We start from the raw sequence: 121,896 nt of genomic DNA, 5'->3' as shown, positions 1-121,896 counted from the left end.
CTGATGCTTTATTTTTTAAAGTTTTAAAAATTGTTATCATTTTTTAAACATACATACAGTTTGGTGGGGTAGATAATTAATTTTACTTAATTATTTAATGGAGGTACTGGGGATTGAACCCAGGATTTCAGGCATGCTGAGCACATGTTCTACCACTGAGCTATACCCTACCCTCTCACTCTGATGCTTTAAATACTCGGGTTAATCCTTTGCAGGCTTGGGGCAAGGTATACAGAGATTTGCACTCAGATCTGACTGAGACATCTGAGGCAATGGCCAAAATGTTTTCAGAGAAGACAGAATATCAAGCTTCAGAGTCTATTTATCTGATGTTCATGGATAGAGTCTTCAACCAAGGCTTAGTTGTGTCCTGGTACATGAGCTCGCCTGGCCCATCTGACCCTGTATACCAGTGACATGTCGTCAATTGAGCCTCAGCAACATGCAGCATCTAGGCCTGTCCCTGCCCTGACCCAGTTCGCTGTCTGACCTTAGGCAATCTCACTAAGCCTCAGTTTCTTCCTCTGTAAAGTGGGTTCACGGTCCTCAATGGATAAGATGGGTAAGGGTCCAGGCACAGAAGGAAGGATGAAAATCTTATTTCTCCTTCCTTCTCCCCTCTTGTTGCCAAGATCAGAGGCCATGTGATGTCTGTCCCTCCAAATGGATGAACACAGGGAGGGGATGAAGCAAGGAGAGCTGGTGTCCAACTCTTGATGAGTCTCTGGTTTGCTCTGTGACCTTGGCCAAGTCAATGCCCTTCTCCAGGCCTCAGTTTCCCCACCTGTGAAGTGGGTACAGGGGGTTGGGCCCGAGGACCTCAAAAATCATTGCCAACGTTCAGAGCTGGGGTCTTTCTCAGACCCCAATGTTGGGCCTGGGGGTTTCTTGTGTTGTTCAAAGAAGACTCCAACATCTTTTTTTTATAGGTAGAGAAAAATTTGGCCTCATTTTGGGGGAGCAGGCAGGAGTGCAGCATCTAAGACTAGGGGCTGCCTGGAAGCAGGAGGCAAGATAAAATGATCTGCAAGCAGGGCTTCACCACTTCCCATAGGGCAAGGGCATGTAGTCCCAAGCTTATTTGCATATGATGTGGTCCAGCCAATCGGAGCCTACGGCCATTGGCCCATGGCCTGGGATTGCCTCCCTGAGGTTCCATCCCAGACGTTTAGTCCCTGATTGGCTTAGAGGTCTGTCTCCCGCAGGTCACAACCTTTGTCATGTTCACTGTCAGGGGTCCTGGAGCTGGCTCCATTCACCTCTTTCTGCCCCAGGAAGGGCAGATGGTCCTCATCATTGGGCAGGAAGTTAGGAGGGCTCTTGCCTCTGGGGGGCAGTGCCTCAGCACCCTGGAGGGAAGAGAGGAGAATGACCCTATCAGGGAACCCATTTCTGCTCTGTGTCAGCTCAGATGTCATCCAGATAGGGATAGAGGGTCTGGGAGGACAGAACCTGAGCAGAGTTGCACAATATCCCCTTGTCCAGTGCATAGGCCAGTTCTGTCCCCTCTGACTCCAAAACCTCCATCCCACTTTTTGTCTCCTATGCCCATGTCTCCTATAGTCCAGCATCAATACTTCCATGGATGCCAGCCTGCCTCCTCTCTCTGACTCTGCCTGTTCTGCTTTAAGAAAATAAATATTTCCCCACAGCAACTGGAGGAAGCTTTAAAATACTTCCCTCCCTAGCCCTCCCCCTGTTAAGCTTGTTCTGGACTCAGGGCCTTTGCACCTGCTGTGCCCTCCACCAAGAATGGCTGGCTCTTTCTCATTCCAGGCTCTATTAATGTCACTTCTTCCAAGGGGCCACCTCCATCACAGTATAGTATCCTATTTTATTTTCTTCCTAATACTCACCACCTGCTGAGATGCTACTCCTTTCTCAGTTTACCTTTCTTCTGCTCCTGCTAGACAGTGGGCTTGGACCCCAGACCAGACCAGGGCTAGGTACACAGCAAGTGCTTAATAAATAAAGGAATGAAACAAGGAATCCAAAGCAGGGGCAGGCCTCCATCCAGCTTCCCAGGGACAGTGTTTCCCAATCTCAGGGCATTCACATTGCAACCACATGGCTTTGGCCAACGTTGGTCTACCCCCTGTCGTGTTTCTTTTGTAAGATTGTCTCTACATTGACTCACTTTTGCATGAAGTAATTTTATTTTCAGGAGAGACTTTTTAAAATCAATAACCGAAAGGCAGACCAGTTTCACTTGCCATAGATTGGAAGTAATTGTAAAAGCAGATACAATGAAAATGAATAGTACGAAAGTCTGCTCAGTCTTTGTTAAAGGGGATAAAAGAAAGTGTTGAAGATGTGCTAGCTCCCAACAGACACTTTCCACTGCAGGTAATGAGAGGTTGAGAAAGACAAAGATGGTGACTCACCATGTCAGTTCCCTGAGTTATGGCCACACCAGAGCACCTGAAGCCACTTCACTGCCCCTCCCCCTGCTCTGGGAGCCCAGCCCTGAGACTGACCTTCATCAAACTATCATCCAGGGTAGCCACTTCTTCCTTGGGGGCCACCGATGCTGTCTGCTGCATGAGGTCCCACCAAAGCAGACCGGGACCCAGAGCACTGCGCTTGGTGGGGCCTGAGAGGCAGAGAGAAAATGGGGTCATTTAGTAAGGGGTGGTGGGAACTGGAGACCAGACCCTCTGGAGGGGAAGGGAGAGCTCTGGTGGGTTCCAATCTCAGATCCAATAGTGACCCAGTGGGGACACTGGCAAGTCTCTGCCCCTCTCTGGGCTTCAGTTTCCTCATCTATACAGTGAAGGATTGGAATACAACAACAGTGGATAAACAGGAGGGTTCAGCATGTGGTTCTGTTCACTGCTCCGACCCCAGCATCTAGGACAGTGCCCAACACAGAGAAGGACTCAATAAAAGCCTGGTGAATGTAAAGTCTGAGTCTCAGGAAGTGAGAACAGGTACTGTTATCACTATTTCTCTTGTTCTCTTTTCACTTCTCCACGGGATTCAGAATTCCTGGAGGGGTGCCGAGTTGCCACGGGCCTGATGAGAAGATATTTCAGCACCAGGGACAGCGTCTCCTGGCCCAACCTCACATCCTCTAGCAAGGACTTAATCTTTGGGGACAGGGAGAGGGACTAGAGAGGTGAATAAGGGATGCCTCAGTTTCTGCCTTTGCAAAATAGGACAAGTCCTGTGAGGTGCAGGGCTGTCTTGAAGGCGACACAGCAAAAAGGGTGCAAATGCATCCAGCACACAGCGGCCACTTGGCTGACAGAAGGGTCCTTCCTCCTCTCCCTGCCTAGTGGGTCCTAGAGGCAGAGGGATGGACAGGGTGACCTCTAGGAGGCCACACCCCCTCCTTACCTGTCAGGCAGCTGATGAGGGCTCCACCTAACACGGTGCTCAGTGTGCCCAGGGCACCATAATAGAGGTAGGAAATGGCGTAGAAGCTGTCAGCTAAGGTGGATTGATCAGGATCCATTTCAAGGCTAGGGGTGGGAGAGATGAGCATAAGTCCAAAATCTACTCCCAATACATTTGTTTCTTTCTGTCTCCTCCCATGGCCCAGCTCAGTTGTCCATTATCGCTCACCTGGACATGCACAGTAGCCAATTCTTCCCTCTTGCTATTCTACCAACACCCTCAGGCATCCCCTACACACAAGCAGAGGGAGAATTACTAAAACATAACTCAGATCACCTCCTACTCCTGCTCATCAACCTCCATGAATCCCTATTGCCCTCAGAAACAAGCCAAATTAACCTCTAAGAAGAAACCATAGCTGTGAATCTTTATGACCTTGAATTTGGTAACCATTTCTTAGATATGACAGCAAAAGCACAAGCAATCAAAGGAAACATAGATAAACTGGACTTCATCAAAATCGAAAACTTGTGTATCAAAGGACACTATCAACAGAATGAAAAGACAACCCACAGAATGGGAGAAAATATTTGCAAATCATACATCTGATAAGGATCTCATATGATGAATATATGAAGAAGTAAAGAATATGTAAATTACAACTAAACAATAAAAAGACAAGTGGCCCAATTTAAAAATGAGCAAGGGATTTGGGTAGACATTTCTCCAAAGAAGATATAAATATGACCAACAAGCACATGAAAACATGATCAACATCATTAGTCATTAGGCAAATGCAAATCAAAACCACAATGTCCAAGAAAAAAAAGAAAGAAAGAAAGAAAAACCACAATGGGATATCACTTCATACCCAATAGGATGGCTAGATTTTAAAAAAGGGGAAAGCACAAGTATTGGTGAGGATGTGGAGAAATTGGAACCTTCATAGATGGCTGGTGGAAATGTAAAATTATGCAGCCACTGTGGAAAACAGTCGGGTGGTTCCCCAAAAAGTTAAACATAGAATTACCATATGATTCAGCAATTTCACTCCTGGGTATATACCAAGAGAAATAAAAACAAATGTCCACACCAACACTCATACACAAATGTTCATAGCAGCACTATTCGCAGTTGCCAAAAAGTGGAAACAACCCAAATGTTCATCAGCTGATGAAGGGTAAGCAAGACTTGGTCCAACATACAGTGGAATCTCACTCAGCCATAACAAGGAATGAAGCACTGACACACACTACAATGTGGATGAACCTTACAAACACCATGCTGAGTGAAGGGACCCTGACATGACAGGCCATATATTGTACAATTTCATTTATATGAAATGTCCAGAATAGGCAAATTCATAGTAACAGGAAGTGGGTTAGTGGTTGCCAGGGGCTAGAGGGAGGTGGAAATGGGAAGTGACTGATAAAGGGTACAGGGTTTTTTGTTTTTGTTTTTGTTTTTGTTTTGAGGTAATGAAAATTTCTTTGAGTTAGTGGTGATGGTTGCATAACCTGGTGAATATACGAAAAGCCACTTTTAAAAGGCTAATTTTATGTTCTGCACACTACATTGCAATTTCTTTTTTTTCTTTTTTTGGGGGTGGTAGGAATTAGGTTTATTTATATTTAACAGAGGTGCTGGGGGATTGAACCCAGGACCTCCTGCATGCTAGGCACTAGGCATCATTCTACTACTGAGCTATACTCCCTCCACCCCCACCCCATCTCAATTTTAAAAGAAAAGAATCTGATTCCTCTGGCTGGACCTCATCTCTTATCTTTTCTCCTCCCATTAAATCCACCCCAACCTCACCATAGTTGAGAAGCGCTAAACGAGAGACACTGGTCTCAGAGCCTTTGCACTTTACCTTCCCTACGCTGGGAATGCCCTTCCCTCACCTTTTCCCAAGCTTCGCTCCTACTTCTCAACTGGGACTCTGTTCAAGGGTCCGTCCCAGTCCACACCTGCTCTGGCCACGCCTCCCCCTCAGACCTGCCAGCTTACCTGGAAGCCCTGCTGGAGGCGTTGGCGGCGAGAAGTGGGTCCAGGAAGCCAGAGGCATTGGCTGACGGCACAGCACAGCCGGCGGCCGATGACGGCAGGACTCCCATGGACTGCGCGCTCGGCGGGTACAGAGTGGCGCCCACGGCCACCCACAGCGACAGTGCCAAGCCCACCGCCAGCCCGGACAGGACGCCCTGCGGGCGGACCCAGAGTCAGCGGAGCGCGAGGCTAAGCCGCGCGCACTCCCAGCCCCCCGCCCCGCCCACCCCGACTCACTGGCGTATTGCAGGAGGGGAAGAACATTCCCAGCATGAAGGCTCCGAGGAGGGGACCGCTGATGACTCCCATGACGGTGAAGGAGCCCTGGGAGAATGGGTGAGGGTGGGTCTGAGGACAGAGCCGTCCTACTTTTCTGGCCTGTTTACCCGCTGGGAAAGCAAGACCTGAGGAATTCCACCCGTCGGTACCTCTATTTCCCTAAAGGGGAGGGGATTCCTTGTCCTTGTCATTCTCCCAAAGATGATCCTCTTTCCTGACAAATCTGGTCTCACCTCTAGGCCAGGAGGAGGACCTTCTTGCCCCCAGGCCACCACCCACACCTCCCAGCTCTCCAGTTTCCAGCCAGGTGGTGGCGTCAGTCAGAACTCAGTTCTGCCACCGACCTGTAAAACCCTCTCTAAGCCTCAGTTCGACACGGACGATGCCCCACCTCTCGGGGAGACTGGGGTGGGGTGCGGGAAGGGGTCTCACCTGGAGGACGCCGCCCCCCAGCAGGGAGGACAGAGCCGCCACGGTGAGACAGGCGGAGCCATAGATGAGTGCTGTAGCGGATGGGGATGGCACGGTCAGCATGGAGAGGCAGCCCTGGTCCCCCACCCTGGTCCTACCTACTCACAGAGCCCCTTGGAGATGATTACGAGTCTCCGGGGGGACAGATTTGGCAGCCGAGGTTTGATGAGGTCTTCCACAGTGACAGCAGCCATGGCATTGATGCTGGTGGATGCGGTGCTGGAGGCACAAATGGGGGAGAGGTGTTCTCAGGCCACATCAAGGGATGGGTGACACCCCCTTGGGGCCCACCCGCTGGGTGAGGCCCTCAGCTGCCCACACCATCTGATTTGCCAGGACCCCACCCAGCCCAAGAGCAGAGGCACAGGTGACAGAATCCCTCAAGAGTGGAGATGTCCACCCTCCCATTCCGCCCACAGACCTGAGACACCACCATGGGAACAAGGACACCCATGACCAAGGACATGAATGACACAAGTTCTCATTACAGAGCAATAATGGGGAGAACAGCTGCATGGGACTCTGGTCACAGCAGCAGCAGGGATGTGGCCAGAAGTCACGGAAGATTCGAAACCAGCTGAATGGGAGGCCCCTGAGAGCAGGAGTTGGGGACCACTTGCTCATGGTTGTGCTCCAGGATTTAAAACAGCAGTACCTGTCACACAGATGCTCAAGAAACATTTGTTTGGGGGAGGAAGGACAGAAAGAAGGATGGGAAAGGAGTCAGGTGTGGCCCTGTCGGGCGATAAGAAGGTGAAGATCCCCAGCACTGGGGTCCTTATGCCCAGGGTGTGCCCGCTGCCAAAGCCCACCCACTGAGGACTGAGCAGGAAATGGTGGACACCCCCAGGACATTCCATCCCACAGTGGGGTGGCTGTTAGGGACAAGGAGGCCCCACGGTCTCAGATGTGGCCAGGTGAGCAAACAGGGCCACTCACCTGAGGGTGCCGCTGTAGGCACAGGCCAGAAAGAGCCCAGGGACTCCAGGCAGGTCCTTGAAGATATCCAGCACCAGCAGGGGCATGTACTGGGGGGAATCGGAGGTCAAACTCCAGGACAGCAGGACCCCAAGGGCAGGGGCTTCTGTCTAGACTCACACTGCATGTCCCTGGTACCCAGTCCAGACCAGGCTCACAGTGGGCACTGAGTGTTTGCTGATTGACTTTGTGGACCCATGCCAAGAGCCCTGAGATCTGAGTGAGGCAGGGTCCTGTGACATCTTCACTTTCCTGATGAAGACAGCGAGGCCAAAGAGCTGCAGTCCTTGCTTGAAGTCAGGCAGGCAGGGATCTGACCCCAGAATAGGATCAGATGGGATGGTCTTGCAGCCTTGGCCAACTCTGAACCCCATTATTAGAGTTCCAGCCAGTGTGTGACCCAGGCATGGGTCCTGGCCCTGGTGCTGCCCCTGACTTGGCTGCAGACCCCAGGCAATTGCTTTACCCCAACCTCCAGCCTCAGTGTCTTCATCTGTAAATTGAAGGCCATGTCAGTCTTGGCCTCTTCCCATGTTGAAGAATTTGGTGGGAAACTAACTGCTCATGAAGGGAACAGCATGAGGCACAGAGTAGGCACTTGGGACATGAAAGCTGGTCATTATTGTTCATGTCATTGTTTTATGCTGGATCATGGTCCCATCTCCTCCTAGATATCCCTCAGGGAGTCTCTGACTCCAGATCTGAAATGAACTTCCCCTGCTCCCATGGCTTCCCATCACCTTCCAGACTCATCTTCCCCATTCCTCCCAGATCCTTCTCTGAGCCAAGCTCTTTCCTGCCTCTGGACCTTTGCACAGGCTGTCTCTCTGCTAGGAATGCTCTTCCAGCCTTACCCCCCAGAGACTCATCCACACAGAGATTCAGCGTAGGGGTGGGTAGATAGGAGAGGCCTAGGGGCCTGGACCAGACTCACCTGATCTGGGGCGGAGATACGCCCCGCGAGGAGAGGGTCACAGTCAATATAGAGTGTGAACATGACGATACCACAGGCAGCAGCGCTGAACACAATCAGGAACAGGCCCAGCTGGTTGACGAGCAGGGCCCTGCAGGGGAGAGTTGGCCTCAGGGTGGGGAGGAGGGTAGCACATCCCAGAGGTGCCCACCCTGTTCCTCCTAAATACTCACAGCTTGGCCTGCTTCTCTGTGCGACAGGCTACATAGCGCTGCACCTGTGCTTGGTTCACGCCATACATTGAGAGCCACACCAATGTGCCACCCACAACAAAAGTCCAGAATGTGTAGCGGCTCCTTGGGTCCAGGTCAAAGCTGGATGAGGACAGGGCACGTTAGCCATGTGGGTATGCCATACTGACTTGACCTTCCCAAAGTGCCCCCAGTGGCCATTCTGGATGTTATGGACCTTAAAGGGACCATTTGGGGTGGGTTCTGAAGTGTAAATAGGGGTTTGCCAGATTAAAGAGTCATTTATTCGTTTATTGAGCAATCCATATATGCATTCAAAAATATTTTTTTTTGTGCCCACCTGGGACCTCAGAGAGCTTTCTGGGCTAGGGGGTGGGGTGCTGCAGTAGTCTGGGCCAGCTGGAGGGATGGGGGCTAGGGGAGTACAGAGAGAGAAAGGGCTCTGTCTGTGGGGAGTCTGGGAGGGCTTCCTGGAGCAGAAGGCATTGGCTGGCTTCTCTCAGGTCAGAGAGATGTCGGCTCCCTCGTTTCACAGTATCCCCCTCTACATGTTCACTCACTCCATCGGGTTGATCCGGGAATTGTTCTTGGCAAGCTCGAGCACTTGCTCAGGCCCACCCATGAGCATAGTCCCGCGGACCAGGATGACCCAGAAACCAGTCAGCATCACTAAGACCTGAAACACGTCAGTCCAGATCACAGCCTTCATGCCACCCTGCAAGATGTGACAGAGAACAGGAGATAGGGTGTCAGATAGGGGGCTTGGCTGGTGTTGACCTGGTCTGGCCTCGAGTAGTGGCCAGGACCAATGCCCGTCTGCCTGTTTCCTCATCTGTAAAATGGGATTAATAACAGTACCTTCCTCAGGGTATCATTGTGAGAACTAAACCAATTAACACAAGAAATATATCTGGAACAGCATCTGGCACATACAAGTATTCAGTGAGTTATGGCTGACACTATTATAATTATTACTGCTATTGTTATTATTTGCTGCTGTTTTTACCCATCCAGCCTTCATGTCTTTGCTTTCCCTTGGCAGCTCTTGGATTTTCCTGTGGAGAAGCCCCTTCCCCCCTCCCAGGTCATTCATGTGAGGTTAACCCTACTCCCAGCTCCAGGAATAGCCGATCAGAACATCCTAGCCCCTCAAACTTCTGTGGAGGGCTCATCCTGCACAGAATACCAGAGTCAGTCAAAGCCCTTCTGGGACTTTAGCCTGCCCATCCTGAAGTAGGAACTCACTTTCTGCTGGAAGAAAGCCAGAGGGGATGGAAACCTGGAGCTGTGGGACCCCTAGAGATGGGAGAGGGACCCAGAGGATGCTGTTGTAGCTCCTGGATCCAGCCATGACTGAAGCTAGCTTATACTTAGACTCTCAGCAATAAGCCTTTCAAATCACCTTTCATAATAAAGATGAGGAAACAGGCCCAGCTGGGAAACAGGATTCCTTGGAAGGAAGGGAAGGTAGGGAGTGGATGGGCCAGCCAAGGGTCTCTCCCACTCAGTGGGCAGGGAGCCCCCCATTGGGTGGGGGTAAAGGGACATTCACCACAGTAGTGTAGAAGGTGCAGATGGCTCCGGTGGACAGGAGCGACGCCCAGATGTCCAGCCCGGTCACTGTGTAAGGAGACCCCAATTAAGCCGCTGGGCAGGGTGTAAACGTGGCCTCTGCCGTCTTGGGCCCTCCTTTTTCAGGGAGGATCCTTCCCTCCCAAGTCTCTCCTAGGGCCACTACTCTCCCCTCCCCTAGTTCAGTCTCTAAGGCTTTGCCTCTTTCGGTCACCCTCCCCTCAGTCAAACCTTGGTTCAGGATGAGAGCGGGAGCGTAGATCACGATGCCGGTGTACAGGGTCTGCAGGTAAAGGGCAGGGGCAGGTGAGTCGGGGCTGGGGTGGGGGGAAGGGCACCTGGGCGAAGAGGGAATTAGGAGATGGAGGGAGGAGATTGGTGGGGGCGGGGGCTTGTAGGGTCGGGGCGGGATTAAGACGGGCGTATGGGAGAGGCCTGCGGGCCAAATTTGTAGATGGGGTCTCCAAGAGGCGGGCGAGAATAATTGTGGGCGGGGCCTAGGCAGGGCCTTGCAGGGTTGGGAGGGACGCACGGGGCAGGGTCGCGAGCGAAGAGGGAGGGCTGTGGGCGGGATCGACCAAGAAGGGACCTGAGCTGGACCCTGCAGGCGAGGACAGGGCCGAGACCACTCACTGTAGCCACCAGATACTGCAGGGTCCCGCAGAGCCGCACAGCGCGGCTGAAGCGCAGCTCCAGGTACTGCGAGAAGGAGCCGAGGGCTGGTGGTTACCTAGACAGGCCCTACCCAGGGGCCCGAGGCCTCTGGGGTCCTTCACCCGCCCTCTTGGCTTCTGCCCTCCCTCGAGAGGCCAACTGTGCTCTCTGCACTCTTGCCCGCGGGGGATCCTGCCAAACGCACACACTTCCACCTATTTGCACACACTTGTGCATATGCGCCATCTCCGCACCTGTGCATATGGCGTGTGCCCTGGAGGACTGAGCCACCAAGTTTGCACACATTCTCTCCCCGCCCCCCGCACTAGTGTCTGATCATCCCCCGGGGCTGCCACCGCTCTGAATCTACTTGCGCATGATACAGACAAGTGCCTGTGGCCAACTGTAATTGGCCGCCTACTGTACACTGGCCACGATTTTAATCACTTTGCCCACTGCCCTGCGGGGTAAGTCCTGTAATTAGCACGGTTTGGCATTTGGGAAGCCTGAGCCAAGAGTCAGCCCTTCGCTGCAGGTAGGAGGAAGCTGGGATGTCGGATTTAGAATTCGGGGCCCGCCGCCCGGCGAACACTCTGGCGTACGCAAGCCCAGGCTTGTTGGGGGCAGGTGTCCACATGTGAGCGCGCCCGTGGCTCCGCCCTGAGCGAGCTTCCACAGAAGAGAACCTGGACGCAGGCTCCGCTTCCTCCTTCCTTCCCCTGGCCCCACTGCCTGGGGCTTCTTCCCAGAACCCTCCCCACCTCTCTGCCTGGGGGCTCTCCATTAAAGCACCAAGGAGCCGACCTGCGGCCGTTGCACAGCAGTTCAAAGCCCCAGGGCCTCCCGCGCCGCCTCCCTGCATTCCCAACCAGCCAGATCCTGCCTCCTGGCCTCTGCCCGGTACCTGGTAGGTGCTGGTGAGGCCCAGGCGGTAGAAGACCGGCAGGAAGAACAGAGCAGTGAGCAGAGAGTTAAGCAGCTGTCCCAGGCACATCCAGAGGAACTTGAGGCCGTAGCGATAGGCCTCGGCTGGCACTCCCAGCACCTGTACTGCCGACATGAAGCTGGCGGCCAGCGAGAGGCCGACGGGCAGGGCCGTCAGGCGCCGGCCCCCGGTGAAGAACTCCTCGGCGCTGCGCTGCCCGCCTCGCGCTAGCCCGACCCACAGCCCGATGCCGGTGGACACCAGCAGCATGAGGGCGAAGACTCCGTAGTCCCAGGCTCCGAACGTGGCCCGCACCCCTGCCTTGACGCCGGCCATGAGGTGCAGGTGCAGGGACCAGGCAAGTCCTCGACCCTTCCAGCCACCCGAGAGCCCCGGTGAGGGAAGTTGGCAGCGGCCGAGAAGGCAGGACTGCACGGAGGTGGGAGGATGCTCAGCCTCCGCAGCGAGACCGCACTCGGGTCCCTTTTGGTCCCCGGTGGGCTGGGCAAGGACTCTGTTGATCCTCTCTGGGGTCGTCTGCCTCCCTGCCGTCCTCTTCGTTTTCACGTCTGTTTCCGCCGTCTTTCTGTCCGTCCACCTGGCCTCCCACTCGGTCCGGCTGCCCAGGGCGGCCGAGTATCCACCACCCAGCCGTCTGTCCCTCTTCCTGGGCGATATTGTCAGCGCTGACTGCTGGAGGTCTTGGTGGGGCTAAAAGGGACAGCTGACGGCGGCGGGCTGAGGATTTATCGGGCTCCGGGGTCAGCGAAACTCCGCCCCTAGACTTGGGGGCGGGCAGGACCCGCACCCTTTCCGCCCTGGACTGGGTCAGAGATACTGGGACAGGACACGTTGGTGACTGTTGGGGATTGGGGGGAGGATCCCAAATGCTCCCCTTGCTTCAGCATTCAAATCCCCACTGTTTGTATCTTGAGTTACTGGGAGCTCACTGACACACAGGACTGGGGTTTACTTTCAAGGTTGCAGTGTCTCATAAGAAAAGTTTGCTCCACTTGAGGCCCTCCTCCAATAGGCACCTTGACCCACTACCTTTCTCTAGAGCTCAAGGGGAGGGCATCACCAAACCCCACCCTCAGGCTAAGCTGAATGGGAGGCAATGGGGTTCTGAGGGCATACAAATTTGAGGAAGACTGCTTCTCTCTGGGCCTCAGTTTCCTCATCTGTAAATGGGGATAAAATAGCCCTTGCTTCAGAGAAATAAACTGAATCTGCATAACAGGAGCCTGGCACAGAGTTCACTCATTTCTTCATCCATTCATTTGTTGGTTCCATTACCAAACATGCATTTAGCGTCTACCCAAAGCCAGGTATTAAGTGTATCATGGAAATCACGGGGGAGGGGCTGTCAGTGGCCATAAACCCGAATAAGTGGAGAGACTGCAATGTCCCTATCCCACAAATGAGAGACTGAGGCACATGGGAAGGGGAAGTCTCTTGTTTGGGGTCATGTCATCAAGAAACCCAGCCACTGTCATCTTGGGGCCCTTTGCTGCTGGACCCACAGGGACTTTGGACTCTGGAGGCTCTGACCTCTGGGTTTGAGTCCTGACTCAACCTTCAAAAGCTCGGTTCCCTCAGCGGGGAGGGTATAGCTCAAATGGTAGGATGCATGCTCAGCATGCATGAGGTCCTGGGTTCAATCCCCAGTACCTCCTCAATAAACCTGATTGCCTCCCCCCACAAGTAAATAAATCTGGGTTCCCTCCTCCACAAGCGGGAAGAATCTAAGAATCCACTGGGTTGAATGCTAGGGTACCTAAACCCTCCCCAGCTTCTGCCGCCCCCTGGTGGCCGCCTTTTGCCTACACGTGCCATCCAAGCTGGGTCCAACATCTGCCAGGCTCCAGGCTTCCTCCTGTGTCGCCCGGGACTGTCTTTTCTCTCTCCCTCTCTGTGCACGGGTCCAGGGCCGGTCTGCTCTTCCTTGGGGCTGCGATACCACAGCTCCACATGGGCACCTATTGCCTGCTGGCATGCACCCAACGCCAGCGTCAGGAGGGTGGGGAGGACACCGAGTTCTTCCTCCTTCCACCTCCTTGCTGCATCCTTCTGGAAAATCTTTGTGAAAAAGGGGAAATCCGGGAGTTTTCCCAGCAAACCGTAGCAAATATGCAAATACATGCAAATTGATGTGAGTGCAGGCGTAGCCGGCTGTCTCCTCTGGCAGGGGTGGTAGGGGGATCCGTCCCCTGACAGCTGCTCTCTTCTACACTGGTGGAAGGAGGGTCCAGGCTGCAGACTGACACTTGGGCTGAGTCCCGTTCATTAAGCACCTACTGTGTGCAGGGGCCTGCACCCGGCACTAGGAACACAGCAGGATCCAGATGGACCCACCCTGCACAAGGGCTCAAGGCTCTGACAAAGCCAGCAGATGAATATCCATTTCAGAAGCTGATGGATGACAGGAGATGGTCCGGAGGGGGTCACCTTATGTGGGGACTCAGGGAAGGGATCAGCAGGCAGAGAATGAGAAAGGCTTGGCGAGAGGTGGGAGGGCCATGCGGTGGGAAGGAACAGGACAGAGAGGGTCACAAAGGACTTTAAGCCTCGATGAGGGGTCTGGATTTTATTCTGAGGGCGTTGTGGGGGTGAGAAGGGGGGATTGGAGAGTTCGGAGCAAATGAGGAACCCAATGAGAAATGCATGGATTTAGAACATGTTCTGGACTTCCCGGACGTGAGAGGAGGTCGAGTTGGGAGACTTGAGAGGTGGAGGTGGAAGGTGGTGGGGAGCAGGGAGGAAGAAGCAGTCCCACCTTCCTTGACTGTATGATTATGGAATGGGAGGAAGGCAGGCAGGACCCCAGGACCCTCCACTGATGGGGGAAGAGGAGCAGGGTGATCCCTGAAGGCCCAGCAGGGGCAGAAATGTCTAAGAAGTCTAAGAAGGGGCAGAAATGTCAGAGTACTGGGTGGGTATCTGCTGCCTGGGCATCCCCAGCATCCCCACATCGCCCTGGAGGGGTCAGAGATAAGAGGTTGTGAGCTACTCTAGCTCCAGCATGATCTGCTGGGTAACTGTCCTTGAACATCTAATCCTGCATTCAGTAAAAGCAAACCACTTTTACTATGGGTGGCTGTCACTGAGATTCCCTGGTTCCAAATCTGGAGATTCTGATCCCATGATTCTGAGTTTCTCTGGGTTTCAGGATCTAGTATGGGTCTCTGGGGCCCCCACTCAACTTGCCTTGCCTTAGTACTTGCCCTTGCTCCCATGGTCCTGATTCAAGAGTAAGGTGCAGGGTGGGTCAGGGAGGGGCGGCTCTCCCCCAGGGCTCCCAGCCATGCCCGGGCCCTGACATGTGGCACAAGGACAAGCCCAGGGACAGGACCTGGGAGCGCCTCTGTACCTGAGGAGGTGGGCAGGGTCTACCGGGCTTCGCAGGTTCCAGATTCCTGCCCTCATCATCCTTGGGCTGGCTGTGAGCCCAGGAAAGGGCCTGTTGCTCTCTGGGCCCCAGCTGACCAGTGGGGACTCTGTGATCCAACTGGCTGATCCCGCCACACAGGCCCCACAGGGAAGGGCCCATTTCCTCCTAGCTCCAGGCCCTTGCTCTGGTTGGTCCTGGCACCTCCAATCCTGCCAGAGATTGAGGGCTCAGTTAAATGATTCTCACCTCCAGCCAGCGTCCCAGTGGCTGCTCTAAGCAAGGTTTGTAAGGAATTACCAGGTGGGTGTCTGTGGATAGTTATGAGTAGATGGAAGGGTGGCCGGCTGAATAGGCTTATGTTAGTGAGCCGGGGACTCACTCATTATTTGGTTTAGTCTCCTCAGTAACAAGATTGACCCTGTCCCCCAGCTGGTTGGGACAAAGCCATTCCAGCTGGTTCTCAGGCTGTAACAAGGATGAAGTCTTGGTGGCTTCAAGGTGGGGATGGGGGTGCATGGGGAGCCTTTGTGGAGCCCTGGCCTTCCACCTTCCAGGCAGTGCATTCTCTCGCAAGACTCCTGGCCTCTCGACCTATAGCTCATCTGAAGCCTTCCCCACCCCTGCCCCCAGACCTAGGGGATCACCAATCCCACCCTACACAGGAAGAAAGTAAGGCTGAGAGGGCAGAGACTTGCCTCAGCACAGGCATCAAGGCCCACCTCCAGGCGATGAGTGACAGTTTTAGATCGTAGCCTAGAAATGACTGGTGTTTACTTCTCAAGTTCTACTCATGCAGACACAGGGTCAGGCATTCAAGCTCCTCCCACCTTTTTGCTCTTGGGTATAAGTTCATGGCCAAAGACAGCTGCTGAAGTGCCAGCTATCATGCCTATATTCTAGCCCCAATGGTAGTTCCTGGAAATAGCACATGTCACTACTGCTAATATCACATGGTCATACCTAACTGAAAGGGGGGCTGAGAAACTTTTCTGGGTGGCATCTAGAAATGGAGATCCCTATTACTGAGGAAGGAGATGATTATTTGGGGGCAACTAGGAGTTTCTGCCAGAAATCACAAGATTAAACTGACTAGGCAAACATCAAGAAAAATTTGGCCTGGCTCCTGAAAATATACTTAAACATCAAAAAGTATCCTGAGAAAAAGTATTTGCAACATATATGGGGAAATATTTTTTCAGGCTTTTTGCCCCACATACATGAGCTGTAACAAAAAACAAACCCAGCAGCCCAGTAGACACGGTTCACGTTCATTTTACTTTTCATGTGAAAAACTTTATATCACGGCCAAATGCCTCCTCCACAGAAGGCAAAGCAAAATCAAGTCCCAAGGTTTTTTTCAATCACGAGCTTGCTAACTCATGGTGTTAAGGCTGGAGAAAAATATGCCCCCTTCTTAAACGGTGTTGAGTGATTCAATACATCCATGGAAGGCATCTTGGCAGAGTTAACATCAAAAACTTGACCCGGCAATGCCAGGCCCAGGACTCTACTGTCATTACCCAACGTGGTGCAGATATAGGAAGAGGGCTACCCATTACCCTTTTCTGGGTCACACACACACTGAACTCTTCCTGGAGACAGTGTCACATGTGGTCCTGACAGGCTGGTGACAGAAATCCAATCAATAAACATGAGCAGACATGTGGCTTACAAACCTCAGTGAGGCCAGTACAGCGATCTGTGGAGACCAATCTAGGCAGAGCCCTCATCAAGTGCAAAGGCCAGGAGGTGGGAAGAGCCAAGGGTACTGGAACAGCGGACAAAGCAGCCAGAAAGAACCCACGGTCTTTCCTGTGAGAACAGCTAGCTGCATGTGAGCCCTGCCCCAGGTATCTGGGCATCTCTCCAACAGATGGGGTCTGGAGTGAACTGGTTTTCTGGAAATCACCCGGGCTCATCATGCCAACTAGCCCCACAGGCTGGGGAGGGGAGGCTGTGCCCTTGCTCAGGACCCTCCAGGTCAGGCTGCTCCCCCACACTACCCTTTTGTGTTTCAGCTTCTTCCCAACCCATGGCTCTTTGGAAAACAAGGCAGGTCCTCACTGACCTTGTCTCCACTGCCTGCACAGTGGTGACTCCCCAAGACTTGTTAACAGTAAATGATTGATACCTCGACCTTCTGAGTAAGACACCAAGGTCCAAAGGGCTGGGGCTGCCCAAAGTGAAACACCAAGGACACACTCAAGCCATCTGAGCTCTCAGCTGGGCCTCAGCCTCCTGGGTGGTTACTACCCGCAGGGTGGGATTAACTTCAAGCCTGGAATTCCCCAGGCCTCAAGCAGTTTGCTGGAGACAGATGCCCACTGTGAGACCTTTGCCTCCTTGGGCAGGATTAGGACAGTGTCATTCATTCAAGGGGCCCCCAGCTGGTGAAGGGGAAACAAGTGCAGCAGAGCAGGCCCATGGCCCTCTTGGGTGCCCCCGCGCGTCTGCTCTGAGGATCCTGACCAGGGTTGTAGGCTGGGGGTAGGCGCAGACCCCAGGAGGAATGAATCAACCCAATTCCCTTCAGAATCCAGCTGTCATCTCACCACTGCAGAAATGCAGGGAGATGAGGACAGTGTCTAACAAGGTAGGTGAGACAGATCTGGGGGCCAAACCTGTGCCTACAGCACACCCTGGAGCTCATAGTAGAGGGGTGCCTGATGGCAGTGAATGAGCCAGAGAGCTGGGGGAGGAGGCCGGGGAGGGCATTTGCTATTCCTAGGGCTCCCCTTCTGGAGAATCCAGTGTTCGGGCTCCACTTAAGGAGGACCCCTCCCAGAGCAGAGAACTCACAGCTTGGCTGCGTCCTTTAGAGTTCTGCAGGGCGTGCAAAGAAAACAAGTGTGTCTGAGCACCTGGTTTCCCCAAAGAGTTTATTTGGGCAGAAGGGGGACAGGAAGGCCCTGCACCTAAAAGAAGGTGTTGGGCCTCTTGGTGGTGAAGCGTGGCTTGTGCTGGCGACGCAGGACCCGGTGGGGCAGCGGGAACTTGATCTTGGAGTCCTGTGATGAGGAGAGGCAGGTGAGGGGGGCTGAAAGCTCTCAACATGGTCTTCCAGGGACCACTGAGGTGTGGCCACCCCCCACTGGGCTCCTGCGTCAAACCAGGTACCTTCCAGCAACTTCTAAGGCTGGGGGAGTAGCCAGGCCAGCTCGGTGTTCCAGGGAAGCCCCCTCAGCCCAGCCCACTCAGCAGGGCCCCCAAGGCACTCACGTGGAACTGCTTGACCGCTGGTCGGCGGCACTTGCTGGCTGCAATCTCCTCCACCTTCATGATTTGGATGGAGTGGGCCCGGGCGCGGTGCCGGGCGCCCATGTCTCGGTCTGCAGGGAATGGGAGGGGGCAGGTGAATGGGTACTCCTGAGATGCGGCACTTCCCAAACCTTCTCTGATCAAGTGCTTGAGGGGGGTGCCGGGAGAGGGGATAAGGTGGCAGCAGTGACTTGGGGACTGGGTGGCCACAGCATATGGTCCCAGCAGGCACTGGCTACCAGCGATGTAGAACCTCCAAATTCACTTTGAGGGGCACAGCTGCAGCCCCCCAAAGGCGACGAGATCCACTTGCTGTTAGCACCTCTGTTTAAACCGCTGCCACGAGAAACAGCAGTTCTTGGGTTTAGGTGCTTGGGTTCTGGTCCCAGCAGGTGACCCTCCCTGGGAGCACCTGGGGCCACTAACACCAGGTCCCAACACTGGATACGGGCTGGACTAGGTTCTGGGTGGGAGCTGCATTCTATACAAGGGGTGGACCTCAAGAGGAGGGTTCCAGATACAGAGGTGGTGGGTGAACCCGTTTGAGGATGACTCAAGGTCCCACCCTCCAATCCCCCAAGTCTACTTGCTGCCCAGTTCCAGAAAAAGGTGTGCTTAGAGCACCCTTTCCACTCTGCCCGCCCACTAAGCAAACACCTCCCCTGTATCCCAGGTCACCGTCCCTGGGACTCCCACCTATGCCCCAGAAGCCTCTTGCATCTGTCCTGCCTCAGTCTGGCAGGAAAGCAGTCAGACTGAGCCACAGGGCCCTGCCATGTGAGTCTAAAGGAGGGACCGGGCTGTGGAGCCCTGGTGGCTTACAGCATTGAGTGACGGCGCCTGCTGTGGTCAGGTCCCGGTACTCCCGGTACATGTTGTGGGTGCCGCTGCGGGAGTCATAGCGCAGCCAGATGCCGAAGTTCTTCACCCGCAGGGGAGATTTCTCGAACACCTGCCAAGGAACGACTGGCTGAGGTGAGAGCAGCAAGGGGCTTCAATTTGGCCCCTGTCATCCCCGAACCTCTGCCTCAAAGAACAGCCCAGAACTGCCAACCCCTCCTCCCCGGCCTCTCTTATGCCTGATTCTCAGTCCCTGCCCCTTCAGGCAACTGAAGGGAATCTGCTGTCCAAGGGAAATTCCCATGGCAACAGCAGGGGGTACAGAGCAGTCCAGGCCTGGACCAACACAGCTCCAAATTCCTCCCTAACCCACCTCTCCTGGGATCACCTGGGCTGAAAACCAGCTGCCACCCACTGGAGCCCGACGGTGCAGAGTCCAGCACCCATCACAGCAAATGTGCCCAGGTGACAGCACCTCTCCTCACTTTATAGATGAGGCCCAGGGAAGGTGATAGTCTCAGCCAAGGTGTCCCAGCGCACCTTCCCTGGGCCTTGGGCTTTCTCCGCAGTGAAAGGGCACTGAGGCACCCATTCCATCCTGACCTAGGGCCTGACCACCAGATGGGAACAGGACCAGGGGTTGTAAAGTCTGGTAACTCTGAGGGGTGACTGATGCCCCATGGGAAGGTGTAAATCCACTCCAAGCCCCACTCAGCCTGACACCCCATACCTGTCCACAGTAGACAATCTCCCCGGAAGACTTCTTCATTTTTTTCAGCTGAGACACAAAGTACCAGAAACGGGACTTGGCAACAACGTGATTAGGCGCAAAGATTCGCATGCGATAGAGAGGCGGTGTGCGGCATTTGGGGGTGGGCAGGCAGCGCCCCACCACCTTGTACTCTCGCAGCTGCAACAGAAATAGGGGTGAGGTGGGACCAGCACCCAGAGCCAACCATGGAGACGCACCCCACTCCCTTTCTCAAGCTTGTTGACAACTGGATCGGGGATGAAGAGGGAACATCCCCGGACTCCAGGGCCTCCATGTGAAATCTCGGTGACTGTGGGTCACACCACTGTCCAAACCTTCCCCATTAAAAAGAATAAGGGAAGGATGATTAACCAAGGTGCCTGTGTGCCCTTTGCCCTGGCTGAGGAAAACTGGGTGCAGTTGTGAAATTCCCTTCCCTTCCTCTCCCTTTATACTGGCCAGAACTGAACAGCCAAGCTGCCTCCTTCCCCCACAATATCTCTGCAGCTCACATCTTGCTAAAATCCTCTTTCATCCAGGATCTCAGAGATAGTGAGCAGCCTGAGATCTCATAGCCAACTCCTGGCAGAACCAGGACAAAAGTCCAGTTCCCTCCCCAGCCTTGGGCTCCCTGCACTGCTGTCGTGACTCGCAGCTGCCTCAGTTTCCCCAGCTGCAGTTCAAGGGTTTGGACTCCCAAGTAGAAGCTCCCTGTTAACACAGATGCAAAGCGGCAGATGTTTGCCAAATCTAAATCCTGTGATATTACAGAAAGGAGCCACTTCCACAAATGACTCGTCATCATTCTAATACCGAAAGAAAACGGTCCCAAATATCACAATCTAGCTTCCTACTTCCACCTCATTTGACTTATCGGCCTCATGGACTACCCACTCGGGAAGGGACCGATGCGATCGGACTCTTTTCAAGCGTGGAAACGCACTGGAAAACTGAAAATGATCCAACCGTACTGCTTCTCCCCAGGGCCTGCTCTTTCATAGTGCCCTCTAATTTTGCCTAGCACTTGCCACAGCGAAAAGGCTTGCACTCCCCATGTCAGCTCGGACTTAAACTTTTCTTCTACTTCTCACAGTCACGCGAGAACCAAGTACTACTGCTTGCCCGCCCCATCCCCCCAACCACGTCCACTTTGTCAATGGAGAAACTGAGGCTCGGAAGCTCAATGAGGTCCCTGAGCGCGTGTTTCAACGCCGAGCACCTTGTCCCTTCCCTTGGAAAGGAGACTCAGCCTGCCCGATCCCCGCCGTCCCCGAGCCCACCCGGGCCATGCACCGGCCTCCCCACGCGGCTCCCGCGGTGGCCGCCATATTGGCGGCCACTGGGGGCGGCGGCGCGCGGGGCCTAGCCAGGAGCGCGCACTCCCAACGTGTCCCATGCCTCCTCCCGCGGCCCCCGATTCGGTCTGCGTCCCGTTCCCCGACTCCCTGGTCCACCGCGCTCGCCTTACTGTGCCCGAAGCCTTCATAGCGCTCTATCCGCACTCGCCGCCACCCACGAAAAGGAAGTAGCGGCCCTCGCGCAGCCGCTCACCTTGATTTCGTTGACGGAAGTCCCTCCCCTTCGAGGGCGCCAGTCTATTGGCTCCTCGGCCTAGCGCTCAATAAGAACTGCTTTTTCATTGGCTTCGGATCCGCCAACCTCTCACAGCCCCGCCTCTCTTCGCGGCGAGACTACAACTCCCAAGAAGCAGCGCGGCTAGACCCGTCTATTACACCGCGAACGTAAGGGAGCGTCAGCGCGCGCGGCAAGCCGGGAGCTGCCCAAGAAGTCTCGGTGGCAAGTTCCACGAGTGTTCCTCATCCCCGTGATGCTTCTGTATATAGAACCAGACCTTGGGTAATCGCGATGTTTATGGGGACATCGCGGCACTTCCTCCCACTCCGGGTCTCTTTTCACCCCGGAGCTCTCGAGCCACGGACCTGAGAATTCTCATCTGTAAAATGGAAATACTAGTGTTTTTCTCCTAGAAATGTTGCAATAATCAGATAAAATAACCCGTGTGAAACGTCAGGCACAGAACAATCAACAATTAACAAGCATTAACATTCATTAAACAATGGAATGCTAGTTATTATTGTGATTATTGGGAGGAGGTCTGGTTTGTGTTTCAAAGTAGCAGATTCAAACCCCTGCTTGCTTCCAGGACAGATCCTGGCGCAGCGTCTGACCGGGGCAGGGAGGGTGGTGCTAGAACTGATCGAGGTGCAGCCCCACCTTTGAGGGCCTTCGGGCTCAGCAATTTGCTTGGGCAAAAAGAGGCTCTCCTGGAGGGGAGACCGAGGGTGGAAAAGGAAAGAACTCACTATGTCAGGCTGTGAAGAGAAACGAAGAGGAAAGGGGATAAATTGGAGGGTTTATTTTAGGAAGGAGGGCTCTTGGAGGAGGTGACAACTAAGCCCAATTAGAATCTTTCTTTTTTAAATTAAATTAATAACAGCTTAATTGAGATAGACTTCACATACCATACAATTCATCCATTTAAATTCAGTGGTTTTTACTACAATATTTTTTACATTCACAGACACATTCATATATATATACACACATATATACATACACACACACACACATATATATTATATTATATGCACAGTTGTGCAACATTACCATAAACTTTAGAACATTTCCGTTATCTCCCACAGAAACCCCTTACCCTTTACAGTCACTTGCCATTCAAAACTCTGCCATCCCAGCCCTAGGCAACTAAGAATCTACTTCCTGCCTCTATGGATTTCCCAATTCTAGACATTTTACATAATTGGAATCATACAAAATGAGATCTTTTGTGATTGGCTTCTTTCACTTAGCATAACGTTTTTAAGGTTCATTCATATCTTCCCCTAGTTTGTTTTTCTTTTCAACTTTTTAATTGAAATATATAGTCAGTTTACAATGTGTCAATTTCTGGTGTACAGCATAACTTTTCAGTCATACATATACATACATATATTCGTTTTCATATTATTTTTCATTATAGATTATTACAAGATATTGAATATAGTTCCCTGTGCTATACAGAAGAAATTTGTTTTTTCATCTACTTTCTATGTAGTTAATATTTGCAAATCTTGAACTCTCAGTTTACCCCTTCCCACCCCCTTCCCCTAACCATAAGATTGTTTACTATGTCTGTGAGTCGTTTCTGTTTTGTAGATGAGTTCATTAGTGTCTTTTCCCTTTTTTTAGATTCCAAATAGGAGCGATATCATATGGTATTTTTCTTTCTCTTTCTGGCTTACTTGAAGTGACTATTTCCTAATGTAACGTTTTAATTCCTTTAATGATTTTTTTCACTATATTTTTGAGTTATTTCTGTAGTGGTTGCTCTAGAGCTTACTGCTTACATCTCAGCTTAGAATCTTCTGGGATTTATGCTGCCTTAGTTTTAATGAGATATAGAAATAGTGCTATATAGCTCATTTCCTCTTCCCCTTTTGTCCTATTATTATTATTATTGTTATACATAGTACATATACATATGTTACAAAACAAATGATGCATTGTTATAATTATTACTCCATACAATTCTATGCCTGTTAAGGAATCTGAGAAAATAAAAGAGGGCAAGTATATATTTATAGACTTGTTATAGTCATTTTCTCCTTTCGAATTTCTGGTTCTCTTCCTTTGTTTTTGTTGATTAGAGTCACTACCTGCTGTCATTTCCTGATTCCAATACAGCTTTGTTCCTCTCGTTTCCTTTATGCTATTATTGTCAAATATATTACATTTCTACATGTGACAGGCCCCCAAATAAAATTAATATATATTTTTAGTGTTTTTTTAATCCTGAATTTGAAAAAAATTTGGGGGGGGGGTGGAATTAGGTTTGATTGATTTATTTACGTGGAGATCCTGGAGATTGAACCCAAGACCATGTGCAAGTTTAGCACCCGCTCTACCACTGAGCTATTCCCTCCCCTAATATATATCTTTATACAACTGCTTCTTAAAATCAGCTAAGAGACAAAAGGAGAAGAAATATGCATGTACGCTGTTTTTGATAATTACAGAATTACCTTTACCTGCAGTCTTTAATTTTTCACGTGTGTTGGAATCTGGGGTCCTTCTGTGCTGAAGTCATGAACCCCACACGGGAGGAGATTGGTTAGTGTCCACCGCCATCCTGGCGGAAAATCCGGAGACTTGGTGGGAGAGGAACATGATGGAAGAAGGGCGGTCAGGGCATCACGCCTGCAAGCCCTGGCTCTGGCCTCCTCCCTGCGCTGACTACCGGGCAAGAGGCAACCCCATCCGAATGGCGCTGCCGTGAGTGTCCACTAGGTGGCGGCAGAGCCCCTGTTAGCCTTTGCCGGGCGGAAGCCAATAGCCGGGACAAAAGAGTGGGGCAGAAACAGGTTTAAATCCCATCGATGAGATGGTTTCCTGGCGCATCACGGCTCTGGGCCTCAGTTTCCTCATCTGTAAAACGAGGCTAATAGTAGTCCCCAGCTTGTAGGATTGTTGGGAGGTTTAAATGGTGTATAATTGTTTGGACTGCGGTGGCAGAGGTTCTGCCATTGCTGGCTGCGCCTCTCCGTCTGTGCCTCTCCGTCTGTTCATGAACTCACTGCTCAGGGATCTAGTGTCCCCAGGATACGAGGAGGAAACAAGCAGTGGAAAGCGGTCCTGGAGCCTGGGGCACAAATTGAGTCCTCCAAGGGCAAGAGGGGGTCCAGAGAAGGGGAATTTCTCCTCTCTCGCAGACAGAGCCCTGGCCTTGAGGCCTGGCGCTTCTATCTCCAAAGCCTGGGTCAGGGTGACCCCAGCAGCTAGAGAGGAGGGACAAACACACGTGTGTGTGTGTTCGTGTCCTGCCTAATGTTTGTTTAAAGGTTTTATTTCTCTCTCTCTCTCTTTTTTTTTTTTTTTTTTTGACGTTTTGGCCCTGCCTGGCAAGTGCTGCTGTGGACCCCGGGGCACCCCTGACCCACCCTCTCACTCCCCTGTGCACCCCTCTGGGCTGCCCCGACCTCTGGCCACAAAGGAATCTGAGCCAATAAGCTGGTCCTGGACCCGGGTTTTAAGCTGGGCGTCCCTCTGTCTCTGTTTTATTACCAATCAGGTGCAGACAACTTCCTGGTTATATAGGCTCTGGGATCCAGTTTGTTAATCCTGTGTCTCTGCCGCACCTCAATCACTAGCACCAGGCTGCCCTTCCTGGGCTATCTTGGCTGTCACCATTGGAGCTCCCCTATCCTGCTCACTTCCTTCCGCATCTCTGCTACTGGCACCTCCATCCTTCTAGGGCTCAGCTGGTCGAAGTCCTGCTCCTGTCCTTTTGGTCCCCCAAATGTCCCCAAGACACCCATTCCCCTGTACCCTAGGTACCACCTCATCCAGGACCTGGCCTCCTGCCCCCATCCTCCCCTCTCCCTAATTGTTCCTGCTTTCAACCCTCCTAAGTTTCCTCCTCCAGATTCATTCATTCATTCATTCTCTACCGTGCGTGCACCAGACACTGGGAATTCTCCCGGCACCAGGATAACCAAAAACTCCAACCCTGAGGGAGCCGACATACCTACCAATCGGAGAAATGGACAAAAGTGAGATAAAGAAGAAAAACAGTTGCCATGGCAGAGCGAGACATGCGCTCGGGAGAAAAATAAAGTGAAGCAGGCTGTCTCCTTCGGCTCCAGGAAGCTATCTCCTCCCACTCATGCCTAGGGCCCAGACCGTCATATTTTTTTTCAGCCTAGGTTTGGCGGGAGGAGCCCTAGGGAACTGTGAGGAAGGGCAGCAAAGCAAGAGGGAGGCTCTTTCTTCCTGTCACTCACCCTCCCCTAGCTTCAATTCTTCCGCTCTGTGAATGGGGATCACAGTCCACACGCTAAGATTGTTTTGAGGATTAACTGAGTTGCTGCGTGTAAAAAGCCTTGGTGGGCACCTGGTGTACCTGTGAGCACCCGATATGTGTTTTCTGTTCTCATTATCAATGATTGTTCTGGTTCATGGTCAAGCTCTGAACAGCAGCTCTGATAAATACCATTTCCCCTCCCATCCTGCGTAGCTAAACATGTTTCTTTTTTTAAGCAAGCACTTAACTTTTATCTTTTTTTTTTCTTTTTTACTGAAGTAGAGCCAGTTTACAATGTTGTGTTGATTTCTGGTGAACAACATAATGCTCCAGTCATACATATATAATACATATACTCATTTTCATATTCTTTTTTCATTATAGGTTACTTCAAGATAATGAATATAGTTCCCTGTGCTATGCAGAAGATATTTGTTGTTTATTTTATATATAGTAGTTAGTATCTGCAAATCTCAAACTTAACTTTTTAAAAATTGATTTTATTTTTTAAATTAGGTTTATTATATATATGTATTTTTAAGGGAGGCAGTGGGGATTGAATCCAGGACCTCGTGCATGCTAAGTATGCACTCTACCACTGAGCTATACCCTACTCCACCTCGAACTTAACTTTTAAACACTATTAACAGATACAAAATTCAACAGGCACAAAAAGTAAACAACATAAACTACCTTCCTCTTTCACCCATCATGGCCCCCTAGTTGCCTTCCCCACGGGAGCAAGTTGTTTCTGTTTCCCTGCCAAGAGCATCTTTGCACATATGAGGAAATCCTCATTATCTCTTCTTTTTCTCTGCAGACTGAAGCTTCCTGCCCAGACAGATTTGCACCTTGCTTTTTCCTTCACAAAGTATCTGGAAGGTCTTCCCACACTGTCACCATTGGGCTGCCCTATTCTTTTGCATAGCTGTGTAATATTCCATGCTGACAATGGCCATTGTTTATTCAATGAATCCCCTGTGGCTGGACATTGAGCTTGCTTCTAACTGAATGCTGTTACAAACAGTGCTTTAAAAAATCAGTAACATGATATAGGTATCATTCCTGGAAGGCTCTTTTGCTAGAAGGAATCTTGCTGGGTTTCAGGGTAATTTCTTCAGCTTCATCTGATCCCCTCCATAGGGCTGGGTCATTTCCACTCTTTTTTTTGGTTGTCAAATAACCCTCTATTAAATCACTTTTCTCTGTAGTTCTTTACTAGCTGGGCATTCCAGCGCACCACTGTTGATGTTATCTATGATGTCGTGAGGGTGGTGGCCATCAACATTGCTGCCCACAGACTGGGCAGGATCTCTTTAATGGTTCCAGAGAGTTCTCTTGCTAAAGATCGGTGCCCCATCTGTCAGGCAATATTGACAATCTCATTAAAAGTGATGTGTCCACGGTGCTTAGTGTTTTTCTGCTTCTTTCTGTCTCTTGGTGGTTCCCTGAGGGCTTTGATGATCAGGGCAGAGGCGGAAGGTACCACCTCAATCTATGTCTGTCTGTTCTAAATGGTCAGTTTCACTGTAATCCTCAGAAACTTCTAATCTCCAGTTGCCTTGGTAGTGTCATCACCAGCCTTTTTTGGAGACAAACCCAGAGGACCGATCTTGGGGGCCAAGGCAGATGTGGCACCAACTTGTTGGCCATTCATATATCTTCTTTGGTGAAGTGTCTATTCAAATCTGTTGCCCAATTTCTTATTGAGTCATTTGTCTTATATTATTGAGTTATAAGAATTATTTATATATTCTAGATACAAGTATTTTGTTTATTTAATATATGTATTGCAAATATTTTCTCCTGATCTGTGTCTTTAAAAATTTTTTTTTTTTTGCAGGAGAGGTGATTAAGTTTATTTAATTTATTTATGTACCATTCTTTTTAATGGAGGCATGGGGATTGAACCCAGGACCTTGTGCATGCTAAGCACACACTCTACCACTGAGCTATATACTCCCCACCTCCAATCTGTATCTCACCTTTCTGTTTTCTCAGTGGTGTTATTTGAAGAGCACAATGATAAAGTCTAATTCATCAATGTTTTCCAGCTAAGATAACTTTGCCTACCGTAAGTTTGCAAAATTTTTCTACTATGGTTTTTTAAAATGTCTTATAGTTTTAGGTTTTGCATTCAGGTCTGTGATCGATTTTGAGTTAATTTTGTGTATGACGTGAAGTAAAGGTTGATGTTAATTGCTTTCCATATGATGTCTAGTTGTTCCAACACTATTTGTTGAAAAGACTTTCCTTTCCTCCATTTAATTGTCTCAGTATCTGTGTCAAAAATCAACTGGCTTTATTTATATGGGTCTATTACTCTAGTCTATTCTGTTTTGTTGATCCATCCTTTCATCAGTACCAAATTGTCTTGATTACTGTAACTCTGTAGTAAGCCTAGAAGTCAGGTAGAATAATTTCATCTTTTTAAAATTCACTCTGGCCCTTTTCAGTTCTATAGGAATTTTAAAGTCAGTGACAGTTTCTACCCCCCAAAATTCTGCTGAATTTATATTGGAATTTCACTGAATCTATAGGTCAGAAGAAGAGAACTGATATAATACCATTGAGTCTTCCAATCCATGAACATGGTATATCTTCCTGTTTATTTAAATCTTGATAAATTTCTCTTAGCAATATTTGTAGCTTTTAGTGTAAAGATCTTAGACTTTTTTTTTGGTTGGGTTTATTCCTAGGTATTTTATCTTTTTTGGTGCTGCTATAAATGGAATTTAATTTTTTTTTCATTTTTCAATTGTTTTCTGCTATATATAAAAATTCAATTGATTTTTTAAAAAAATTGGTTGATTGATTTAAAGAGAGGTACTGAGAATTGAACCATGCTATACATGCACTCTACCACTGAGATATACCCTCCCCCCAAATGAATTTTATATATTAACTTTAAAAATTGAACTTGCTAAATTCATTTATTGGTTCTAGTAATTGTCACTGGATTCCCTTGGATTTTTTTTACATAAACAAAACATACTTTGTTTATCATCTGCAAACAGGGACAGATTTACTTCCTCCTTTCCAATCTTTAAGCCTTTTTTTTCTTGCCTCATTGCAATGGCCATGACCTCCAGAACAATGTTGAATGGAAGAGGTGAGAATGGACATCGTTGTCTTTTCCCCAATCTCAGGAGGACACAATTCAGTCTTTTACATCAAGTATACTATTACCGGTAGTTTTTTTTTTTTTTTTTTTTTTTTTGGTAGGTTTCCCTTAGCAGATTTGGGAAGTTCCCATTTACACATGATTTGTAAGAATTTTTATCATGAATGAGTGTTGAATTTTGTCGTTTCCTGCATCCATTAAAATAATCATATATTTTCACTGTACAGTTGATCTTTGAAGAACTCAGAGGTTAGGGGTGCTGACCCCTGTGCAGTCAAATATCTATGGATAACTTTACAGTAAGTCCTCCATATCTGAGGTTCTGCTGATTCAACCAACTTCAGATTGTGTAGTACATGTTTATCAAAAAATAATTGTGTACAAGTGGAACTTCATGATTCATATCTATGTTATTCAAGGGTCAACCCTACTTTTAATTTGCATTTCACCTGTTATGAGAAATGAGCATCTTTTTCTGGGTTTAATAGCTATTTGTCCTTCATTTTTTTTTTGTAATTTCTGGGTTCATATCCTGCTAAATCATTGGCATTTTCTTATTGTCTTCTAGGAACTGCTTATACAATGAAGATATTTTATTCATGGCACTAGTTTACCTTTGTTTCCAGTTTCATTTGTTTATTCTTTAACTGTGCTTATGGGCTTTTTGCCAGCAGGAAATTTTGGATGTTTGTATTATGAAGTTTCTAATTTATTCTTGGGCAAGCTCTGGGTTCTGCCTCCTGGAATCTCCTCATGGAGCCTTCATATGCCGCTCTCTGGGGCTGATGGTGCCACCTTTGCCCTGACCCTGTTCTCCTCCTGCTCATTGTCAGCAAACCACAGTTACCATGTCACTAGAGTTGTCAGGAGCCTAGAAACTCACTGTGGTTCCTGGAAGGCAGGACCCTCTCTCTCAGGGCCAGGGATGAGAGTACACAGTTACATTCCTCTCTGCTGAAGCCACCCAGGAAGTGAAAGAAAAATACTATGGCTAAGCCCCCATGCAGCACTTCCTGCCACAAGCCTGCTGTGACTCCCACTGCGCTGAGGACACAACCCATACCCCTTCCCTCCACCCACAAGTCCCTACTGCTGCCTCCAACCAAGTCTTAGCACACTGTGTCCCTGCCACCCTGCCCTTCTCAGGAATGCTGTGACTTCATCGAGCGTCTCAGTCTTTGCCTGGGCTCTTCCTTTGCCAGAACTCCCCACATCTGCAGATCACTCTCTGGCTAATGCTACTTGTCCTTGGATTTCAACAGCAAAATCACTTCCTCCAGGAAGCCCTCCCAGACTGAGCATCTCTGCTAGCAGCCTCCCCCAAGGGCCACTGAAACACTTATTGGATGATTATTTGTTGCCATCACCCTCACTAGATTGTCAGCTCCACCAGGCAGAGACTAGATCTGCTCTGTCCCCTGCTGTGTCCCCAATGCCCTGCACACAGGAGGTGCCCAATAAGTGTCTGTGGGTGATTGAATTAAAGTCAACAAAATACCTACCAAAGCCATTTTTGTGCCAGGACTTGTGATGGGATTACAGAGATGAAAGCATCCTCTAAAATCTGTCCCCAAAGCTCTACTTTCTGGGGTTTGTATCCTACTAAGGACCTTGGCCCAGGTCTCACCTGGACACTGTCCACAGCTTCCTCCTCCACCTATGATAGCCTCAGGGGTGTAAAAATGCACCAATTGGAACCCCCTGTAATCCGGGCCCTGCTGACTGCTCTGCCGTCCCCCTCAGTTCTCACCTTATCCAACTACGACTTCTGGTCCTTCAACAGCTCAACTCACTCCCCAGTCAGGGCTTTTGCACTTGCGGTGGGTGCCCTCCGCCAGGAGTCTTCTTTCTTTGTCCTGTTTTAAATCCCTGCTCGAAGGATTATGACTTCTGCACAAAGTCCCCCATCCTCACCACCCCTGGGCCCCAATCTTTGCCTGTCCTGACACCTTGGTTTTCTTTATTATCTATAATGATTAATTGCCACCCTGCCAGACCAGATAGTGAGGTGAGCCTGAGGGTTGGTCTGCTTGATTTTTGCTGTTTCTAGGGCTGGCCTTAGGGCAAGGAGCACAGAAGGGGCCGTTATCATGCCATGGGTGGGTAAACTGAGGCCCTGGGAACTAGGCCCTTGCCAGAGTCCCACAAGAGTGAGCCTGGAGCTTTTTGAGACCCCAGGTGAGATCTGGGCCCTTCTCTGTGCTGTCACCCCTTCCCTTAGGTCTGGGATCTCCAGCAGCCTGTCTGAGCAGGGCAGCTGCTGCAGAGTCTTCCGGAACTTTCTGCCCCTCCCTGCCTTCATCCCCCACACAGCCCTGACTTTCGGTAAGTGACAGCAGCTCAGGAAGCCAAGGGGCCCACACAGGAAGCAGCGAGTGGGACTTTCCTCCTCTGCTGCCCAGCTCTGCCCTCCCTCCGTTGGCCCAGGGTCCCCATCCCCAAGGTAAGAGCTGGTGGTGCCACATGGCTCTGGCCAGGGGTTGGGGGGAGACTGTGTGGATGGTTGCAGCTGGGGACAAAGGCAAGTTTGCCTTTCAGGCCTCCGAGGAAACCCCCCAGATGTGAGCTGGGGTGGCTGGCTGTGTGGCCTCTGGCAAACTGCTCCCCTCTCTGGGTCTCAGCTTTGTCCTGCATAAAACGAGGCCTTGAATTCCCAGCTCCCTGGACTTGCGAGAATCATCGCACATGTGCCCAGGGTTCGAGGTCCCTGGGGAGACAGTTTCCAGCCCCCACCCTTCCAGCCCTCAGTTCAGAGAATAGGGTGACCATCCAGGCATGTGGGACTTTTGGTGTTAAAACAGGGGCATTTTTCTAGGCTCCAAACACCACCTCTGACTTTTTTTGTTTTACTTTTGATATTTTAAAAATCATATTTTTTAAGTTTTGTATTAAACAAAAGACGTGCTATGTGATTCCATTTACATAAAGGCACAAAGACAAGATCAGGGCAACTGTTAGAAATAGGATCGTAGTTCCCTCTGTGGGGAGTGACGGGGTCCGCAGAACTCCTGGGACTGGGAGTGTTTCGATTCCTGGTCTGGGAGTTGGTGACACCAGAGGGGGAAAGTTCTCTTTTCCCCACACCCTCCCTCCCTGACGGTAACCCCCAAACCACTGTGCCAAGGGACCTTCCTGTCTGGTTTAGCTGGTATTTATCAAGTGCTTGCTGGGACTATCACCAAGGATTTGTGCCACTCAGTGGGAATTAAATGAGTTGACAGCTCGGGCTGGGCTCAGCAAACAACCTTAGGGAAACAGGTAGGAATCAGCCCACTTTACAGCTGGAAAAGTTGTGTCCCAGCAGTGGGAGTCCTGCCCAGGTCACAAAGCCAGGATATAGTGGGGCTGGGGTTTGAACCCAGAGCCTGGGGTTTTCACCTATCCCCAGTCCCAGGCTTATATTCTGGGCATGTTATAAATCTCATTAATGCTGTCCACCACCCCTACCCCCACTGTTATTTTGGAACATAGTCTTTTTTACCCAACATTCTCTTTATATCCTCTTCATTCAGATCAATTTAAGTGGATCTTGTCCATTTGTCCCCGCTCCCACCCCGTTCCTCACAGGGTTCAAAGCCCAACTTCTTCCTCTACCCAGTCAGGGGTCCTAAGCTCTGGGGTCCCCCAGGGTGACTGAGATCTGGTAGTTGACTGGTGTGGAATGCCTGGGAATAAGGCGGGCGGTTTTCTCCCAGGGAGGACTTCCTATTATAGGGGCCTAATGGTGGGAGTGATGAAGGGAACAGAGGTGGGGGAGCAGGGGAAACAGACACAGAAATCCCTGTCGACTGAGTCATCAGTTTGGGTCTGCCTCCCTCAACGTGCATCACACCAGGTGCAAAAGCTTCCAGCTCCAGCCCCAGAAGTGCTTGAATCCCCCAGACCCAGAGGGAGGGTTGGCCACCCCTAGCTTCTTAAACACCTATATGCACAAGCCATCTGCTTTCTGGTCAGCAAATCCCTATATCTGTGATCGATTGCTCCAGCTTGTCTGGAGAAGGGGCTGGAGCAACTGGTGTATGGGAAGGCTGGAGATTGACTGGAGATGTCTGCCCTGAGTACCATAATAGTCTGGGGTGTGAGTTCCCACAAACTGGTGTGAATATATTCCACTCCCCAAGCACAGCCCTCATCTGGGGGGTTATGGCTCTTCACCCACCTTGCACACTCATCTCCCTCTCTCTGTCTCTCTGCATCTCTGTCTTGCTTTTTCTCTCTGTGTGTTTCTGTCCCTCTCTCCTCCCTCCCTCTCTCTCTGGCTTCACCCCTACCTCACCCACAAGCATCTCTGCCCCCTACTCCACTCCCAGAAGTGTTGTAGTCTTGTCCCCTCTGCCCACAACTGAGGGGCTACCTCTTTCTGTGTCCAGGCAGGCTGCAATCATGGCACCTCCAAGTGAGGAGATGCCCTTGATCCCTCAGCGTTCCTGCAGCCTCTCCTCTTCAGAGGCTGGCGCCCTGCACGTGCTGCTGCCCCCTCGGGGCCCTGGACCCCCACAGCGCCTATCCTTCTCTTTTGGGGACCACTCAGCTGAAGAGCTGTGTGTTCGAGCTGCTAAGGCCAGTGGTGAGTGGGTCCCTAGAAGGCTTGGCTGGAGGGAGGGGTAGGGCTGTGGGGAACCCAGATTGGGAGCTGAAATAGCTGCCAAGTGGAGTCAGCATTGGAGCTGGGGCTTTGAAAGATGAGTAAGAGTTTGGTAAGGGAGGAGGGTGCACAGGCAACGATATATGCAAAGACTCAGAAGTGTGATGATGTATTAGGGGAAACAGCTGGTCATCCCTCAAGGTAAACTGTACAGTGGAAAGAGATGCTCTAGGGAGAGGGGCCAGGAGCCCTGAGAAGCAGGCTGAGTACATGACTGGCTTCTCTCCTAAGGGCAATGAGGAGCCTTGGAATGGGTGTGAGAAGGGGTGGGACATGGTGTCAGAGCTGAAGGTGAGATAAAGCCTGTTGGGGCCGCATAGGGATGACATGGCAGCCCTGCAGGGGACAGAAGGGGAGACTTGGGTGGGAGCTGATGGAGGTGTCCCCTCAGGTATCCTGCCCGTGTACCACTCCCTCTTTGCTCTGGCCACGGAGGACCTATCCTGTTGGTTCCCCCCGAGCCACATCTTCTCCGTGGAAGACGTGGGCACCCAGGTCCTTGTCTACAGGCTCCGGTAGGAAGTGTCTCCCTACAACCTTCCTGATCCCTCAGGAGATGTGGATTAAATGATACCAGGAGGGCATGCCTTTTGTTGAGGGCTTAGGGAATGGGAGTTTAAAACAACAGTGACCCTACAATCACCATCTCCCTGAACCTCCTGGTGGGTACCCCAGGGAGGGTGTGGTCATTGCTTATTTGACAGTTGAGGAAACTGAAGCCAGAGTGGGTGGGTCACTTGTCCAAGGTCACACAGTAAGTCAATGACCTAATCTGAGCTCTGTGAAGTCTTCGCAGTTTAGGCTCCCCCCAACCGCCACACCACCATATCCCCACTCTAAGGTTCTCCCCTCCCCGCTTCCACAGCTTTTACTTCCCCAACTGGTTTGGGCTAGAAAAGTGCCACCGCTTTGGGCTACGAAAGGACTTAGCCTGCGCCATCCTTGACCTGCCAGTCCTGGAGCACCTATTTGCTCAGGTAGGGATCTGTGTGAGGTTCAGCCCAGGGGTGGAGGTCCACAGGGCTATATCAGGGCTCAGGACTGGGCAGCCTTGGCTGACCCTGCCTGTGGCAGCCCTGGGGTGGAGGTCAGCCCGGGGGTGGGGGTCTACAGAGCAACATCGGGGCTCATGGTTGGACTGTGACTGGCCCCTAGCACCGAAATGACCTGGTGAGCGGCTGCCTCCCAGTGGGCCTCAGCCTCAAGGAGCAGGGTGAGTGTCTCAGCTTGGCTGTGCTGGACCTGGCCCGCATGGCTCTCGAGCAGGCTCAGCGGCCCGAGGAGCTGCTGAAGACCATCAGGTGAGGGCTTCCAGGCTGTGGCGTCGTCAGAGTCCACCTTGAGGCTCCCCACCTAGAAGCCTGCTGTGCACTCATGTGGCCCAGACCCCTGCCAACCCAGCCCTACCCCCTTACCCACACTGAGGTTCCATCACCAGGCCTCCTGCAGCTAAAAGGCCTATATGTGTCCCTGTCTGTCCTATGGACCTCAATGGCCCTTCCCACACTGAGGCCCCGCTCCCATGTGTGTCCCTGGGTGTGTCTCCGTGTGCACTTTGTTGCCCCCCTATTGAGGCCATACACCAGCCCGTGAACTAAAGCCTGGGTTGGTGTGCGTCCCTGTCCTCCCTTCGGAGACCCCTTCCCACACTGAGGGCCCCCTACCCCCACTCGCAGCTACAAGGTCTGCCTGCCCCCCGGCCTGCGCGACCTGATCCAGGGCCTGAGTTTCGTGACACGAAAGCGTATCCGAAGGACAGTGCGCAGGGCTTTGCGCCGCGTGGCCGCCTGCCAGGCTGACAGGCATTCACTCATGGCCAAGTACATCATGGATCTCGAACGGCTGGACCCAGGCAGGGCCGCCGAGACCTTCCGCGTGGGCCTCCCCGGGACGGCTGGTGGTCAGGATGCGCCAGGGCTGCTCCGCGTGGCTGGTGGCAGCGGCATAGCCTGGAGCCCAGGAGAACAAGAGGTGCAAAGGCGGCGGGGGGCGGGGCCAAGGGGAGGAGCATGGTAGTGGGAGGGGCTTGAGGGGCGGGGTCAAAGGGAGGGCGACTGTGAGAGAGTTTGGGCCCGCCCCGCCACCCCCGGAGGAGTGAGAGGTGGGGCTGAGCCAGGTAGCGGAATGAAATAGGCTACTAGTTGGGTGGGCGGGGCTCAGGCCAGGGTCAACAGCAGGTGGAAGGGAGAGACAGGACTGAGGAAGGGCGGGGATCCTGACTGGACTAAGGGAAACCGCGAGATAAGGTGTAGCTAAGTGAGGGAGGGGCTCAGGGTTGGTGAGGGGGACCAGCCGAGAGAAGGAGGTGGGGTTTGGCAGGGGTGGGGCGGCAGATATTTGGGGCTGAGCAGGGGAGGGGTTGAAAAGGGCGGGACTGACAGAAAGGGTGAGTCTTGGCTGGCAGGTAGTAGGAGAGGGATGTGGCTGGGTGAGGCTGAGAGGGTAGGGTCTCAAGTGTATGGGTTGGTGGGGTCCAAGTTTCCAAGAGGGACTTTGGACTCGGGGTTGGGGGCGGGATCCCCAACCTCAGCCCTCCTCCTTCCCAGGTCCTTCAGCCCTTCTGCGACTTTCCAGAAATTGTGGATATCAGCATCAAGCAGGCCCCGCGCTTTGGCCCGGCTGGGGAGCACCGCCTGGTCACCGTCACCAGGACGGACAACCAGATCCTGGTGGGTGCTGGACGCCCCCCTACCTTACCCGAGGGCGGCGACGTGGGACTGTCACCCTTGGGCCACAGCGTGTGCTGACGCGGATCCCCTCAGGAGGCCGAGTTCCCGGGGCTGCCCGCCGCCTTGTCCTTCGTGGCACTCGTGGATGGCTACTTCAGGCTGACCACCGACTCCCAGCACTTCTTCTGCAAGGAGGTGGCGCCGCCGCGGCTGCTGGAGGAGGTGGCTGAGCAGTGCTATGGCCCCATCACGTAAGGACCCGACCCCACTGTGGCCAGACCCACCTGGGACTGAATCTCGGTCAGTCCCCTTCTCTGCTCCTCTGTGTCCTCACCTCTTAGGAGCTCTGAACAAGGAGTCAAGTGCTTGAACAGCGCCAGGTGCATAGGTGATGCTCAGTGAGGCTGGAGTCTCCTTTCTGCTGCTGGGGCAGCTGCTTCCCTCACTTTGACTCCTCCAGGCTCCAGGGCCATTTCCTGGGGATGCAAATGGTGCCTAGCTTCACCTACAGCCTCCTCTTTAATCCCCTAAGCAGAAGCCCTGACTTGTGGCTCATTTTATACATGGGAGGGAGTAAGGGAATGTTACCTGGTGAGGGTCCCAAAGGTTCAGAGAGATCAGGATTAGCCCAGGTCTAGTTTGGTTTCTCTGCTTCCATCTTTCTTTCTCTGTCTTTGACTCTCAGTTCCCTCCCTCCTTTCCTCACAGCCTGGATTTTGCCATCAACAAACTCAAGACTGGGGGCTCGCTTCCCGGCTCCTACGTTCTCCGTCGCAGCCCCCAGGATTTTGACAGCTTCCTCCTAACTATCTGTGTCCAGGTCAGTCTACCACTAGGGGCCAGGAGGACAAAGGAGGGCTTCCTGGAGGAGGTGACATTTAAGCTGAAAACTGAAAGATGAATCAGCATGGCTTCCTGAAGAAGGGGAGGGAAAAGGCATTCCCAGTGGATGGAACAGCATATGCAAAGGCTTGGAGATTTTGAGGGGATGGTGCTACCCACTCCCACTCAAGGGCCACTCCTCTTTGCAGACCCCCCTGGGCCCTGATTACAAAGGCTGCCTCATTCGGTGTGACCCTTCGGGAACTGTCTCCCTGGCTGGCCTTGGCCGTCCCCACAGCAGTCTTCGAGAGCTCCTGGCAGCCTGTTGGGATAGTGGGTTGCATGTGGATGGGATTGAGCTGAACCTCACCTTCTGCTGCACCCCCAGACCCAAAGGTGAGCCGGCCCTCTTCCTTGAGCTGAGTGATTGATCTGGGACCCTGCCTTCTGTGTCTGCCACAGCTCTTGTGTGGCAAGTGGGAGAGACTGCAGGTCAAGGTAGTTCAGTGGGGAAAAAGGGTGATTTGGGGCTGCTAGGATAGATGTTGCTTTCAGGCATGGCTAGGTCCAGGCACAGTTGGACTAGCACTTAGTCTTTCTCCATCTCTTGCCTCTTCCTCTGGGTGAATTTTGCTCTCAGACAAATCCCCCTTGGATGGGACAACTTTGAGGTGTGAGTTCTCCAGAGTCTCCCAGAATCCCTAGCAGGACTGACACCAGGCTGCCCACAGCACCACCTGGTCGTTTGCACCCCCTGCAGGGTTCCTTCCCTCTCTGTCTCCCTCCCCCACCCCCTACTGCAACTTCCTGGAGTCTCCTTTCAAATAATGCACATGCTCCTGGGTCCTCATCTCAGTGAGGGAGAGGGGTCACAAGAGACACTCCACTGAGACAGGGAGTAAGGAAAGCTTTGAGGACCTTTTTCCTCTGACGTCTGGTTTTCTTCCTCCACTCACTCCCCATAGAAAAATCCAACCTGATCGTGGTCCGGAGAGGTTGCAGCCTGCCCACGTCATGCCCTGTTCAGCCCCAATCTCAATGCCAGCTGAGTCAGATGACGTTTCACAAGATCCCTGCTGACAGCCTGGAGTGGGTAAGGAGCCCCAAGGAATGGAGGTTGGGGATACTTCAGTTGTGAGCCAGAGACCATGTCTACATCCATCTCTGCTGCATGGCCCTAGGCATGTGACATACCCTCCTTATGCCTGTTTCATCATCTATAAAATGCGGCCAGTGCCTGTGCCTGGCTCGGGCCAGGGCCAGAAAACTGGATCCCACGGGAGCCCCCTTACTGGCCTCTCCTGTTTCCCCCTCACTCTCCAGCATGAGAATCTGGGTCACGGGTCTTTCACCAAGATTTACCGCGGCTGTCGACATGAGACCGTGGATGGGGAGGCCCGGGAGACAGAGGTGCTGCTCAAAGTGATGGATGTCAAGCACAAGAACTGCATGGAGGTGAGCAGGGTGGGGACCAGGCCTTCTGGGTTCAGAGAAATTTAAAAACACACGGGTCCTAAAACAACAGACATGTAGCCAAAGCATCTCCAAACCATGAACTACAGGAGGGTCAGGGAATTTAGATACAAATAGAAAGAGTACACCAAACAGAGAGAACAGCCGGTGCAAAGGTCCTGAGGCCGGGCCAAGCCTGGCATGTTGAAGGAACATCAGGGAGGCCAGTGGGTTGGAGAGGAGCGGGCAAAGGAGAAGAGAAGAATGATGTGGATGGAGACATCAGCAGATGCTGGGCAACACAGGGGAAGGTTTGAGCCCTTCTCAAATCCCAAGTCTCCCACTTGTGTGAGAGACTCATGGTAGGCTACAGTGAGGACTTCCATCCTTCATCAGAAAACCATGATACAGTGGGGAAGGTATAGCTCAGTGGTAAAGTGCATGCTCAGCATGCATGAGATCCTGGGTTCAATCCCCAGTACCTCCATTAAAACAAACAAACAAACAAAAAGAAAACCATGATACAAAAAAAAAAAAATTTTGTACACAGTGTAAACAAGCCTGCATCTAAAAAGAAAAAAGAAAAACATCGTGATACAGAGTGCTGTGTGCATTAATGGTTAACTTTGGAGCCGAAGGAGGCGTGTGGCTAGGTCTCCTAAGGCAGGTTTGTGAGCAGCAAGTTTGGGGTCCTTGGCCTGACCCTGGGGTGGGAGGAACCCATGCATCTTCTCTCCCTCTCCCTTCCCCAGTCATTCCTGGAAGCAGCGAGCTTGATGAGCCAAGTGTCATACCAGCATCTTGTGTTGCTCCATGGCGTGTGCATGGCTGGAGACAGTGAGAAACACTCCCTATCCCCACCCCTGCCCTACCTCATTTAGCCTAAAATTGAGCCTATCTACGGCAGCAATGGCGCCCCCTGCTGGGGCTCCGTTCCAACCAAGGGCCACAGTATCTCGCTAAGCTTCCATTTCATCAGTATAACTCAACAGCTCTTGGGAGCCCAGAATGTGGCAGGAGCTGGGTGCATTGAGTAGAACATGCCAGGCTGGGCAGAGTGATAAATGAGCGTGTGTGGCGGGGGCAGCACAGGGCACAGTGGGTGGTCAGGGGCTGCTAACTCAGCTTGGAGGTCAAGCAACAGGATTCTGAGTAGGTGAGGACCAGTTCTAGGCTGGGAAGGCAAGGATAAGTTGGCGATAGGGAAGAGGGAGAAGAGGGATGTTCTAGGCAGAAACATAGAATGTGCGAAGGGCTGGAAGTGAGTTATAGAGAGAGATTGGTACCTTCTAGGAATATCAGACAAGTAGTTTGGAGGTGGGAAGTGGGGTAAGGCTGGAGGGGCAAGGGAGGGAAAAGTCAGAGCTGAGAGTTCAAGTGACCCTTGAAGGTGGGATGCGGGCAGAGCCTGTTGAACACGAGTACAGTCCTGCCTCCTAACCCTCCCCCTCCCTACTGCCACCAGGCATCATGGTGCAGGAGTTTGTACACCTGGGAGCACTGGACACGTATCTGCGCAAGAGTGGCCACCTGGTGCCTGCCAGCTGGAAGCTACAGGTGATCAAACAGCTGGCCTATGCCCTCAACTATCTGGTGAGTCCTCCTCCTCTGCCTGCTCCACTCTCCATCCACAGAGCGGAGGGGAATTGAGAGTGGGTGCTGTAGTAAGGATAGAAGTTTGGCAAGGCTGCAAGGCAGATGACGTTGGGCATTTTAGACTGAGAGAACAGCATATGTACAGGGTCAGAGATATAAGAGCAGAAGAAGGGAACAGCTGGTCATCCATGGACATCAAGGGGAGTAGTGAGAAATGAGCCTGGGCAGGGAGGAAGTCTTCTGAGAAGAAGGAACACTGGACCTGGGACCTTGAAGACTGAGTAGGAGTTCATCAAGGGAAGAAAGGAAGGAGGGCATGTCAGGCCAAGGCAACAGCCTGGGCAAAGGCTGCAGCTTAGATGGTGGGTTGCATGTCCTGGGGTGCATCAGGTAGTTTACTTGGCAGGGAACCAGGGTAGAGGTGTGGGAGAGAGAAGCTCACATAAAGAGCAAACAAGGGCTGGATCTCAAAGGGCCTTGAATGCCAGGCTGAGGACCTTTGACTTTACCCTGAAACGACTGAGGAGCCATGGAGTGGGAGAGCACTGTTTTGAGAGGGGGAGGGCCACAGGGGGTGGACTGCCAACAGTCTAGGGAAGATTCTAAAGTATGGTCTGAGCAGTCCCAGGTGGGCTTTGAAGAATGTGTAGGAGTTCACCAGCCAGACTACTCATTCATCAACCCCTCCTTGGCATTTCCCTATGCCTGGCTCGCTTAGGAAGACAAAGGTCTCCCTCATGGCAATGTCTCAGCCCGGAAAGTGCTCCTGGCCCGGGAGGGGGCTGATGGGAACCCACCCTTCATCAAACTGAGTGACCCTGGTGTCAGCCCCACTGTGCTAAGTCTGGAGAGTAAGTGCGGAGCGGTGGAGGAGGGAGGGGCCTAGTGGGTCACGGAAGCGGATCCCTGACCCCATCCCTGCCCCCGCAGTGCTCACTGACAGGATTCCCTGGGTGGCCCCTGAGTGTCTCCAGGAGGCCCGAACACTTGGCTTGGAAGCTGACAAGTGGGGCTTTGGTGCCACAGTCTGGGAGGTGTTCAGCGGTGTCATGATGCCCATCAGCACCCTGGATCCAGCCAAGGTCAGAGCACCGGCATTGGCCTCAAGAGCCCTCATTTGATAGAAGGGTAGACTGAAGTCCAGCTTGGGGAGGATGGGTGGGTCTGAGGGGGCTTTCTGAGGGTGCACCAGCTCTTCCTCCTGCCCTCAGAAGCTCCAGTTTTACGAGGAACGTCAGCAGCTGCCCGCCCCCAAGTGGATGGAGCTGGCCCTGCTGATCCAACAGTGCATGGCGTACGAGCCGGGCCAGAGGCCCTCCTTCCGTGCTGTCATCCGTGACCTGAACAGCCTCATCACTTCAGGTGCCTACTGGCACTGGGTCAGGTGTGGGGCAGGGCAGCGCTAGCCTGTCATATTGGGCCCAGTAGGAGAAGAGTGAGGGTCGCATTCAGAACCTGCCCTGAGTTGGAGTGGTTTGTGACTGTAACAGTCAGCACAAGCTTCAACAACTGCTGTAATAAACAGGCCCCTCAGCTCAAGGTTGAACATAGTGGATATTTAGTTCTCATTTGATGAGGGTGTCCAGGTCAACAGGAACCTTTCCCTTTGTAGCTTCACCCATCCCATGGCCTTAGGCCCCTGTTGGATCCTCTGTAGGCAGGAGACAGATGGGAGACGGTCCCATTCTAGGTTTCCATGGGCCAGGTCTGAAGTGGCACCCAGGATATCTCTCCCCTCCATCAGCTTGAGCTCAGTCATGTGACCACCCCTCATGGGGGAAACTCCCTTCTGTCTGTGTGCAGTGTACGCACTATGTAAGAGGCCTGCCTTTGCCCAGGGGCACCTTTTCCAGCCCCCACAAATTACCTTTTGGCTTGCAGTGGCCCTGCCATAATGTACAGGAAGGGTAAGCATGCAGATTGAAGTCACACAGCAAGTCAGTTTAGGAGTGGGAGCCCAGTATGCTGTTCATTTACTGCTCATGTCCTCCAGATTATGAGCTCCTCTCAGACCCCACACCTGGTGCCTTGGCACCCCGTGACGGGCTTTGGAATGGTGCCCAGCTCTATGCCTGCCAGGACCCTACCATCTTTGAGGAGAGACACCTCAAGTATATCTCACAGCTGGGCAAGGTGAGGTGGGCTGGCTTGGGGTGGGTGGGGTAGCACCCATGCACGTGGACACCAGCCCTGCTGTCCCCCAGGGCAACTTTGGCAGCGTGGAACTATGTCGCTATGACCCACTGGGCGACAACACAGGCGCCCTAGTGGCTGTGAAGCAGCTGCAGCACAGTGGGCCAGAACAGCAGAAGGACTTCCAGCGGGAGATCCAGATCCTCAAAGCCCTGCACAGCGACTTCATTGTCAAGTACCGAGGTGTCAGCTATGGTCCAGGTGAGCCACCTCCCAAGTAGGTGCTCTTCAAATCACATCCTCATCCTCCTCCAGTACCATTTTAGGGTGATTTGAGAACGCCAACAGTGGCGCTACTGACGTCTCTTTTTCACCCAGATTCAGATCGCCTTGGGATTGTCAATATCCCCACCTGAAAAATGGGTCATTTATAAGGTTCTTAAAGAATCAATGCCTGTAGGGGGAGGAGGATATAGCTCAGTGGTAGAGAATGTGCTTAGCATGCACAGGGTCCTGGGATCAGTCCCCAGTAAAAACATCAATGTATATAATAGAAGGTACTCAAAAGACATTAGCGATAGGTGTCATTGTTACCGTTCCCATTTTATAGAAAGTAATATTGAGGCCAGGCAGGACTCAAGGTCCCATTCTTAATGGGGAAGAATTGGGAGGGGGAGAAGACAGAGTTAGGCCCTGTGGTGACTCCTCCTTTCCTCCCCCACCTCCCCTAGGCCGCCAGAGCCTGCGGCTGGTCATGGAGTACCTGCCCAGCGGCTGTCTGCGCGACTTCCTGCAGCGGCACCGTGCCCGCCTCGACGCTGGCCGCCTGCTCCTCTTTGCCTCGCAGATCTGCAAGGTGCCAGGCGGGTGTGAGAGGGCGGGGCGCCGGGGGACCTGCGGGTGCTGAGCTGGCTCAGCCTGGGCAGGGTCTTCATAGATTTGCTGGGAAGGCTGTGGTCTGGTTGGAAGTGGGGTTGAGTTAGGGCTAAGGTCAGGACTGGAGTGCAGGATGGATCAGGGATAGGGTGAGACTTGGGGGTCTGGGTTGGGGCTGGTGTAGGATACCAGGTCAGGCTTGGGGCCCGGGCCCAGTCATCCTGGGGTCCATGCCCCATGCCTGCCCGCAGGGCATGGAGTACCTAGGCTCCCGCCGCTGCGTGCACCGCGACCTGGCAGCCCGTAACATCCTGGTGGAGAACGAGACGCACGTCAAGATCGCAGACTTCGGCCTCGCCAAGCTTCTGCCGCTCGACAAAGACTACTACGTGGTCCGCGAGCCCGGCCAAAGTCCCATCTTCTGGTGGGCACTCCGCCCCGCCCCCACCCTGACCATTCCCTTCCTCCCAGTTACCCAGGCCCCCTCCCCTGCACCCACTTTCCTGGCCGCGCCCCTCCTCCCCCTGCCCTGGGCCCACCCTGGCCACGCCCCGACAACCCCGGCCCCTCCCCGCTGTACAGCTTCGACCCCCCCCCCCATCCTGCCCTGCTCCGCCCCTTGGCACTGGTCCCTCCCTTCCTTCAAAGGCATGGCTCTTCCCTGATCCCACCCAGGCCTCACTCTGGCCCAACCTGGGGTTGGAGAATCCTCTCAACCCACGGTCTGGGGAACTAGAGACCTCGGATCTGGGACTGACCATCTCACAGCCTCCACCTTGACCAGCTCCCCAGCCCAAGGCTGCCCCCTTCCCCGTCCTCTGCCCTACGGTCGAATCCCAAGACTTCCTCATCCCCCTCAGGTATGCCCCAGAGTCCCTCTCAGATAACATCTTCTCGCGCCAGTCGGATGTCTGGAGCTTCGGGGTCGTCCTGTATGAGCTCTTCACCTACAGTGACAAGAGCTGTAGCCCCTCAGCTGTGAGTTGGCAGCCCCGGATCTCCAACACCCTCCTCCCCACAACCCCTTCATGGCCAATCCCTGTCCTGTTTGTACCTGCGTCCATCTTTTGCTTAGGATCACCTGATCCCAACCTTAGAGGGCCCAGTAGGACGTCTTTTCACTCTGGCTGACCCCTCCTCCCACCACAGGCAGCACCCCCCCATCCATCACAGAAGACTCCTCCTCTTTTAAGGAGGACACTGTCCCTCTCTGTGGGTGATTCCCCTCCTCCCTTCACTCTGGCTGACTCCCTCAGTCACGGATGGCCCCTACTCCCTCCATCATGAATGGCTCGTCCCCCACCATGCATGCTCCCCCTTGGTCCCAGGAGTTCCTGCGGATGATGGGATGTGAGCGAGATGTCCCAGCCCTCTGCCGCCTCCTGGAGCTGCTGGCTGAGGGCCAGAGGCTGCCCGCACCTCCTGCCTGCCCTGGTGAGGTGAGCACTGGAGGGCCTGCCTCAGTTTCCCACTCTGTAGCTGCACTGGGGGTCTTGGGCCAGCCTGCTGGCCCCTCTGGGTCTCTTCACCACTGATGTCTCTTGGTTGAGAGCAGAGGCCAGGGCATGAGGCTGAAGGAGATTCTGTCCTCTACTTTGCTGCTCTCTATTTGGCAAGTCACAAACACTTTCAGAGCCTAAGTTATCCTATCTCCAAAATGGGAGTAACTGCCTTATTGGATGGGAGAGGATCAGACTAGTTAATGCCTCTCCAGTGCTCACTTCTGAGCCTGGCACACAGTCGGTGCTCAATAAATGTTTGTGGCCTGAGCAAGTTAATTTATAAATGATCAACCACATGTCTGACACTTGCACAAAAGTTGTGATGATAAACTGTGAGAGTCACTATCAGTTACTGAGCACTGATGGTGTGGGGACCCAGCAGGGGACAGAACAGATACTACCCCTCCCCCACTATAGCTTGTAGAAGCTAACAAGAACATTCTGATGCTGCTCAATGTCTGGAAAGAGATGGGGGATGTGGTCAGGGAGGGCCTCCTAGAGGGGGTGATGCCTGAAAGAGGAAGAGGATCCTGCTCGTGGGGAAAGCTGAGAGAGGACACTCTCAGTGGAGAACACAGCAGGTGCAAAGGCTCTGAGGTGGGAATGAGCTTGGTGTATTTAAAAACTGAGATGGGGGCAAATATGGCTGCATGGAATGAGAGAGGAGGTGATGGAGGGAGATGGTGGAGGGAGGGAGGTAGGGGAGGGGATGAGATTTTGTTCTAAGATCCATAGGGAACCATGGGAGGCTTTGGAGTAAGCAAGGAAGAGATGGAGTCTAATTTATATTTTAAAACTATTAACAGGAGTTATGATCTTCCTACCACTCACATGTGACCCTGTTGTCTCTTCCCACCCCCTCAGGTTCATGAGCTCATGAAGCTATGCTGGGCCCCTAGCCCACAAGACCGGCCACCATTCAGTGCTCTGGGTCCCCAGCTGGATGCACTGTGGAGTGGAAGCCAGGGATAGTGTCCAGAGGCATGAGATTTTCGCCTTCCCTGCTTGTCTGGAGGGAGAACCCCATTCACCATCATTTTTATATCTCCTGCACACAGACCTCTGGGTTCTGGTCTCCATGGACTGGCTGTGTGACCTCGGGCAGGGACTGAACCTCTCTGGGTTTCCTGTTTCAGAGACTCCCTCATGAGGCAAATGACATTGCACTTAGGGGCTTGTAGAGCAAGAGTAGTCTTGTGGCCTTTGAAACTTGTAAAGATTCAAGACAGATGCAATGGTGGGGTCTTCTGAACTCCCCCCCACCCCCGAATCAAGGAATAAATTTAAGCCTCTTCCATCTTCCCATCTTCTCATGGCTTGGCCCTGAGCTTCTTGTCTCATTTCCAGAAGGAACATTATGTAGCTTTAAATATATGATCTCAGGCTTCTTTTCCCTCTTCCCTCTTTAGCTGGAGGAAGCCAAGGACAAGAGCAGCTGCCCTGGCTGAAATTCATTTTTGGGGGGAACCTGTGTGACTGGGATTGTGTAAGAGGCCAGAGAAGGCTGAGGTCCTGGTCGACCCTAACCGAACCTGAGTGTCCCAGGGCTTCAGTTTTTCTGTCTTACACACTAGAGCCCTTTCTGTCCTGACCAGAGGATCGCACAACTGATGACTATGGAGGCTGACAGAAACTCTTCAGCAGTTGAAGGAAGGAAAGGCATTCTTGGTAGAGGGAACAGCATGGCAAGAGTAAGGAGGCTCTGAGTATACAGGTTAAGAGCTCAGGTGTTGGAGCCCATGGTTCTGCCACTTATTTGCTGTGTGATGGTGGGTGAGTTGTTTCTCCTCTCTGAGCCTCCGTTCCGTCCTCTTACAATGGGCAATAGTGTTGGCCCTTTGGTGGTACAAAGTCAACTTCTGGAGGCTTGTGAAAAGGCATTTTGTGCAGGTTAAGCCCGCATCGCTTCTTCACACCTGCCAGCAATGCTTTTCTGCCACTTTTGCCTCTTTGGAAAACTTTTATTCACCTCTCAAAACCCCAGCTATCACCTCCCTGCAGCCCTCCCTGGGGTTCTCCCACAACTGCCAGCCAGCCCTGTACTTCCTTCTGACCCTTGGACTGGGGTGGGGTCTGCATTCAGCTCTGTCTCCTCTGACCTGGAGGCTCCTTGGGGGCTGGGCTGGGGTGGGCAGAGAGAGGACTCTGGGAGTGTTTGTTGAATGAATAAAGAAGTTCAGGGGTTGGAGGAGAGTATAGCTCAGTGGTAAAATGTGTGCTTAGCATGCATGAGGTCTTGGGTTCAATTCTCCAGTACCTCCATTAAAAAGTAATAATAATAAATAAATAAACGAACCTAATTACCACCTCCCAAATAATAAAAATATAAAAAGAATAACAAATTTTAATGTTCAGTGGAAAGGATGGGTTGTTGCTGGACTTGGGCAGTGGGGATCCTTAGAGATGTGCGAGCCGGGAAGGAACGTGCTTATGGCTGGGGGATAGAGATCCCTGGGGGCCACAGACCCCTCAGGGCAGGCTGGCAGCAGAGGGGCAGGAGGATGGGGTTTGGAGGACAGAAGCCCTCCCCCCAGCCCCAGCTGCTGGCCTTGGCTCAGTCCTGGGGAGCTGATTACAGGCTCTTCTTGGTGGGTGGAGAGAACAGGCTGCTCTTGGGGGGTCAGAGGGCGAGGCTGGATTAGGAAGGCAAGGCCATGCAGCTGGGTCCAACATCAGTAGGGGCCAGGCTAGTCCCCTCCACATCTGCTGGAAAGATTAGGAGAGTGACAGAGACAGAGAGAGATAGAGAAGGAGAGAGAAAGGCCAAGACTCAGGGGGAGACAGACAAGCAAGGGAGAGACAGAGACAGAGATCTCTACGCCTACTCTCCTAGCCTAGGTAAAGCTGCCTGCTTTGGTGAAAGGGGGACGGGATGGCTCTGGGCTCAAGCAGGAAAGGATTTTTCAGCTCAGGGTCTCCCCTGAGTTGGGTTGAGTAACCGTCCTCTCTGCCTTAGTTTCCCTCCTTGGTAAAACAGGGTCATAAGGCTTCCTGAGCTCATACCCGGCAGATGCTGCACGATTGCAGCCGGCTTCATTCTGGGTCCCCCAGACCCTGCCCAGCCCAAGGAGGCCAATGCGGGAGAGGCAGAGCCGACCAACACTCCAGCCCCAGGGCATACCCAGCCTCCTGTGGTCTTGGGCAAGTGTGGCGTCCCCTCTCTGAGCTTCAATTTTCCTTCTTTGTACAATAATAAGGACAAGAAGATTCTGGGCTTGGTGGTTTTTTTAGCAGAGGTACTGGGGATTGAACCCAGGACCTTGTGCATGCTAAGCATGCTCTCTACCACACTCTACCATTGAGCTAGACTCTTCCCCTGAAGACAACAAGATTCTGTAGTGTTTTTTTGTTTTTGTTTTGGGGGAGGGAGGAGGTAATTAGGCTTATTTATTTTTATATTTAATGAAGGTACTGGGGATTGAACCCAGGACCTCTCGCATGCTAGGCACACATTTTACCACTGAGCTATACCTCAACTCCTACAAGATTCTGAATGTCCCTGGTCTCAGCTGGCTGCCTGCCTGCCTGCCTTCCACCAGCATCCTGTGGAATGATTATTTCTCAGTTCATTTCTTTCACTTCTTTACAATGGTTAAAAAAAAAAAAAAGACTCCTCAACCAGTGGTCCCCTGGGAGAGATGTGCCCAAGGAAGGAGGAGAAACCATGGTGGTTTTGCGCTCATTTCAGCCTCTCTATAACCAGTGTTGTGGCTGGATCAGCTCTTGGAGTTCTTATTATGACTGCAAGATGCCCTTCAGCAACAACCAACAGGAAACTTGGAGAAAATCAAAATGTATTACGTACAGGACGTGGAAATTAGACAGCACACCTGGGGCCACAGAACCAGGTCACAGGTAGAGAGAGCATTATGGGCTTGGGGTCCTGCTTTTATTAGGGTCAAAAGTGAGGGCCTCGTGCTCCCCAGACTCAATCTTTATTGGTGAACTTATTTAAGAAAAGTTTTTGGAGGGGAGGTAATTAGGTTTATACATTTATTTTTTAAATGGAGGTACTAGGGATTGAACCCAGGACCTCATGCATGCTAAGAATGCGCTCTACCACTGAGCTATAACCTCCCCTGCCACTGGGGAATTTAAATGTGAGAATGGGGATTTAAAACACAAGGAGAGGAAAAATCAAGTGGTGAGTTATGGAAATCAACCAAGATGTCTGAAACAAAGGCAGCTGAGTTGAAGAAGGTGGCCTGGCTCTGTGTAGTGACATTGGAGGGCCATCTTTGAAGCTAATGCCCCAGCAATCAAAGCTTAAGTCAGGCACTCCTTTTACAAGAAAGAGAAAACCCAACTATCAGGGGTTCCCTGACCCTGCCCTTGGCCTTGTCCCTGGGCCATCTTCGAGAATGCTTTGTCCCTTCCCCAAGGCCCCCAGCTGGGGCGGGCTGGGCTCCTATAACAGGGGGATCCTCACTGGGGCCGGGCACCTCCCGCCGCCATGGACCCCTGCCGGCTCTCCTGGGCGCTGGTGCTGCTGGGCCCGGCCCTGGCGCTTGCCCTGGGCCCTGCGCCCGCCCAGGAGGCCCCCGAGAAGCTGTGCGGCCACCACTTCGTGCGCGCGCTGGTGCGGCTCTGCGGGGGCCCGCGCTGGTCCCCCGAGGACGGGCAACCTGTGGCTGGTGGCGACCGTGAGTGAGGGCGGGCGAGGACTGTGCTCTGGGGCCTCTGGGTGTGTTGGGGGTGGGTGCATGCGGGCGTAGATGGGGATTGGGGCAAGCGGGAGGGTCTGCATGTATGTTTGGGGGTCCACTTGCCAATTGCAGGGTGTGCGGTCCCCTGCCCTGGGGGAATCAGTGTGAGGCGAGCCAGGCAGAATCTTAACAAGTGCACAGTTAGATCTTGTCTTTATTTACAATTTCAATATTTTGAGCATCACGAATTTTTGTGTTAATTTTGATTTTTAAATATTGCATTAAAACATGATTGATCTTGGTTGTTGAGGTTTTTTGGCGCCCCCTCAAATTGTGCACTGGAGGCCAGAGACTGGCTCTCCTCGCCCTAGTCCAGGCCCTGGGGCAGAGGGTATAAAACAGGTTTGTGCGCACGTCTGTCACACGCGTGTGTGTCCGGTGTGTGTGAGTCTGTGTGACACAGGTACAGATGGGTGTGCAGGGGCACACGTGGAGGGGATGTGAGGGTGTGTGCCTGCGACTATGTGTGCCCACTGCCTGCACATGCTGCACATGTATGTCATGTGTCCCCTGTCCCACTGTCCCCTTGCTGTCTTCTGCTCTGTGAAGTGCCTGTGCAGTCTTATGCTGGGTGGCACATGGGAATGGCCATAGCTGGGGACTTGAGTGTGGGTGTGGGTGGAGAGTGCACACATCTGGACAGGGGAATCAATCTGTGCCTGCTATACAGTAGGTGCTTCATAAATGGTCAGTCGACTTGTGTGCATGATGAGTGTTTGGTGGGTCACACAGCAGGATGTGAGCTGCAGTTGTGTGTGCAGTGTATGTGTGGGGTCCTCTGGGGTACCCCCTCCATGCTGAATTCCTCCCTGTCCCCAGGTGAGCTGCTACGGTGGCTGGAAGGAAAACATCTCCTCCATGGGCTGGTGGCCAATGGGGACCCCATGCTGATACTCGCCTCACCGCCCCTGCCCCAGGCCTCTCACCATCACCACCACCGCCGCCAGGCAGCTGCCACCAACCCTGCCCGCCACTGCTGCCTCAGTGGCTGCACCCGGCAAGACCTGCTGGCCCTCTGTCCCCACTGAACCCTCCTGGGGCGTGGCTTTGGAGGCACCTGAGACCTAAAGGAGTCTGGTCTGGCAAGCTCCTGATGCCGCATAACACCATGAAGCACCATGTCTGGGAGGAGGTTGTTGGTTACCTCTCAAACAAGGTGCTCACCACCTCCCCAGGCTGCCTGTCCTCTCTGGGGCCAACTTGGAGGATCCTTGGGTTTTTGGAGACGCCAGATACCAAAGTTCAAACATTCTCACCTCAGAGGAGCCCCAAGTGCCCCGCTCCCTTGCATTTGTTGACACCCCATTTGCTGTCTCCTCCATAGTAAATAAATAAGATGCCTGCAGAATCCAAAGCAACTTTTTGCATTTTCTCAAGACAACGGGACCAGCCACAGGCCACAGTCAGCCTTCACATGGGACTGTTCTCCCGGCAGCCACAGACCCACCAACACTTACAGAAACTTAACAATTGGAGGGTCATCACAATACAAAGTAGGGAAGCTGAGGTCTAGGGAGGCAGCTGCTTGCCAAGGTCAGACAAGGAGGGAATGGCCAAGTGCAGGATTTGAAGGCAAGTCTCTGTAATGATTCATGGGGGACCTTAACCTCACTTGATGCGCACTTATCAGTAGACACACCACACAGCTGTCTGAATGAGTCACAGTAAATATTTATTCATCCAACTCTCACCATTCTTTTCACTTGCATCCTCCCTTCATCCTGAGATGGGAACTGGACATACGACCCTCTTGAAAAAAATGACAAGGTATTTGAAGACGTCATCTGTTCACATGTATATTACTTTCCTAAGGCTTCCGTAAGCTCTGCCTCCACCTTCTCGTGGTCTTCTTTCCTGTGCCTCTCTCTGTGTTCATTTCCTTCTTTTTAAATTTTATTTATTTTATTTTGGGGGGGAGTACTTAGGTTTTTATTTATTTTAACAGAAGGACTGGGGATTGAACCCAGGACCTCCTGCATGCTGAGAACACACTCTACCACTGAGCTATACTCTCCCCTCTCATTTCTGCCTCTTATAAAGACACTCTCATTGGATTCAGAGCCCACCTCAATCCAAGATGATCACATCTCCATCTCCACCTCAGTCACATCTGCAAAGACCCTATTTCCAAATAAAGCCATATTCTGAGGTTCTGGGTGAACGTGAAATTTTGTGAGCCACTATTCAATCCAGTACAGCTGGGGAGCAGCACGCTCGCCTGAGGGCAATGGGGAGCCACAGACGGTGTGCAATCAGGGGCAGGATGCGTTCAGATCTACCAGGTAGAAACCCCTGCAGCCCCTGCCTCATCCAGATTTGCCTCCTCTTGCTTGGATGCTGCCTCAGCCTCCACCATCCTTCCCAACAGTCCCCACAGGAGCCACAGGGCTTCTTTAAACTTAAAAATCAATCATGTCATTTCCTTGCTCCAAAGGTGCCATCACCTTCAAAATAATCCTGTGTCTCTTCACCCCAGCCCACAAAGCCCCACGTGGCTAGTTGCTGTGACCTCCTGTCTCCTCTTCCTGCATCTCCTCCTCGCTCACCAAGCTCCAGCCACAGCCTCCTGGCTGCAATTTGAATGCTTCCAGATCATCCCTCCTCAGGGCCTTGCCATGCCCTCTGTCTAGAACATCCTTCTTTCACTTCTCCCCGAGGCCATAGCCTCCTCCTTCAGTCCCAGCCCCTTGACCTCCTGGCTAGCTTGACCCGATCACTGTGTGTCTTCATTTTAATTCTCCTCAAAGCTCTTACCATTTATGGTAACTTCCTATTTGATTGTTCACAGGTTTGTCTCATCACAATAAGCTGAGTCAGTGCCCAGTGACCTTTCCCATGGGGCTCGGAGGAGGCGTACAGGGCAAGGCGCATAGCACACAGTAGATATACAATCCATACTGAAAGAAGGGAGATAAGGAAGTGGACAGAGGACAATAGAACTGCTGTCTCAGCAGGAGAGGAGGTGAGCCCAGTGAAGAGAGGGGAGGTGCGTGGTGGCTGGCATGGGATTCGGAAGATGTCTTGCCAGAAGCAGGTGGGATCAGGCAGCCAGGAGCTGTTTCACCCCTGTGCCAATCTCTCTTGAGCCTGCCATCAGTCTTGGGAGAGGATGAGCTGGGGGCAATAGGGAGCCATGGAGGGTGTGTGAGCAGGGGAGGGATGATGTCAGACCTGCCTGATAGAAACTTTGATATCCTCTACTTTATCCATATCCTGTTTTCACTCCTGTGTATTTTCTTCTGGAAATGAGACTTTTATGGATAAATGTAGACTGATCTGTATTAAAACTTGTAAATCACTAAAAAAAAAAAAGACCTCTAAGTCTTCACAAAACATTTTATTCCCTGAGGACCTACTCGCCATGCTCACTCTGCCATCTGAGGTCCCCCTGCCACTGCCCCAACGCCTGCGAAGCCTAAGTCTCAGGCACCTGTCTGATGCCAGGAGGGCTGGGGGTCAGGGGTTACCAGCTCACCTGGATCTCCTCAATCTGAAAGATACACTGGGGTGGGGGCCAGTCCTAGGTCCAGAGAGCTAAGGTCCCCCAAGTACTTGAATCTCCCTCTTCTCTGGGCACTGAGGTGAGTCTGTGCACATGCTCTGGCCCCAGTACTGTTCCCTGAATTCTTGGGGCACACATGTGTGGAGACTGGGTCCTGCCACGGACTACAGAAATTCTAAGCTCTGTAGCCTGAGACAGATAACTGCCCAGTGCTTCTACCATTTGAGCACTTGCTGCCACAAGCAGGGAGGGGACGGTCCTGTTCACAGCCCCTCTGGTGGCTCCTACCATCTGAGGGGTCCTAGACCTGGGAGGGATGGAAAACAGAACCCCTCTTTCCCCAGCTGAAAAGTGCTTATCATTTCAGCTACACATGGACCCAGGAGTTCTCAATTGGCCTTGAACGTGGCTGGCACTCACTCACCATGGCAGGTTCACCACCAAGGAGAGGCTGGTCACTGCTTAGGGTCCAGCCCATGATCAAGGTCAGGGCTGGGAAGTGGGACATCGCCTGAAATGGAATGGACACAGCAGCAGCAGCAGCTGGGACCCTGGCAGAAGTGCTTCTGCCATTAGCTACCAGGGAAAAAGACGACCCCTCCAGCTGAGAGTCTAGGGAGGATGATGGAACACAGCGTGGGTAGTACTAGGGGGCGGGGTTTGAATGATGTGTAGGAATTTACCAGCCAGACAATTCACTCATCTAACCCTCCCTGGTGATCTCCTAGGCCCCGCCCACTTAGGAGGACAAAGGTCTTAGCTTCCTGGGAGGAGGATGTTGCCCTTCTCATGGGGATGGAGACAAGAGCCTTGAGGCCTGGGGCCCTGACACCACCTCAGTAGATCTGTGTCCGCTTGCCACAGGAGAGGTTGGGCTGGCTCAGCGCATCCCACATGAGCAGCATCTCATATGGCAAGAAGCGATGTACCAGCAGCAGCTCTCGGTAGAAGCAGGGGTCAAAGGAGGACAGGCGGCTGGAGGGGGCCTGAACGCCAGATGTGCGGATACCACTATGTGAAGCAGGCTGCAGGCCCTCCTGCTTCAGGCACATGCCCAGGAAGACATCATCAATGGGGAAGAGTTCGAGGGTGGGGGCAGCCCGGCGCAGGGCGGTGGCCGTGAAGCGGGACAACAGGAAGCCACCCCCCCCACAGTAGGGTGGGTAGTGTTCCTCCTTTGTCACCACCTTTGGCACATAGTACTTGCTCCAGGGAGACCGGATAGGGCCCACATTGTAGATCAGTTGTCCCACGAAGAGGTGGTGGTCAGGGTCATGGTCCTGCAGGTAGGAGACCATGTTGTCTGTGTGTGCAAAGACGTCATCATCTCCATTGAGCACGAAGCTGGCATTGGTGCACCGAGTCTCCTGCCACTGTAGGAAGAGCACCTGCAGGTGGGGTGGACAGGGTATGCAGGCATGATGCCTGGGACCATCAGTTTTGGGTCTCTGTTGGCCATCCCAGCCCAGTTAGACCAGTCAAGGCTAGCCCCACTCTGGGGTGGCCTTTGCAGCTGGTTGCCCCTCTATGCCTCAGATTCCAATTTACTAGACAGGGCTCATTGTAGGAACCGCTTCCAGGTGTTGGGGATCTACAGAGATGATGCTCCACAAAGCACCAAGAAGTGCTCAAAAATTGTCACATTTACATTTATTGCTATTCCTTCTGACTCTGCCTGGCCAAGAACTGCTGTTAAATAATTACTTATATGATTGTTTTTTAACATCTACTTCCCCCACCAAATTCTGGGCTCCTCCTGCGTGTGGGCTGTGTCTCTCCTCTGTGTCATCTCCCCAGGACCCAGGGTGGGGTCAATATTTCATAGGCACTGGATTCATATTTATCAAGTTGACGTTATATCACATGCTTTTTTGTTTTGAGTTAAGAACAAGCCATGTTGGGAGGTGCTGAGCTCTCTGCTCACCTTGGCTTCATGACCTCTATAACTTTTGCTGCATGCAGAGCACTGTCCTCAGTGCCCACCTTATCTTGAATCCCTAATACAATTTTAGGAGGCAGGTGTGGTCCTCAACCCCTTTTACAGATGAGAAAGCAGAGGCTCCCCAGGGAAGGTGCCTTGAGCAAGGTTATACAACAGACAAGTTGTAACTCAAGGTCTTGAACCCAGACCTGTCTGTACTTACTATGAGCAGGAACCTGCACTGGCCCCTCAACTCTCGGCTCTACTCAGCTTGGCCCACTCCCACCTGGGTGGGTCCTTGGAGCCTTCACTTCCTCCTCTGTGAATGCACAGGATTCTCTACCTCTCATGGTTTCCTGTCCATCAAAAAGGTCTTTACTGTTCACCTACTGCACAGATCTGGGCCTCATGGGGAGACAGACCAGAACAAAGAAATAAAATGTCTGTTCAGTGCTCCCCCGCCCCCACCCCATTGCCAGTGTTATTTGAGCACTTGGCACTGGTTCAGGTGCCTTAGAAATAATCATCTCATGTAATCCACACAGCATCCTTCAGAGGTGGGTGGGTCAAACTAATATCCCCTTTCCCTGATGAGGAGACTGAGGCACAGAGAGGTGAATAGTAATGCAGGACAAACAGCTAGTAAGAAGCAGAGCCTGGATTTGAATTCAGGTCATCAAGGCTTCGAGAGCCAGGCTTGTAAGCTCCCGCCACTCAGTCCCTTCTCCCTGCTCCTCCTAGAGGAAGAAGACTTCAGGTCACCATGAGGACAGTAGAGGGGATGGGGTGAGGTTGATGGGGGCTTCTGGTCCCCAGGGTCCCTAAGAGGAAGTGGTGGCAATTTGGGCAGGAAGCCTGGGTGGCCCCCATCAGGTTACCGCCCCCCACCCCGAGCCCACCTGCTTGAGCGTGAGGTTGAAGAATGAGTCATAGAAATCCCACTGCAGGATGTCACCATGGGTCTGCGCCTCTATGGCCAACAGCCGGTTGACCTTGCGGGCCTCCAGTGGGTTGGGGTCTGTGCCCACAAGGAAAATGCGGCGCAGCTGGACGCCGTGCACCTGGCGTTCGTGGCCCCACGTGCGCCGCACCAGCTCCCGGCGCTCGTAATTCCTGGGCGAGGACTTGATCACTAGCAGCAGGAAGACTGGCTGTGCACACTTGTCCAGTGGCACGTCCAGCAGCAGCTGGAAGTGGCGGCAGTGTTTGTACAGCAGGAAGTTGCGTATGTGCTGCGGCTGCCCCGCGAAGTCCTGCAGGGCCGCCATGGAGGTATTGGCCAGGCAGGGGGCAGGTGGTGGGTGGGAGGGTGGCGAGGGCCAGACCAGAGCCATGGGGGTGACCGGTGGTGCAGGTGGCGGCAGAGACAGTGGCTCCTTCAGGCCCAGGCAGGTGGGTGGTGACGTGTGCAGACTGAAGACGAGGAGGAGGATGATGGCGCTCAGAGCCACAACCAGGCCCACCTCTACCCGCAGGGGCCGGAGATACCTCATCCTGGTCAGCGCAGGTTTGGGGTTGGTCTGCGGAGACCGCTGGGCAGCTCCTGCAGACAGTAACACTCACTGAAGATGCCGGAAGCTGCCAGATGGGCCAAGAACTTTTCCTGAGGTACCTGGGGACCCCAATACCTGGCGGCAGCTGTACAGTTGCTCTGGTTGGTAAAATATTGAAATTCATCATAGATTACCCACCTGCACCTCCTCCAGGACCCCATATTGGCTTTGATGGTTGCCCAGGCCCTGCTGGGGTTCAATATTTACACAGAGAGCTGAGGCATGGTGATGCCTAGGTAAGCTCCCCAGATGCCATGTGCCTAGAATCCCTCCATCCAACCTGGTCTTCTTCCTGTCTGCCACCTCAGAGATGGCCCAGGAGCCTTCCTGAGAGAGACAGAGCATGCCCTTTTTAGCCATTGAGAGCTGCTGGCATCCTCCCTGCGTCCCTTTTCTCCCGCTTCACCCCCCCCCCCCACCGGGGGTTGGCGCTCTGAGCTTCTGGGATTCCGCTATAACTATCATTTATTCTTCTTGACTATTGTTAAGGCTCCTGTGAGCTGAGCATGAGCCCTGGCTCTTCACAGACCCCTCAGGCCCAGCATGTCTCAAAGCTATCTTCCTTGGCAAACTCCTATTCATCCTTTAAAACCCATCTCAAATTATTGTCTCTGAGAAGCCCTCTTTGATCCCTCAGGAAGAGTCCTGTTTTCCTACTTGGCACCTCTAGCCCCATATCCCTCTCTGGCTCAGTCATGATTCCATGGGGGTATCTGAGTCTGACTTTTTCTTCCCAAGACTGAGGGCTTCTTGAGGGTCCTGGCACTTTCCAGCATGAGACAGACACATGAGGGAAGCAGGGAGTGCGCGAATGAATTTATGAATAAAAGTAAATTCATTAAGTTTCTCTCTGGCAAGCTCTTATTTATCCTTCAAAACCCTTCCTCTTAGAAGACTTCCTTTCCCATATCTAGGCAGAGCCCTTGGACTCCTGCCCAGATCCCTTTCGCAGGTTTCCTTGGACTCCCTTAGTGTCCTTTTGTCTGGAAAAAGTGGTATCTGTGCTGTTTCCTAGCCTTAAATTTTAGGATCAATTTTCCACTGCAGCATGAAAGTACCAGATTAGACCCAAGGCAGGACTTACCCATTCAGCAAACATTTATTGGCTTACCCCAGCGGGGTGCAGACTCTGGAGCCCAATTCCTGGATTTAAATCCTGACTTCATCACTCCCTGGTTGTGTGCCCTCCATACTCTGGGCCTCGGTTTCTTCAGCTTTAAAGGGGGCATCTGAACAATCCCCAACTCACTAGGTTGTGCAGATGTGAAGGGCGCTCCCAGCACCTAGTACCTAGTGGGCATTCAACGACTGTTGAATGAATATGTGAACTTCAGCACTTACCTTAGATTGCCTCAGGGTGTCCTTCCTGGTCTGAGGTCTCCTTGTTCTCCCCGCTGGTATCTGAAACATGGTGGGGCAGTCAGTGGATTCTGGTAGGCCCCTCCAGCTTGAAGCAACCCCACCCAGCTATTGCCAGGGAAGAAGAAAAGAGTAGCTTCCCATTTCAGCAAACTAGTGCTGCTGTTGGGGACGGGGCCTCCTTTGCTGATCCATGAGGCCATTTCCCCATCACTGTTTCTGCACACTGCTTGGCCAAGGCCTCCCCAGTTAGGCATCTCCCTGAAGCAGGGCTCAGATCCCACTCCACAAGTTCTGCTGTGTGACCTTGGGAAAGAAGCTTGACCTCTCTGAGCTTCAAAATAAACTGAGAAGTAAGTCTATGTAAGAGTACTATTGGGATTTTAACCTCAAACATACTAGGCATGGTCCTGCCTCAGGATCTTTGCATAGGTTGTCTCCTCTGCCTGCTTCCCCATATTTCCACACAACTCCCTCCTTCATCTGCATCCTGTCTTTGTTCAAATATCCCCTTCTCAGGGAGACCTCCTCAGGATACACCATCTCACTGGCAGTCCTGATCTCCAATCTTAGCCCACTTTTTCTTTCTTCCACAGCACTTTTCACCTCCTAAAATACATGACAGAACTTAAAAAATGGACTGTTTCTCATCCAACTTCCCCACCAGAACACGAGCTCCATGCAGTTATCTCCAGCACCCAGAACTGTGCTTGGGGCAAAGTAGGTGCTCAATATATGTGTTGAATAAATGAATGAATGAATGCTGGAATATCACAGCATCTGAAAAAATACTGACTCTCAGAATGAATTTATACACTCATTCATTCAAGCCAATATTTATTGTGCTTCTGAGTGCCAGACACCTCCTGGGAGCTGGGGACACAGTGACACACTGGTACGGGATACCTAAATGTCACTGCCACGTTGGAACCCACACTCTTGAGGGGGAACAGACACTAAATGAAAATCTCAATGAAATGATGCGAGGGAACAAATGCCATGGGAGGAAACGACGTCTGGTGGCAGGTGTGGATTTTGATGTCTGGTTGACATATTAAGCTGGGATACGAGTGGCACTGAGAAGCCACCATGGCTGAGGTCCAGGGAAAAGATCCCAAGTTGGGGAAAGAGCAGATGCAAAGGCCCTGAAGTGGGACTGGCCTGGTGGGGCCTGAGCAGCTGGGGACCCTGCCTGCAGGCAGCCTGTCTTGTTGCTGTGGCGTCCCTGGCTGCCAGTCTGGTGGGGGCGGGCACTTTCTGGAGGACTAAGAGACGCAAAAAGGCAAATCACAATCTTGAGAGGAGATCGAACTGACAAATGTGATGTAGGGATGAACAGACTCCTAGAAGGGCATTTTCCTGAAGAGGGGCCGGAGTCCAGGGTGGACCACAAGAAGGCACATTCCCAGGCAAACCTGGCAGATCCTTGAGCTCTAAGGATGGGAAAGAACTCATGAGCTGCCACAGAAAGACCAAGTCACCAAAAAGGAAATCAGATTAGAGGTGTCACAGGTGACACTCGTGGCCAGAGACCCACAGATGCTGGAAGGCAAGAGTGTTCCTGGCACCCCAACTCCTGGCCAAGGGACACTCTCATTAAGATCTTGTGAAAATTTAGGGGGAGGATATAGCTCAGTGGTGGCGTGCACAGTTAGCATGCATGAGGTCCTGGGTTCAATCCCCAGTACCTCCATTAAAATGAATAAATAAACCTAATTACCCACCTCCCAGAAGTAAACAAATAAGTAAAAATTTTAAAACAAAAAATAAGTTTAAAAAGTGAAACCTTTAAAAAAAAAAGTACTATGCAAAAAAGAAAAGAATTTGTGAAAATTTAGAGGGTGATTCACCCCCAGCCCCCTCTGAAGTTTAGGGTCTGAATCAGTTTTCAGTCAGGAGTTATTCTGCTCCCAAGGGGATAGCAGTGTCTGCAGACATTTTTGGTTGTACATGATTTGGGCAGGGTGGAGATATGGGACTGCTAATGGCGGCATCGAGTGTGTGGAGGCCAGGGATGCAGCTTAAATTAACATCCTAAATGTCACAGGATAACCCCACCACAGAGGATGACCCAGCCCCAAATGTTACATTGTCAAGGTTGAGAAATCCTGGCTTAAACAAATACGGAAACTGGAATAGAGAACTCAGAAGGAGGAAGGATCAGAAGAGGAAGATCAGGGACTGAACAAACAAGCTTGATACAGGTTTAGATAAATTCATCCTATGGAGCATTTATGAGATTTATTATTGTTTATTTCTATATTACTTCTCTATTTAGGAAACATTTATTAAATAATAGGACATCAAAGCTAAATGGCCAAGGATCAGTTCGCTGGGAATGTGTTTGTTAGTTCCAAACAAGAGCTCCAAAACAAAGCTATCTCGGCAAACAGGAAATTTACAACTCAGCCCAACCTGGTCATTGGGGAGGAAGACGGTGTGAGAAGAGGTAAAATGACTAACCAGCTCATATTACTAAAATCAGGGTGTCTGGGGTGGCCATTTGGTCTTAAATAATTCCATTAATTCCTGTTCTTTTCCTTGCATTTTCCTTCTTGTTCATTTGTAAGAACTCTTTGCATATGGAATGCCTGCTCTTTGTTGGCTACCTGCATTCCTGACTTCTTGCCAGGGCTCTGGTTTCTCTAAATGGAAGGATCTCACAGCAACTCCACCCTCCCAGCCCCCATGAGGTTCCTGACTGGGGTCTGAGAGCTTAAATATTGGGAGGCAGGGTGGTGATGGAAGCTCACTTCTCCCCCCTCTACCAGACTTCCATGAAAGCATCCAAGATCCCTTTCCCTTTTCTATCCACCAAGGCCCCCGCTAACTCAGGGCCCCTTAAAACTTCAAGCAGGAAATGTCCCCAAACTCACAAGATGCCACAACCACACTACTATAAGAAAGAATCTTTGGGTCCCCCTTTCAGCCAGGCTGAGAGAGCTGGGGATTCATTGGTCGGGGAAACCTTGCTGGGTGCCTCAGAGAGCTGCACCCCAGGTAGTCACCAGCCTCTCCTTACAGGCCTTACCGTCTGAAGGGACTGGGACCCCATGCCTACTGTGGGAGAGGCTGGGGCTTAGGCGCTTGGCTTCGCCAGGGAGGGGATGCCTCTTGGCATTACTTCCTCCAAGCAACTGTGCAGCAACTCTGAGGCCTTTGCTGGTGGAGCTGGGTGGTTGATGAGAAGTTCTTCTTAGGCCTGCTTCTGATTTCCTGACCCCCACCCAAGATTCTGCCCTCTCCCTTCCCCAGTTCTCATTGTAAAGTGGAACTACTGGGCTTGTGGAAGTCCATATAGCTGCTCACTCTGAAGTTTGCAGAGTCTGAATAACTCTAGGGGAATCTCCACCTCCATTTTACAGATGAGGAGGTACAGTTCAGAGAGTGGTCCCCAAAGTGACCGAGAAGCTGTCTCTCATTACCACAGAAACCCACATTGTCTCCAAATCCTTCAACCTGGAGAAGCGTCTCAGCGGCTCTTATTCCAAGACACACATACGAAAACTTTTCACTCATTCACTCAATCATTCAATCATTCATTCAACAAACAGGTTCTGGAGAAACTGAGAAGCCTCAATCCTGAGCCTGGCCCCCTAGGAGCCCTCAGTATGGGGGAGACAAATCCAGACACCTGTGTGATCCGGGCTAGGCCAGAAGAAGACACAAGGATATTGAAGCTGAGGCTTTGAAGAATGCATGAGTTCACCAAGGGGAGTTCAGGTAGAGAAGAGAGCAAATACAAAAGCAAGGAAGGGGAGTGGAAAGCAAGAGAGAGAAAGAAAACAAAGCCTATTCAAGGAACTGTGTGTAGTTTATTTTGCTGAAAAGCAGAATTTGGAGAGGGAGTGAGTTCTGAGGCTAGGGGGGTGGGGCCAGGCACTGTAAAGACCTTGAACGCCAGACTGAGAAGTGAGGCTGTTTTCTGGGGGAAAGAGGGAGCCATGAAGGGTGTAGGAGCAGGGAGTAGAGAAGTCAGATTCCTTGTTGAATGTTCTGTCTTTGCTCTGAGTTAACCTTGGTGAGTTACTTCTCCTTGAGAGTCTGTTTCCTCTCAAGACGTGGAAGTGCTGAGAACACTCCCCTCCCTGCACACACACTCAATGGGTCACTTTTGACTGAGCAACAAAGGGTTTGTCATGCACTGACTATGCAGTGACAACCTTGGTGACCTTAACTCATCATCCTTTGGTGCCATCAGAGCCCCCACTTACAGAAAAGAATATTGAGGTTCAGTATAAAGCAGGATTGGAACCCCAAACTCCAATGGGTGGGGTCTGTCCACCCCCTAGTTTTCCACGATACAGAGTTGTGGGAGATTCCCCACCTGGACATCAGAGCCTTCCAGAATCTGCCACAAAGAACCATACACTAAACATCTGATGAAGGACAGAGAACCCCAGGGCCCAGTCTGGCCATCACTGCCCTGCTGGGCCATCCTGGGGTGAGGTGGGGTGGGGGAGACTGGTGAGTAAATCTGCAAACATGCATGAATCCAACTGTTTTACCGGTTGCGCTGACTCATGGGTCATAGAGTATTTACTGAGCACCTACAATATGCAGGCTGCTGGGGATGCAGCCATGGCCAAGCCAGCCCCTCCCTTATGATATTAATACGTGATGTAATGATTAGTTTAGTAGCAACTGTGATAAATGCTGTTGAAGAAGGAGAGATCTGTGGCAGAGGAGGGACCTGACTGGACTGGGGACATCCTGAAGGATGACAGGAAGTCACCTGAGCAGAGTCTTGGGGGAAGGGCGTCCTAGGCAGAGGGCACACTAAGTGTAAAGGCCCTGAGGTGGGCACAAATTGAGGGTATTGAAGGGAGAGGAGGTGGTGTGGCTGGAGCAGAGGAAGAGGAGAGAGATGATGGCAGGGAGAGGATTGGGAAATGGGGCAGACGGTGAAGAAGCTCTTACGTTGCAGGTTAGGAGCAATAAGGCGCTATGGAGAGTGTGTGAGCAGGGACAAGACTGATTTATGCTTTTTTTATTTTCAATTTTTTGGTTTGTTTTCAGGGGAGGGGATAATTAAGTTTATTTATTCATTAATTTTAACAGAGGTACTGGGGATTGAACCCAGGACCTCATGCAGGCTAGGCACGCACTCTGCCACTGAGCTATACCTTCCCTGACCCCTGATTTATGCTTTTAAGAAGTCCTCTGTGGTCGTGGAAGGGGAAAGGATAATCAAGGCAGGAGTAGGGGCCAGAGCAGCGATAGGCAGAAGAATTTCGGGGCCTGGATAGGGGCTGGCTAGCGAAGTGCAGGAACATGGGTGAGTTCAGCAAATAGGTTGAGTCATCCATGTTTACAGCCTGGATGTGGGGGATGGAGTAGGATGGACCAGGGAGAACAAATGTGAGATGTCCCTGAGCCTTTCACATGGGGACGTTATGGGGTAGCAAGTGACCTACTGTGGTGTCTGGGTCTGGCAGGTAAACCAGGAAGGCCCATCAGGCATTTGATGGATGAGCACATCCATATATCGCTTGCACCTGGCAGGGCTTCCTCTGCATTCCTCCTTACCGACCATAGTGCCACTATGTCATAGCAGTGACATCTGGGCTGACTCTCAGGGCCCCTCACCCTGCACCCTGCAATACCAGCCAGTCCTGTTCCGGGCTGTTTGCCCTCCATGCACTGTTGCCATTTCATTACTCAGTGCCTGTTTCCTCCAGTACACACAATAAAGCCACTTGTTTTCATTGGCTAAGACTGAAGAGCCTCCCCCTGGGGTTCACTCAACTTCCTTCTCCCCCAGCCTCAATGACCTCTGCCCCCTCTTCTCCACTCCAGCCACACCAGCCTCTTCACAGGTACTTTAAACCCCCAGGCTCAGCCCTGCCACAGGGCCTTTGCACCTGCCATTCCATCCACCTGGGATGCCTTTCCCTCCTGCTCCTCCCTCTGGTTTTCCTTGGTCATCAGGCCTCACCTCCTTAGAGGCCCTAATCTCACAGCTAAAACACCCCACCCAGGCTCTGCTATCCTCTGCTACTCTTACCACCATTGGACAAATCTCACTTCTCTCCTGTCCATTTTCCCCACCAGCCTAGAGCCCCAGAGGTGGGGCCCAGCGTCTTGTTCCCTACAGCTGTGTGGCCAGGTGACACTAACTGCTGTTTATTGCACAAGGGGAAAATGCTAATGATGACTCACATATTGGCTATTTCCTTATGCCTCACATCAGCGGCCACTGTTCCCTACCTGGAACCTTGTGGGCCTTGGAGGATGACGGTGATTCAGTCCTGATAAGGCAGCAAGCACATCCGTGGAGCCAAGGGGGCAGGACCAAGAGGCATAGAATACTCTTGGTTCCACATACCCCTAATGTGCTAAAGAGCCAGATATTCACAGCACTGAAATATTCATGATGCATTTAATGAGCAAGAAGCGCTAAATGTTAGTGAAGTGCTAAATATTAATGATCTGCTAAACATGCAGGAGGCATTCAGTATTTATAATGTATGAAATAGTTGTAAGGCAACAATTAATAGTTGTGAGGCACATCTGTGATGCATGAATGAATGTTAACATTATCATGATGAATGTGATATGAACAAGCCACTAAACAGCCCTGAAGCATCAATAGACATGGTCACTGAATATTCATGATTTATTGCATATACACACATTACTAAATATTAATACATCATTGAATATTAATGAGACACTAGATGTACAGAAGGGGCTGACCACTCAGCAGAATTAATAAGGGACCCCACCTGCTGGTGACAGTGCTCTGGTCCCACATCCTCTACCTACACCCCCAAGGGACAGCCAAGGCCTGGTAAGGCCCCAGGCACGTATGGCTCCAGGCACCTCTGTCCTCCTCATCTTGTTCTTGTCACTGTCCCTTGGGAGGCCAGGAAGGCAGAGAGGCTGAGACACATGGGGAAGTGAGACTGTCACACAGTCCAGATGGCAAGGCTCCACTTGCTAGCACCCTTGGGGCCTGGACCAGAACCCCGCTACTGCCCTGCACTAGTCCACACACAGTGGGAGCCCACCTGACACTGACTTGGAAGCCTCTGTCACATGATTCCCCATGTGACACCCTCAATTTCCAGATGAGGAAACTGAGGCTTGGAGAGGGTGAATCCTGGGTCCCTCTCCAGGCCTGTCACACACCCACCTCCCCATCTCCCAACCACAGCCCTGGGGACCCACACGCCTGGGTGCCCCACAACCAGCCCAGCCGCTGGAACTCAGTTTCCGAATTCAGAAAATGAGAGCTCATTCCCCACTTCACCCTGCAGCCTTCAGGACAGAGAGAGATGATGGCCTGGGGGAAGGAAATCCTGGTACTGACCATCCGCCAACTCAGGGCAGGTAGCTGGGCTCCTATCCCCTTGCCTCAGCATTCTTGTCTGCAAAGCCGGCTGGTGTCAGCTGCTCACGGTTCACCGCCCCCCCACCTCCGGTGCTAGATATCAGATCCACTGCGGTCTCCAGTGCTCCTCCATGCCCCACCTACCCTCAGCTGGGCTGTGGATGGGGATGGGGGCACGGAACATTCTGGGGCTGCCAAAAAGCAAGGCGAGGGGTAGGGGGTGACAGGAGAACCTCATTTGTGTGCATAATGGCCCAAGCCCTTGGAAAGGCTAGAGGACCATGTGGTGGCCTCCTCTCCAAGTCACAGATGTATGAAGCACCTCCAATGACGACTAGCAGTTACTGTTAACCACTCGCACATCTATAACTGCTATGCGCTGAGCGTCTGGTTTGTGCCACGCCTTGATCTAGGTTCTGGGCACCCAGCCATGATAGAGGGAAACCACAGTGGAGCTGATGGGCTCGTGCAGGACAGAGGCAGCAAATAAGCCAGTTTTCACCAGAGAAGGGCAAGTTCTGGGGTTGGAGATTCAACGACAAGGGAGAGTCGAGAGAGTGTGAACCACTGGCCTGCGGATGAGCCCCTGTGACTCTTACTGAGCCTCTCAAGGAGGCCCCTGGGTCCAGTTCCCAGGTGGGAAAGGTAGGCACAGGGAGGGAGCCCACCTACCAGGGGCCAGGTCGCTGGGATTTGAGCCCTGAGCAGCTGGACTGGAGAGTGATCCCTCACCAGTTCACACCAGCTTGGCCTTCCAGTAATGACCGGCTTGTCCCTTTTTATGAGAAGCATGAGTTACGTATGTAAACAGGGAAAGAAAAGAAGGAAAAGTCCAATAAAGATAATTTCTTAGAAGGGCTTATTATCAGCTGACCCTCCTTTAGTAAAATGATGTGTGCAAAAAGATTTTATGCAAACATACACCCAACATTTGCTTCAGTGAACCCCTGGGCGTGGAAGAAATGTTGGGGGTGGGGGAAGGCTAACACACTCCTTTTAGACCCTCAGGTCCTCAGTTTCCAGGTCCCAGGGCTCGTACTGGATGACTCACTGGATGAGCCGAGCTTCCCCCACTGCGGAAGCTTCCGGGGTCTGGGATGGGTCCAGGAAGGGGTCTGGGGCTGGACATAGACCCCTGATTAAATGCCAGCCTGGCCACAGCTGAGCCTCAAAGTACATCTCTTTCCTAGATGGGGAAATGAAGGCCGGGGGAGGCAGGCTGTGCATCACAGTTCAGCCTTGGACTCTTCCCGTGATCCTGGGCTGACCCAGGAAATTGGACCTCTGGGAAGCTCCTGGAGGACGCCCATAACTTCAGCCTGGTCAGGCCTTGTACCACATTATTTTCTCTCATGCAAAGAGAAACCTCACTAATGACACCCAATGAGTCATGTAATCAAGATTAGAGTTAACACACCAGGTCAAGTACAGCCTTTCTACTAAGAGCTTACTTACACTCCACACTTGCAGAAACTGAGAGGTAGGGCTGTTTGCCTCATTGTTATGGCTAGGTAAACTGAGGCACACAGAGGCCAAGGAACTCATTCAAGAAAGGTCAAGTGGGAGCCCAATTCCTGCCTTTAACTACCCCCTTGGTGGGACCCCCTTTAGTTCGCCATGTTGGTAGTGAATTCCCCATCATGGGGGTGGGCAGTCAAGTGGAGCCGGACTCCCATCAGGCAGAGGGACCACAACGGGCATCCTCCCTGGCTCATAAGGAGCAGCGGGCAAGTTGTTGCCCACTCTGGGCCTCAGAGGCCAGTAGCAGGAAAAGATGATACTCGGTGATGGGTCCCTGGGCCAAGCCAGCTTGTCTAGAAATTCCTCAGGCTCTGGTCTGGAGCAGAGAAGGTCCAAGGCCCCTCCTTGGTTCCCCCACACCCAGAGTACCTTGCAGGAATCAATCTCCTCACCCTGGGTGTGAGGGAGACGGAAAGGGAGGGTGTCCAGTCTGGGCTGGGCAAACATGAGCTGTCACCTAGGCAGCTAAGAGGGGGGGCCCAGTGACTTGACGCAGGGGCCACACCTCTTCCTCTGAATTCTTCAGCCTAGTGTGGCAGTCACCTTGGGAACTGACAAGGCAGCCAGAAGTGGTGGCTCCCTATTTAAAAAAACAGGTTTTTTTTAAGGAAAAATGAGGTGAGGGATATAGCTCAGTTGGTAGAGTGCATGGTAGCATGCACAAGGTACTTGGTTCGATCCCCAGCACCTCCATTAAAAAGAAAAGAAGTGGTGGTCCCAGGGTCAGCCTCAAAACCAGAGAACTCCCTCTCGGCCCTCAATCCCAGATCTGAGTGACAGGAGGCCCTGGCCTGGGGCAAGGGCAGGGAAGGGGAGAGGAAGTGGGTCCTCAATTTTCCCATCTGCAAAGTGGCCATGAAAAAACAAATCTGACTCAGAGGGAAAGTTGGTCCAGAACCTGGGAAGGTGGCTAATGATGTAACTGTAATAATAATTATTATTAATATAATTAAGGTGATGGCAGACATTCTGTGGGCCCAAGTGAGTGAACGTAGCGCTGACATTTAACTTTCATCACAATTCCATACCATGAAGTCCATTTGACACATAACAAAACTGAAGCTCAGAGACCTAAAGCCACTTGCTTGAGGTTCCCCAGGGGCCAGAAGTGTCCCATCATAAAAGCTTTCACTGGCTAACACCTCAGACATTCTCACAAAAGCCGGGTCATTGTCCTCCCTCACAGAGGGGAAACTGAGGTGCATTCAGAGACCAGGAGCAACCAGAAGCAAGCCACACAGCCAAGGCAATGGCTGAGCAGGAATCAAAATCCCAGGGGAACCCATGAGCTGGGGTCCCCAGGCCAGAACCTGGCCCAGCCCCTGGCAGGGCTGGGGGTCAGCGGTGGTTCCCTCAAGAAACAATAATAAATCCAACCTGAGAACCCGGGTGCTGTTCCCAGACTCTGCCAATCGGCGCGCTAACAATCTCAAAGAGAACAGTAACAGTAATGGCCAGTGCAGACCGAGTGCCCTCCGCTCCTCAGTTCAGATCCCACCCTATCCTGGGAGAAGGGAGGGAGGCGGGGGTCCAGCGTCCTTCACTGTGTCCACGGTTGCAACGGGACAGTGCCCGGGATCAGAGATGCCACAGCCCCAGGTGGCCTCGGTCTCCTCCCATTACCCAGGCGTGGGTGACTGAGCGCACCTTGGGATGCTGGCGACTACTATTACCGACAGGTGAGGGCGACGGAGTTACTGAGACCAGGGGTTCCAGGATCTCCCGGCCTCTTCAGGGTAAACGCGGCAGAGACCCGACCCAAGGGACCTACCAAGGCTTCCCTAGAGCCCCGACTCCCCCACCCCACAACAGGGTTCCGCCAGATCCTCAGGGGCTCCCAGTACTCACCCTCAGGCAATTTTCCAGCCTTTGACCCCTTATACCTAACTCCTCTTGGCTCGCGAGCAGGAGGAAGAGTTTCACCTGAGCTCGAGCCCCCGCCCTTCCCGGCTCTGCTTCTTCCGCCCGCCCGCGTTCCCTCCCTCCCGCCAGGCCCCCGACTCGCAGCTGTGCCGAGTTTCTCGGGCTCTCCCGCCGGCCCCTCCCTTCTTCCTCCCCCGGCCCCGCCCCTTCCCCCTCGGGCCAGGTCGGGCCACAGCGGACCGCTTCCACCCCTCCCCCGCCTTTGTCCCGGCTCAGGACCACCCGGGTCCCGCCCACTCTGGAAAGTGGGCTCCCCGCGGCTAGAGGTGTGCAAGTATCTCCTTCCTAACCCTGGCCCAGGGCCCGGTGCAGGGTTGGTCCAACGTGTGTTCCATGAAGACTGACAAGTTGGGCAGGGAGGCAGGTTGAACCCAGGGGCTCTTCAGGTCTTCAGGGAGTTCGAATATTCCAGAACCTGAAAATCTGTGCTGAGCCCCCAGAAATCCGGATGCCGTGGGCTGGCATTCGGAAAGTTGCAAGTCAGATTTGAAGATTGTTGGGGTTGGGGTTGGTGAAGATTCGAACCCGGTCAGGTCCGGGCTGCGTCTGAGTCTCTAGAAGTTTCTAGTTTTAACATGTTAGGGTCCGGAGCTCTGGGGTGGGCCGGGAGAGCCAGGTCCACAGGTGTGAGCCAAGTAATTGTTCAAGCCATCCCGTGCTTCCTCCCCCATCCCAATTTCTTCCCAAGGAGGAAAAGGGGCAGAACCTGGCTGTGCTTGTTTCCTCTTCTGCAAAGTGAAAGAATGAAGCCCCTGGCTTCTCTGTCTGGCAGAGATCTGGGGAGCAAGTTCAGCACTGAGTGTGTTTAAAGGGCAAAGACATTAAATGTCTGCATCAAATGGGGGCCTTCAGGCCTGAGAGGAGTTGTGCAGACTTTCGTGAACTTTGGAGACCACTGAGGTCTTCTGGGTTTTAAGTTCCTCTTTTCTCCTCTGGGGCCCCTCGGGTTTCCTGAGTTATGGGTCTCCCAAAGGAGCGGCAATCAAACGCTGTATCTGGTTGCTATGGCCCCACCCATTGGGTCAGCTTCAGGAAAGGGCCACTTCCTGTGTCACTACCCCTCTTCCCCCAAAAGTGAGCAGGCCCTAATCCCGAGCTCAGGGTGGAGGAAGCATCTGGGGGACACTGGATGGCCCTGCTTGCATTGTGGAAACTGAGGCCCAATGGGTCAGAAGTTCCAGTCTCCAGAGTGACTCAAAGAGCTTCCAGGGCAGATTTTGGAGATCGAGGGCCTGGGATCAATCCAGACTATGACCCAGGAATTCCACTCCTAGGTATCTGCTCAAAAGAATTGAAGATAGGTGTTCAAACAAATCCTTGTACACCATGTTCCCCAGCAGTGCTAGTCGCAATCACCAAAAGGTGGAAACAACCCAGAGGTCCATCAGCAGATGAGTGGATGAACAAAATGTGGTCCATCCCAAGGGGAGGGTCTAGCTCTGTGGTAGAGTGTGTGCTTAGCATGCATGAGGTCCTGGGTTCAATCCCCTGTACCTCCATTAAAAAATAAATAAACCTAATTGCCTCCCCCACCAACAACAAAGAAAGAATAAAATGTGGTCCATCCCTACAGTGGAATCTGATTCAGCCATAACAAGGAATGAAGCTCTGACACACCCTACAATGGTGGAGGAACCCCCAAAATAAAATGTCATGATGAATGAAAGAAGCAAGACATGAGGGGCCATGTGACATGGGATCCCATTTAGGTGAATTGTCCAGAACAAGGAAATCCATAGAGTCAGAAAGCAGATTAGTGATTACCAGGAGCTGGTGGGAGTTGAAGAATGAGAGTGGGCTTCCTTTTGGGGTGATGGGAATGTTCTGGAACTAGACAGAGGTGATGGCTACACATTGTGAATGTGCTATATGCCACTGAATTGTTCACCTGAAACTTAATTTTCTGTTATGTGAATTTCACCTCAATTGAAGAAAATCCCTAACCCCCTTCACCTGCTGAGGGGTGGTCTCTGGATGGTCATGTAATTGCTTTGTGTCCCAAACTGAGGTTTTGGGGTCTGCCAGGTGTAGGAGGCCAGCCCATTGTAAACCACCAAGTGACAGACTGCTTGCTCAGGGTTGGCCAGTTAAAGGGGCATCTCACCCTCCCTCCTAGGAGTCACCCTCCCCAGGAGGCCTGTGTCCCACCAGCTCTGGATGGTGGGATACTTAAGAGGCCACACCCCAAAATGCCATCGTTGTTTTAAAGTTGCCAAGCCTCACTTGTGACGCAAAGAAAGCAAATTAAAGCCACAGGAGGTGCCATTTCCCTGCCTCTTATCAGTTGGGCAAGAACTCAAACTCAGATTAAGGCTCCAAGCTGAGGAGGTGGTGGCCAGCAGACAGTGTCTCCTCTTACAGCGGCCCATGGCACAGAGAGGGCATCCTTAGCCACTTAGCCACGTAGGTCCAGCAAAGGGAGCGTCTTGGAGGGATCAAAGCTGTTGAGAATGCACATGCGCAAAGACTAGGGATGGAGGGGATGATCCCATAGGCTCAGATGTTGGATTCCAGCTTCTTCATGGAGCCCACAGGGTCCCACAGGGTGAGTGTGGGCTCTGACCTTGCAGCTGAGGAGCTGAGGGCCTGCCAGGGGAAGGACCCACTTTCACTGGCTCCAAAGTCCTGGCTGTTTGGGGCAGCAAAGTGCGGGTGCTGGTGCCGTCACTGCCTGAAATGCCCCCAACTGGTGCAGCGACTAACGCAGGCATTGTTGATCGTGCCCTTGCTCTGCACTGGACACTCCCAAGATTGCTCCCAACTAGTGAATCCCCTGCCCCCATTTTACAGATGAGGAAACTGAGGCATAGCCAGACCCCCCCCTCCCCCTTTTTGGAGGCTGGGGTGCGAGGATCAGCGCACACAGACCAAATCCTGCTTTCTACTTCCTGAGCTCCATCTGGCCCTGGCTTGGTCCCTGGGATGTGCACGGCCTCAGGGTTAGGCCCCAAGGTCCCCACATGTCCACTGGGAATCAGGACTTTCCACCAAGCTCAGACCTGTTCTCCACTACAGTATTCTGGTTACACCTGTCCTGGGCCCCCCTCAGGCCACCCTATGCCCGCTTGCACCTGAGGTCCACCCTCCACCCCAGGCCCACAATAAATAAAAGAAAGCCAGCACTTCTGGAGTGCTTACTCTGTACCAGGTACTTTTAAAAGTGTGTGACCTCCTCACACCCACCCAATGAAGTGGATTACAGATGAAGCCTCAGGAGTTCAAGTTATTGGCTCAAAGTCACACAGCCACTGTTGGCCAAGCAGGCTCTAAACCCAGGCCTTCTGCCTTTCAAGAGCCATGTCCTGCTCACAGCCATGTCTCTTCTTCTTGGCATACAGTAGGTGCTCAGTCAATGTTTGTGGACTAATTGCTTTCTCATGGAACTCACAACTCACCATCCTTCTGCCTGGCATGCCCATACCCAGCCTGCAAACTCCTACTCAAACCTCAAAGCCCCATTTATAATGCTGTCTCCTTAGGAAGTCTTTCTGGCCCTCCTCTGGATTCCTCTAGTCCTTGTTCCCTTCTGCCAGCCGAGCTCTGAGGCCACAGGACTAGTCTCCGTGGGGCTGGGGTTATCCATGTCTGACTTTTTCTCCCCCAGTATTGCCCTGCACAGCCTAGGTGAGGGTACAGGTGGAGATGGAGTGGTAGGGATAAGGGACGCTAAGGATATTAGATCTCCCCTACCCACCCATCTTCTCTCCTTTTCCTTTCTGGCGATGTGAAGGAAACTTCCCAGAGCAGGAAAAGTCTTGTTATTTATTTTATTAGAAAATAGAGTGTTTATTCAAAGAACATTAAAAGGTCAAGGACCTTAGAGTTGGCGTGAGCAGGAGTGAATCTCAGGCTCAGCCAGACCGAGCATGGAGATCCTCTCCATGGAGTCGGGGCCTCAGGGGAGGCCAGGGTTGGGGACCCCTGGGTCCAGCAGGAGGGCAGGGAGCAGTCAGCGAGCACCAGGATGCAGTGCAGAGCTGGGGCCAGCGATGCTGGTCGGCCTCTGCAGGCTCAACAGCTCACCAGGTACATCCCTGTGGGGGCAGGGCTGTGAGGACAGGAAGTGGGGACCCTTGCCCCTACCCTGGGATCCCCCAATCCTCCTCAGAACAACCCAGTAATTCACTGTTCCTGCTGCCCTGTGGACCTCAGCAGCCCCTGTGGGGGCAGGAGAAAAGGGTTGGGGTGAAGGTGGGGTGGGGCTTCTGGCTCTGTGCCTTGGATTCTTGCAAGGATGCCCTCCAGGGGACATTTCTTGACCCCTCCCATTGGGGCCCTGACCACCCCTCCCCACCTGTGCCCCCCCATCTTGGGTCTCCAGGTCCCAACACCCACCTGTCCTCCCCACTCCCAAGTGCCTCCCCCAACACCTGAACCCTGGTAGAAGCAGGGAGTGGGGCTCGGAGCCCAGAATGGTCCTGGCTCCAGGGGTGCACAGCGGTAGAGCGGGGGCGTACCTGTGGCGAACCTCCTCTTTACCAGTGACATGCGGTAGCCGCTGCCCACCAGCTCCAGGTCCACGCCGGACAGAGTGGCCCCCTCACTGGTGAACTGAGCGGCCACAGGGCTGGGTGTACTAGGCCCCGAGCATGGCTCCCAGCTGGCAGATAGGCGGCCAGAGCCTGGGGAGGCCTGAGGTCAGCTGTGCCCTGTTCCTGGCCCCAGTCCTGCTGTGACCTGGGCTCCTCCTTGGCCCTACACCTGAGCTCTTTGATCTGTGGCTCTGTGTGTTCCCTTTTCCTTTGACCCCTTGGGGCTATGTGTGGTTTGCCAATGAATCCTGCCTCAGAGCCTTTGCACCTCCTGTGCTCCGCCCCCCTCTCCTCCAGCTTTGCCAAAGTCCTTTCAAGCTTTCCTCCATGCCTACACTTCCCTACCCCCAGAACACCCCCAAGAACCCCCTAGTTTAAATAAACCTCTCCCACTTGAGACCCCCATCTCTCATACATAACCGTAACTCACCCCCTGCCTCAGACACATCCGGAAGCTTCCATAAGAACCGCTTCTCCTCCAGGTTCCTGGCATCAAGAGAAGCTTGGTCAGGTCTTCCCCAGAAAGGACATTGGGAGCCCAGGGCCCCAGCTCAGTCAGTTCTCAGCTACATGACCCCAGCAAACCAGGTCCCCTCCCTCGCCTCAGTTTCCCTGCTTGTGAAACGGGAGTGGGGAATGAAGCAGTTGGTTCCTGAAGGCTCCACAGCCTTGCAGCACTGTTAGATGATGCATTGGGTCCTATAAGTCTGGCTTCTTTGTGGCAGGTTCTGCATTTTGTACAAAACAAAGGCAACGTTGTGCAGTGACTAAAAACCTGGGGCCACGAGTGGGCAGTTGGGTCCAAATCCTGGTGGGACCTCTGTGGGCCTCCAATCCCCTTCCATAAATGAGAATGATGATGGATGGACCCCCACCCCTTGAGGGATTGCTAAAAGCCCTGAGCCTTGTCAGTGTGTGCAGAGCACACAGAACAAGCCTGACATAGAAAGCTCTTGGTGTCATAATAACACCCTGAGCTCTAAGTAAGGTGATCCCACGGTGAATGGCCAGGCCTAGGATGGACCCTACAGTTGTGGCACCAAAGGGAGGTCTGTTAGATTCTAGGGGCACTGCTGAGCCTCCCCTGGCCTCCCGCCTACCCTTACCAGGTGGCAGCCGGCTGCAAGCGGACGTTGGTCACAGGCTCCCCCACAGGCAGCAGGATCTGGACGTTGGTGAGTGGCGTCGGCACGGCCGTGGCACCGGGCCGGTAGCTGTACTCCACCGAGACCTGAGTGAGGGTTGTCCCGCACTGCCAGTGGGCGCTCAGCTGCAGAGGCACTGACTGGAGACCTGGGCGGGAGAACTAGGGGGAGCAAGAACAGGAGAGAGGACATAGCTTGGGTCGTTCTGTCCTGCCACACTGTGCACTATTCAACCACCCTGCCCCTGCCATGCCACCCTCCAGTCAACCAACCTGATTCTGCACTGCCAATGAAACGTTAAGAAGCTCTCTGTAGATGAGAGGCTGTATTACACCATGTTTCCAGCAGAGGGCAGGAGAGTGCCCCATTCTAACAAAGTCTTGTGGACAGGTGCGAGGGCAGGGTCCTGGGATAGGGCCTCTTCTAATTTGTATAATGGGGCCTTCGGCACCAGTAGGGGCTTGGCCTTGCTGCATTGTCCACCCTGCCTACCTCCTGCAGCTCACCCAGCTCCTCCCGCCTCCATTTCTGCTGCCTGCTTGCCCTTCCCCCGTCCCATCCCTCTCCCTGCCCCCTCAGCCCACCCCATACACCTGGCTCACCTGGTATCGCAGCAGCATTACGTTGTAGTAGGAGGCGGCTGGATTTTGCTCTGCCTGGCGCTGCAGGGCCTCAGTCAGAGCTGCCATGTTGAGCCAGAAGTCTTTGGTCTCTGGGTCACTCTGGGAGGGGTCACTGCAGAGACCGGGAATAATCACCCCAACCCTCGGGAGATGCCTTCCCAAGGCCCCCAGCATCCCACCTACACCCAGGGCTTCCTAAAGATGCAGAGTCCCTGGCTTAACTTTGGGACTATTGAAAAATGGACCACCAGGGGAGTGGGCAGTGGGGTGGGAAGCAAAGGAGGGAAGGAAAGTGAGGTTCAGAGAGGGAGAGTGACTTGCCCAGGGTCACACAGCAAATCCTGGGGAGGCAGAAGAGGAATTCAGAGGTGGGGAGGTTCTGGCCCACACCAGCCTCTGGAACCCCTAACTCTGCCTGCCTACTTTCTCCAACAGTACCTGAAGAGCAGGTCAGCATTGGGCTGGAAGTGCTCGATGAGGGCTGTGTGCACGAGGCGGAAACTGAGGACGGGTGGGGGTGGGGTCCCGCTGAACACACGCACGATGCCGGCGGGGAAGGTCATGGTCAGCTCCCCAGTTACTCGAGCCAGGCAGCTGGGGTGGGGTTGAGGGAACTGGGCATTGGCTCAAGGCTGTGCCTGGCACTTCATCCTCCCTTCTCCTGGCTCTACTCCAGCCTGTGGCTCCACAGGTCCCTCAGAATCAGCAAAGCTCTGACCATGCCCAGCATGCTTAGCCTCGACCTCCTCCCCTTATGTCCCTGCCTGGACAGCAATCCAGGCACCTGGAAGAATCCACTTTGGGCTGAGGAGGGCAAGAACACACCCTTCCCTGGTTCTCTTTTCCCCTCGACCACCAGGAAGCTCAATGTAAAACATTCAATTCTGTAACTTTCCTTAGCTTGGGGTTTGGGGTCTAAGACTCTCCTTCTCTTGGTGGTTTGATCTTAAGGTCGCTTCTGTTGGGCATTGCCCCTGGATTGTCCTTGACCCCTCAACTCACTCTTAACGCACCCCCTCCATGGCTCTGGCCTCTGATCTTGCTCCCTTCAGTTTGACGCCCACAGCAGCTTCAGAGAATTTCCTCTAAACCATGGCAACAATGCCAGCTCTGCTCAAATGCCCTCCATGGTTCCTACAGCCATCAGGCAGGCCCGGATGCTCAGCTCAGTGTCTGAGACTGTTCCATGGTAAAGAGGGTCATGAAACCCACCTGAAACCTGTCCTGCTGGAACCCAGATGCATAGCCCCCAGGGAGCCCTGTTTGCCTGTCACCATCTGCCCTGCATCTCCCCACTGTGTACCTGGGGCTGTGGCCACGGAAGTAGGCATGGACATACTCGGTGAAGGCGGTGGCTACAGGCAGGGCATCCTGGGAGCCCAGGACCACGGGGCTTGGGCCCCGGGAGACTCCTGGGGGTGACAAGGAAGGAATAGGGGACAGACAGAGTGAGCACAGGTCCCAGGCTCCAGAACCCACCCTTTGCCAACGTGGCCTCTGTTGTATCACTCAGCCACCCATCACTGGAGGTGAAACTGAGGCCCAGAGAGGGCCCACATACCATGTCCTGTCTGGGATGAGAAGCTGGGCCGTTCTGGGATGCAGCTGGGGGCTGAAGAGCCCAAAGGGGAGGGGCTCAGGGAGCGAGACTAAAAAGGAAGGAGATAGGCCAGTCTGTGAACACCCCAACAGCAGTGCCCACTGCTGATCCTGAGGGGACCCCCAGCCTGGCTCCTGCCCCTGCCCCTCGCCCTACCAGGTCCCCGTTGCTGCGCATGAGGGGACAGGATGTCTTCCTGGAGCGGGGTCTCCGGGGTGGGGCTGCCAGGCCCTCCCTGGCTGCAATGTCAGCAGGTACAGGCATCAAGTCTGGGGAGCGAGCACGAGAACAGAGAGGGCTGAGATGCTGCCCTAGGCCTCTCAGACCTCCCCAGGGGAGGACCTCAGCCCCAAACTGGGAGTCAGGCTTATGTGGGGAGACCCCCTGATGATCAAAAGTCCTGGGGCTGCAGAGAAGGTGCTGGATAGGATTGCAGACACCATCTGCAACCCTGACTCTCCCAGACACCAGACTGATGCCTCAATAAGGGGTGCGCTCCCTGTCACTGGCGGCAAGCAAGGGCTGGATGCTCAGGGGACAGACACGCTAGAGGGGGATTTGGCAGAGGGCTTTTATCCAATATTCAGCAATTCCATGACCTGCATCCTCTGGCCTGTGTCTGAGTTGCACCCTTTTAAATTAACAAAAAGTGGTGTAACACCTAAGTCCTCCTCCCTCTCCTGATTCTCTAGTGTCCCCGCTTTACTCCGTCTACAAATGTTTACTCACCCACCTCCCCTCCCACCTACACCTCAGGCTGTACTCTCTACCCCAGGGTTCTCAACAGGTTGGATCCTTCTCTGTGGTGAGGCCATCCTGTACACTGAAGGGTGTTGAACATCATCCCTGGCCTCCACCCCCCAGATGTCATGTGTACCTCCACCCCTCAAGTGGTGACAATCCAATATCTGTGATGACATTGCCAAGTGTCCCCTGGTGGGCAGAACTGACCCAGTTGAGAACCTCAGTTCTATATGTAAAGCTCAGACAAGTGGTTTACACTCGTGGTCTACACTCACTCCCCTGGGCCCTCCCTTGAGCCAGCTCCAACCAGGCTTTCTTTAACCAAGGATGGTCCCAAACATACGTGGTCACAGCGAGAGTCTACAATCCAAGCAGGCCCCACCCATCCTCTGCTCATACTCCTCCCTCCCGTGGCTCTGATCTTGCTGGGGGTAAAACTCACATTTCTCCCTGGGAACACCAGGCCCTGCCTGGTCCTATCTCCCTGCCGAGATATTCCCCCTCCTCTCCCTCCTCCATCATCACTCTGTTCTAGCCACACCAGCTTTCTCGTTGTTCTTCAAAGGGCCTACCCTGCTTCCACCCCAGGGCCATTGCACTGGCTGTGCCTTCTGCTGGGCACGCCCTCCCCTCCATGGCCATATGGCTGCATTCTCACCTCCATCAAATCTCAGCTCAGATGTCCCCTCCTCGAGGAGGTCCTACACTTCTGAGTCCTAACCAGGCCTGCTACCTCCTGCCTTGTTAAATATCTCATTGTCCCTGCGAGGGTGACGGTTTCTGCCTGCCTGGGTCCCGGCTGTATCCCCAGCACCCTGTTCAGGCTCTGGCCACGTAAGATGCTCTTTCCTCCCCCATGACTCAGATAACGCCCAGTATAGGGGCAGAGGCACTCACCTCCTCCAGCCACAGCCTCCAGCCTCCAGGGGCCCGGAGATGGTGTAAGGGGCCGTGGCGAGTCTGATGGTGGCAAGGGATGTGTCCCTCTGGATTCTGGGGGCGGCGCCCTACAGGGAGGTGGGCTCTGTGGGGTGCCGGGGCGGGGAACCCAGGAATCCGGGGAGGGCCCAGGCACCGCGTGGGACGGTGAGTCCAGGCCGGAGTCCTCCACATTCTCGGGCGACGAGGAGGAAAAAGGCGAGGGGCTGGAGGTGAAGCCGAGGCTGCTGGAGCCTGGGGAAGGGAAGGAAAGCAGGGGCGCCGCTCCAGACCGCACTCACACGGAGTCCTGTCCACTCTCCCTCAGGCCACGCCCATGTCAAGGGAGGCCCGCCCCCATTCAAGGTCTTGCCCGCCCACCCCGCAGGCCGTGGCCTCCGGTTACTTCCATCTCCACTTATGTCTTGCCCATTCACTCACTGTTACCCCCGATTCCCACAAAAGCCGCATCTTCTCACCGGCTCCACCTATTCACACTGTGGCCCCGTTCACCATCATATTGGCCTATAAAGGACCCCCACATCCTCCCTCTAGCCTGGACCACCATCCAGCCAGCCTGGGCTCCCTACCCCAGCCTCCTACCCTTGCGATGGCCCCACCCATCCTCCTACTGGCCACACCCATGCCCCTGAAGCCCCACCCCATCACCTGTAAAATCTTCGTGGTCAAAGGCGGACTCTAGCGGCGGCCCAAAGAGGTTCTTGGAAAACTGCTCATCCGATTGCAGCTTCTCTGCACAGCTGGCGACAGAGTGAACAGAGTGAACAGGTGGGTCGTATTGTTTCCATGCCTCCTCTCATCTCAGGGTCTTTGCACTTGTCGTTCTTGGGTCTTGAGCTCGGTCCCCTCAGAGGCTCCCTACAGCCTCTTCAGGGCTCAGCTCAAAGTCCATCCGGCCTCCCCTGTTACCTTTCCACCACGGCCCCAGCCAGAATCGCCCACTCCTACCTTCCATCACATTGCCTGCTTTAGTAATTCCTCACAGAACTTGGAAACATCGAATATTCTCTAATTTATTTACTCTTCTTAAAGTCTGAGTCACTAGAATGTGACTCTGAGGAGGATCTGTCATCGACCTCCAGAACTCAGAAGAGCACAAGTACCCTTCAGGCATTCAATAAATGTTCATCAAATTAATGACTAAATGGCCCCTCAAAAATGGCACACCCTTAACTTCCTGCCAGGGTAAAAGAAGGGGAGGCAGAGACATGGGGGAGGCAGTAAGGGAGGAGGAGACAGGCGGTGGCAGGGACAGCCCCCACCTGCCCACTCATGGTGCAATGTCTCATCCCCGCTGAACCCACCTGCCAGCCCTTGGGGCAGATCGAGGCCTCTGTGGTTTCCCAGCAGTGTCCCCTACAAGAGATGTAGCACCTTGAGCTTTCCCGTCGCCCTGCCTGCACCGGTCCCCACTCCACAGACCAGGAGACCAAGGCTTATAGCTGTCCAGCCAGCTGCCCAAGGTGACCAGCAAAGCAGGTAGAGAGGGATTCCAACCTGAGCCAAACTGTCTGCAGGTTTTGGCTTCTTTCCTGGCCCTAGCTCTCTCTTTAGGCTCTTATTTAATTCTCATAATGACCCCATTTTATGAAAGGAGACTGAGAGTCAGAGTGGGTAAGCAGCCAGCCCTACGTTACACAGCAGAGCTGGGATTCGAACCCACACCCACACTCCAGGGCCAGCCTCCCTTCCACGGGTTCCTCGCCAAACTAAAGACCTCTTAAGAGGCTACTCACGTGAAGAATGGCGTTTCATGGTGCCCTATGGACAAAGGGATAGCATCAGGTCAGAGGGCATCTAGCCAGCCTCACCAGTCCCAGGGGCACCTCCCCTTACACCTCACCCCTGGGCCAGGAGGAAGGATGAGGCTGCCGGCCGTGGCCCTGAGCTGCGCCACAGCTGCCTCAGGGCTGCAGGCTGCGGCCCGGGGCGGGGCAGGCTTGATGTGCACGTAGAATTTGCGGGGCTCCTCGTCATCGAAATCAGAGTCGCTGGATGAGAAGCGGGAGGGCTCTGCTGTGCGTGCACCGTGGTCAAGGGGCCAAGTGGATCCCAACATGGGGTCTCCCTCTAGTCAGCCCTCAAATCCATCCCTTCCTGCCCTCTTCAAGGCGCTGCAAAATTCCATCTCTCACCCCTTGCCACCCTTGCCTTGGCATCATGTTTTTGCCTTTCCCCTCCCCCCAAAAGCCTTCGCATATACATGCTCTGCCCTAACTAGTAAACTTCTATTTAGCTGCTAAAACCCAACAATGGTGACCTCTCCTTCAGGAGGCTCTCTTGGCTCCCCTTCTCTGGGGTAACCCAACCCCCTCTCTCCCTCTTGCTCAGCCCTGACCCTACAGGGCACGTGTCTGCATCTGAATCTGTCTGGTCCACCCTGGAGGCTCCCCCCAGGATGTACACAGAGATGGTTGCTAACGGTGGGCGGATCACTGTGAACAGCTTTCTCCTTGCTGTGCCAACAACTGCCGCTAGAGGGCGCTAGAAGGATATTGTTCTGGGTCACATCAGGCCGGACTGTGAAACCTTCTTCATCCACCTCTGGACATGTCTGGCAGGAACAAGTGGTAAGTTAGGCTCTCATGCACTGAACGTCCCATCTCACCCCACCAGGCTCCCCTCCTTCCTCTGGGCCTCTGACTCAGACTGAAAAACAACCCTGACGGCAATAACGATCTTCCCCCCAGGGTGTGGGCAGGTTCTTGGAGGAACAGAACATGCCACTGCCCATCCTGAGGGGCAAATTGAGGCTAAGTGGGGACGTTGACCCTTCCTATAAGGTCCATGGGAGTTTGTAGCCGAGGTGGGATTTGAACCTGGTCCCTAAGCTGTGCTATGTGTAGCCCCTTCAGCTCTAGGCTTGACTTCCAGACTTGGGGGGGCCCCCTCCCACCTGCAGCTCAGTCTGGCCCCTCCCATGGTACTCACCCCGGAATCAGCCTCCAGGGAATCTCTGGGGATGGAGAAAGAGATGTCAGTGTCATCTCCCCATCTCCTCTGGCCTTCCCCTCGGCCCCTAACACCGGACTCAGAACCTGGGGGCAACCCTGGGCTGCTACGTTGTCCTGAACCAGCCCTGCAGGTGGTTGGGCCTTGGGGCTTGCTTGGGGCTGGGGAGGCAGTGAATCTGGAGTTAGCCGAGCGTAGAGGGGGGTGATTCTCAAACAGCTGGCAAGGGGAGGAACCCTAGAGCTAGTTTGAATATAGAGGCTAAACTTGGCAGGGAAATAATGGGGCTAGCCTGGGCCAGGGGAATCCTGCGCTAGCCAGGGAAAACATGGACGTGGGGAAGAATTTGGTACTGGTTTGGGCAGGGAGATTCTTGGGCTTGTCTTGGCAAAGTAAGAATTGCTTGGCTACATTAGGTGGGGAAACAGCCAGGCTAGCCTTGACAAAGGGAGAAATCCTGGGCCAGCCCAGGCAGGGGTAATCCTGGGTAGGTCTGAAACAGGCAGCCCCCAGTTTAGCCTTGGCAAAAGGAAGAATTCTGGACTAGCTTGGGCAGTGGTAATATTGAGCTAGCCTGGGACAGGCGTGCTCCTGGGCAAGCCTGAGAGGAGGGAATCCGGGGTGAGCCTGAAATAGGAATTCTCCTGGGCTACTCCAAGCAGGGGACTTCCAGGGATCCTGGGCTAGCCTGGGCCAGGGCTGGGTTGGGGTGCTTCCTCACACAGCTGCAGGTGGCTCCCTCTCCCGCCGGCTCAGTCCTGGGAGGCGAAAGGCCTTGGCTCCCCGTAAACGTTTCACGGCTGAGGACAGAGGAAGGGGGTGCAGCTGAGCCCTGGGGTTTGCCCTCTTCCCATTCAGATCTGCTTCCCTCATCCCTCTGGTCCAGCCTGGGCATCCAGGCCCAGACGTACTTGCCTTCCTGCAGGGCAGCCGCACTGTACGCCTCGAAGTCCAAAGGCCCTGAGACAGAAGATATTGAGAAACTCAGCTGGGCAGGAGGACTGGGCCTGGGAAGGGTAGCAATATACCCTTGGCCTCACAATAGCACCTAGATCTGAGCTCAAGGCCAGTCAGAGTCCGGGGCATGAGCCAAGATGTCGCACCAGCCCCAGAGGCGGTCATGAGTGGGATGGGCCAAGGGTTCTGGTCCCACCTTGGACAGTTGCCACCTTGGGATGGACCAGAGGGGGTGATGCCTGAGTTACTTCTACTTCCAGCATTTCTGGGTGGAACTTTGGGTGGATCAGGGGACAGACCATAAGTCTGTGCAGTGGACTGTGCCTCAAGTGCAAGGATGAGGACCTGGGACTTTCTCCCAAGGGTGATGGGAAGCCATAGAGGTTATATGAGCAGGAGCAGGGCATGACAGATCTGGAGCCAGTGAAGGGCAAGAGTAGCGGCCCACACCAGGAGAAGTGTTCTGAGCCAGCAATGAGCTATAGACACCCAAAGGATAAAAGACAGACCCTTGTGGTTAACTCAACCTAGGGATGTCAAATGTGTACCAGCATTTACTGAGTGCCTACTGTGTGCCAGGCACACACTCTGCCCTTTATCTGCATCAGATTACTGAGCATTTACAACACCATGAGGTGGGGGTTATTAGCATCCCCAATTTACAGATGAGGAAATTGAGACTCAGAGAAGGCATGACAGACATCCAAGGTCAAACTGTGAGCAACAAAGAAAAGACACAAACCCAGATGTGACCCCAAAAATCTTGCTCTCAACTCTTCTTTGACCCTGTATCTTGGACATTTTCAAATTAGTCTTTTGCTCAACAACCCTCAATGGCTCCCTTGGGCCCTTGGGGTAAAGTCTGAAAGGCTGAGCCTGGCATTCAAGACCCTTCTGGTATCTGGTGGTAAGAGATTTACGCATAAGATCACGCATCAAATCCTCTTCCTCTGTGGGCTGTTGAGTTAGATCTGTCATCAGCTCATTTTTCTGATGAGGAAAATGAGGCCCATGAAGGTTCAGTCTCTTGCCTCTTGAGTTCTGTTTTTCCTCTGGCATTGTGGCTCCACAGCCCAACCCCTACAGATGCCCCGACTCACCAGGCTTCTCCCGGCCTGTGCCCTTGCTCTCTGCAAACTTCCTCAGCAGCATCTCCACACTGACATTTTCTATGTTCTGCTTAAATTCCTCATGCACCTGGGCCAGGCAGATGGAGTGTGTAACCAGGCAGGGCCAGGGCCCTCTTGCCCAGCACCCACAGCCTTGTTCCCCACCCCTGTCCCCACTCACCTGCCCAATCTGCACATGCGTGTCCTCCACTGAGTGGGCATAAGAGCCCAGCAGGGCCTTCATTTGCCGCAGATGTGCCTCCTCCATGGCTTGGAAGCGCTGAGGCGGGAGGGGAGGGGCAAATGGGAAGGTGAAGCCACAAAGAATGGCTATGTGACCCAGCCTGACCAATCAGAACCTTCCAACCCTCACTGGCCTCAGTGATTGACTTGGGGAAGAACCCTGGGACTTTCGCTGGAACTATAGGAAAAAAACACATCCATACCCTGAGTTAATGAGCTGGTGGATGCATGTGGGGGCTGCTGGTGGCTACTTTGCTATACACACACACACACACACACGCACACGCACACGCACACGCACACGCACGCACACACACACACACACACACACACAGAAAGGCATGTCTCCCTAGGATTAAAGCCCTCAGGGAGAAAAACAGACTTGAGAAGCAGAGAGGCATAACTTCCTGCTAACACCATTTGAGTACCTGGATCCAGCCATGCCTGAAGCCCCTGCCCCCAAACTTTTCAGTTCCCTAAACTTATAAATCTCCTTGTCAGTTTGAATGAAGATTTCTATCACTTGCAACTTTCTATCACTGCAAAATCAGAAAAAAGTTCTGATTCTTAATCCTGAGATTCCAATCTACCTTTTGAACATTTGATGGACAGAGACCCAGAGAGCTGTTGTCAAAGGTTGCATAGCTGTGAGAGATGGAGGCTGGACCAGGAATCCAGGCTTTTCAGCCACCATGACATGTCAGGAGACCCTTAGCTTCTAAACCCTGCTCTGTCTTGTTCTAAAACCTCATCAATAATAATAGAAATAATAATAATATTTCATAGAGTGGATTCTATGCACCTGGTAATAGTCTGAAAACTTCACATATAGTGACTCATTTAATCTTCACAACAATTCTATCAGGCAGGTATTATTACTGTCCCCATTTTACAGATGGGGAAACTAAGGCACAGAAATGGTTTGATTTTTGAAATAATAACAACATCAACAGCAATAACAATAGCTAACTGGCTCTAGAATTCTATAGCTTTAAGCCTGTGATTCTAAGGCTTCTGGGAGTCGGGGGTTTGGAAAGTTCTGGCTTGAGGCCAATAGCATCCTAGGCCCAAGAATGTGTAGGTCTCCAAGGTACAGATGCCCAGTTCTTACCAGAGCCGAGTCCAGCATCTTCTGCTCAAAGTCGGCACGGGCTGAGTTGTACTTCTCCACTGAACGCCGCAGACTCTCTGCTGCCTTCTTGGTCTTGGTCTCTGCCTAGGAGGGACAGGGAGGCGATGGGGTTGGGAGGGGGACACTCAAGGCACTTTCCCTGGCCCCATCCCTAGCACATAAACTCCTTGGGGTGTCCAAGGTCATGGTTCCATAACATGTTTTCACTCTCCCATCAGGCAGCCCCGCCCACCATCGGCAAATTCCCCGGATGTGTGTGTGCCAGTGGCGGCTGGGGACCTGCAGCCCTGCACCCACCTTGTCCATCTCCTTCTGGCTGGTGCTCTCCCTCCGCAGCCGCTCCTGGTCCATGCAACGGTTCAGGTAGTTCTCGCGGGACTTGGGCAGGAGCTGGCTGACACCGGCAAGGACCTGCACCGCGTCCAGGGTGCCCACTGCTTCCTCTTTGCACTGTGAGGATGGGGAAGGGGGCGCATGGGGGCCACCTGAAGCCCTTGATGGGGCGCAGGACCTAAGCAGATCCCAGGTGTACAGCGTGAAATTCCCAGCTTCCCAAACTTCTGAGGGATTCCACTTCCTACAGAGTACTTTTTCTGAATATTCTATTAATTTTCAAAATTTTAAACTTTTAAAATAGGTAATATCTACACATAAGCCATATTTCAGAAAGTTTTAAGGGGTGAGCTCCGGTAACAACCTCCCACACTCCGATCTCCAGCCTTCCAGGACTCTACCTAGGAGTTTCCCATTATTACCAGGATACACCTGCAGAATAACTAGACAAGCAAATGTGCTTGTTTTTGTCCATTTTTAAATGACAAATGGCAACAGTGCTCGCTTCGGCAGCACATATACTAAAATGACAAATGGCAACAGTCTGTTCAACTCGCTGCTTTTACCACTTAATAATCCATTCCCAAGACTTCCGTATCAGCCCATAAAAAACTTTCTGTCCTCTAATTAAAAAATAATTGCAGGGGTAGGGAGAGTAATAGTTCAGTCACAGAGCACATGCTCAGCATGCACGAGGTCCTGGGTTCAATCCCCAGTACCTCCATTAAAAAAAGTGCAAATAATAATAATAATAATTGTGGTGAAATACACATAACATAAAATTTGCCACCTTAGCCATTTTTAAGTCTACAGTATTAAGTACTGCCAACTCCCCTTTCTAACAGGGATTAAAAACTGCAGATTCTAGGGCCTTGTGAATGCAAAGCTTTGAATATTCTGGGATCCCGAGAGTCTCCAGTCTGAATCTTCCAGGATTTTAGGTTTGTTAAGAGTCTAGAAATGTCAAATAACGAGATCTGTAGCTCCTAGTGTGCTAGATCATGGTTTGGCAAACTTTTCCTGTAAAAGTTTCCGAGAGTAAATGTGTTCCACTCGTCCTGAACACTCAGCTCAGCCCTTGCAGCTGGAAAACCGCCACAGACAATACCTATGTGAATAGACGTGGCTGGGTGTCAACAGACCTTTATTTCTCAGCACTGAAATCTGAGTGTCATGTAATGTTCACGTGTCATAAAATCTTCTTTTGATTTTTTTTCCTCAAACATTTAAAAATGTAGAAAGTAGGGGGAGAGTATAGCTCAGTGGTGGAGAGTGTGCTTAGCATGCACGAGGTCCTGGGTTCGATCCCTGTTTTTTAATGGAGGTTTTTTCACCTCTGTTAAAAAAACAAACAAACAAAAACACCTAATTGCCTCCCCCCTAAAAATTTTTAAAAATTAAAAAAAAATTTTTTTAATGTAGAAACCATCTTTAGCTCGAGGGCTGCACAAAAACAGGTAGGATGGATGTGGCCCACGGGCTGTAGTTTGCAGACCGATGCTCTAGAATTTTCAGAGTCTGAAATTCAACAGTGTTCAGGCCTGTGAGAATCTGGGTTTGCTGTCGTGGGATTAACAGAATTCTCAGAGGCACACACCAGGGGCTGGAGGTTCCAAGGCCCCAGAAGTGTTGGGACCCGGGGAGCTGCTGGGGTCCCCATCCAGCGGCCAGCCGCACGCACAGCACGCACCTTCTTGTGCGTCTTGAGCTGTTCGTCGCCGTAGCGGAGCACGTCCTTGATGAGGTCTTGCAGCTTCCGTGTCAGCTCCAGGTGACAGAGTGCTAGCTTGTCTGAGGAGACTCGGAAGACCTCCCAGAGTGGGGCGAAGGTTCTGGAAACGGGTAGGGTCACACCCTGGGCCCAGGAGGTCCAACCCCCCCAGGGTCCCCTCAGACAGTATGACTGGCATTGGCTCAGGCACCTCATGTGTCCCAGGCCCCGCTAAGCATGAACATATATCAACTCATTGACTTCCCACTGCAATCGAAGGAGGCGGGTCTGTGGCAGATGGGGAAACTGAGGCACACGAGGCTCCATAACTCACCCCAGGCCCCTCAGCAAATGAATATAAGAGCTGGAATTTAAACCCAGGCCGAGGCCTCATAGTCCTCACTCTGAACTCCAGGTCGCACCTGATACTCATAGCAGCTAAGTCTCAACCCGCCCAAACCAAGTTTGTGGGGCCTTCCCCCCTCAACAGAAGTCCCCTCTGGCCTCCCTGCTGCCTTCCCTCCTTGCTGCCTCTATTTCAGCCACCGACAGAAACTCCACCCCATGCAGGGAACTTTGTGATGCCAACGGGATCACATCTCATCCTTGTTTAAAAGTCACTTGTATGTCAGGTCCCTGTGGCCCCATCCCCTCCATTTTCCCCCACCTGAACTCCATCTTGCCCAGGCCCTACAGCCATGCCAGCCTCTTTGCTCTTCCTTAAACATGCTTGGTGCATTGCTGCCTCAGGGCCTTTGCACTAGCCGAGCCTGGTTCTCTGTCCCCTAGACACACCCCCACCACCCACCTCAGCTGATTCCTTCTCTTTATTGAGGTTTTGGCTCCAGAGATAGTGCCCAATCTCTAATGTTTCTATTTCATTCTCTTCCTAGCACTTTTCACCCTGGGAAATAATTTAGTTCATGTTTGTGTTTAATATCTGTGTGTCACACATCCCAGATATACACCATTTGAACATGGCATGAAGGTGACTGGAGGTTTTATCTGTCTTGATTGCCCCTGGGTCCCCTGATGCCTGGAACACAGTATGTGCTCAGTAAATATTTACTGAATGAATGAATGAACTAGTGAATGAATGAATGATCTATATATATTCCTCTGTCTGATTAGCCCTGTGAGCAAGGGGATGACTCCCTGTTCCACATATCATGAGGGTGAAGAGATGTCCACTCAAGGGCAGGCTCTTGATGCCCCGAGGGCCACACCCCCTTGGCGACTCATGCCCCACCTACAGCCCACTCACCCCATGGGGGTCCCATTGCTGGCCAGCTTGGAAAGTTTTGCCATCGCCTTCGAGTAGGTCTCCTCGATGGTGGCCCTGGGTAGAAGGATGCAGAAAGGATGGAGAAGGTTCTGGGCACACTTAGGAAAGGCCCCACACCCCTGGGCCTCAGTTTCCCCATCTCAAACATCTGAGCAGTGGCTCTCCGGGAGATGATACAATCCCCTGGCAGGGGGATGTGCTTTGGAAATTCATGGGACAGGTTTTTATCTTTAAGTAATACATTTTACTAACAACAGTAGTAGTAGCAGCAGTAGCAGGTAAAAAAAAAGTTGTTTTTTGAGCCAGGGCTGGGGGGTAGAGCTTAGCAAGCATGAGGTTCCAGATTCAATCCCTAGTACCTCCACTAAAAAGAATTTTTAAGCACATACTATATATGCTTTATATGCTTTTTCTCATTTAATTGTAGATGACAAACTCATAATTCCTTTTTTCCTCTAGACAAACACCACTAAAAGCCTACCTAATATCACCTCACATCTTTATCGCAATAGAACCTCAAATTTGTTTGGGGTAGCAATGTACCCAGTTAAAACCAGTTACCTACTGGGGCAATTTTTGGATAGAGGCACCCATGGGGTACCATAGACAATCACTATCCAGGGTCTGAAGGCCCATAAAATAAAGAGTTGTCCCTGTCCTGTGTGGCTGAGACAGGTCCCATGTGACCACCACAAAGAGAAAAACCTGGTTAATAATCCTTGGACTCTGCCCAGATTTAACGGGTGTTCAGCTGCTGAGTGCCTGGGAAGCAGAGGCTGCCTTGCAATTTGAGTTTATTATGTTTTCTGGGATGTGGGAGCATTTACATGCTGAAATGTAGATGATTTCATCATACATGTATTTTTTTAAAAATCATACTCAGGACTCGAGATTTGAGTTTTCAAAATTTTTCTTGTAAGTAGGTCAGATTATCGTCTTTTCAGGAGAGACGTTAGCAGCCTGGTGATTATTGTTTAAAATGGGGCATGAGGCTGACATTGTTGAGAACTGTTGGTTTGGAGGGTCTTCAAGCCCGTCTGGTTCCTGGAGACCCAAGGGATCTGGACCCTGCCGGGCAGGGTGTGGTGTGGTGGTAAGGTGGGATGGGCAAAGGGAAAAGTGGAGCCACCAGGTGGCTGTGTGGACTGTGGGGCGTGGCCAAGGGGTGGGTGGGGCTCGGGGACCTCACCTCTCCCGGATGAAGTCCGCCAGCTCCTTGGTGGAGATGGGCCCCTGCTTCACACTGTGGTACAGTACCTCAAAGCCTTGGTTTTTCTCTCCCTGCAGGGAATAGGGGTAGAGACTGAGAAAGAGGATGGAGAGGACATCAAGGTTGCCTACCAACAGAGGAGGGCCCCAGGAGCTAACCTGCAGAAGTCCATCCTCTTGGCTATAGGGATTGGTTCAGGCCTGAGCCAATCAGCCTATTGCATTTCCCCCGATCACCAGAATTAGTTCATGGGCCTTAATTTAACCCAATCAGAAAGAAGCCTAGGATTTTTGTTGAGAGTTGAGAGAGAGACAGTCTCATGCACTGGTTGTCTCTCTCTGTCACTATCTTTCTGTCTTTGTGTGTGTGTGTCTCTATGTGTATCTCTCTGCCTCTGTTTCTTTCTCTATCAGTCTCTTCCCCTCTGTTTTTCTCTGTTTGTGTCTTCCCATAAATGAAGAATTATGTGATCACAGGAGATATTAGAAACTAATATTGGAAACCATGAACTTTGGAAAGAAGATGAACCTGAGAGAGTCCGAATAAAAAGCATGTTGAGTAGAGTTGCTGGATCAAACCAACCCTGAAGGCCACACCACCATACAACTTTTCAATTTTATTAAGCAATGTGACCTTTGTTGCTTAAATCACTGTAATTGTTGTTTTCTGTTTTCTTCAACATAGACACTCCCTCTCTGAGAACCCCACAAAGCAGGATGTGGGTCTCACGCCTCTCTCAGGACCCAGCAATGTCCAGTACAGGGCAGCAGCACAGAACGGGCATTTGAGTTTGTTGACTAGATGAACAAAAGTTATTTTGCTGTTACCTGGTGCTGGTAGGAACAGAGCCTCCACCCTGGTGCCTGCTGATACCTCACACAAAACCTCTTTCCTCCTAGTTCTGGGGTCACCCTGGTAGGGGAGGCCAGGGCTGTGCTGTGTGACCCAGACCAGTCACTGTCCCTTTCTGAACCTGTAGTGGCTCCTTGTTAAGGTAGGGGCAGGGAGTCATTTATCCCTCATATGGCGGTGAAGTAAATACCATGATGATCCATGTCAGGGTCCCCTAAAGCCCCAGCCAGATCCTGTCACATGTGAAGGGCAACATGTCTGAACACCGGGCTGTTAGTTAAAAAGGACATCAGCTGGGTTTGGAGGGAAGTAGAGATATTTAGCACCAAATGGGGCCTTGTAATTAGGACTGAAAGAGGAAGCTCATGGAGGGATCCAATGTTACTTATTTCCCAGCACAAATCACTGAAGCAATCTTTTGGGTAGCACTTCACAAGCCCTCCAGAAAGGATGGTTTCCTCCATCCTCTTTCAAACTGTAGGGTTCACCTTCCTAGTTACCTGGAAGTTCGAAAGCCAAAGCCAGAAGTCACTGCCAGGTCAGCCCTCTTGCTGCACAAATGGAGAAACAGAGGCCAAGACTGAGGCAGACCAAGGACAGCCTCAAGCCCAAATGTCCCAACAGATACTCCTCACTCTAGAATCATCGATGGCTCCCTATTGTCCACCAGCTGCTGAAGCCCAAAGTCTTTAGCCTGGAATTGCCTTTCCAACTTCACCTCCCAGCTTCCTCTTGGCCTCACCAGCAAAAAAGCTAACAGTGCAGAGACACGCTGTGCCTTCCCACCACCGTATCTGTGCTGGGGCGTTGCTGTCACCTGGCCCACTAGCCTGCATCCCTTTCAACCCACCAAATTCTTCCACCTCTCAAGGATCACTGCCAGGCCCACCTCCTTCAGGAATCTTCTCAGACCCCCACTTCCTTAAATATTCACTGTTGATCCCTCCAGCTTCCCAGGAATATATTCTCTCTCTTCTCATGTCTAGAGTTGGATTTTCAAGGCTCAAGTGTCAAATCCTCCTTTTATGCACTAGGTCACTCTGGGACACTGACTTTACCTCTCTGGGCCTCAGTTTCCTCATCTGACAAATGGTGACAATGACAGTGCTCACCTCCTCCCAAAGATTTTGGTGAGATGAGGCTGGTACAGGACACGGGGCCTTCTGCACATAGGGGTGAGGGCTCAGCAAACAGCCCCAGCAGCCCCCCACACACCCTGTACAGGGGATCCTCGGGTGAGGCTGCACCAGGCACCGCCGCCCAGGCCAGCATCTGGAGCTGACTCAGAGCCAACTGCTGGCCTGTTTCCCAGACCTGGCAAAGCCCCCAGCAGTGTCTGACTCCCTCGGGCTGGGCTGGCAGCTGAGGGTCCTGGGAGGGGCTGTCTCGGGCCTGTGTCTCCTATCAGAATCTCTGGACTCCAATCTTGCTTCCATACCAGCCCCAGAGAGATCTTTCTAAGACAGCTCATCATATTCCTCTCCTGCTCACACCTCCCCCATGGCTCCCCAGTGCCCTCTGTGCCTCCAGCCCTGCCTTGGTCCAACAAGACTGGGGTATCCCTGTCTGGCTTATCTCCCCTGACTGGAGCCTCCTTCAGACCAGTCAGGGCCCCAGTGTCACCCAACAAAGAGCCACCAATACTGACAATAGATTAAAAGAAACTGATGAAAAGAAATGGATATTCCAGGGGTACTCCCTGAGTCCTGGGGAAGCAGAAATTTCATCCCCCTTTCCCAGATGGGAAATTGAGGCTTTGAGATGAAAGTCACTTGCCCAAGGGCCACCAGCAGAGAGAGCCCAATGCAAATTCCAAACTCAAAGCTCTTATCCACTGTGCACCAGGTTATCTTTGGAGGGGTGGGGGTGGGAGGGGGTGGCTTCTATTTTCTCTTTCCTGGTCTGAATTTTCTGCAGTGAGCTCGCATGCCTCATGCTATTAAAAAGAATTTAAAATAAATGTAAGTACCTCATGCTATTAAGAGAAATTTAAAATAAATGAAAGTACCACTTTCAGGGTTCCAAAATGTGGGCGACAACTGATCCGCAAATGATCAACCCCCTTACATGGAAGTGCCAACAGGGCCTCAGAAAGGGGCAGCCCCTCAGTAGGGTCACACAGCCATTCAGAGGTAAATCCAGGGACTCTGACCCTTGGAAAGGAGGTGGAGGTCAGGCCCTCCCTACCCCTTGCAGGTGGCAAGGGGGTGAGGCCCCTTTAAAAAAGCAAGTGCTAGTAAGAGGAGCCCCAGCTGGGGAGGGAGAAAGGCCTGTTGCCAGGGGCAACCAGTTGCCTAGCAACGGGCTTCCTCTCTGCAAGCTCTGGGCCTGCAACTGAGGAAGGGGGTTTCTGCCCTGGTCCTTCCCTTCTCCTGTTCACATATCCTCTGTGGCTCCCCATTAGCCTGGCCCTACAGGAGAAGTCCTTGTGCCCTAAACTGGCTACCCAGAGTCACACCTCTGGATTTTTTCCCAGGCTGTTCCCCTGCCTGGAATGCCTTTCAGACATCCTGAAACATTAGTCTTCAAAGTCCATGTGTTCTGGCTCCTCCTCTGGACACATCCAAGGCTGGGCTCAGCCCTGACCCTGCAGGGCTGAAGGTGTCTGACTAGCCCGTGTCCCCCAGACTGGGGACTCCTCGGGGTAAGGTCTGGGATGGAGTCTCTTGGGTACCCCGGTATCTCCCAGAGCTAGCAGTGGGTGGGGTGGTGGTGACAGGGAGGGAGGGAGTGAATGAAGGAAAACACGTCTGTCTCACTTGTCCCTTGGGTCACAGTATGTGGTCCACAGCCTGGAGGGCAGACAGGTAAGGGGTCTCCAGGGGTCAAGTTAAGAAAACCCCTCAACTCTCCAGAATGGGAAAGATGTGGAAATTCCCTGGCTAGAGTGATCCTGGATCCTGGAAGTTCAGTCTGGCCCTGGGTTTGAGCCCTGACTCTGCACTTTCTCACTGGGCAACTTCAGGTAAGATTTCTACTCCGGGCCTCAGTCTCCCTGTTCAAGCTGTGACTTGCCCAAGGTCACAAAGCCTGTGAGGTCTGGAGGTATAGATTCAAACCCAGCCTGACTCTTCCCACTTTAAATTCTACCCTCTGCAGGATCTCCATCTGCCCAAGATTGCCCATAAGCCACCAGGTCCCTCTATCTGCATAAAAGCCCCCACAGCCCTTCTGGGAGCCCCCACCAAAATAAGGGTGGATCTTACTTACCCAAAAATGCTCCCCAAAATACGACATCCTGATGGCCTCTGTGGAAACCCCCAAAGGCTCCTGTTCAGTGCCTGTCTGAAGAGAAAAGCAAGTTTGGGCTGTAGTCACAGACAGCTTGGGCCTGAGGAAGGGAAATTCCAACTGTCCTCCTTGTGGAGGAAGGAGAAAGAAGATGGAGGTGGAACCAAAAGCCCCAAGGCTGGGAGTATGCCAGGGCCCCTGAGATGACTCAGAGTTGGATACAGATGCCCCCAGTCTGGGGTCAGAGCTGGACTAGATGGAGAGATAGGAGCTGGGGGAGCCAAGACTAGAGGAAGGGGCATGGGAGTTGGGGTTTTTAAGTGTGAATAGGAGTTCACAGTCGGGGTACAGGTGCTGGATGAGCCCCAGCCTGGGTAAAAAACTCAGATGGAAAAACTGAGCCCCCCACCCCACCACCAAGGGGAAGCCACTTGCCAAGGTCACACAGCCAGGAAGTGCCAGTGGATTTGCACTCAGGCCAGCTGAGTCCTGACCTGAGCACTCAGCTCCACACTGGGCAGCTCCTGTGGGAAAAGGGTCTGGTGAGAGATGGACACTGGGACTGTGATCAGCCACATGGGAGTTGGGGTCCCCGCAGTGTCCCCAAGTGTCCCTCGGGGTCTCCTGAATCCATCTGCAACAGCCCCCATGTCATGCACACTCCTGAGACGGAAAGCTCACCCTTCACTGTGGTGACCCAGCTGACACTGGTACTCGCATGAGTCCCAACCCTGCCTCCTGGAAGCCAGTGTGTTCACCTGGTGTCTGAGTCACTGTCCAGCTCTGTGCCTCTGTTTCCCCATCTGCAAAATAAGAAGGAATGCCTAGAAGGGGTCTTGCTGGGCCAAGCCACCAGCCGAAGGAGGGACACTTGGTGTCCTTGGCACATTCTCGAGGTTGGGCTTGTCACTGGAGCCCACAGGCCTCATCCATAATTCATGACCCTGCAGGCAACTCAACAGCAGCTGGGAGCCCAGGAGGCACCGTAGCAGCAGGGATGGGGATGGAGACCGCAGGATGGGAAAGCTCCCCAGGCCTCACCAGGAAAGGACCAAGCAAGGACCTTGGACAAGGCTGCCCCTCACTGAGTCTCAGTTTTCTAATCTTGAAAGTGTTTAATTTGACCCATTATCATCTAGCCCCTGGTCCCTTGCCTTCTGTAAGTCACCCAGCACCCACCATGTGCCACCTGGCTAGGACAATGCCAGGGTCCATGCGATGATTCAACCCTGAGCCTGATCCCTGAGTAGCCCCCAGTTTAGAAGAACAGAGCTGAACACATACCTAGTCCTGCAGGGTTAGGGCTAGACCAAATGGAGGAACAAGGACTGGAGGAACCTGGACTAAAGGAGGGGCATGGGAGTTGGGGTTTTAAAGCATGAATAGGAGTTCACCAGGCAAACAATTATTTGATTCAACAAACATTCCCAACCACCACCCTGTGCTCAGCAGTGCTGGGGCCCCAGAGTAATTTCAGCCCCTGGTGTAGCTCCTGAGGAAACCCACTCTAGCTGGGGGCATGCTAAGCTGATATCCCAAGGTGGGAAAAGCCCTAAATTCTTAGTTTCTGGCCATGACCTAAACCCTGAGCATCTCCAAATCCTTTGGAGCTATGCTAACTGATATGGGAACCACTAGTCCCATGTGGCAACTTACTTGTAAACTTGGTAAAATGAAATACAATTAAACCCCAAGTTCTTCAGTTGTGCCAGCCTTGTTTTCGGGGCTCAGAAGCCAGATGGGACTGGTGGCCACAGTACTAGACAGCACAGATAAAGTTCTGCTAGACAGTGCCGCTGTAGAGGATTCTAGCAGCGAGCAGGCCTAAGTTCCCCAGAAACCAAGAATCTTGTTACTGCTTTCACAACTCCCATTAGATCACCCCTCCCCTCCACACACACTGAGTGCCAGTGTGTGTGCAGCACTGTGCCCAACTCATCACTGGTACCAGTTCATTTAAACTTCACAACCACAGTGTGGTTGCTCAATCCCAACCTTAAAGATGAGGAAATTGAGGCCTCCCTGTCCCCTGGTCACTATGATTTTGTCCCCAACTTGTCTGCCAAAGAACTTCTGTCGGGACTACCAGATGTGGCTCTGGGGCTCTGCATTCCCACTACCACCTTGCCACCTGTCCCACTGATCAGAGCCGGGATGAGGGGGCAGGGTGGCAAAGCAAACAGTGGCCCTGCGCAGGGCCCCGCCCGGCCCAGGAAGTGACAGCTACGGCTTCTCCCCAAAACCTGGACCAGGTAGAAGGGCCTCCCTTCTGTTCCTGAAGGGGGGCCAAGGAGGAGCGATAGGGACCTACTGATTAGGGCTCAAACTTACCGGACAGCAAGTGGGGCCAAACCCCTGTCAGACGGGGGCGGGCACCAGAAGATAGCCACGTGGCCCCTGCCACTTCCGTTAGCACCAAGCAGAGGCCCGTGTGCCTGGGGGACAGGAAGCTCATCTGCCCCGCCCACCGCCCAACCGCCACCTCACCTTCCCCCTAGACCAGCCCCCATGGGACCTTCCTGGAACCACGCAGGCCATGTGTGGGTAAACTGAGGCCTCTGCAGCTGAGGCCCCCAGCTGGGGCTTCTATTACCAAGCAAATAATCTTGACAATTGTGAAATAACAGCATCCACAAATTGAGCACCAGCCCTGGGCTAAACATTTCACATCTTCCCATTCTGAGGTGGGTCAATGATGTCTGTTTCACTAGGGGCAGAACCTGAGACTCAGAGAGTCCACGTGCCCAAGTTTCCACAGCCCATAATGGGAGCCCCAAGACTCGAACACAGGGCCTCATTAAGACTTTCATAGGCCTGAGGCACTTTTGCTTTCATGAGCCCCTTCCATCACTAAAAAAAAAAAAAAAAAAAAAGAATTTAAACTATATTTTACAACTGCATTTGTCACAGAGATGATGATATATTAATACCACATATTAAATGTTTTTCTTTGATCCCCAAAGCTTGTTTTTTTCCTTATGATTTTAAAAGAAGTTAAGACACCTTTATGGACTCCTAAAAGGATTGTGCCTGAGACACGGGGGTCATTGCATCTGATGGAGAGGTCAGCTCAAACCCAGGTCCCCCAGCCTCCGTAGCGCCAGGGCAAAACCCAGAGATGGACAGGGACTTGTCCAAGGTCACACAGTATGACCCAGATGCCCTATCCTCTGGCTGCTGGAAGTGAGGAAAAGAGTCTTTTCCAGGGGTGTCTGATACAAGCTAGAGATCCAGCCTCCTCAGCACCAGTTCCCAAAACCCTGGGGCTTCGTGCTGGTCCGGCATTCGAGCAGGTCCAGGAGCAGATAAAACACGACAAGAACCAAGTCAGCAAAGAAGGCAGGACTCCTGCTCCTGATGGGTCAACTGGAGACCCTGACTCTCACTGGGTCACCTTGGGCTGCCCCTGACCTCTCTGGGCATCCAGGGTCCTGTGAAACAGGATCTGTTATTTTGCCCCCTTACCCCCACCCTTGGACTCCAGATTGTTCACAGTTGGGCCAATTTGGTATTTTTCTCTTTCTTTCTTGTGATCAGCCTCTTGACTATGCTGTTTCAAGGACCAGCTCTGTCATGCGCTTCCTCTCCTCTAGGGCCGGCCACCAGGGCTGTGACCATTTACACAATCTGGCTTGATTCTCACAGTGGCACTTGGAGGCAGTGTCTCATCTCAGCCATCACCCGTAATGAGGCAACTTAGGCACCAGCCCCATGTCCCACAGTGACTGAGCTGTCGAACGGCATCTGAGCTTATGCTCAGGAATTTTTCAGTCCTTCCCCACTGGTCCCCTCCCTCTCCATCACTTCACTGGGCAAACACCTATTGATCATCAACTGTGTACCTGACTACTGAGCTCTGGAGACACAGCAGATAACACCCTTGCAGACTTTCCCCTCTCCTACCCCTGCCTCAACCTGGGTCAGCTGTGACCCCATTTATGCTCACTAATACTGTAACTAGTATTATAATTACAATATTGTAGTAATATAATATTGTATGATAATGATTATAGTATTATAGTGATAATGTCTGCATTTACAGATATCAAATGCTCCCGTTCTCCCAGTCTGCTCTGATCTTCCAAGGGGGGATTCAGCCCATTTCACAGAAGAACACACCAAGGGGCAGGAGGAATAAAGCCGCACACAGGAGAGCTGGATTTCAGCCTGGGAGTGTTGGACTCCCAGCCCCACCACAGGGATGGAGCTCCAAAGGACAGGGGATAGACTGGCCCAGCGCCTCCCACCTCCTCCTGCCCAGGATCCTGCCCAGGATCCCGCCCAGGAACTGGCTTGTCCTTGGCGTGGGTGAAGGTATGTGGGTCAGGGTGTGCCCAGGGCCCCTATTCTGATGATAGCAGCTTGGTAATACATTTTATTGTCTGGCAGAGCAGCCCTCTTCAGCAATGGCAGAGTGTGACCATCAACCCATTATGCAGTGCAGTAAACTGAGGCCAGCAAGGCTTATGGGGGAAGGATCTCCAAACCCATTGGTCTCTCACCCCCAACCACTGACATCTTAAGCAAAAGGGTGGAGTCACAATCTGGCAAAAGATGGGGTGGGTGGGTTTCAGAATCTGTAGACTACAGGCACCAAAGCCTCAATCCCATTAAAACAAAACAAAAACAAGACTCAGGGAGGTCTGTCACCTGCCCAAGGTCACCTGTGAGGCAGGTCCATCTGAAGCCACCTCTTTATGGTCCCCACTGCGGTTGGGGCAGGTGAATTCTGGGATCCAAGGCAGATGGAGGGGCTGCCCACCTCCCAACCCTCCTCCGCACCCCACTCGCAATCAGCCTCCCGCGAGATCCTAATTTACCTCGATTTATTTTAATCCCTGGGAACAGATGCTCACTACCCACCCCCACTGAAGCAAGGACCACCCCCAAGTCCATGCTCCAGACTCTTCTAGGCCTGGCCTGGCCAGTCCCTGCCAGGCAAGAGACCTACCTCACACTGACCTCCTCCACAGAATTCCGACCTTGGGGTCCCTGAAGAGGATACCAGTGAAACCCTCCCCCCTATCCCATCCTTGTGGTAGGGGGCTGGGATAGGATACTCTAAAAGAGGGGCCAGGTGACCCTAAGCTTCTCAACCAGGCCTAGATTGGGGTTCACAGCAGAGAAAAGGGGAAGGGTGTTCCTCGTCTCGTCCCCGGGGGTCTGCAGGCCGGAGCTGGGAAGAGGGAAATTGGGAGGTGGTCTCCACTTCAGCTGTCCTGGGTCCCAGGCTGGAAGGAGAGCAGCGCCCCAATCTTTGCAGCCCCCAAATCTAGACGCAGATCCAGGCTTAGAATAAAGGGATTTGGGGAGGGGTCTCGCTTCATAGCCGCTCCGCGGCACGCTCCAGCTGTAGGCCAGGAGATGGCGGATTTGGGAGAGGTCTCTATCTCCCTTCGTGGACCCCCTATTATCACTGGGGGTTGGCTGGGACGCCCACCGCGCAGCCCCCCGCCCCCTGTTCGCCATCCCTCACGCCCCGCCGCGCCTTTGACCCCCGGGACCGGCGGGGCTGCCGGGCGCGGCGCGCATGGGAGGCTGCGCGAGCCAGGGGGTTTCGAGGGTGTCTCGGGGACAGCACTCACCTTCCGAGCTCCAGCCGAGCCCCGCGCCCGCCGCCACCTGCGGCTCGGTCGCTGACACCGGAGCCCGTCCCTCCCCTCCCTTCCCTCCGCGGCTGCGGCGCGGCCACCAGCTGGCTCCGCCTCCTGGGCGTGGCCGAGAGAGTCCCCACCCCCCGCGGCTGCCTGGGAGGCAGGGGCGGGCTCTGAGTGCGCGCTGCCGCCCATTGGGAAATTTAGGCGGCCTGCTCCGCCAGCCCAGCGCGCTGGTTGGCTGAGTCCGAGAAGCGGCTCCTTTTTTAATCTCCCCTGGCTCCACTACCCGCAATTATTTGCATAATTTAAAGCGATCGGCCCCACTCCTTCCACCTGAGACCGGGTGGGAAGGGTGACTACAGTTTATTGAGCTCCCAGTGTGTGTCAGGAGCCGAGAAGGACTCATTTGATTACCCCTACAAGCCTGTGAGAAGGCCATTATTGATCCTTGTTTTACAGTTGGGGAAACTGAGGCTCATAGAAGGCTCCTGGAGGCCACACAGCAAGTCCACAGACTTATGAGGGCAGTCTCAGGATCTGGCCCCAGGAGTGGGGAGAACTACCCTTAAGAATGTTGTCATGTCACAAATCTGAAGGGCCCCCGTCGCCCTCGGCTGAGTCCTCGTATAATGAGATTTATACAGCGCCTGCTGGTCCTCCATTCAACTCTTCACTCAAATACCCGTATGATCTGACTGACCCCCAAGCCTATTCCCCCACCAGCCTCCCTGGCTTAGAAAGGCAGCTCAAGAGTGTGGCCAGAGGCCTGGGAGTCTCTGAGAGCCTTCTCTTCCCTTCATTATTCATGTTGGTTCTCCTGGCCCTAAGTCTCTGAAACACCCCCAATTTGCTCATTTTTCTGTACCCTGCGGTGGCCTGGGCCCAGGCCCAGTCATCTCCAGCCTGGATGCTGCCTGGGCTTCCTACTTGGGCCTCTTGTTGCCTCCACCTCTGCCCCAGACAATCCCTGTTCTCCATGGCAACTATAGGTTGCTATTTTTTTAAATAAACTTTTTATTATAAAGCAATTTTTTGATTTATTTATTGTGAAGATAATACAGAGGGTCCCTGTGTAACCCATACCCAATTTTCCCTATTACTAACATCTTACATTAATATGGTACATTTGTCACAATTAGTGAACCAATCGATATTGAGATACTATTCTTAACTAAAATAGCACATTATTCAGATTTCCTCAGTTTCCCCTAATGTCTGTTTTCTGTCCCAAGATCCACATTACATTTAGTCATCATGTCTCTTCAGCCTCCACTGGGCTAAGAGAGTGTCTCAGACTTTCTTGATTTTGATGACCTTGACAGTTTTGAAGAGAACTGGTCAGACGTTTCATAGGCTGCCCCTCAATTGGGATTAAAAAATTTTTTTTTAAATTGAACTCTACTTGACATATAACATGGTGTCAAGTTAATGTGTAAACATGTTGATTTGATACATTTGTAATATGATACATTATAATATGATTGCCACAATTGGAATTTGTCTGAATTTTTTTCTCTGCGTTAGAATGAGGTGATAGATTTAGAGAGGATCAGAGGTGAAACTCCCTTATCACACCATGCCCAGACCACATGCTCTCAATGTGAATTTTCACTGTGATGTCGAGATCACCTAAGGTCTGAGGTAGTGTCTGTCAGGACTGTAAAGTTACTCTTGTCCCCCTTTTCCTGCTGTACCTTTTGGAAGAAGTCTCTTTGCACAGCCCACATCTAAGGGATAAGGAATCAGTCTCCCCCTCCTCGAGGGCAAAAATTATTTGGAATTCCTCTGATGGGAAATAGATCTCTTCCCCCCATTTCTTTTTCTATTCAATCATTCATATCAATGTGGACTCATGGATATTTATTTTACACTTTGGGTTATAATCCAATACTACTTAGTTGATTTTCTTGCTCCAGTTGTTCCAGCTTCGGCCACGGGAAGCTTATTCAATTGGCTCTCGTGTCCTTCTGACACGCCCCCCCATCTGCCACATCCTCTTTTTTCTTTCTTTCTCTCTTGCTTTTTTTTTTTGTTGTTGTTGTTGTTCTTGTTCTTGTTGTTGTTGAAGTATAATCAGTTACAATGTGTCAATTTCTGGTGTACAACACAATGTCCCTGTCATGCATATATATATATATATATATATATATATATAATACATATATTCATTTTCATATTCTTTTTCGTTAAAAGTTATTATAAGATATTGACTATGGTTCCCTATACTATTCAGAAGAAATTTGGTTTTTATCTGTTTTTATATATGGTGGTTAACATTTGCAAACCTCAAACACCCAAATTTATCCCTTCCCACCCCCCTTTCCCCAGTAACCATAAGATTTTTTACTATGTCTGCAAGTCTGTTTCTTTTGTAGATGAGATCATTAGTGTCCTCTTTTTTCTTCTTTTTCTTGGTTTTTTGTTTGTTTGTTTGTTTGTTTTAACACTTCCCTTACTTGGTCACTGCAAAATACTCCAAGCTCATCTGGTATATTTCCTGCCCCAGTCCTAGAATCAGCCAAAGAACAGCCCTGGTGCCTTTCTTTGGAGAATAATAGAAACCAAGATCTGAGCAGTAGGTGCACTGGTCACTACTTGGGTGTTGCTTCTAGGCCCTCTCAGCTGACAGAGCAAGGACATATACGTGTGTATACTAACCTGTGTCTGTACACAGATCTATATTTTCATCTGTAACCATATCTATTTGAGGTTAAACATGGGTTCATGCAGTTGTCTCCACATGCAATCCATTACTAACTGGATCCTCCTAGCCTCCCTCCTTGACTGTCTGTAATCTCCCAACAGTGAGAAACCTAGCTCCCACCATCCACTCTCCATTTACTTCATTATTCCATTCAGGGGTGCAGGTATAGTGGCTTCAGGATGTGAATTTTTACCCACAGCGGGGTTTTCAAACAGAAACTGATCACCTATCTCTTCAGCTCCAAATCCTCCCCAGCAGCCTCAGTAAAGACCACACCCCATCCCCCTGTGCAGCCTGGCCATGCCCTTCTCGGGGCAGTCCCACCCAATCAGTCCCACCTCAGGACCTTTGCACCTGCTGTTCCTTCCGCCTGGAGTGCTCTCCTCCCAGCTTCCCATCTGACTGGTAACTTAGCTTTCATTTCCTACATGAAAGCTCTGGTCTGGCTTCCTTACAGCCCAGTGCTGAACCCCCAGGGCTGAGGCGTTGTGTTAGTCTTGGCCCTCTCCCCCTCCATGGGCTGGCACCACCCATACCAGCCAGATGGGGTCTGAACTGCATTTATACCGTCATACACGCCTCCCTTAAGCCTGGGCCAGGGGCAAGGTGGGGAAGGGACAGGGGTAATTCTTGTTTTATAGGCAAGGGGACTGAGGCTGGTGGACAAGAGGCTACTCTCTGAAGTCACACAGTGGACATGTCAGAGGAAGGGCTTGACAGCTGCACTGGTGCTGAAATTCTCACCTGCCCTGCCCTTGGATACCCAAAGATGCTGTGGGGAGGACAGGATGCAGAACAGGACTGTCTGGCCTTGGAAAAGGAAACTTGAGGGGTCCAGTCACCACCAACACAGCCCAAGGATACCTAGAGGTTCAGGCCAATTTTCTTCTTTCCAAGATTGGGTGTGGGGTGGGGTGGGGGTCCAGAGTATTGTTACTTTCCCAAGGACACATTCCCAGTGCTGCCAAGCTGGGACACAACCAACATTTCTTGAGCATCTACTATGTGCCAGGGAGGGTAAAGGCACATACTGTGTGGGATTTGTCCTTGTCCCAGAAACAGCCCAGGTTATGGACTAGAAGGAAGCAAAAGAGGGTGACTTACTGGTAGACAGGGTGGCATTTTAAAGGGAGTCAGTCAGGAAGAACAGAAAGAGGGCCTAGGCTGGGGGTGGGGACCAGAGGGAAAGCAGGGAGGGCTTCCTGGAGAAACGGCTCTAGTTGGTGGGCTAGGAAGATGAGAGGTTTTGTGCTGCTCTTTCCGGGAGAGGCTATCCCTTCCTCCTCTATCACAGCCTCCCAAGAGCCCACATCAGTCCAGAAAAGTGCCCTGGCCATGCTCCACTAGGGACCCGGTCTCCCTCAGCCCCACCCGGTATCGCCTCCGGAACCTCAATCGAACCTGGCCTGCTCATAGCTCCCCAGCTTGGCTCCGCCTCCCCAGCCCCACCCCCAGCCCTTGGAAGGGGAAGTCCCAACTACTCAGTGAGGTATCCAAGCAGCTGTAGGGCCGGCCCGGCCCCTCAGCCTCCCCAACTTTACCAGTCTCCTTTCGGTTCCTCTAAAAGACCAAGACTGCCTGTGCGGGTCCCTCCGCCCGCCATGCTCTCCCTCATTCCCTAGTGTGGCTTAATCCTTTCCATACTCATGAAGCTCTCTCCCATCCCCAGGCATGTGGGGCTCCTGTGGCGCCCCATGCCACCCACCACACCCCACAGCGTGGGTGGTTGTCCCCGCCTATGTGTCTGGCTCCCCTACTTGACACTGCCCCGTGAGGGGAGCATCCAATATTTGTTGACTGATGGATGGCTGGATGGTGGCATTCCAGGGAGGGAACACCAGCGGATGCAAAGGCCTGGAGGCTGATCTGGTTGTTGAAGCAACACGAGAAACCAGGGGGCGGATCAGGCTCAGGGTGAGTATCTGGGAGGGGCTGCCGACGAGCAGGCGGCACAGAGAGTGGGTGCCCGGGCCAAGGTCGTACACCTGGCTCCTGCCACATGCTTGGGGGTCCCCAGGTGCTTCCGCGGCTACCGCCCAGATATTTTTAGTGCGTGCTCCTTAGAGGCTGGGCCAGACAGCTGTCAGGAGGGATTGGGGGAGAGGGAGGAAAAGAGACAGACAGAGGAAAGAGAAGAGGACGAGGGGGTGAGGAACTCCAGGCCCCAGACTGTTCTAGCAGGTAGATGGGAAAGAGTCAAGCGTAATGCCCTAGACCAGGAGTTGGCAAACGACAGCCCAAAAGCCAAATCCAGCCCACTAGCCTGTTTCTGTAAGTGAATTTTTTTTGGAATACAGCTATTTTCACTCGTTCTGCTGCAACAGCAGAGTTGAGATCTGGACAGGCTGTGTGGCCGACAACACCAAAAAACAAACAAATAAACTATCTGGTTTTTTACAGAAAAATCTTGCCAACCTCCTTCCAGGAGAAAAATCTCTTTGGGAGGAGGACTTGTCGGTAGTTATTCATTGATTCTCACCGCTATTTCTCTGATTCTCCTCCTTCCAGATGCGAGAGGAGTGTACCTTGCAACGCCTGAACTAGGCAGTCATGTGACTTGCTCTGGCCAATGAAATGAGGGTGCAAGTGGCACACAGCTTTCTGGTGGAAGCCTTAGGAGCTGGTGCCTGATTTGCCACGTCCCTTTCTCCTCTCCTGCCACCTCTGCCACCTGATGTTCTAGGTGGTGGAAGTTCTGTCACGATGGGCTGCTGAGTGAGGGCTATGAGAAAGACGGCAACATCATAAATCTAAAGGGCAGGGAAAGACGGTCACCAAGTATTGAGGGCCAAAGCCCAGACCCTTACCCCCCCATAACCCCCCACAACTGACTAAAATAAAAATACGAAGTGGAGCTCTTTCTAGGAATGTAAGGATAAATCAGTGTTGAAAAAACCTACTAATAGGTTAAAAAACATAAACATTTCCCCCTAGTGGTTCTTAACTTTATTTTGAGGCCTCTATTAGGTGCACATAAGTTTGGAACTGTGAATTAAAAGTTTTCATATTCCTTATTTCTATTAATATACCAAAAATATAACCTTATTAATATGGGCATATCAGCTTTAATTTTTTTCTTTAGTATTTGTCAGGTTTGTTTTTTCCCATCCTTCACTTTCAAATTTTCAGTATCTTCATATTTAGATGTTTCTTGTAAATAGCATAAAATACGAATTAAAATAAATAGTCTGACAATCTTTTGTCTTTTAACTGGAGTTCTGGTCCATTTACATTTATTTAAATTACTGGCAAATGTATATGTATTTCCATTATCTTATTCTGTGCTTTCTAATTGTATCTCCTTCCCAATGGAAGGATTATTTCAGATTCTTTCTTTTTCCTGCTCTACTAATTTGGAAGTTATAAACTAGTTCTATTCTCCCAGTATTTACTGAAACCATTAATATTCCTACTCTGCTGAACTAAGTAACATATTACTCTTTCCTCAAACAATACAAAGATTTAAAAACCTCTACTCCACTCAGCTCTTATTTATTTGCCATTGTTGCCTAAATTTAATTTACCTCTTAATCCTACATATTGGACATTATAATTCTTGTTAATGAGGGTGATTTTTTTTTTAATTTTCTTTTTTTGTGGGGGGTAGGTAATTAGGTTTATTTATTTAAATGGAGGTAATGGGGATTGAACCCTGGACCTTGAACATGCTAAGCATGCACTCTACCACTGAATTATAGCTTCCCCCAGGGTGATGTTTCTTTAGCTGCACCCATGTATTTCCCACTTTTTTTTGCTGTTTCCTTCTGCAAGTCAGCCCTTCCACCTGGATCACATTTTTCTGCCTGAAAAAATTCTCTCAGAATTTCATTCAATGGGGTCTTCATTTCTCTCTCATCCTCCAAAGACATTTCTGTTGGGTGAGAACGTCTGGTTTGCTATTTTTTTTTCTGTTTGAAGATGGTACCCCACTGTCCCTGACTTTCACGTTACGGGGCTGAGGAGCTGATTCTCAGTCTGCCATTTTCCCTTTTATTGTTGACTTTGGTTTTCTGTATTTTCAGTTACCTTTTCATATATCCTGCTTGGGATTTGGTTGGCTTTCTGAATATTGGTGAATTGATGCCTTTCATTAGTTCTAGAAAATTCTCCATCATCATCCCCTTCAGAGTCTGCCTCTGTTCGCTCTCTTCTGCATTTAACCTCCTTTTTCTCTTCCCATATTTGGGAAATTAATTCAGTTTCATTTCCCAGTTCACCAATTTTCTTTCCAGCAATCTCAAATCCACTGTTGACCCAATCCAATTATTTGCTTTTTATTTTCTCTTAGTTCTAGTTGGCTTTTCTACAGATATTACTCTCTCTTGCTCTTTGTTCACATTTCAGGATTAAATACAGCAAAGGCATCAGGATTAAAGATACCAGGTCTTTGCTGTTGGCATTGACAGGCTGTGAGTTTTGATGCTGGCTCATATTCCCTGGGATGTGATTGGAGGAATTTTTAAAGACTGAGGTTGAAGGCTCTTCCAGCAGAGCCCCAGGGTCACCACCATCCTGGACTACTTTAAAGCATGTCATCCACCCAAGTTTGCTTTCTATTCTTGGGAAGATCTTATTTTGAGTTCTACTTCTTGCTTTGAGGCCTTCACTTATCAGACACACCCTCTTGAAGGCCCATGAAAACGGAAGACCAAACCTGCCTTGTCTAACACAAAAGCTGCTTCCGTCCTGGGGCTTCTGTCTGCACTGACGTTGTGGCCTCTGACTGTTCCTTACTTTCTGGTTGCTCACTGATACATTAGTCAAAATTGAACTCAACTTTACCCAGTAATTTTAGTAGTTTTTATTGGGAATCTAGCTCCCTACCTGGTTAGAAGCAGAGGCTGACAGCATTTCTTATTCATGTGTTCAGACCCCACCCCCCCACCCCCGTGGAGATGCTAGAACTCCAAGAGGAATGAGCGTGTAAAAACAACTTTTTATGAATGAAAAAAGTAAAATTAAGGAGAAAGAACCTGCCTGATGAGCTATGCCAATGAAATCAATACGGAGATGACCAGAAAGGTTGGTGATGGATTAGAACAGATTTGGAAACAAACAACGCATGTGGGATCTTATTCAGGGAGGAAGGAGTGTTTCAAATCTGAAAATCATAAAAAATAAAATGTTTGCAGCAAAACCGCTCATAAACAAAACTGAAAGGTAAATTTGGGAAAAAATTTACAACACAAAAGTTTATTAATGGTTAAGATGGTAAATTTTATGTTACGTGTTTTAAAAATTTTAACAAGTTTGTTGTCCCTATTGAAAAAAATATTATGATGTATGAATGAGCAAAAGACAAGCATCTAATAAAAAAAAAACTGAACCAGCCAATGAAAAATAAATACAAGAAAACTTCCAGAAAGAAATAAAATGAAAACAAGGAGACAGCACCTGTACTCAACAGTTTGGCCAAGATGAAAAATCAGGGTGATGTGGCCTCACGTACAAACAGTATCTTATCCTGCGATCCTGGACCAAGAAGTCCATCCTTATGGGAAAAGGCGGGTAGGTATTGGGGGCTAGGACTTGGTTGCATGTTTTTTAAGGTCACCATTCGACCCAGTACAAATGGCATCTTAATGAAAATGTTATCTAGATGTTTCTGTATGTGCAGGACATAGAGATCAGGGAGAGGGTTCATAAGGAAATTAATGTTTTATAACCTTAAGGTTCAGATTGCTTTTTAAGACTTTTCTGTAGAGTGAGACTTTCCTGCCATGAGTGCCGATTATCTCTAGGAACAGAAGGCAACTTTTGTTTAATGGCTTTGGATCATAGAGACTGGGGTTCAGATCTCACCTCAGCCACCAACTGGTTTGTGTGGCCAGGGTCTGGCAGCTGCCCTCCCAGTCTATAATGTGGGCCCCTTAGGTGGCTAGGTTGGGCTGGAAGGCCGTGGTCAGCAGTGAGCTCCACTGGCCATAGGTCATTACTTAAGAGGCCCTGCCTCCCCTGGTCCTGGGTTTTCCCATCTGGGACCTAGAGGCCAGAGAGTGCCTGATTTGGGGGCCACTGGGGGTTCTGCAGAGCCTGTCTCCCTAGAACTGAGGACCCACATGGCAGCAATGATGGGCCTGGGTGCTAAGTCTCCCGCCAGCAGAAGGAACTGAGGCCACAGCTGAGCGGAGTACCTGGTTTATTTCCATCGCAGGTGAATCTCAGGACAGTGGCAGACTCTGGGCAGAGGGGCAGGGTTGGGGGCGGGGCTAGAACTCCACCTTGCAGGCAGGGAAGGCCTCATCCTGCATGGATACGGTGCTGTTGCTGCCCAGCACCGTGATGCCCAGCGCCTGGTGCCGGGCATGTGTCTCCTCGTACCACTCGTGCATCACCACTGAGTCGAAGGTGGGGATCAGGGTCACCTGTGGGTGGGACAGATAGACCAATGGTGAGGGGCAGCACCCTCTTCCCTCCTGCCCCAGCCCCATGGCCGCTGAGGCCCCTCTTCTCTGACCACCTTTGCTCTGCCTCCATTCTCTCTCGCTTGGATGTCTGTAGCCACTGCCAGCCAGTCCCTGAAGTCCCTTCTCTTTCCCACAGCCCCCAAGGTCCCTTCTACAATCCAGGAGACCAGACTACTCCTCTGTGAATTCCTCTCCACGCTTCCACCCACCCTCCACCACCCTCTCCCACTCTTCACTCCCCAGGCCTCCCTCCAGCTCCTTGAATGCACCAAGCTTGCTCCCCACTTCGGCCTCTGCCTGTGCTGTGCCCTTGGCCCAGGACTCTCCCTCCCAGCTGCTCCAGAAACTGTGTGCCAGGCCAGGTGTCACACACTCAACTCCTGAGTGGGCAGCCAGGTACCTGGAGACTCCTTCTACCTAAACTCGCCTCCCCCTTCAAGGTTCTACTTCAAAGCTTCCTGTGGAAATGACGCCAGCCCTTGGGGCCAATTCTCAACTTTCTCAGCTGCATAGATACCACACACTCCCTGTTTCCTCCTGGCCAATCCTCATAATGTTGGGGAGGTTAAGGGGCAGAGGTCAGGGGAGGTGATCAAACCAGCCCCATCCACGCCCTCATCCAGGTTTGTGCAGACACACAAGGAAGTGGATGTAACAGGAACATAGTCCTGAGGGCTGGGAGGGACTCTGGCATTTGGCCTCACTGCCCCATGGCCATGGGGGCATGGCTTAGTCTCCCTGAGCTCTGCTCCCTCCTCTGATGTGGGTGAAGGTCACTTCGACCTCACAGGACTGTGCGGGTTTAACAGGAAGACATTAGGAAGCATTGACCCCACCCTGCCATCTGCTGCCCTCAGGACTGTCCTGAGGCCCCCGCTGGTCACTCACCTGGAGGTCCCGGTCCCACTGCTGCTTGCCAGCCAGGAGCGCATCTAGGACGGCCCGCATGCCCTCCTCCTTGTGCTGGTCCTGGCCGCTGATGACGTAGCAGAGCGCACGCACCCGCCGGAAGAACTCCTCGTCCACCAGGCGGGCACTGCCCCCACTGGGCAGGTAGGCCAGGTCGAGGTACACAGGGGAGCTGGGTGGGGCTGCTGACCCTCCTGGCCGACTGCCAGCTGACCCTGTGGGCAACAGGGATGGGGTCAGTCGTGAGCTCCAGGGACAGGAAAGGGGCTGAGACCCAGGGCCTGAGATGAGGCTCCCAGCTCCACCTGCACCCCTCTTGAGTGGCTCCCTCCCTGGCAGAGGTCTGATCTCACCGTTTTATGGTTGACAAGCCCTCCCTGTGAGCGGCAGTTACTCAATGAACCCTGCAAACACCCTGGCCAACCCCTCAGTGCCTGGATCCTTCCTGGCTAGTCCCTGGACACAGACATCCCCAGGGCCTGTGGGAGGGGGCAACCAACGAGGACTTCCTGGAAGAGGGAGTTTTGGAGGTTGAGCCCCTAAAGCAGCAGTACCTGGAATGCTCTGCTGCTTCAGCAGCATCCATCTGTTCAATTACTCAAGGGGCACTTATCAGGTGTTTATCAAACCCTCCTGGGCACCATAGCCTAGGGACATGGCAGTGACTAGAACAAAAATTCCTGCCCTCAAGGATGATGGGGAGCCAGAGTGGGTGTGGGAAGGACAGAGTTGCAAGCGGGAGAAGCAGGATGGGGCAGCCTGGATGCAGATAGGGCAGCTGCTCTCCAGGCCTTGTCAAGGGGGACAAGGCCACCACTCCTGGGCCAGGGAACTCATCAACTGATGGGAGGACAGAGCTGGGTCTTGGGCACAGGAAACCCACCAGATGTTTGGCATCTTATGCTCATAAACACTGTCCAGACCAGGATGTAGGACCAGGGGGCATTTGCAGAATGAATGAAACCCCCAGCTTTGGGCAAGTAGCATCTCTTGCTCATAACTGGGGATGGTGGCATCAGGGATCCTGAGCAGAGCCTCAGGAAGGGAAAGCCACCACAGCTGTGGAAAGCAAGAGGAAGACAGGAGCAGCAGAAGGACAATAGCAAAGAGAAGATGAGGGGAACATGGGCAGAAGCCGTGGGGTGCGAGGACAGGGGTAGAGTGGGGACTGGCAAGCGATGGCAACCGCCTGCTTTTGTAAATATATACAGTTTTCCTAGAACACCCATTCGGGTACTTACTGAGCTGCTTTTGTGCTACAACAACTAGCTGAGTAACTGGGACAGAGACCCTCTGGCCTGCAAAGCTGAAAATGTTTACCCCCTGGCCCTTTAAGACAGGTTTTGCTGACACCAGAATGGATGGTTGGTTTATGAGAATTAGTGGGAGCAGGAGACCCCCGAGTGGCCAAGACTGTGGCCTTTGGAAAGAGGCCAAATGCCCCGGCAGGATAGGGCCTCAGACACCCCCAGCCTCCAGGTGCCAGCCTTGTCCGTGGGCTCTGGGGGACCCCCCTCTATCTCCCTGACACTGTGCTGGGAACCCCTGACCCACCAAAGAACATAGGAGCCCATCAGGTTCCTCCCTTGGAATCTGCCCAGGAAAGATAAGAGGTGGTGGCTTGGGTGGGGGGATGGGGGTGGCGCTGAGCTAGAAGACAATCAAGAAACCAAGGTGGCTAGGAGTGGAGGACAGGCCACGCGAGGAGAGAAGCTGGAGATGTCTGTCAAATCTGGAGGGCTGAGCCTCTCCAAGCAACTAGAATAGGGCCCAGCCCTGAGGAAGCGCTCAGTGAACACAAGCTAAAGTTATGATTAGTCATGGCTGTTGCTGCTTTCTTGCCATCCCTTCCTTGGTAAGTTTGAATCTGCGCTGATGCAGGGACTGCCGAGTACTGGAATGTGTGGACTGTGAGCTAAGACAAGCTGGGAGTGCAAAGCACGCACCAGGCTCCCAAGATGTAGTGTGGAAAATAAAAAAGGGGACTATCTAGTAATTTTTCATGTTGGTTACATGCTGCTGGGTTTCTACCAAACATTTAAAAAACTAATACCAAGCCTTCTCAAAATTTTCCAAAAAACTAAAGAACAGGAAATACTTCCCAACTCATTCTATGAGGCTAACATTGCCGATACCAAGGTCAGACAAAGACACTACGACAAAAGAAAACTAGTGACCAATAACCTTTATGAATACTGATGCAAAAATTCTCCACAAAATACTAGCAAACCAAATTCAGCAGATCATAAGGATCATACACCATGACCAAGCGGGATTTATTTCTGGGATGCAGGGTTCAACATACAAAAATCAATCGATGTAACATACCATATTAACAGAATGAAGAAAAAAAAACACATGATCATCTCAGTTGATGCAGAAAAGGCATTTGACAAAATTCAACACTCTTACATCATAAACATACTCAACAAAGTAGGAATAGAAGGAAAATATCTTAACATAATAAAAGCCATATGTGGAAAAACCCACAGCTCATACCATAATTAATGGAGGAAGACTGAAAGCTTTTCCTCCAAGATCAGGAACAAGGCCAAGATACCTGTTTTAGCTACTTCTGGTCAACATAGTACTGGAAATTCTAGCCAGAGCAATAAGGCTAGAAAAAGAAACAAAAGGCATCCACATTAGAAAGGAACAAGTAAAGTTCTCTCTGTTCACAAATGATACAATGTTATGTGCAGAAAATGCTAACAATTCCACACACACACAAAAACCTATTAGAACTAATAGATGAATTTGGTGAAATATTTGTATACAGAAACTACAAAACACTGCTGAAAGAAACCAAAGAGGACATAAATTAATGGAAAGCTATCCCATATTCATGGATTGGAAGACCTAATATTGTTAAGATGCCAATACTACCCAAAGCGTTTCTACAGATTCAATGCAATTTCTATCAAAATTCTCAATGAATTTTTTTTGCAGGTGTAGAATAATACATTCTAAAACTCACATGGAATCTCATAGGATCCCAAATGGCCAAGGCAATCTTGAAAAAGAACAACAAAGGTGGAGGACCCACATATCCTGATTACTACAAAACTACAGTAATCAAGGCAATATGGTACTGGTATCAAGACAGACATATAGATCAATGGAACATAATAGAGAGCCCAGAAATAAACTGTCACATATATGGTCAAATGATTTTTGACAAGGGTGCCAAGAACATTTAACGGGGGAAAGGACAGTCTTTCAGCAAATGGTCCTGGGAAACTGGATACCCACATGCAAAAGAATGAAGTTCAATGCTTATTTAGCACCATACCCAAAAATTAACTCAAAATTGATCAAAGAGCAAAATATAAGAGTTAAGCCTATAAAATTCTTAGAAGAAAACATAAGGCAAAAGCTTCATGACACTGGATTTGGCAATGACACCAAAAAGCACCAGCAACAAAAAACAGACAAACTGGATTTTATGAAAATTAAACTTCTGTGCATCAAAAGACACTAACAACAGAGTAAAAAAGGCAACTCACAGAATGGGAAGAATATTTGGAAATTGTATATCTGATAAGATATAGAGAGACAATATATAGAGAACTCTCAGAACCTAACCACAAAAAGACAAATAACCTGACTGCAAAATGGGCAAAGGACAGTCCTACAAAGATACACAAATATCTAATAAGCACATGGAAAAGTGATCAATATGCCCACACTGTACAGCCATGTGGCTTATGCTGTACACCTGCTTGCCCCTTTCTGGGGAGTCTGGAATTTTGGTGTATGCAATACTGTGATTTATAAGAAATCTATAAACAGTTGGTCATTCACAGATGTATTTGGTCTTCATCCACAGTTCCTATCTCACAGCTCCCCAAACCCTTGGATTTTCTGATCAGTAAGAGCAATGGAAGCATCTTCTGTTATAATATTTGGTTTCCTGGCCTCAGTTCCAGAAACTACTTCAAGGCGTAAAAGTGAAATAGGTGTCTTGTTATTCATAACAAGCCCTTTCCATCACAACTAGGCTTATGTTAATGAAGGTGACTTTGAATCCCATCCCAGGGTGGGAGCTAGTTGCCATGTGATTAGAAGGTTGGAACTTTCAGTCCTGCCCAATTCCTCCCCAGGCTCTGGGGAGAGGAGAGGGCTGAGGTTGAATCAGGCACCACTGGCCAATGATTTGGTCAATTATGACTGTAATGAAGCCTCCATAAAAGCCCCAAAGGAGAGCTTTTTGGCCCTTTTTCAAAGCTTCCACATCTGGGGACCAGAACACTTCTGCATGCCACTGTGTGGGGCCCCAAGCTCCACAAGGACATCAGATCCCTTGTTCAGGACCTCGTCCTATGCATCTCTTCATCTGTTTGTTGATTTGTATTCTTCAGTGTCATTTTATAATAATTGGTAATCTAGTGAGTAAATTGGTCTTCCTGAATTCTGTGAGCTGTGCTAGCAAATTAATCAAAGCCAAGACAGGGGTCATGGGAACCTCTGATTTATAACCAGTCTGTCGGAAGCATAGGTAACAAACTTGACTTGCAACGGCATCCTGAGTTGCAAGGTGTCGTTCAGAACCTCCAGTTTATAGCCAGTTGGTCAGAAGCACAAGTAGAAACCTGGGCTGTGATGGTATCTGAAGAGGAAGGTGGTCTTGTGGGACTGAGCCCTTTACCTGTGGAATGTGATTCTATCTCCAGGTAGATAGTGTCAGAATTGAACTGAATTCTTAGACACCCTGAAAGTGTCCAAGAAGCTCCCCTACCCCTCAACACACACACACACACACACAATGGAATTGGGTCCAGGAACCCTTTTTGGTTGGTGTCAGGCGTGGGATTTGTTAGAATGGTCCTGGTTTATGGAAACATGTGTTTTTTGAAGAGAAAGATAGAAGGGCAGACAATGAGGAAACTGACTCATGGATGGTTACCTGGTCACCCATAGTAAGAAACTGCAGCTGTGCTATGATCAGTTACTAAAGGTAAAAGTTACCAGTGGAAAGTAGAAATGGTAGTAGACCCAACTCCCAATGAGTTGGTTCACTGGATATATAAGAAGTGCCAAATAATAAGCAGCATGCTAAATATAGTTTCCTGGCTATTGTTTCCTGTAATAGCCTAAATAAAAGTTAAAAAAAGTGCTTGTTTGGGCCTTGATGCTGAACCAATTTCAGATTTGGGTCAATCTAGGCTTTGGCCATTAGCCTCAAAACTGCCCAGAAAGGGGGAAATTAGGCAGGGGCAAAAGGAAGTACCTCTAAGATTTCTGGTCACCAAGCAGGCAGTGAATATTAAGGGGAGGGCAAAAGCATGAAACAACCAAAAGCAGGGGCTACAGTATGAAGAAACTGACTCATTTTGTGGATTAGTACCACCAGTTTCCTGAAGACCCTTTACCAAAATGGACTGCAAGAGTAACCAATTTGGGGGCTGTGGCTTTGGTTTTGAATGCTGCAGGGCAGAAGAGCGTGTTTGGGTTGACGTAGGACCTGCAGCTCCCTGCTGAACAATCAGAGACGGCTGTGTGTGATCCAGACACTCAGGAGGTTACTGTCAAAGGAACAGCCAGCCTGATGGACTGGACAAAAGCCACTGGAAAGTTTATCCTGTGGAGGAGGACTACCCGACTCCCACTATGAATGCCAGACAAAGTGGCTGAGATGCTTCCTAGGCAAGCCACGTGGGGTTGGTTTTGAGGTAACCGGGACATTCACACACTGAACATGCCCATTACCCAGGTTATGGTAAATGCTGTGATGAAGGGAATCCCTGTTGCATGGGGCACCTCCGTGTAACTTCACTGCCACAAAACTGAACAATAGTTCAAAAAGCCTCATCAGATCTGCTGTCTCAGCTTCCCCTGTGGGTCTTACTGACACCAAGAACATTACAGAAAGAGACTCACAGACATAGAAAACAAACTTATGGTTACCAAAGGGGAAAGGGGCCAGGGGAGGGATAAATTGGGAGTTTGGGATTAGCAGATACAAACCACTATATACAGAATAGATAAACAACAAGGTCCTACCGTACAGCACAGGGAGCTATATTCAATAGCTTGTAGTAATCTATAGTGGAAAAGAGTATGAAAAAGAATATATAACTGAATCACTACGCTGTACACCAGAAACTAACACAACACTGTAAATCAACTATACTTCCAAAGAAAGAAAGAAAGAAAGAAAGGAAGGTAGGAAGGAAGTAGGGACAAAGGGGAGAGTAAAGGGACTCGACCCAGCAGAGTGGAACTCCTCAGACTGCTGTTGAAACATGGCATGAATAAAGCTGACATTGACAGAGTTGAAACAGGTGTCAACTTAGAACTATTAAAAGGCCCCAAACAAGTCCACTCTATTTATTTATCTATTTATTTGGAGGAGTTTAAAAAGCTGGAAAGCAAAGGTTACAATGAGAAACCTGACCAGGAATCCCCTGGGGTGATGATCAGGAAGATTAATCAAGATAAAGACTGAAGTAGAGGCCAGGGTCTTCTGGCCCCACCCCCAGGCAGGGACCCAAAGACATATGCACATGTGTGGATAAAATGGCCAGGAGAGGAGGAAAGTTTCCTGGAACTCCTTGATACAGGAACCCAAACACTGTGATTCCAACACCTGTTGGCGAAGTCTTAGCAGCACCTAAGGTTAGACTGGGAGGAACTGTAAATGCAAATACAGTTGGGAGCAAGGTGAAATTTGGATGAAAACTGGGCTGTTTATGAACAGATTTGTGAGGTGGTCACATCTCCTTTACCTGAACATATTCTTGGGATGGGTACTATGTCTGACTGGGGATTGCTACCCCTACTTCATATTGTAAAGCAGAGGCATGTAAGTCCGCCCTCCAGCTAACTGCCTAGAACAGGTGGCTAACTTGGAGCACTCTAGAACACCTGGTAGACAAAAAGACGCCCACTTTAATTCATGATATACTAGAAGCTGGAGTGCTGGTACCAAGGGGTTTGCAGTGTGATAGTCCTGTGTGGTGGAGGGTTCATGGAGACTGAACAGTAGCCTATCAAGGCTCAAATTAAGTTGTACAGCCCATGGGCTCAGCAGTTCCGGACGTGGTTTCAACCCTACAGAAAATGCAAGGCGGCTGCTACTCCCCATCTCAGAAAAGAGCCAGCAGCAGTTGGCCTTCACGTGGGATGGATCCCAATTTACTTTTCCTGTGCTGCCGCAGGGGTATCTGAACTCACGGGCTTACTGTCACAATTTGGTCACAAGGGAAGGGATGTGACGTGGGTCTCCAGTGTCACAATAAATTGCATTGATGGTGTTATGATGGTAGTGGAAATGGAAGAACAGGCTGGGACTGATTTAAATTCAGTGGTGATGCACATGACCACGGCGGGGGGCAGGGGGAGTTTAGTAAATCCAGCAAAGGTCCCTGGGCCTGCCCAGACAGTCAAATTCTTAGGAAGAACCTGGGCAGGAGCCACCTGGGATCTTCCACAGAGACTAAAAATAAACTGCTGTCGCTACCCAGGCCCCGGTCAAACAAGCAGCCCAGCATTTGGCTGATTTGGATTTCGGAGCGTGCGTATTCCACATCTGGGAACACTGCTAGCTCCCACCTTTAAGACCACCTGAAGGAAAGCTGTATCTGAGTGGGGACCTGAATAAAGCAGTGTCTGAATTACAAAGGGAAGCAGCCCTCTCAATGCCTTTGGGCCCTTATGACTCTGACTCCGACTTGATTTTGGGAGTGTCTGCCATCATCCTCTGCAGACTGGAGTTTATGGCAAAAGCCCAGGAGTACCTCCCAGCAGTGACCACAGGGATTTGGGGCCAGAAGATTCCAAGATGCTGCTGCCCGTACAGTGTTTGAGAGACAATTATTAGCCTGCAATTGGGCGTTAACTGGAATTGCTTCAATGACTGATGGACATAAAATAATCATGAAACCTGAGATACCCACAATGCCTTGGGTGATGTCGGAGAAACCCTCTAATAAGGAAGGCAACGCCCAGAAGAGTTTCAGAGTAAAACAGAAATGGTTCATACAGGAGCATGCTGCCAGGGGAAAGCAGGGAGATGCCCGCTGTATCATGATCAGGTAGCCTCTTTTCCTCTAGAACCGACTTTGGGGCCACCTGAGGAGCTGCTGGAACAGACTGGCACGTGGACGTGCCCTGTGAACAGCTCTCAACTGAACAACAAATTGCTGCTTGCTTTACAAAGGGCAGTTTCAAGATGAATGGACAATATGCCGTTTGGAAAGCAACCACATTAAGACTGGCGGATGCAAGACTGATTGAAGAAGGCAAGAACTGATCCGCTGAGTGGCCTGAACTGCACGCTGTTTTTCCAGCAGTGGTGGAAGAAATTGAGCAACAGTAAAAGCCCTTATATTTGCGGTTTGACCGACTCATAGGCCACAGCCCGTGGCCTGGCCATATGGTCAGGTGGCTAGGCAATGGAAACCTGGACTATTAAAAGGGCGCCTGCAAGGGGCACAGCCCTGTGGAAATCACTCTGGGAATTTAAGAGGCGCCTTAAAGCAGGACATGTCCATGCCCATCAGAAGAACCCCTTCCAGGTTTGGAAGGTGACTGAACCACCAAGTGGATCTTTTGGTGTGCTCCCTGAGGTGGCCATGGATCAGCGTCTGTGAATGACTGGACGTTGGGGAGGGGTGCAGCAATGCAGAGCGGGTGGCTAGACCCAGATATATTCGTCTGGCAGCCTGCAAGGCACAAAAGGCCAATAAGAACTGTCAACAAGAGAGAGAAACCACAGATGGCGATGGGGGAAACTCCCCGGGGGCAAGGCCTGGCCCAGAGCTGACAAGCGGATTACACTGGACCCATGCCAGTGGCCCCCGGGGTGGGATGAGGTGAGCACTATGAACGAGTCCTAACAGGAACAGACAGTCCGGGCTGGCTTTTCATACCTGATAGTAGATGCAAACGCTCAAAACAGGAACAGAAAACACCGTGACCACTTGAGCCACTGAATTGTTATTCTTCGGACCGAGGGACACACATTACAGCCCATATCGTCCAACAGTGGGCCAAGAGACCACACACCAGATGTGCTGTATTATCACCCTCAGAATGATGGTTTACTAGAAAATCGGAATGGGTGGCTGCCACGTTTGCTATCTAAAATAGGGGGGAAGATAAAGCCATGAGAGGTGGGCTTAAACGCCTTCAAGAGTGTGTGCTCATGCTTGACATCAGGGGGTTAAGGGGGGTCCCCACCAGATAGGTTCCTCCCCTTTTCTGAGGGATGTGGGGAAGTGGGGGTGGGGGAGGATGCTGACGCAACTGTCATTCTTCCCCACGTCACAGCAACTTTCTTTTTCCCTACTTGATGCAGTGGTCCCAGGACCAGGGATGCATGTGCGGGTGCCAGAAGCAGGGATGACTCCTAAACCAGAAACGGGAACCATACCTTTAAATCTTCATGTCAGAGTTCCTAAGGGCCTGATGGGGGGGCCTTCAGCCCTCAGGCAAAGCTGGGGCCACCAGTGAGTGCTGCTGTGCTGCCCGTGGTTCTGTACCCACGTAACCCCACTCTACACGGGTGGGAGCGGACAGAGGGGGAGGCACTCGCTAGCCTGGTTTGCTGCCAGCCGTCTGGACCAGCACAGTGGCTGAACCTCCTGTCCCCGTCTAAGGGTGGAAAAGTTTGGGTAAAGATAAATGACAAGTGGAGAGAAGGAGAAATAATAGCTGAGGGTAAAGTGATGAATAAGTGGGTTATGCAACGAGGGAAATCCAACATTTTATTAATAGCTGGAGAGAGGCTCAGAGCAAGAGAATAATTCAATCTCTCAGCAGAAGCACACCAGATGCCCGGCAGGATGAAGCTAGTTTGCTGAAGCCAGCCCTGCTTTGGGGACCTGACAAGACTGAATAGGCAGCCTGCTGATCTGAGTGGCATCGCTCTGGGAGACATTCTGGTCTTAAGATATATTGATGAACAGGACCAACTGTTAATGACTAAATGGAATTCTGGTGATTCCAGCAATGTGCCTGGATCTTCTGACTCCTAGTTTTCAGGCTACATCTACTACCAAGGATATCATTTGGGGAGGAATTTCCAAGAACTGCTCCCTACTAAGACTTCAAACCATGTGGTGTGGGGCTCTGAGCTGACAGATCTATGTAATCACTGTGTAATTCTCAATCTTGACGACCAGGAAGAGGTAAATTAGGAATTTGGGATAGGCAGATACAACCTACTATATAAGAAATAGATAAAAAACAACATCCATGGTGCATTCAACAACACTGGCCCACAAGACAGAAAAGAGCCTTAGGGGACATCAGTGCTAAATCTAGGTATCCTAGGACAAGTTGGATTCGCTCTTAATGAGCAGCAACATTCACTAGAAAAAGATAAACTGGAATAGGCAGATTAGAGGGAGGTCTCATCCAGGAAGGCAAAGGATGGGAGTCAGTCTGGAAAGAGAATGAGGTTTTAGCAAAGTGGGTCAGGCAGACTCAGCCAATAATGCTGGACGGGCTAGAACCCAGTGCTGGGAAGGGGCCTGTTCTCTGACCCAAAAAGGCCTCTCAACAAAATAGTATTTTGTATTAAAATAAATACAAACAGAGGCTGAAGTGGCCCCCCAATCCTAGCTGCTGAGGCTCAGGGGCACCCACACCTATGTTACGGCCCTCCAAGCTTAAGGAAATTCTCTGGGAGGATCTGTGGTTTACACAGATGGACCCTGACTGCTCTCACCCCCAGTAAAGCTAGAAATAAAACATATCCTGTGGTCCAGTTAACAGGGACAGGAATATTCTAAATACCATTCATGTCTTCCCCGAGGGAGGGAGGTGGGCCCTGCTATACAACACATGATGGAAACCAGACTCCACACAAGCCTGTGAGCTGAGACTGGGTGAGTGGCTTTGTCGCCAGTGACCTTGGAATCTGGAGCTAACTGACTCATGGCCAATTGTCACGACCCTTGTCCTTAATAATATCTGTCATATGGGCAAAGGCAGATTTTGCTGGGAAGGCAAAGTGAACATCTCTGTAGTTCTGATTTGCTCTGTAATGAAACTGAATTGTACCGTGACCATATTTCAATACGGTGTAACCCTGGAGTTGGTAAGATTCAACTACTTTAGGTAAATAAGTCTTGTGATAATGCTGACAGTGATGAGCAGATGCATTGGGAGACTAAGTTAAGCCTCCTCTGGATGTAATACACGTGGAAAAGGACTGGCCCAAGGAGCAACTGGATTGAGCGAATCACCAGCTGATTTCTGTGCTAAATAGCTCTGCACAAGTTTATTGCAAAGTCCAAGTAGCAAATGACGTGTTTCCTTAAATTGATCCCTACCCCACACTAGCTTCTCCAAATGTTAGGCCTGTTGGTGTTGGTACATCGGCGGGGGGCGGATAGGGATTAGGTTTGTTTATTTTTCAACGGCACTATCGGGGATTGAACACAGGACCTCATGCATGCCAGGCATGCGCTCTACCACTGAGCCGTACCCTCCCCGCAGTGTGGGTACTACTGCTGTATCTATTCTCTAACTGCTGTCCCATACACAGCTGCTGGGGTAGGTATGACTGTTTTGCCGTACGGGATCTGTGTTCAAAGACCAGGGGGTGGACTGTGATATTGTGATTTATAAAAAACATATACACTTGGTCATTCTCAGACGTATTTGGTCTTCATCCACAATTCATGGCTTACAGCTCCCCAAACCCTTGGAATTTTCTGCTCAATGAGAGCAAAGGCAACATCTTGTTACATTTGGTCTCTTGTCCTCATTTCCAGAAAACACTTCGGGGCCAAAAAGGTGAAATGGGTGTCTTGTTATGATTCATAACAAGCCCTTTCCATCACAAGTGGATTTATGTTAATGAAGGTGACCTTGGATCCCATCCCAAGGTGGGAGCTGGTTGCCAGGAGAACCAACCACGTGATTAGAGGGTTGGAACTTTCAGTTCTGCCCCCTGATTTCCAGGGAGGGGAAGAGGAGTTTGAGGTTGAATCAGTCGCCATTGGTCTATCATTTAGTCAATCATTACTGTGTAATGAAGCCTTCATAAAAGCCCCAGAGGACAGCTTTTTGGCCCCCTTTCAGAGAGTTTCCACATCGAGGAAACAGAACACTTCTGTGTGCCACCGTGCAGGGCCCCAAGTCCCACAAGGACATCAGATCTCGTTTGGGACCTCACCCTATGTATCTCTTCATCTGTTTGTTGATTCGTATCCTTTAAGAGCCTTTTATAATAAATCAGTAATCTAGAGAGTAAACGAGTTTTCCTGAGTTCTGTCATCTGCTCTGGCAAATTAACCAGATCCAAGGAGGGGGTCATGGGAACCTCTGATTTACAGCCATTTGGTCAGAAGCACAGGTAACAACCTGGACTTGTGACTGGCATCTGAAGTTGAGGGTGCCTGTGGGGCAGAGTCCTTTACCCGTGGAACACGGGTCTATCTCTAGATAGTGTCAGAATTGAAGGGAACTGTAGGACACCCAGCTAGTGTCCAAGAACTGGATCTAGGAACCCTTTTCAGCGTACGTGTCAGGCAGAGGCTGCCTGCATGATCATCCCCAACAGAAACCCTGGGTCCTGAGGTTCTAAGGAGTTTCCCTGGTGGACAGCACTTCACACGGGTCAGCACAGCTCGTAGCTCAGAGAATGAAGCACATGGTGTGTGACTCCACTGGGAGAGGGCTCCAGAAGCTCGTGCCTGGTTTCCCTGGGACTCCCCCCTTGTCTTTTCCCTTCACTGATTCTACTCTGTATCCTTTTGTTGTAATAAATTTCCGCCATGAGTCTGACTCTACACCGAGGTCTCCTAGCCAATCCTGGAAACTGGGGGTGGTCCTGGGAACCTGGACACAAATGCATTCAATAAAATATACCATTAAAACTAGTTTTACCTGTTTCTGCTTAAGGTGACTACTGGAAAATTCAGGATGCTGGTTGTGCTCACGTTCCACTGACCGTACTACTTGAGCACTTGGAATTATAAGTGCTTAAAACAGTCAGGTCAGAGCTTCCATTTTATAGGGAGAAAACTGAGGCCCAGAAAGGGTGGCGGGTGTGGCTGAGACCACATAGCAAGTAGGGAACAGGACTCAGGCAGGTAACCCACTGCAGGACTCCAGCCCCCAGGTACTTACCTGATGGACCCCGAGTGGTCATCTTCGGGACTGAGGCCTTTCTGGACAGGGGTGTCCGACTTCCTCTGTCACTGGGCTCGCTCCGGGTGCTGAGTGGCCGACTGGCCCGGTCCCCACTGGTCAGCCCCTTGGTTTTGGCAGTGGTCACTGGAGCGGCTTTGGGGGCAGCAGTGCCAGGGTTGGGGCGGCTGAGGGGCTTGCGGGTACGGCCGAGGCCCTCTCTCAGCCGGGCCTGCTCAGGAGGCAGCATCTCAGGGTCCACCATGCAGATACTAGGTGGGGTGGGCAGCGGTGGGGGGATCTTGAGGGGGTCAGGCAGTGGGTCACGGCGAGGGACCCCAAAGCCCTCTGTATCCTCATCTGAGTCCGCAGTGCCGGGGGCAGCTGGCAGGGGGTCTGAGTCAGACAGGGTGGGCAGGGACTCACTAACAGATGTGGGTGGTGTCTCCTCGGCCCCTGGAGCACT

At 51.6% G+C, this 121,896-nt stretch overlaps 7 protein-coding genes and 1 non-coding gene across 25 annotated transcripts in view; 2 read left to right on the top strand and 6 right to left on the bottom strand.

Moving 5' to 3' along the window:
- Positions 1 to 645: 645 nt before the first annotated feature.
- On the bottom strand, positions 646 to 12,291 carry SLC5A5 (solute carrier family 5 member 5). The gene is made up of 15 exons (XM_010995108.3): positions 11,411 to 12,291; positions 10,486 to 10,551; positions 10,084 to 10,135; positions 9,833 to 9,900; positions 8,841 to 8,995; positions 8,263 to 8,403; positions 8,051 to 8,180; positions 7,078 to 7,166; positions 6,245 to 6,357; positions 6,100 to 6,170; positions 5,626 to 5,712; positions 5,350 to 5,543; positions 3,340 to 3,464; positions 2,478 to 2,593; positions 646 to 1,349 (listed from the first exon to the last, which is right to left on the bottom strand). The coding sequence occupies exons 1-15, from the start codon at positions 11,765 to 11,767 to the stop codon at positions 1,185 to 1,187; spliced, it is 1,929 nt and encodes a 642-aa protein (XP_010993410.3). The 5' UTR covers positions 11,768 to 12,291; the 3' UTR covers positions 646 to 1,184.
- Positions 12,292 to 17,684: 5,393 nt separating this feature from the next.
- Positions 17,685 to 21,250, bottom strand: RPL18A (ribosomal protein L18a). Its single transcript, XM_010995107.3, has 5 exons — positions 21,140 to 21,250; positions 19,651 to 19,830; positions 18,903 to 19,032; positions 18,042 to 18,151; positions 17,685 to 17,830 (listed from the first exon to the last, which is right to left on the bottom strand). The coding sequence occupies exons 1-5, from the start codon at positions 21,155 to 21,157 to the stop codon at positions 17,738 to 17,740; spliced, it is 531 nt and encodes a 176-aa protein (XP_010993409.1). The 5' UTR covers positions 21,158 to 21,250; the 3' UTR covers positions 17,685 to 17,737.
- Positions 18,323 to 18,455, bottom strand: LOC116148553 (small nucleolar RNA SNORA68). The gene has a single exon (XR_004132081.1). It is a non-coding gene; the product is annotated as a small nucleolar RNA SNORA68 (small nucleolar RNA).
- Positions 21,251 to 30,923: 9,673 nt separating the features above from the next.
- JAK3 (Janus kinase 3) lies at positions 30,924 to 45,618 on the top strand. 2 transcript variants are annotated; one of them, XM_031437600.2, is made up of 24 exons: positions 30,924 to 31,056; positions 32,984 to 33,180; positions 33,650 to 33,773; positions 34,124 to 34,235; positions 34,414 to 34,559; positions 34,935 to 35,229; positions 35,805 to 35,927; positions 36,021 to 36,178; positions 36,636 to 36,747; positions 36,959 to 37,145; positions 37,715 to 37,842; positions 38,073 to 38,204; positions 38,954 to 39,038; positions 39,667 to 39,794; positions 40,516 to 40,648; positions 40,728 to 40,879; positions 41,009 to 41,159; positions 41,791 to 41,930; positions 42,002 to 42,191; positions 42,662 to 42,786; positions 43,058 to 43,230; positions 43,667 to 43,784; positions 44,135 to 44,245; positions 45,173 to 45,618. In XM_031437600.2, the coding sequence occupies exons 2-24, from the start codon at positions 32,997 to 32,999 to the stop codon at positions 45,278 to 45,280; spliced, it is 3,315 nt and encodes a 1,104-aa protein (XP_031293460.1). In that variant the 5' UTR covers positions 30,924 to 31,056; positions 32,984 to 32,996; the 3' UTR covers positions 45,281 to 45,618. The 2 variants fall into 2 exon arrangements, with proteins under 2 accessions (XP_031293460.1, XP_031293461.1); XM_031437601.2 differs by having other exon boundaries at positions 30,936 to 31,056; positions 32,988 to 33,180.
- Positions 45,619 to 46,632: 1,014 nt separating this feature from the next.
- INSL3 (insulin like 3) lies at positions 46,633 to 50,368 on the top strand. The gene is made up of 2 exons (XM_010995105.3): positions 46,633 to 48,951; positions 49,834 to 50,368. The coding sequence occupies exons 1-2, from the start codon at positions 48,762 to 48,764 to the stop codon at positions 50,040 to 50,042; spliced, it is 399 nt and encodes a 132-aa protein (XP_010993407.2). The 5' UTR covers positions 46,633 to 48,761; the 3' UTR covers positions 50,043 to 50,368.
- A 297-nt stretch (positions 50,369 to 50,665) lies between these two features.
- On the bottom strand, positions 50,666 to 68,198 carry B3GNT3 (UDP-GlcNAc:betaGal beta-1,3-N-acetylglucosaminyltransferase 3). 2 transcript variants are annotated; one of them, XM_031437602.2, is made up of 4 exons: positions 68,055 to 68,198; positions 57,332 to 57,391; positions 55,337 to 56,088; positions 50,666 to 53,904 (listed from the first exon to the last, which is right to left on the bottom strand). In XM_031437602.2, the coding sequence occupies exons 3-4, from the start codon at positions 55,928 to 55,930 to the stop codon at positions 53,353 to 53,355; spliced, it is 1,146 nt and encodes a 381-aa protein (XP_031293462.1). In that variant the 5' UTR covers positions 55,931 to 56,088; positions 57,332 to 57,391; positions 68,055 to 68,198; the 3' UTR covers positions 50,666 to 53,352. The 2 variants fall into 2 exon arrangements, with proteins under 2 accessions (XP_031293462.1, XP_010993405.1); XM_010995103.3 differs by having other exon boundaries at positions 55,337 to 55,980.
- Positions 68,199 to 71,882: 3,684 nt separating this feature from the next.
- FCHO1 (FCH and mu domain containing endocytic adaptor 1) lies at positions 71,883 to 98,398 on the bottom strand. 16 transcript variants are annotated; one of them, XM_064480000.1, is made up of 29 exons: positions 98,313 to 98,397; positions 93,409 to 93,530; positions 93,163 to 93,251; positions 92,707 to 92,777; positions 88,624 to 88,715; positions 87,414 to 87,488; positions 86,129 to 86,270; positions 84,403 to 84,555; positions 84,085 to 84,189; positions 82,912 to 83,010; positions 82,722 to 82,818; positions 81,580 to 81,624; positions 81,386 to 81,464; positions 80,644 to 80,668; positions 80,209 to 80,266; positions 79,556 to 79,734; positions 79,449 to 79,473; positions 79,017 to 79,068; positions 78,361 to 78,452; positions 77,671 to 77,946; positions 76,186 to 76,298; positions 75,991 to 76,078; positions 75,733 to 75,841; positions 74,868 to 75,023; positions 74,409 to 74,541; positions 73,768 to 73,967; positions 73,092 to 73,147; positions 72,587 to 72,751; positions 71,883 to 72,163 (listed from the first exon to the last, which is right to left on the bottom strand). In XM_064480000.1, exons 4-29 carry the CDS (start codon positions 92,731 to 92,733, stop codon positions 72,141 to 72,143), a joined length of 2,664 nt encoding a protein of 887 aa, XP_064336070.1. In that variant the 5' UTR covers positions 92,734 to 92,777; positions 93,163 to 93,251; positions 93,409 to 93,530; positions 98,313 to 98,397; the 3' UTR covers positions 71,883 to 72,140. The 16 variants fall into 16 exon arrangements, with proteins under 16 accessions (XP_064336070.1, XP_064336072.1, XP_031293448.2 ...); XM_064480002.1 differs by having other exon boundaries at positions 71,883 to 72,751; positions 93,222 to 93,251; positions 93,486 to 93,530; positions 98,313 to 98,398; XM_031437588.2 differs by having other exon boundaries at positions 71,883 to 72,751.
- Positions 98,399 to 107,150: 8,752 nt separating this feature from the next.
- MAP1S (microtubule associated protein 1S) overlaps positions 107,151 to 121,896 on the bottom strand; it is a 21,366-nt gene continuing 6,620 nt past the window's right edge. Inside the window, exons 5-7 of the mRNA XM_010995098.3 lie at positions 121,431 to 121,896; positions 108,324 to 108,559; positions 107,151 to 107,393 (exon numbers count right to left, since the gene is read on the bottom strand). The exon at positions 121,431 to 121,896 is cut by the window's right edge and continues 1,890 nt beyond it. Of these exons, the coding sequence (XP_010993400.2) occupies positions 107,238 to 107,393; positions 108,324 to 108,559; positions 121,431 to 121,896 (858 nt within the window). The 3' untranslated portion in view covers positions 107,151 to 107,237. The remainder of the gene's footprint in view (positions 107,394 to 108,323; positions 108,560 to 121,430) is intronic.

The sequence above is a fragment of the Camelus dromedarius genome, chromosome 27 (genome assembly GCF_036321535.1).
Source record: "Camelus dromedarius isolate mCamDro1 chromosome 27, mCamDro1.pat, whole genome shotgun sequence".
NCBI classification, from domain to species: Eukaryota; Metazoa; Chordata; class Mammalia; order Artiodactyla; family Camelidae; genus Camelus; species Camelus dromedarius.
The sequence above is the reverse complement of the archived record's forward strand: the minus strand, read 5'-3'. Positions and strand labels throughout refer to the sequence as shown.

Excerpts from the sequence above, each read along its gene's own strand:
- JAK3 (XM_031437600.2), top strand. The coding sequence starts at position 32,997 with ATGGCACCTCCAAGTGAGGAGATGCCCTTGATCCCTCAGCGTTCCTGC. Across the intron at positions 36,748-36,958 it reads TCCTAACTATCTGTGTCCAG|ACCCCCCTGGGCCCTGATTA; the intron begins GTCAGTCTACCA and ends TCCTCTTTGCAG. Across the intron at positions 37,146-37,714 it reads CTGCACCCCCAGACCCAAAG|AAAAATCCAACCTGATCGTG; the intron begins GTGAGCCGGCCC and ends CACTCCCCATAG.
- INSL3 (XM_010995105.3), top strand. The coding sequence starts at position 48,762 with ATGGACCCCTGCCGGCTCTCCTGGGCGCTGGTGCTGCTGGGCCCGGCC. Across the intron at positions 48,952-49,833 it reads ACCTGTGGCTGGTGGCGACC|GTGAGCTGCTACGGTGGCTG; the intron begins GTGAGTGAGGGC and ends CCCTGTCCCCAG.
- B3GNT3 (XM_031437602.2), bottom strand. The coding sequence starts at position 55,930 with ATGAGGTATCTCCGGCCCCTGCGGGTAGAGGTGGGCCTGGTTGTGGCT. Across the intron at positions 53,905-55,336 it reads TCAACCTCACGCTCAAGCAG|GTGCTCTTCCTACAGTGGCA; the intron begins GTGGGCTCGGGG and ends CCCCACCTGCAG.
- SLC5A5 (XM_010995108.3), bottom strand. The coding sequence starts at position 11,767 with ATGGCCGGCGTCAAGGCAGGGGTGCGGGCCACGTTCGGAGCCTGGGAC. Across the intron at positions 9,901-10,083 it reads CGCTCTCATCCTGAACCAAG|TGACCGGGCTGGACATCTGG; the intron begins GTTTGACTGAGG and ends CTCCTTACACAG. Across the intron at positions 3,465-5,349 it reads GCCTCCAGCAGGGCTTCCAG|CCTTGAAATGGATCCTGATC; the intron begins GTAAGCTGGCAG and ends TCCCACCCCTAG.
- RPL18A (XM_010995107.3), bottom strand. Across the intron at positions 18,152-18,902 it reads AGGCGCCGTCACTCAATGCT|ACCGAGACATGGGCGCCCGG; the intron begins GTAAGCCACCAG and ends CATTCCCTGCAG. Across the intron at positions 17,831-18,041 it reads CAGCGGTCAAGCAGTTCCAC|GACTCCAAGATCAAGTTCCC; the intron begins GTGAGTGCCTTG and ends TCCTCATCACAG.
- FCHO1 (XM_064480002.1), bottom strand. The coding sequence starts at position 92,733 with ATGTCGTATTTTGGGGAGCATTTTTGG. Across the intron at positions 76,299-77,670 it reads GGAGGCTGTGGCTGGAGGAG|ACTTGATGCCTGTACCTGCT; the intron begins GTGAGTGCCTCT and ends CTCGCTCCCCAG. Across the intron at positions 76,079-76,185 it reads TGCGCAGCAACGGGGACCTG|TCTCGCTCCCTGAGCCCCTC; the intron begins GTAGGGCGAGGG and ends CTTCCTTTTTAG.